General features: G+C 43.6%; 1 protein-coding gene and 1 long non-coding RNA gene across 2 annotated transcripts; one reads left to right on the top strand and one right to left on the bottom strand.

Annotated features, from left to right (window-relative positions):
• Nucleotides 1-64,346: 64,346 nt before the first annotated feature.
• On the top strand, nt 64,347-132,777 carry LOC134338524 (aldehyde dehydrogenase, mitochondrial-like). The gene is made up of 13 exons (XM_063034414.1): nt 64,347-64,613; nt 76,031-76,135; nt 83,514-83,654; nt 85,604-85,683; nt 90,082-90,193; nt 96,376-96,504; nt 100,892-101,005; nt 108,438-108,540; nt 109,202-109,386; nt 113,510-113,674; nt 128,058-128,215; nt 130,259-130,373; nt 132,129-132,777. The coding sequence occupies exons 1-13, from the start codon at nt 64,503-64,505 to the stop codon at nt 132,159-132,161; spliced, it is 1,551 nt and encodes a 516-aa protein (XP_062890484.1). The 5' UTR covers nt 64,347-64,502; the 3' UTR covers nt 132,162-132,777.
• On the bottom strand, nt 96,534-118,580 carry LOC134338525 (uncharacterized). The gene is made up of 3 exons (XR_010016246.1): nt 117,600-118,580; nt 100,285-100,334; nt 96,534-99,180 (listed from the first exon to the last, which is right to left on the bottom strand). It is a non-coding gene; the product is annotated as an uncharacterized LOC134338525 (long non-coding RNA).
• Nucleotides 132,778-138,445: the final 5,668 nt, after the last annotated feature.

Below are 138,445 nucleotides of genomic sequence, written 5' to 3'. Positions count from 1 at the left end.
TAAAACTCTTTAGATGGTGTGCATATGATACCGAATTCCTTCCCAACAGAGGAGATAAAAGATTTGAGCTATGGATAAAGAAAGGTCTTACAACCTACCTCTCATTGAAAGATAAAAGAGTATTACAAAGTTTCCAAATCCTGCAGGACAAACATGGCCTAGAACATAATGACTTTTTTAGGTACCTTCAAATATGAAACTATGTTAACCAGAGTTGTAGATATACAGACCTATCAACAGTAGAATTAGAATTTTTCAAGATTCTGAATTCGGCTTGCAGTTCAATACCTAGTAAATCAGTTTCTCGCCTATATAATGCACTCTCCCATGCTAAAAATGTAAATACACTGTATATTAAAGAGAAGTGGGAGAAAGAAGCGGGGTTGGTACTTTCAGAGGAGGCTTGGGGGAAAATCTGCAGCTTTCAATGGTCCTCGACTAATTCTTTGACTTGGAGAGAACATTGTTGGAAAAACATTATAAGATACTTCAAGACCCCATATCAGGAAAAATATAAAGATACAAATGTGATGTGTTGGAGAAGGTGCGGCTCCAAGGAGGCAAATCATTTTCATATTTTCTGGGATTGCCCTAAATTAAGTCTATTTTGGGAAGGTATTCATAGAACATTAGTTAAGGTACTTAGGTCCCAGATACCTCTGAACTTTGAGACGCTCTATTTGGGGCATGTATTGTTCCTTGAACAGAAGGAAGATATAAAGTTGCTGCAGGCCCTCTTAGCGGCAAGTAAGAAATCAATCACTAGAAAATGGCTAAATCCAATACCACCTACATTAGAAGATTGGTACGAAATTATCTTGGAAATATTTAAAATGGAAAAGTTGACTTACTCCCTGAGAACTCAAAAAGAAACATTTTATCAAATCTGGAATAAATGGATTGAATATATAACCCCAATGCGAGCAGACTTTAGATGACTCTCCTAATGATTTATATTGCTCTTCTCATCAACACAGTAATATTGCTAACGTAAGCACCCCTAGTCTAAATGTTTGTTTTTTTTTTGGAAAATAGAGAATTAACACAAGTAAAGGGAAAGATTTGGGAAAGGGATAAAAAAAAATGAAAAAATTAAGTAAATAAGTACCTAGGGATTGGATAATAATGTCTGCGGGCAGGAACAAGCACGAACAAATTGGGATATAAACACCTACAATGGTTGGTATATAGGCTTGTATGCAACATTTTGGACCAGTGGAAATGGTCCAGAAGGGTTGTATGGAAACTATTATTACCATTTTTCCTAACAACTAATTTCATTACTTAGCCTAATAGGTTAGATTTACCACAGTACATAATTATCTATTTAAATGTTTATTTTCCTTTTATATCATCTCAATGTGTACTTAAGAATGTATAAATAATTGTAGTTTTATACATATAAAAAAATGGAAAAGGTTATATGTGTGAAAAAAGTACATGATAATTGTGAATTCCTTATCCAAATAAAAATAAAATTTAAAAAAAAACAAAAGCAATAATAATAGTAAGAAACAAATAAGCAATAAATATCAAAAACATGAGATGAAGGGTCCTTGAAAGTGAGCCCATTGGTTGTAGGAAGATTTCAATGATGGGGCAGGTGAAGTGAAGTGAAGTTATCCTCTTTGGTTCAAGAGCCTGATGATTGAGGGGTAGTAACTGTTCCTGAACCTGGTAGTGTGAGTCCTGAGGGCCCTACTGATGGTATCAGTGAGAAGAGAGCTTGACTTGGGTGGTGAGACACCCTGATGATGGACTCTGTTTTTGAGCAACAGCATTTCGTGTAGATGTGCTTAATGGTGGGGAGGTTTTACCTGTGATGGACTGGGCCATATCCACTACTTTCTGTAGGATTTTCCATTCAAGGGTATTGATGTTTCCATACCAGGCTGTGATGCAGCCAGTCAATATACTCTCCACTACACAGCTATAGAAGTTTGTCAAAGTTTTACGTGTCATGCCAAATCTCTGCAAATTCCTTTGTAAGTAGAGGCGCTGCTGTGCTTTGCTCATAATTTTAACAAAATGAAATAGAGTCCCTTTGGGTATTAACGAGAGTAACAGTCAAAGTCTGCGTAATATGCTGCTCCATCACCAGCTAATAATCAGGCTTTCACTGTATCAACATCACTGCCCACTACTGCCTGTAAGTCATGTTTAAGCCCTTTATTAGTGTTTTTGCATGAAGGAAGTGGTAACTGGGCTGCCCAAGCGGAGACCTCTAGAGAAATAACATACGTACGAAGTTAACATATGTACATAAAGGATAAAACTGCAATTTCCAGAGGCTACTGTTATGTCTCCATCAGGCAGTAAAATGTAAAGTTGCATCTGTTAAATCTAAATGTATCTAAATCTCATCTAATCTCAAGTTGAAAAGATGCCTCTAAAATTAAAGTTATTTTTCGGACTAAAGTGCTGGCTGTCAGGTTACACAGTACATCCTTTTCAATGGTGAAGTTAGTGACTTTATCCAGTACTAGTGTTACAAATCACTTCAACAGATCTTGGTTAGTTTTTAGGAAATAGGTGAGGCACCCACTACTCCTTGATGCCCAACAAATCCTTGCTGAAAGCGCACATATTGAATAGCTCACTAGAATTTTGCGTCTGGACTTGGCTGTGAAGGATGGGCCACAGGAATGGGATACAGTTGAACGGTTGGTTCCCATGGAATTACACCTAATAACATTCAACAGCCTCAGCAGAAGGAGGAAACAAAAGACTTGTATTGTAATGGATCTCTCTAAAGGATTGTCTTTTGGTATGATGTTCTGATTTTATTGGCCTTCTCTCCCTGCTGTGAGTTGCTGCATCTGCTTTGCCAGACCCCAAAATCACAATAAATTCACCAGCTCTTAAGTAGCTCCTTCCTGTTAGGAGACTGTAATCAATTAGCCGTCTGGAAGGAAATTGCTGTTAGCCCTCTTTAGCGTCAGGCCATAAGAGAGGGAAGCGTGAATGGGATGTTCTGAGATCTTATCTGATTCCTTTGTGTGCACTTGTTGAGAATATTTAATAAAGGCTCCTTGGTCTTGATACCTCTGAAAGTTTAGCTGGAAAAGGCACATCCCATTATTCAAGTGATCCAGAAGTGCAACAAGTTGATAATTTGGGCAAATTACTTCCAATTTTAATCAATTTCTCCTCGTGATTCTGGAACAAGCGTTCTTGCATCCTGAGAGGAGTTATAAGGGCACCACTGTCGTGTAGCAGTTAGCGCAATCCTATTACGTCCCAGGGCGTTGGGGTTCGGAGTTCAATTCCTGTAAGAAGTCTCTGTATGTCCACCTCCAGCCCACCCCCCGTGGAATGTGTGGGTTTTCCTCGGGTGCTCCAGTTTCCCCCCACACTCCAAAGATGCACTGGGTAGGTGAACTGGTCATTGTAAATTGTCCGGTGATTAGGTTCGGGTTCAGTCGGGGTTGTCAGGGGTTGCTAGGGCCCAAAAGGCCTAGTCTGTGCTGCATCACTAAAATAAAGAAAGAACTAAGCTTTTTTACAAATTATAATTTTCTGTTCTCCATCCACTGTTTCATTCGTTATGTGCTGCCTTATAGTGCATTTGGGTAGCCTCCAACCTGACAGCGTGAATATCGATTTCTCAAACTTCCATTAATGCCCCCCCCCCACCCACTAGGGTTGCCAACTGTCTCGTATTTGCCGGGACATCCCGTATATTGGGCTAAACACCTCGACAGCCCAGGAACTCCTGCGAGGGTCCTGTTTGTTGTCTTCAGCTCGGCGTTCAACACCATCGTCCCAGAAATCCTCCACTCCAAACTCACCCAGCTCACTGTCTCCCCCACCATCTGTCAGTGGATCACAAGCTTCCTGACTGACAGGGTGCAGCAAGTGAGGCTGGGGAGCATCATTTCTAGCACTCGGACAATCAGTACTGGTGCCCCCCAGGGATGTGTGCTCTTCCCACTGCTCTTCTCCCTTTACACTAATGACTGCACCTCACAGGATCCATCTGTTAAACTCTTGAAGTTTGCAGACGACACAACTGTCATTGGCCTTATCCAAGACTGTGATGAGTCTGCATACAGACGGGTGGTGGAACGGCTGGCCCTCTGGTGTGGTCAGAACAATCTGGAGCTAAATACGCTCAAGACTGTGGAGATGACAGTGGACTTCAGGAGGAGCCCCCCAATACTCCCCCCACTCACTATACTCAGCAGTATTGTGTCTGCTGTGGAGACCTTCACGTTTCTGGGTGTCACAATCTCCCAGGGCCTGAAATGGACACTTTTATCAAAAAGGCTCAGCAGCGGTTGTATTTCCTACGTCAACTCAGGAAGTACAACCTGCCTCAGGAGCTGCTGGTTCAATTCTATTCAGGAATAATCCAGTCTGCTCTCTGTTCGTCCATCACTGTCTGGTTTGGATCAGCTACCAAACAAGACAAGAATAGACTCCAAAGAACCGTCAGGGCTGCGGAAAGGATTATTGGTGTGAAGCTGCCCTCGATCCAGGACTTATATGCATCTAGAGTCAGGAAGCGAGCAAGCAGCATCATTGTAGACCCATCACACTCTGGACATCACTTGTTCCAACTCCTTCCTTCTGGTAGGCGCTTTAGATCACTGTATGCCAGGACAAATAGGTACAAGAACAGTTTCTTTCCGTATGCCATCAATCTTACGAACACTTGAATTTTAGTCTATTATAAACCAAATCCACCTGTACAGACACAGGTATACCTCATTGTATATAGTTCACCATTATTTGCACTATTGTTTTGTTTGCTTTTTGATTCTGTACAGCGAGAGCTCAGGGAAACCGGCATCAAATTCCCTGTATGTGTCCACATACTTGATGATAATAAAGGATTCTGATTCTGATTCTGATTCTAAATTGGTTTGTCCCATACGGGACCGCCCTTGTCCCGTATTTCCCCTGCTAAGGTACAGTGTTCCTATGAAACAGTTCGTAAGGCAAAATGGCATGAAGTGAAGAAGTAATTACCATTAATTTATACGGGAAAAATTTTTGAGCGTTCCCAGACCCAAAAAATAATCTACCAAATCATACCAAATAACACATAAAACCTAAAATAACACTAACATATAGTAAAAGCAGCAATGATATGATAAATACACAGCCTATATAAAGTTGAAATAATGTATGTACAGTGTATCAGAATCAGGAAGATTAAGCCAAAACCGATTTGTAGAAAAAAATCGGCACGTACACGCATGCGCACGTCATGTACGCGCTCACAGGTGCCCGCGCAAGGCTTCATGGTCATGGTAGTCTTTCTCGGGGTAAACACAAGTGTCCCGTATTTGACTGCTACTTTTGTCCCTTATTTGGGAGTGAGAAAGTTGGCAACCCTACCACCCACCTACACCATTTCCCATCCCCTTGTCCCTCTCTCATGTTATCTCCTTGCCCATCCATCGTCTCCCCTCTGGTGTTCCTCCCCCTCCCCTTTTTTCTTTCTTCCATGGCCTTCTGTCTCTTTCACCAATCAACTTCACAGCTCTTTACTTCATCCCTCCCCCTCCAAGCTTCATCTATCACCTTGCGTTTCTCTCTCCCCCCCCCCATCTTTTAAATCTACTCCTCAGCTTTTTTTTCCCCAGTCCTGCCGAAGGGTTTCGGCCCAAAATGTCGACTGCACTTTTTTCCATAGATGCTGGCTGGCCTGATGAGTTCCTCCAGCGTTTTGTCTGTTTGTTGCATGAATGAAACTTGTTACGCTTCGTAACTTTAAAACATTGAACTAATTCAAAGAAAGATATGGGATTCTGATATGTGAGTCTAACTTCAGGCTTACTTTAAGTGACAACTTTACTTTAAGTGATCACTTATTACTTTAAGTGATAAAGTTTGTGATTACTTTATCACAAACAAGAGAATATCTCCAGATGCTGGAAATCAAAGAAGTACACGCAAAATGCTGGAGGAACTTAGCAGGCCAGGCAGCATCTATGGAAATGATGAAGAGTCTCGGCCTGAAACGTCGACAGTTTACTCTTTTCCGTAGATACTGCCTGGCCTGCTAAGTTCCACCAGTATTTTGCCTGTCAGCACAACATCATAGGGCTGAAGGGCCTTTGCAGCGCTGTGCTCAACTGTTCTATGATGGAATCACTTCCCCACCTACAGTAAATATATTGCCGGAGCAATTCCTACTAATACAGGACCACGACATAAATCTTATTCTAAAATGGGGCAGCACGGTAGCCTAGCGATTAGCACAACGCTTTACAGTGCTGGTGACCCGGGGTTCATTTCTCACCGCTGCCTGTAAGGAGTTTGTACGTTCACCTCGTGACTGCGTGGGTTTCCTCTGGGTACTTCGGTTTCCTCCCACAATCCAAAGATGCACCGGTTGAGTGGTTAATTTGGTAGTTGTAAATTGTCCCATTATTAGGCTTGCAGTAAATTGGGGGTTGCTGGGTGTTCCACACTGCATCTCAATAAATAAATAAATTTAAATTTCCTTAGTTCACAGCAAAAGTAATGTCAAAAATGCAAAATCTCCCAATCAGATTTGGGAACTGGACCATGACAGTGTCACAGAACAGAAAACAAAAACTGTATTTTCCATCTACCCTAATACACCCTAATTGTGGAGTGCTCAATGCTGATAGTGAATAATTACATTTAAAAAGCATTTAATCTGGCAGTAATACAATTTGTCAAAAAAATCAAATGTCGTTCCAGTCATTCAGGTCCAGAAATTTAATGCTGGCAATAAAATCATAATTTAATTCAATGTCAGCAAGATCAAGCAGCTAATTATTGACTTCAGGAGGAGGAAACCAGAGGTCCATGAGGCAGTCTTCGATGAAGGATCAGATGTACAGAGAGTCAGTGACATTAAATTCCTTCAGTGTTATTATTTCAGAGGACCTGTCCTGGGCCCAGCGCGTAAGTGCAATTGCAAAGAAAGCACTGCAAGATTTTGAGAAGATTCAGCATGACATCTAAAACTTTGACAAAGTTCTATTGACGTGTCGTGGAGAGAATATTGAATGGTTGCATCATGGCCTGGAATGGAAACAGCAATGCCCCTGAATAGAAAATCCTACAAAAAGTAATGGATACGGTCCAGTCCATCATGTGTAAAGCCCTCCTCACTATTGTCCACATCTACATGGACTGTTGTCGCAGGAAAGCAGCATCCATCATCAAGGACCCCCACCACCCAGGCCGTGCTCTCTTCTTGCTGCTGCCATGGTGAAGAATATACAGGAGCATCAGGACTCACACCACCAGGTTCAGGAACAGTTATCACCCCTCACCTGTCATGCTCTTGAAACAAAGGGGATAACTTCACTCAACTTCACTTGCCCCATCATTGAAATGTTCCCATAACCTAAGGACTCACTTTCAAGGACTCTTCATCTCATGTCCTCAATATTTGTTGCATATTCATTTATTATTATTATTATTATTATTATTTCTTTTTTTGTATTTGCATTTTGTTGCCTTTTTCCCACTGGTGGTACGCCCAAGTTGGTGCAGTCTTTCATTGACCACACCATGGTTTTTAATTCTATTATGGACTTATTGAGTATATCCGCAAGAAAATGAATCTCAGGGTTATATATGGTGATATACGAGTATATGTACTTTGATAATAAATTTACTCGAACTTTGAACCTGACTGACGTCTGCCTTCTTCCAGACCATACTATAGAAAAGCTTAGATTGCTTCTTGGCGTCCAGGTCCAAGTTCCTGCAGATCCAAATCATATGCTTCAACATATGCATGAAAACTCATTGCCAACTTCTGAAAAGTTCCCTTATTGTTTTTCCATTGTTTGCCTCTAACATTCCTAAGCCACTTTATTCCGTGATGATGGAATGGTGGATCTGGACCAGGGGTCCCCAACCTATTTTATGGCATGGACCTATACTATTAAGCAAGGGGGACTGTGGACCCCAGGTTTGGAAGCCCTGAGCAAGACTATGACTTTGTACGTTGTACATTATATGGCAGGCTGTTAGTCAGGATGAAAAGAGAACTGATGTGATCAACCAATGACTCACCTGTAAAACATGGCCAAAGAAGAGAACATGGCCATTCAGACACTGCCAGGGAATCATCAGTGCTTTCTCCGAGGTCAATGCCCCCATGGTTCAGGGTCTGATTATATTCAGCCAGCTCCAGACTCCTGAAACACTTTATTTATTTAGAGGTAACAGGTCCTTCCAGCCCAACAAGTCCAATTACACCCATGTGACCAATTAACCTGCTAACCCAATGTGGGAGGAAACCGATACACTAGGAAGAAAGCCGAAGGTCACATGGAGAACATACAAACTCCTTACAGACAGCGGTGGAATTGAACCTGGGTCACTGGCACTGTAACATCGTTACGCTAACCACTACCCTACCTTGCCACCTAAAAATCCGTCACTGCAGGAGATTTCCTGGAGGACAGAGAAATGTTTCGAGAGTATTTTCCAATCTTCCTGGAGAAAATGTGATCTTCTCACCAACTCATGGGAATCTTGGATTTGTGAAGCACGAAACTGTTGCCAGAGCATCTGGGTTGGCACCAAGTACTCAGGTTTTTATGATGGGAAAATACAGAGGCCTGATAGGACTTTCCAACCACATACATCCCTTGCAACTGAGTGGAAATCAGTTATTCTTGATCTCATAGAACTGAGTAAGAAAAAGACTCTCCTGCAGAAAGAGAGGCAGAAATGTATTGGTCAGCAAGATAATATTATCTGCATATTCCAGGTCAGTGAATATCTGGTGCCTAAGAATGCTCCAGACTCCAGACAGATCTCTGAAATGTAACCTGCAAGGTTTGGTCCACTCAAGTATGGACAATAATAGAAACCTGGGCTTACATTGAACCATCCTGAGGACTCGCCTGACACTGTTGTGAAATTCAATCTAATTCACGGCCTTTTATAGTTGTGAGGAGTGGCCAGATGACCCCGACCGTCTTGGTACTCTCGCGATAACCTGAGAGGGGATCCTGAAACATTGCTTAATTTGTATAAGAGTGATCAATGTGGTTTGAAAACTTCCAGCTCCTATCGAAAGAAGGCATAATATTGGCAGAGGGAAGAATGATTTCATTTACTGCAAGGGCAAAGTGAACAGACTGGGATCAGACAAAGGCAAGGGAAACTAAGATAGAAAAAGCAACTTCAAACCTAGACAGCAGATTTCATGCTGTTTTTACTGGCAGGCCCAAGAAATGACTAATCAACCATGCAAAGATTCGAAGATTCAAAGTACCTATACATTTATTATCAAAGTAGTTATGCAGTGTACAACCCTGAGATTTGTCTTCTCACAAAACCGTGGAAGTCTTTCAAAGAAAGAAACATCAACCCCCCCCCACACACACACTTAAAAAAAACAAATCATGCAAACAACAACGAAAAAAAAATGAGCGAGAAACAGAATACAAAGCACAAAATCGAAAGAGCCCAGCCACATTTCAGTTCAGCTCAGAGTTCATTATCTGCAGGCCGCCCTGATTCGAAATCGCCCAAAAGAGCAACAAAAACCAGAGACACATCGTAACGTGAACTACAGAGTCCAGTTCGCAAACCGCATCGATTAAATCTTGCCCCAGACCCAGAACTCCAGCACCATCCTCCCCGACAGCATCGAGGGAGAGAGAGACCATTCACATGCAGGGACCTTGCTTTGGGAGCAGCGAGTGAAGTGGGGGGGGGGGGAGAGAGAGAGAGAGAGAGACCGTTACACATAGACACCTTCCTCTGGCAGCAGCGAGTGAGAGGCTAGTAGATGGCACTGAACACCCACTCGTCTTCCTCACTCACCTCGATGATTTCATTCTTCCTCGGGCTCGAGGCCAGACGAAACCTTACTTAGAAACAGCAAAGCGCCAGACCGCTCAGTCGGGCCGAAAACACACCATCAGCGACAGCACCACCACTTATGATCCATGGATCTGATGTCACAAAGCAATATATTCAGCACCCCTGAATTTTCAAAGTGAATCCCTTAAAGCATCAGATCCAGTGTTAACAGCCTTTTGCCTGTACTAGGAGTCCACCAGCAGGGTGTAACAAAAAATCCCCTGCCAAAACATGGGACAGATGTGTTTTAGATATCTGTGGCGCAACAGCAGAAACAAACTTTCCAATCCTAGAGAGCTAGAAAAGTTTTCTGGGAGTAAAAAGCTTTTAAAATACTCTGTTAAATCCATCTTTTTTTTAACAAATGCCTGATAATCTGTATTAATATTTCCAAAGAAGCAAAGTTCAACTTATCAGCAATAATTTCCAAAATATTTAGAAAGTAAAGTGTAGAAAATGCATCAGCAAGGTTTAAGAGTATGTTAAGTGCATGTCACTAAGTAGCGGAAAATGCTGTCTTGGCCCTAAAGTCCTCTCCGTTAGTTAATGAGAGAAAAATATGTTTTGATTTGAAGATTACAGGACCTTATCACAATAAGACACTCTTATGTGGTATTTATAGATCCGCTATCATGATTGTACTGAACAAACGCAGGAAATCATTTACAAGCGGATTTCTGATTGTGCTGTTTTAAAAAGGTTAAAACAATCCTACAAAAATCAGTCATCTTCTTAGCTCTCTCCACTCCACCACCTTCTTACAACTTTGTTCTCACTTCTTTGGTTCTGATGAGGGCTTATTGACCTGTTGCTTTCTCCACAGATGCTGCAGGTCCTGTTGAGTATTTCCAGTACCGTTTGATTTTATTTCAGATTTCCTGTTTCAGCAGGATTTTAATTTTTTTTGCTTTGCATCATTGTTTCTGTACTGCTTGCAGGTATAGTGGCATTTTGACAGTGTATAAAATCTGATACCATATTTGAGTAGTATAGCACAACCTCGAGTGAAATTGTCAGATAAATACGTAACAGTTGAGTTTAAATCTTAGAAAAGAAATGCCATAGTTTTGAAGCAGGGCAGCCTGCAGGTAAAGAACACTGAGCTGAACTGAAATATGCCTGGACTCCTTTTGTTCTGAGCTTTATATTCTCTGTTTTCACTCATTATTTAGTTGTTGTTCGTGTGTGTTTTTACGCGTCAGGTGGTGGGGGGAATTTTGATGATTTCCTTTGAACAGGTTCCAGGGTTTGCTTTGTTTCGTGGCTGTCTGTGGGAAGACAAATCTCAGGGTTGTGTACTGCACACCTACTTTGATAATAAATGTACCGTGAATCCTTTGAATTAAAATATTGGAAGATATTGACATCCTTTGAGAAATGGTAGGCAGGAATTATTTGGATCCATCAGCCATTAGACCATAAGACCATAAGACATGGAAGCAGAATTAGGCCATTCAGCCCATCGAGTCTGCTCCGCCATTCCAGCATGGCTGATCCCAGATCCCTCTCAACCCCATACACCTGCCTTCTCGCCATGTCCTTTGATGCTCTGACCAATCAGGAAACATCAATTTCCCCCTTAAATATACGCACAGTCTGTGGCAGAGCATTCCACAGATTTACTACTCTCTGGCTGAAAAAATCCTCCTTACCTCTGTTCTAAAGGGTCACCCCTTAATTTTCAGGCTGTGCCCTCTAGTTCTGGATACCCTCACCACTGGAGACATCCTCTCCACGTCCATCCTACTGGTCCTTTCAACATCCAGTAGGTTTCAATGGGATCACCATGTATTTTTCTAAATTCCAATGAGTACAGACCCAAAGTTGACAAACACTCCTCATATGTTAACCCCTTCATTCACCAGAATCATCCACATGAACCTCCTTTGGACTCTCTCCGATGATAACACATCCTTTCTGAGATATGGGGCCCAAAACCGTTGACAATATTCCCAGTGTGTCTGACTAGTGTCTTATAAAGGCTCAGCATTATCTCCTTGCTTTTATATTCTATTCTCCTTGAAATAAATACCGACGTTGCATTTGCCTTCTTTACCATAGACTCAACCTGTAAATTAACCTTCTGGGAGAGTTGCGTAAGAACTTCAAAGTCCCTCTGCTATTCTGATGTTTGACTCTCCCCATTTAGATAATAGTCCACACTATTGTTCCTTTTACCAAAATGCATTGTCATGCATTTCCCAACACTGCATTCCATCTGCCACTTTTTTGCCCAGTCTTCCAATATGTCTAGGTCCTGCTGCAATTGCATTGCTTCCTCAGCACTACCTACCCCTCCACCTATCTTTGTATCATCTACAAACTTTGCCACAAAGCCATCAATTCCATTATCCAAATCATTGACAAACAATGTGAAAAGCAGCGGTCCCAATACTGACCCCTGAGGAACACCACTAGTCACTGGCAGCCAGCCAGAAAGGCCCCTTTTCTTCCCACTCGCTGCCTCCTGCCTGTCAGCTATTCTGCTACTTGTAATGCCATGGGATTTTATCTTGGTAAGCAGCCTCATGTGTGGTACCTCATCAAACGGCTTCAGAAATCCAAGTAAGTGACATCCACTACCTCTCCTTTGTCCACCCTGCTTGTTACTACCTTGAAGATTTGTCAGGAAAGATTTCCCTTTACAGAAACCATGCTGACTTCGACTTATTTTATCATTCATCTCCAAGTACCTGGAAACCTCATTCTTAATTATAGACTCCAAAACCTGTTTTCAACCTCTGAGGATAAGCTAACTGGATTATAACTTTCTTAAAGAGTGGAGTGACACTTGCAACCTTTCAGTCCTCCAGGACCATGCCAGAATCAAGTGATTCTTGAAAGATTGCGACCAATGCATTTGTCATCTCTTCAGCACCTTCTCTAAGGACTCTGGGATGTAGTTCATCTGGTCCAGGTGACTTATCCACCTTAAGACCTTTCAGTTTGCCTAGCATGTTTTCCTTTGTAATAGCAATGGCACTCACTCCTGCTCCCTGACACTCACGGACCTCTGGCACACTGCTACTATCTTCCACAGTGAAGACAGATGCAAAGTACCCATTATGTTCATCTGTCATTTCTTTGTCCTCCATGACTACCTCATCAGCATCATTTTTCAGTGGTCCAACATCGACTCTTACCTTCCTTTTACTCCTTATATAACTGAAAAAACTTTTGGTACCCTGCTTTATATCATTGGCTAGTCTGCCTTCATAGTTCATCTTTTCGCTTCTTATTACTTTTTTAGTTGCCTCTTGTTGGATTTTAAAAGCTTCCCAATCATCCAATTTCCCATTGACTTTTGCTATCTTATATGCCCTTTCCTTGGTTTATATGCAATACTTAACTTCCATGGCTGCCAATCCCTGCCATTTGAGAACTTCTTCCTCTGTAGAACATACTTACCCTGTGCCTTGTGAACTATTTCTAGAAACATCAGCCATCTCCCCACCAGTATCCTCCTCCAATCCACCCGGACAAGCTCCTCTCTCATGCCTCTATAATTCCCTTTATTCCATTGCAATACTGATACATGTGAGTTATACTTCTCCCTCTCAAGTTATGATCACTGCCTCCTAAGTGTTCTTTACATTAAGCTCCCTAATAAGATCAGGGTTATTACACAACAGCCAATCTGAGATAGCCTTTCCCTGAGTAGACCCAAGCACAAGCTGCTCTAAAAAGCCACCTCGAAGGCATTCAACAAATTTCCTCTCTTGCATTCCGACACAGGCAATATACATTCTGCTACTGGCCTGATCATGAAGGGTCATGGATTATACAGTTGAGTAGAAAAACTAGATTAATCCCAGTAACGACCAAGGAATACTACTATGCTTCTAGTCAAGGCTTGGAGGAGAATGTGCTGGTGTTGATGGGTCCCTTGCATCAGCTGCCATTGCCCGTCTTGGTGATATAGTTGAAATGTTTTGTTTTTACTGATTTAAGTAGATCGGCATGCACCAGTGGTGTGTCATGTCAGCAATGCTGTACTGCAGCTGCATTGCATCAGGTTTCATGCGTATTATTCATCTGGCCGTGGAGCCCCTGGCTGTGCCCTGTAGCTGGTGGAAAGGTTTTGGAGAGTTACAAGGTAAATCACGGACTGCAGTATACCTACCCTCTGACCTGCTGCGGAAGCCACAATACTTAGGCAGCTGGTGCAGTGAAGCTGTTGGTCAATGGAGAATCCGAGCATGTTGATGGTGGAGGATGCAGAGGAAGTTTAGAAACATAGAAACATAGAAAATAGGTGCAGGAGTAGGCCATTCGGCCCTTCGAGCCTGCACCGCCATTTATTATGATCATGGCTGATCATCCAACTCAGAACCCCACCCCAGCCTTCCCTCCATACCCCCTGACCCCCGTAGCCACAAGGGCCATAATCTAACTCCCTCTTAAATATAGCCAAGGAACTGGCCTCAACTGTTTCCTGTGGCAGAGAATTCCACAGATTCACCACTCTCTGTGTGAAGAAGTTTTTCCTAATCTCGGTCCTAAAAGGCTTCCCCTTCATCCTCAAACTGTGACCCCTTGTTCTGGACTCCCCCAACATCGGGAACAATCTTCCTGCATCTAGCCTGTCCAATCCCTTTAGGATTTTATACGTTTCAATAAGAGCCCCCCTCAATCTTCTAAATTCCAACGAGTACAAGCCCAGTTCATCCAGTCTTTCTTCATATGAAAGCCCTGCCATCCCAGGAATCAATCTAGTGAACCTTCTTTGTACTCCCTCTATGGCAAGGATGACTTTCCTCAGATTAGGGGACCAAAACTGCACACAATACTCCAGGTGTGGTCTCACCAAGGCCTTGTACAACTGCAGTAGTACCTCCCTGCTCCTGTACTCCAATCCTCTCGCTATAAATGCCAGCATACCATTCGCCTTTTTCACTGCCTGCTGTACCTGCATGCCCACTTTCAATGACTGGTGTATAATGACACCCAGGTCTCGTTGCACCTCCCCTTTTCCTAATCGGCCACCATTCAGATAATAATCTGTTTTCCTATTTTTGCCACCAAAGTGGATAACTTCACATTTATCCACATTAAATTGCATCTGCCATGAATTTGCCCACTCACCCAACCTATCCAAGTCACCCTGCATCCTCTTAGCATCCTCCTCACAGCTAACACTGCCACCCAGCTTCGTATCATCCGCAAACTTGGAGATGCTGCATTCAATTCCCTCATCCAAGTCATTAATATATATTGTAAACAACTGGGGTCCCAGCACTGAGCCTTGCGGTACCCCACTAGTCACCGCCTGCCATTCTGAAAAGGTCCCGTTTATTCCCACTCTTTGCTTCCTGTCTGCTAACCAATTCTCCACCCACACCAATACCTTACCCCCAATACCGTGTACTTTAAGTTTGCACACTAATCTCCTGTGTGGGACCTTGTCAAAAGCCTTTTGAAAATCCAAATATACCACATCCACTGGTTCTCCCCTATCCACTCTACTAGTTACATCCTCAAAAAATTCTATGAGATTCATCAGACATGATTTTCCTTTCACAAATCCATGCTGACTTTGTCCGATCATTTCACGCTTTCCAAATGTGCTGTTATCACATCCTTGATAACTGACTCCAGCAGTTTCCCCATCACCAACATTAGGCTAACCAGTCTATAATTCCCCGGTTTCTCTCTCCCTCCTTTTTTAAAAAGTGGGGTTACATTAGCCACCCTCCAATCCTCAGGAACTAGTCCAGAATCTAACGAGTTTTGAAAAATTATCACTAATGCATCCACTATTTCTTGGGCTACTTCCTTAAGCACTCTAGGATGCAGACCATCTGGCCCTGGGGATTTATCTGCTTTCAATCCCTTCAATTTACTTAACACCACTTCCCTACTAACATGTATTTCGCTCAGTTCCTCCATCTCACTGGACCCTCTGTCCCCTACTATTTCTGGAAGATTATTTATGTCCTCCTTAGTGAAGACAGAACCAAAGTAATTATTCAATTGGTCTGCCATGTCCTTGCTCCCCATAATCAATTCAACTGTTTCTGTCTGCAGGGGACCTACATTTGTCTTTACCAGTCTTTTCCTTTTTACATATCTATAAAAGCTTTTACAGTCTGTTTTTACGTTCCCTGCCAGTTTTCTCTCATAATCTTTTTTCCCCTTCCTAATTAAGCCCTTTGTCCTCCTCTGCTGAACTCTGAATTTCTCCCAGTCCTCAGGTGAGCCACTTTCTCTGGCTAATTTGTATGCTTCTTCTTTGGAATTGATACTATCCCTAATTTCTCTTGTCAGCCACGGGTGCACTACCTTCCTTGATTTATTCTTTTGCCAAACTGGGATGAACAATTGTTGTAGTTCATCCATGCAACCTTTAAATGCTTGCCATTGCATATCCACCATCAATCCTTTAAGTGTCATTTGCCAGTCTATCTTAGCTAATTCACGTCTCATACCTTCAAAGTTACCCCTCTTTAAGTTCAGAACCTTTGTTTCTGAATTAACTATGTCACTCTCCATCTTAATGAAGAATTCCACCATATTATGGTCACTCTTACCCAAGGGGCCTCTCACGACAAGATCGTTAATTAACCTTTCCTCATTGCTCAAAACCCAGTCTAGAATAGCCTGCTCTCTAGTTGGTTCCTCGACATGTTGGTTCAAAAAACTATCCCGCATACATTCCAAGAAATCCTCTTCCTCAGCACCTTTACCAATTTGGTTCACCCAATCTACATGTAGATTGAAGTCACCCATTTAGAGTTGGCACCCTTGAATATCAAGGGTAGATGCTTAAAAGCTATCTCTGCCGATGATCAAAATGAAAGTCAAATATTATTTGCTACTTACCGATACCAGTCTAAATGTTCAAAGTCCAAAGTAAATTTATTATGAAAGTTCATATAAGTCAACATTTGAGATTCATTTTCTTGCAAACGTTCACAGTAGATACAAAAAAAAAATTGAATCATTGAGAAACTACACCAATGATGGACAAACAACCAGTGTGCAAAAGACAACAAATTGTGCAAATACAAAACAAAAAACAAAATAATTGGAATAATGATAAATAATATTGAGATGAGGAGTTGCAGAGTCCTAGGAAGTGAGTCCATAAGTTGTGGCAACACACACAAAATGCTGGTGGAACGCAGCAGGCCAGGCACCACCTATAGGAAGAAGTACAGTCAACGTTTCGAAATGTCAACTGTACTTTTTCCTATAGATGCTGCCTGGCCTGCCGCATTCCACCAGCATTTTGTGTGTGTTGCTTGAATTTCCAGCATCTGCAGATTTCCTCGGGTTTGCCATGGGTTGTGGAATCAGTTCAGTGTTGGGGGAGTGACGTTACCCACTCTGGTTCAAGAGGCTGATGGTTGTAGGGTAATAACTGTTCCTGAACCTGCTGGTGTGGGACTTAAAAGCTCCTGTACCTCCCTTCCGATGTCAGCAGCAAGAAGAGAGCATGGCCTGGATGGTAACAGTCCTTGATGAAGAATGCTCTTGCCTATGACGGTGCTCCTTCTAGATGTGTCCACTGGTGGGGAGGGCTTTACCTGTGGTGCTGTATCCGTTACTTTTTGTAGGCTTTTCCATTCGTCGGCAATGCAACCTGTGATGCAACCAGACAGTTCACTATCCACTTGGCATCTACTGCATTGGAGTTGGTCAAAGTTTCAGATGACATTCCAAATCTTTGCAAACTTGGAAGAAAGTAGAGGCATGGCAATCTTTGTATTGGCAATACTTCTTTGTATTGGCACTAATGTACTGGACCCAGTGTTGGCGTGTGGCCGAGTGGTTAAGGTGTTCGTCTAGTGATCTGAAGGTCGCTAGTTCGAGCCTTAGCTGAGGCAGCGTGTGTGTCCTTGAGCGAGGCACTTAACCACACATTGCTTTGCGACGACACCGGTGCCAAGCTGTATGGGTCCTAATGCCCTTCCCTTAGACAACATCGGTGGTGTGGAGAGGGGAGTCTTGCAGCATGGGCAACTGCCGGTCTTCCATACAACCTTGCCCAGGCCTGCGAACTGGAATCCTTCCAAGGCGCAAATCCATGGTCTCATGAGACTAACGGATGCCTATAACTGGACCCAGAACAGACTCTCTGAAATTATTACACCAAGGAATTTAAAGTTACTGACCCTCTACATCTCTGACCCCCCTGATGAGGACTGGCTCATGGACTTCTGGTTTTCTCCTCCAGTCGATAATCTGCTCCTTGGTCTTGCTGACATTGAGTGAGAGGTTGTTGTTGTGGTACCACTCAGCCAGATTTTCAATCTCCCTCTTATCTGCCGATTCGACCCCACCATTGATTCGGCCTGAAACAGTGGTGTCGTCAGCAAACTTAAATATGGAATTAGAACTGTGCATAGCCTCATAGTCGTAAGGGTGAAGTGAGTAGAACAGGAGGCTAAGCAGACAATCTTGTTCAGGTCTTGCTGGATACAGGCATGGCTGATTCATTTTCTAAGGAGTTATGAAAATAATTGAACATTGTATAATTTATCAATGAGTTCTTCCGATATCATGATTGGGATTAAGATTATTGAGCTCCAACAAAGACAATAATTGTTATTCTTTTGTGCACCCAATGGAGATTTCGGATGGCATGGTGGGGTAGTGGTTAGCACAACACTTTTCAGTACAGGCGACACAGGTTCAATTCCCGTCGCTGCCTGTGAGGAGTTTGTACGTTCTCCCCGTGACTGCATGGGTTTCCCCTGGTTTCCACCCACAGTCCAAGGATTTTACTGTTTGGTAAGTTAATTGATCATTGTAATCAGACTAGGGTTACGTCGGAGGGTGCTGGGTAGTGAGGCTCCAGGGGCCAAAAGGGCCTCTTCGCAACAAAGAAAGAAAGAAATAAAATTTCCTCATGATTTCAGGGTTGTTCGCTGCCAAACTCGGTCAAGATGTGTCATTCCTTCTTTGTCTCTGGGGTTCAGGTTTTTTTTCCATTTTTCAGGGAAGGGCTGGGTCTGTAGGGAAGTCTAATCAATGTTAAACCTCATTAGTTAATGGATTGACATGGAGTAATTGTAGCATTTCCAATGATGTACCCATCATTTTACTAATAAATGATAGAGAGCAATGGGATGATAAATACATAAAAACAACAAATGCAAACGATAAATGCATAAAAACAAGAACCATTTAGGATGGGAAACAGTTTCCTTCCCTCAGGCCATTAGGCTTCCGAACTCCCTGCGGCATCATATTCGAAATGTCACTGGTTAATCTGTTCCAGTACAATATTTAATATTAATGCACTTTAGAGTGTTTTTTAGGTGTGATTCATCTGTAGATTTTATCCCTACCTTCACAAGTAACAGTGTGTTATGTGTACTACTGTGCTTTACACCCTGGTTCAGAGAAACATTGTCTCATTTCTATATACATTATATGGTTACATACAGGCCTATAAAAAGTAATCCACCCCACCCCGGCCATTTTCATGTTTTATTGATTTACAGCACTGAATCACAGTGGATTTAATTTGGCTATTTTTGACACTGATCAACAGAAAAAGACCCTTTCCTATCAAAGTCAAAGCAGATCTCTACAAAGTGATCTAAATTAATTACAAATATAAAACACAAAATAATTGATTGCATAAGTATTCACTCCTTTAATAATACACACCAAATCATCACTGGTGCAGCCAGTTACTTATGTTACTTTTAGAAGTCTCATAATTAGTGAAATGGAGATCACCTGTGTGCAGTCAAGGTGTTTCAATTGATTGTAGTAGAAATATCCCTGTATCTGGAAGGTCCAACTGCTGGTGAGTCAGTATCTTGGCAAAATCTACACCATGAAGACAAAAGAGGGCTCTAAGCAACTCTGTGAAAAGGCTATTGAACAGCACAAGTCAGGAGATGGATACAAGAAAATTTCCAAGTCACTGAGTATCCCCTGGAGTACAGTTAAGCCAATCATCAAAAAATGGAAAGAATATGGTGCAGCTGTAAATCTGCCTAGAGCAGGCCATCCTCAAAAACTGAGTGACCGTGCAGGAAGAGACTAGTGAGGGAGGCCACCAAGAGTCCTATGATAACTCCGGAAGAGTTACAAGCTTCAGTGGCTGAGAAGGGAGAGACTGTGCAAACAACAACTGTTGCCCGGGTGGCTTCACCAGTTGCAGCTTTATGGGAGAGTGGCAAAGAGGAAGCCACTGTTGAAAAATCTCACATGAAATCTCAGCTAGACTTTGCCAGAAGGCATGTGGGAGACTTTGAAGTCAGCTGGAAGAAGTTTCTATGGTCTGATGAAACTAACATTGAGCTTTTTGGCAATCAGACTAAAGGCTATGTTTGGCGTAAGCCAAACACTGCACATCATCAAAAAACACACCATCCTTACCACGAAGCATGATGGTGTCTGCATCATGCTGTGGGGGTGCTTCACTACACAGGCCCTGGGAGGCTTGTGAAGGTAGAGGGTAAAATGAATGCAGTAAAATACTAATGCAGTCTGTAAGAGAACTGTGACTTGGGAGAAGATTTGTTTTCCAGCAAGAACATGACCCCAAGCATAAAGCCAAAGCTACACAGGAATGGCTTAAGAACAACAAAGTTAATGTCCTGGAGTGGCCAAGTCAGAGTCCTGGAATCCAGACTCAATCCAATTGAGAAGTTGTGGCTGGACTTGAAAAGGGCTGTTCACTCACGATCCCTGTGCAATCTGACAAAACTTGAGCAGTTTTATAAAGAATGGGGGGAAAATTGCAGTGCCCAGATGTACAAAGCTGATAGAGACCTATCCACACAGACTCAAGGCTGTAATAGCTGTCAAAGGTGCATCTACTAAATACTGATTTGAAATGGGCGAGTAATCATGCAATCAATTATTTTGAGCTTGATAATTGTCATAAACTTAGACCAATTTGTAAAAATTTGTTTTCACTTCGACACAAAAGAGTCTTTTCAGTGTCAAAAAAGTCAAATTACATCCACTGAGATTCAATATTGCAAAACACTAAAACATGAAAGCTTCCAAAGGAATGAATACTTTCTATAAGCACTATGTTATATACATGTATATCAGAATCAGGATTATTATCACCGGCATGTGACGTGAAATTTGTTAACTTAACAGCAGCAGTTCGATGCAATACATAATCTAGCAGAGAAAAAAATAAATAATTAATAATTAAACAAGTAAAGCAATTACACATATTGAATAGATTAAAAACATGCAAAAACAGAAATACTGTATATTTTTTTTAAAAAATGAAGTAGTGTCCAAAGATTCAATGTTCATTTAGGAATCGGATGGTAGGGGGGAAGAAGCTGTTCCTGAATCGCTGAGTGTGTGCCTTCAGGCTTCTGTATCTCCTCCCTGATGGTAACAGTGAGAAACGGGCATGCCCTGGGTGCTGGAGGTCCTTAATAATGGACGCTGCCTTTCTGAGACACCGCTTCCCTAAAGATGTCCTGGGTACTTTGTAGGCTAGTACCCAAGATGGAACTGACTAGATTTACAACCTTCTGCAGCTTCTTTCGGTCCTGTGCAGTAGCCCCTCCATACCAGACAGTGATGCAGCCTGTCAGACTTATTATGACAATAAACTTGACTTGATTTGAAAACCGAAGTTGGATTTGCCTGCAGATGCCTTTTTTTTTTAAAAAGAGGTCATTTAGCTGAGATATCAAAGTGTGGAATGCAGTGAGTTGGAATAATGATGGGCTGTTTCACATTCCTGGGATTTCCCCTGAAAGTTGGCTGAATTACAGCCTCTTATGGAAACACCAATACCCTTGAACGGAAAAAGCTCCAAGACATCATTCAGGATATGGCGCAGTCCACCATGGGTAAAAACCCTCCCACCATTGAGCACATCTACATGAAGTGCTGTCACAGGAAACCTGCATCCATCATCGGGCACCCCTACCACCCAGGCCATGCACTCTTCTCTCTGCTGCCATCAGGAAGAAGGTATGAGAGCCTCAGACTTGCACTGCTAGGTTCAGGAACTGTTTTAACCTGTCAACCATCAGACTCCTGAACCAAAGGGGATAATTTCACTCAACTTCACTTGGCCCATCATTGAAATGTTCCTACAACCAATCGACTCCCTTTCAAGGACTTTTCATCTCATGTTCTTGATATTTATTGCTTGCTTATTTATTATTATTCTTTCTTTCTTCTTGTATTTGCAGAGTTTGTCGCCTTTTGCACACTGCTTGAATGTCCAAGTTGGCGCGGTCTTTCATTGATTCCGTTCCGATTATTATCCTATAGATTTACAGAGTATGCCCGCAAGAAAATGAATCTTGGCATTGTATATGGCGACATGTATGTGCTTTGATAATAAATTTATTTTGACCTTTGAAAATTTAGAGAAACAAAGTAAAATGGCTAAAATCAGGGAACCCTGATTTTCTAGAGTTTCTGTCAATTTTATGTCAAACTCTCAGTGAGCAACCTGGAATGCCCTTTAAAAATGCTTAATATCGCCTTCTCTGAGGGATCCAGTATCTGGTGGGTTAACATTCCCTTTTAATAAGGCACTGATATTTAGGTGTCTAGGTTACATAATAAGAAGCTGTTAGCCTCCCTGGATTTTTATCTTATCCAACCTGTCCCTGTCTCACTGTGCCTCCAGATCTGATTGAAGCAAGGAGGATATCCTGCTGTGAGGCTCACACAGAGAAATCAATTTCCTACCTCGAAGCTAAGGTAAAGAAAACAGCGGACTGAGAGGAAAAGGGAAAGAAGGGTTTGAATCTAGGGGGAAGGATCAAGGACAAGAATAAAAACATAACAAAAAGGATTTTAAATACTCAGCACAATACGGAGCAAATTTGCTGGCATTGAACAGCAATCTCAGTCCTTTCTGTGTGGAAAAACATTACTGAGAAGAGGGACAGAATATCCTGAGGAAATCGACTTTATTTATATTTTGTCACCTCTTCAAGTGCACAAATTGTTTAGCTCACACTTGAGTAATGTGTAAGCAGGATGTTCAAGATGGCAACCTTTAATTTGAGTAAGCCTCAGCCATAAATTGGGGTAGAAAGAGCAGGATTATGTTATTTAGTGGTTCATTAAGGTCATTGTAACTGGGGCTGGTAGTGATGATGACTCCCACAAACTATTAAATCAGTGGCTCTTAACCCTGGTGTCCACGGCCCCCCTCGGGGGAGGGGGGATCTGTGGATAAATTCCAGGGGGAGTCTGTGAACTGGGAAAAGAAAAAAAATTACATCTTTAGTTTTATTAACCTCTAACTGAAATTCAGCATTTCCTTCAATGATGAACGCACTATTAGCAGTACCTGTGACTTTGTCACCAATAGAAACCACAGATATTTTCATATCACATTATAGTTGTTACAAAATCTATAGTCTTGTTATTTAATGTATTAGTAAAGAAGCACATAGTGCTACCACAGATTTGTTTTTTTTAATATTTCAATATCTGTATTTCAATATAATTGATTTATTTTGTAATTCTGTGTATTTTATTTTAGATTAGATTATGAGGACACTTAGTCCTCGTTTATCATCATTTAGAAATGCATGCATTAAGAAATGATACAATGTTCCTCCAGAGTGATATCACAAAAAAAACAGTACAATTCAAAGACTAACACTGAGAAGACCACATAATTATAACATACAGTTACAGCAGTGAAAAGCAATGCCATAATTTGATAAAGAGCAGACCATGGGAACGGTAAAAAAAAGTCTCAAAGTTCCGATCGACTCCCAATAGTCCAGATAGCAGGCAGCAAAAGGGAGAGACTCTCCCTGCCATAAACCTCCAGGTGCCGACAACTGCCGATGCATTGGAAGCACCCGACTACAGCCGACTGAGTCCGTCCGAAAACTTTGAGCCTCCGACCAGCCCCTCCGATACAGTCTCCCGAGCACTTCGACCCCGCCCCGGCCACTGAGCAACAAGCAAAGCCGAGGACTCGGGGTCTTCTCCTCCGGAGATTCTGGATCACACAAAAATATTTTGCATGTTTAAATACATTATTCTGAGAAGGGTCCATAGGCTGACAAAGGTGCCCATGGCATAATAAAAGGTTAAGAACCCCTGTATTAAATGCTCCCAATAGTGTGCATCTTAAATAGCCTTTCACAACCGAGTCCAGCTCCTGACCTTCATGTCTGGCTTAGCTACTAAGCCCTGTGAAACCATTTTTACTGACAGGTGAAGGGGCAGAGGCAGGTTACTTGCACCTTAGAACCAGTTGCTTCGGGCAGCTGGGGCTTGTCAGCCGTGGTTGGCAGCTCATCTAGGAGAAAGAAATGTCCAATCTCAAACCTCTGCTGCCTTACTGCTATATGCACACATGGGGAAGGCTTCGGGAGTAAACCACGAGGACAAACCTGGAGCTGGAGTTTCCTGCCTTTGGTCCAAGTATGCTTTGTAAAAGCAGCTATCTGGTATTATCATGTCCCTTTGATGAATATCTCAAGGACGTAACGATATGAGTCATTAATGACATCATACAATTATGTTTGCCACGCAGAGTAGCCACTTGTTCATAGCCATCCAGTCTTCGTAGCTCAGCCAGTGATATAACATAAAATGCCCGCTATTTATAAACAAAGCATAATGCCTCAGAGTGGTGGGCCATATGCTTAATCAATGATCTTTGATCATTGTTGCTTTGATCATCTTTGGCCCTAACTTCTCACACTGCTGCCTGCAGAGTCAGGACTAGTTATGAATTCATCTTGGATGGGAAAATAATCCCGTTCCTTCTGCTTTCATATTTAATGTTTACCAGTGATTGTTGCTTCTGCCAGTGAAAATTCTTCAAACTAGCTAAATGATAAAAATTCTTAGTGCTTCTTCCTAAATGAACGTCTCAATTTTGGCTCGGAATGCTGTTGTCGTTCACTTCAATTGTTTGCACGGTTTTTATTTTTTTCCTTTAATTGGGTTATTTTGGGTTTCTTGACTTGTCACTGCCTATGGGCAATCAAATCTCAAGGCTGTATAATTTATACCTTTGATAATCGGTGAATTATGAATATTTTGTGTTGAAGAAATTATAGGACTATGAAGTCTGCATTCAAGATTGCCTATTGCTCTTCTTCAGTACCAGAGTGTAAAGGATAACGAAAGAATTGTTACTCCAGATCCGATGCAGCACAATAAGCATAAAGAACACAATAAAGCAAAATGTTATAAATATATTCCTATAAAACATAATAGACAAGTAACTGTTAAATACAGAGAATGATTTGTGTGTATAAGATGACACCAGGTGATGATAATGTCATGGTGGTGGGGCTGGGTTAATGGGTGGAGGTGGTGCCTAGCCTGATAGCTTGGGGGAGGGAACTGTTTTTGAGTCTGGTGGTCCTGACGGGTCAAAAATGATGAGTTCGGAGAAGGACATAAAGATACGGAAGGCACTGGCGTGGAGGGCTATGAAGGAAATCTGGAAGTCGAACCTAACCAGAGGGCTTAAAAAGAGGATCTTCATAGCAGTCATAGAGTCTATTCTCACGTACGAATGCGAGACGTGGACACTCACAAAGACGATGCGAAAGTCTCTAGATGGTTGCTATACACGAATGCTCCAGGTGGCTCTTGACGTGAGTTGGCAACACCACATGATGAACGTTGAGCTCTATAACGACCTACCGATGCTCACCACGAAAATTGAGGCGAGAAGACTGCAACTAGCGGGGCACTGTCTACACCACCCCGAGCGACCTGCCAGCCTAGTCATCATATGGGAGCCCAAGCATGGGAGGATGAACCCTGGGTGCCCTCCCAAGACTATGGTCAACATGCTCCTAGAAGACAGCGGCGCGGCTAATGTAGATGAACTGAACACACTGATGAGGGAGAGGGAGAAGTGGAGAGTCCATCATCATGCCCGACGCCGGCCCCCTAGGCCTGAGTCGACATAGTAGTAGTAGTAGTCCTAACGTGGATGCTGTGTAGCCGCTTCCCTGATGGAAGTGAGATTAAAAACAAGGTGGCTGGGATCCTTCATGATATTTCTGGCATCTTTCTGCATTCATCCCCATGATGGTCAGTCGGCTGTCTTAACTACCTGTTATAGCATCCTGCAGTTCTGTTCAGGTTCTGTACCGCACAGTAATGCTGCCTGTTAGGAGGCTCTCAGCTACAGATCTGTAGAAGGTGAAGAGTATTGATGTGCATGTCCTATCCACTTGTAACTGCAAATACCATAATTATTGGAGTAGCTAATCCCCAATAACGGCAGAACTGAAGGGGCAAGTAGAGGCCCAGTTAGCCAATGGCAAACGATAAGATGGCACTGATAAGTGGTGATTCTTTGCATACAGCTCCAATGGGAACCATCAAATATTCCTGTTAAGGACCACAACAGCCAAAATCCACAGACACATCACTGCTGACTTCAGTAAGCAACATTGTTTTAAGACTTTTTAAAAACCTGTCAATACGCAAATCTAGTGATGTCGACGGACCCCAGACCACAGACTGGGGTCACTAGTGCAGTTCCCCTTTAAGAAAGCGGAAGGGTGGAAGCCAAGCCAGACTGCAGGTATGATTGGAACACAGAGGCTTTAGAGCCGCATTCCTGACTATCCTGCTGGTGAATGTAGTCTCTGGAAAATAAAATTGAAGACCTCAGAGCAAGATTGTTGTACTAGAGGGACATCAGGGACTGCTGTGTACTTTGCTTTAAGGAAAAATGGCTCTTAACTGCACCTGGATGACTTCATAATTCTTCACAAAGACGGACAGTTCAGTCTTTTAAACGTAGAGGAAGTGGTGTGTACCTTTTGATTAACTCATCGTGGTGCACAGACACGGCAGCTCTGTCTTAGTCCTGAACACCCAACTTCAAACATCTTGCAGTCAAGCGTTGCCCGTTTTATCTGCCAAGGGAGTTTTCCACCATCATCCTGGTAGCAGTGTATATTGCACCTCAGGACAACATCAGCCTGATCAACCCTGGCTGGGTCACCTGGGCAAGGGTGTCTGATGCTGAAAGAACCGAAACACCCGATGACCCCAGGTTATATCACTGATGATGTGTCCCAGTGCATCCCAGGATCTACCTCAGCACCAGTGTCTGGAGTTGTTTCAACAGCAAATAAGTCTTTGATCACAGTACTTAACACAAAACAGTGATAAATAATTCCATAGAACTGATAAAATGGCATTCTGTGTGTATGTAGACTATCATTTAACGTTCCAGAGTGAGATTGGATACCCAGATAAATAACACATGAGCTGCTTGGCTGCTTCTTCAGAGCTCTGTGTCTGTGAGACTTTAGACGGCAACATACTCTGCAGGAGTACAGAGTAAATAAATGGAAAACTAAAGCTGGTGAGAAAAATGTATCGTTTTCCAATCCTCCCTAACCACAGGAGACTGGACTTTTGTAACATCGGATTGTTGCTTGAAAAAAAAAGGAGAAAGGGATGTAATAAATAATTAGAAGCCAATTAGTTTGATTTGGAAGGTAAGCAAATTATTATAATCAATTCTAGTAACATATACACTATTCTAGTACAAGATAAAACTTCACTAAGAAAGGCACAGATTAATCAAGGGGAATCACAAGAATTTATTAAGTTCAGAATAAAGTTATTATCAAAGTACGTATATCAATATATATAACCCTGAGATTCATTTTTGTGGGCATTGTCCATAAATACATAGAGCAATAACCATAGAATCAATGAAAGACCGCCCAACTTGGGTGTTTGACCAGTGTGCAAAAGACAACCAACTGTGCAGTGCGAAAAGAAAGGAACAAAAATAAGAAATAAATATCAAGAACATGAGATAAAGAGTCCTTAAAAGTGAGTCCACCGGTGATGGGAACGTTTCAATGATGGGGCAAATGAAAGTTATCCCATTCGGTTCAAGAGCCTGATGGCTGAGATGTAGTCACTGTTACTGAACCTGGTGGTGTGAGTCCCGAGAGTCCTGTACCATCTTCCTGATGGCGGCAGCAAGAAAAATGCATGTCCTGGGTGGAAGGAGATGAATGCTGCTTTCCACTGTCAATGTTTCATGTTGATGAGCTCAATAGTGGGGAGGGTTTTACCCATGATGCAGTGTGCCATATCCACTACCTTTTGCAGGATTTTTCCATTCAAGGGTGTAGGATTGGTGTTCCCATACCAGGCTGTGATGCAACCAGTCAATATACTCTCCACTACACATCTATAGAAGTTTGTGGAAGTTTTAGATGTCATCCTGAATCTTCACAAACTCCTAAGCAAGTAGAGGTGTTGTGCTTTCTTCAAAGTTCCACTTGTGTGGTGGGCCTTGGACGGGTCTTCCAAAATAGTAGCACTCAAGAACTTAAAGTTACTGATCTCTTACCTCTGATACTCAGATGAGGACTGGCTCATGGACCTTGGGTTTCCTCTTCCTGAAGTTAATAATCAGCACCTAGGTCTCACTGACATCGAGTGAGAGGTTGTTGTTGTGGCACTAACCTGCCAGATTTTCATTCTCCCTCCTAGGGAGGGAGGAGAAGATGGCGCGATGCAGCGCGCATAGCTTCTCCGGTGAAATGATATTGTATTTGTTAATAGAGTACCGTGCACAATTCTGATTTGATGGAGACAGCCGTGAGAGCACAGAGGAACATCCGGAGTAACTTCTGAAATGCCCAGTTCGCGGCCGCTGCTACTGTGCGATTGAGAATCCCCGGAGGGAAGGCCCCAAAATCCTCGGCTTTGCCTGCTGCTGGCGACCGGGGCTGGGGTTGAAGCATTCGGCACAGATGGTGCTCGGTGCTCGGTGTCGCAGGGCTGGTCGGAGCTCGAAGTTTTCGGACGACTCAGAGTCAGACTGTGGCCGCGTATGGCAGGGAGAGTTTTCTTCCTTCTCCCGTCTGCGTGAGATGTGGGACTTTCGAGAGACTTTGAACTTTTTTACCGTGCTCAAGGCCTGTTCTTCATCAAGTTACGTTATTGCTTGCACTGTTGTAACTATATGTTATAATTATGTGGTTTTTGTCAGTTTTTCAGTCTTGGTCTGTCCTGTGTTTTGTGATATCACACTGGAGGAATATTGTATCATTTCTTAATGCATGCATTACTAAATGGCAATAAAAGAGGATTGTGTGTCCTCATAATCTAAACAAGCTGATTTATCAGTACCTTTGATTTGGCCAATGACGGTGGTGTCGTCAGCAAAGTTGAAATATGGCAACACTCAAACATTAAAACATTCTTGTTTTTAAAAAAAAAGAAGAAAGGGATAAAACAATTAGTTATAAGCCAATTAGTTTGACTTGGATGGTGAAAGGATAACTTGACTCAATTTCACTTGCCCCATCATTGTAATGTTCTCACAACCAATGAACTCAGACTCAAGGGCTCTTCATCTCATATTCTCAATATTTAGTGCTATTTATTTATATTTGCATTTGCAAAGTTTGTTGTCGTCTGCACTCTGGTTGAATTCCCTAGTTTCATTGATTCAATTACAGTTACTATTCTATAGATTTGTTGAGCATGCCCACAGGAAAATGAATCTGAGTTGTATATGGTATTTGCACAGATTAATCAAGGAGGATCACAAAGATTAGTTTAGGGAAGGCAGAAGAGAAAACAGATGCTGAAATCTGCAGCAAATTATCGTAATTTCTGTTCAGGGAAGGTCTGTTAAGGGAGTAACAATTATACTTGTGGGAGAACTAACAAAGAGGATTGATGGGCAGTATGGTAGTAAAGTGGTTTGCACAGTGCCAGCAACCCAGGTCCAATTCCCACTGCTGTCTGCAAAGGATTTGTACATTCTCCCTGTGACTGTGTGGGTTTCCTCCGGGTGCTCAAGTTTTCTCCCATAACCCAAAGACGTGATGGTTGGTAGGTTCATTGGTCATTGTAAATTGCCCCATGATTAGGCTAGGGTTAAATCAGGGGATTGCCGGGCAACACGGCTCGAAGGGTTGGAAGGGTCTATTCCATGCTGTATCTCAATAAATAAACAATGCATGAGGTGTTTTTCTCATCTGTGTAGTTTTTATTGTAAGGGGTTTCTTCTTTTATGTTACTGCTGAGGCTAATCAAAATGGCTTCTTTGTTATGTTAGGATAAAATGGCTTTTCTGTAATAATAACTGCGATGTAAGGAGTTCTCGCTCTCCCTCTGCTTGTTTGGGTTATATTATTGATAAGAGAGAGAACGAACCAATAGGGATGGTTGTTATTCTTTCTTGTGTGTCTGTAAGCTATTGTGTTTCGCGGGCTTTGGCACAGAAGGCAGGATGGGGACAGAGAGAGGAGACGTGATGCTGTGACCCCGGGCGGCGGGACTGACCCTGAGCAGGAGTCTGAGGCCTAGGGTCTTCAGCGAGGAGAGGAGACGAAGACAGACTCGTGTGAAGCATCTGGTCAACCTCCATGGTTGGTCCCAGGCGGCGGGTCGAGGGGGTCAGAGGGGATCAAATGGCGGAAAGAAGATTCCATTCATTGAGCTCCAACTGTTGTGCATGAAGTAGTTGAACTTTAATAAGTTTGGTGCCTTTTATTTTCCTTTTATATTTTATCTCTATTAATTACATAGTTCCAGCAAGATCTATAAAAGTGTAATCATTTAATTGCATATGGTGTACTGTCTGTTATTTGGCGGGGTGGGGTACATCACACAGCATCCACACAAACTTGATTACCCAGTTTGGCGGGGCAGAAGGCTGCTCCCCCTCGACGAAAGCGACCTGAGCAAGACTGAGGCTTACCGGGGGCTAGATTATCAAAGCAAGTAGGCACCAAGATCAAAAGCAAGTAGGATCCAAGGGAGATTGAGAGACTGGTATTTGTAATAAAGTATTACAGATGTTAGAAGTGTGAAACATAGCAGCACATATTGAAAATACTCAACAGGTAAGCAAGAGAGAGAATTAGAATCAATGTTTCAGTTCATCAGAACAGCTGAATGGCAAATTGGATCCAAAATTTACTTTTTGGCAGTATCTGTAATGTTTGGAAGTTGTTTTAGGTTGATCTCAGTATCCAGTCCCTAATTTGGACTTTAATGTAAGTTGCATGATAAAGTTTGCTAAAAATACAAAATTTGATCCTGGAGTTGGCATGGAGGAGCATACTTTCGGATGAGTTGGTTGGGCAGCAAAGAGGTGAGTAAAATTCAATCTGGAGGAGTGGGGTTACATTGACTGAGCCACAACTTGAGTCTGCTGTACAGTTCCGGACAATCTATCACAGGGCAGATGTGATTGCACCGGAGAGGGTCCAGAGGAGATTTGCAAGGATGGTGCTTGACTGGAAATCTTCCACCATGAGGGATGGCTGGATAGCTTGGAGTTGTTGTTTTTTTGTGTGTGTGGATCCCAAGAGTGAGCAGGAAGGACCAATTTCCCTGCCTATAAGGGTTAAGAACAAAAGTTACAGACTTAGAGTAATGGGTAAAAAGATTAGAGGGATTGGCAGCAAAGATAGGGACCTGGGAAGTTTTCTTTCATTAATATATAGAAACCTCTAATCCTTCATTTCAATTTTGACAAGGATACTTGCTGATCTGAAGGTTTAATATTCAAGAAGCACGCCTGGGCTCCTAGGCACGCTGCCTTGTTGGGCCACTTATTCAAGTTGTTGTTTCTGTGCATAATATCAGTAAAATGGAGATATGAATGAAGTCAATCACAAGCCAGGTGACTAAACTAAATAAAGTCTTTTCTTACTAGCTTATTCCAATCTGCTTTTTCAATGCCAAGTCCAGAATCTGAAACAATCCATAAGACCACAAGATATAGGAGCAGCATTAAGCCATTTGGCCCATTGAGTCTGCTCTGTCATTTCATCATGGCTGATCCATTTTTCCTCTCAGCCCCAATCTCCTGTCTTCCTCCTGTATCCCTTCATGCTCTGACCAATCAAGAATCTATCAGCTTCTGCCTAAAATATACACAAAGACATAGCCTCCACAGCTGCCTGTGACAACCAATTCCACGGATTCACCACTCTCTGGCTAAAGAACTTCCTCCTCATCTCCATTCTAAAAGGATGCCCCTCTATTCTGAAGCTATGACCTCTAGTCTTAGACTCCCTCACCATAGGAAACATCCTCTCCACATACACTCTATCAAGGCCTTTCACCATTCAATAGGTTTCAATTAGGTCACCTTCTGAATGCTAGTGAATACAGGACCAGAGCCATCAAATGCTCTTCATACGACAAGCTGTCCAATCCTGGAATCATTTTCATGAACCTCCTTTGAACCCTCTCTAGTTTCAAGCATCCAAAGTTGCTCATAATACTCCAAGTGAGGCCTCAACAGTGTTTTATAAGTCTCAACATTACATCCTTGCTTTTATATTCTAGTCCTCTTGAAATTAATGCAACATCACATTTGAGTTCCTCACAACAAATTCAACCTGCAAATTAACCTTTAGGGAACCCTGCACAAGGACTCCCAAATCCCTTTGCGCCTCAAACTTTTGTATTTTCTCTCCATTTAGAACCTAGTCATCCCTTTCATTTCTTCTACCAAAGTGAATGACCATCCACTTCCTGACACTGTATTCCACCTGCTACTTTTTTGCCCATTCGCCTAATCTGTCCAAGTCCTTCTGTAGCCTCTCTACTTCCTCAAAACTGTGACGAGAGTCCTTGACAAGGATGGTTTGGACCCAAATGCTGGGGTATCTGAACCAAGGTTTGAGACACAGTATCAATCTGGATCTGAGCACAAAACAATCGCTAGGCGATAGGCTTATGATTGAGCACTGAACTGCAGTTCAGGTGTTCCCTAAATACTCAATTCTTGGTGCCCAAAACATGACTGTCAATTAGCGGGACCATCCTGAACCCTTAAAGGGGCCATGCAGGAGATCCATACTCCAGGGTGTTAGAGCATCTTGTCACGTACCCCGTGACGGGTTAAAGAACAAGCAGAGATGAAAAACACTTTGGAGTCCAGTATTGCTTTTAACTAACAGTATTTATTAGTAACTATGCAATACAGTAATATAAATGCAGATAAATCAAACAGGTTAGCAATGATTTTATTTATATATTTATCAGTAAGTGTGGAAATATCTGAAAACCAAGCTTCCTCAAGTCTAGGGGTAAATAGATAGTCTTACGATGATGAGTAAAGTTCAGTTCGTGGTATTGAGTTGAGTAGTGATGGAGAGAGAGAGGGGGAGAGATTTGAGTCTTCAGGTGAGCTGACGCCGTCGGTCTTCCCGTTGTCCTCCGAAATCCTTTAGAAGTCACCGACTGTGACCACAACAGAGGGGACCGTTCTTCTGTGGTGGAATTATCAACCCAGGCAAGGGTTGACACACAAATAATTCCCCACCAGTCACACCCTTTTCACAGTGCGAGAGCCACTGATCAATCCTCCAAAATCCACTTTTTCTGTGGGCACAACAAAGTTCATTTAGTGTCCAAAACCATGTGGCTGCCGTTTATCATCTGACCTTCTATTTATCTCACCGTGCCGAATACTAGCTGTCCATCAAAACAGCTCCTCCCCCTCTCTCTGTAAGAATACAGAAGCTGAAACCAGTGTCCTTGTAAAAATGTAAACATGCTGCAGAAAACCCATAACATCATCCAAAGCTGTCTTCATCTCTCCCTCTCTTTAAAAACAAGATGTCAGTGTTAAATAACTCTCTCTCTCTCTCTTTTCAAAAGCACAGTTCATAAGGGTAATTCAGGACCCCATGACAATCTAAATCCCAGACACTGGCGCGATTGAGAGCATCTCATAACAGGAAACGCTCCGCCACGGCTGACTCCTGATGGCCCTGGCTGCGTGGGGAGGTGGTGATGGTAGTCGTGGATGACAACTGAATCCAAGATGTCTCTTTCAGGCACCCAGCACCTCTCCTCAGGTCCAAATCCTTCCCAGTCCACGAAGTACGGCCAAGCACCCCGAAGAGTACGTGAGTGCAAACGTCTTCTCAACGGGAAGACCTGTTCCCCCTCAATAAACCTGGGTGACGGTGAGGTCGATGGTGGTGGGGCTAAGGGGCTGGTGCAGACAGGTTTTAATTTAGCCATATGGAAGGTGGGGTTGATCTTTAGGATCTTGGGGAGCTGCAAGATGTAAGCCACTGGGTTTACTTTCCTCAGGATTTCAAAGGGTCCAATGAACTTGGACAGCCAGACCTGTTGCCCAGGCTGCAAAGCAGGTCCCTGTCTTCTCTTTCAGTTCACCTCGGTCTCTGCTTTCGGGTAAAGTCCAGCAAAATCTCGTTTGCCTTAATCGATTTTTGCTTGCAGCATTGGACGAGATTTTCCACTGCAGGGACCTCAACCTCCCTCTCTTGTTCCAGAAAGAGAGGCGGAGGATAACCAAACTGACACTCGAACGGTAACATCCTGCACACTGAATGCTGTGAGGTGCTGTGGGTGACCTCTGCCCACATCAAATGGTCTCACCACTCATCAGGTCCTCCAGAGGTCAGGCATCTCTGTGTATGTTCTAGATCCTGGTTGGTCTGCTCCATTTGGCCATTGCACTGCAGGTGAAACCCAAAGGAAAGGCTTGCTGTTGCCCCTATTCCTTTGCAGAACACCCACCAGAGATGTGATGTGAATTGTGGAACACAATCTGAGATAATGTCCACCTGGAATCCACAGACCCTGAAGACCTGGTCCAGGACAATTTTGGCCATCTCCTCCGCAGACAATAGCTTCTCCAATGCAATGAATTTGCAGGCTTTCGAAAACCAATTGACAATAACCATGATGACAGCCTTCCCCTTGGCTGGTGGAAGACCCGTGACAAAGTCCATGGAGACATGTGCCCAAGGTCTTTCTGGAACAGGTAAGGAGTGAAGGAGCCCTTGAGGTCATGTACGGTGCTCCTTGTTCCAGGCGCACACCTCGCATACCTGCATGTACTATCAAACCTCTTTCATCATTCTGGGCCACAAATACCCCTCCTGATAAACTTGAGAGTGCTGGTAATTCCTGTGTGTGCAGTCATCCTGGACAAATGTCCCCATGGACTACCTGGGACCAGACGGAACTTGGGACAAGCAGCTGACCTGGAGGATAGTTCTTGGGAATCTCCCCTTGCTTTGGGCCTTGTGAACTAGAGCATTGATTCCCCAACAAGTTGGTGCTACCACCCCATCCTGGGGCAAAATGGTGGTTGGCTGTTCCTCTCAGTCCGGTTCGTCAAACTGATGGGACAGGGCATCTGGCTTCTGGTTCTTCGAGCCCTGTCGATGGGTCAGGATGAATCCAAAGCTATTAAAGAACAAAGCCCACCTGGCCTGTCTGGAATTCAGCCTCTTGGCCTCCTGAGTATAAACCAGGTTCTTGTGGTCAGTCCAAACGATGAAAGGGTTCTTGGCCCCCTCGAGCCAGTGACACCACTCCTCCAAGGCTAACTTAACCGTAAGAAGCTCCCAATTCCCAATGTCATAGTTCCTCTCTGCTGGGGATAGCTGCCCAGAGAAGAATGCACAAGAGTGCACTTTACTGTCCGAAGGTGGTCGTTGGGACAAGACAACACCCACTCCGATGTCTCAGGCGTTCACTTTTGCAATGAGGGGAAGGTCCAGGTGAGGAGGAATCAAGATAGGAGCTAATCTGAACTTAAACTCTGCAAAAGCAGCCTCTGCCTTAATTGTCTGGACAAAAGGACCCGTGGATTTCTTAGTTACGCCGTCAGCAGAGCTGCCTCTGAGGTGACGTTCCTGATGACGTCATCAGGAGGACTATGCGGTAGGGAAATTCTAGGCAGCTTCTAGAGTAGGTTACGTGGTCGGCACAACATTGTGGGCCAAAGGGCCTGTAACGTGCTGTAGATTTCTGTGTTTCTACAAGTTAGCAAACTCGAGGATTTGTATTTGATATTATATTATACAATATATATTCTATATAAACTCTGGACTAGAGTGATTTTGGGTGGGTGGCAGCTATTCGCTGACTGTCTGAGTCTTGGTAGGGCCAATCTTGAGTTGCCATTGGAGATGATGAAACCCAAAAATGAAACAGTTGTCACATGAAATTCAGACTTCTCCAACTTGACATAAAGTCCATGGTCTAGAGGCCTCTTTAAAACGTCCCTGACATGAGCGAAGTGTTCCTCCATGGACTTCCAGAAGATTAGGATATCTTGCAGGTAGAGGAAGGCATACTTATGGAGAGTATCCCGGAGCATTTCATTTATAAAGGCCTGGAACGTGGCTGGAGCATTCACAGAGCTGAAGCGAATGACCACGACCAGGTGGTATATTGAATGCAGTCTTCCACTCATCGCCTTCCCTGATATGGACCAGATTGTATGCACTCTGTAGGTCTAGTTATGTGAATACCCTCACTCCTTTAGCATCTCAAAGGCTGTATTCATGAGTGGAAGCGGGTAGCAATTCTTGCCCATTATGCGTTTAATCCCCGGAAATCAATGCACAGCCTCAGGCTCCCATCCTTCTTTTGTATGAAGAAGACGCCTGCACCGGCGGGTGAGGTGGAAGGCCGAAAGAGCTTCCTTTATAGACTCCTCTATTGCACTTCTCTCTGGACCTGAGAGTGTGTACAAATGATCCCGCAGGGGACAAGTACCGGGGAGCAGGTCTGCAGCACAGTCGTAGGCTCGGTGAGGTGGAAGAATCAAGGCCTTTCCCTTGTTGAAGACCTCCTCCAGATCCTTGTAGATGGAAGGGTTTGGATGTTGCTATCTCCACTGGACCTTTTTTCGGGGATGACTCCTGAGGAGACAGGAGTGATTCGACAGACCTCAGAGTCCCCTCCCTGTTCACTCGTAGAAACAGTGGCCCAACCAGAGTCCAAATCTCCATCTGTATCCTCAGGCAATGGCAGCAAGGTGTTACAGAGGATTCTTGCACTGCTGGGATCGGCGTAAAGGAGCCTCTCCTTTCCTCAAGACCTGGCAACTGGATTCCTTGGGCTTAGCCACAAGTTTTCCAGACTGCTCAGACATCACCTTGGGCCTTTCCTGAACTAGAGATTCCTTCTCTCTGGTTCTTGTGGGATCCCTACGAGACAGTGTCGGGACTCTCACAGTCCCATTGGCCAGAACCAGCCTGCCGCCCTTGAGGACCAGACAAAGTCTCTGGAAGATCTTGGGTTTCCGCACACTGAGGGCTGCCGCCTTACTGGGCATTGGTCACGGGAGAGTCTGGGTGTCAGAACACCATGCCACAAACAAAGCCTCTTACAGTGACTGGATCAAGCAATGATTCTCCCCTCCCTCCAGTCCACGGTTGGCTTATGCTGAGATAGCCAAGGGTAGCCAAGGATCAGGGGTATGAGTGGAGAGTCTTTTCTTTCTTTTTAAATCTTTTTAGTAATTTTCCAAATTTATATACAAAATAACAATGATGATATAGAGAGATTGGAATAATCTTATTGTTAATAAGCATATACAGAAAAGATTTCAGATTACACATGTATAATAGACTTCCAAACTCATGATGTAATTAATCATAAAGAAAAAAGAAATAAAAAGAAAAAAATACAAAGAAAAACCCCCCAAAAAAAGAAAAAAAAACTAAATACTAAATCCAAAAAAGCAAACGGAACAAAACAAGGCTAGAACAATACCTTAAATCGAACACGTTCAGTAATGTCGTCAACTCCGCTCCTCTATTCATATATTTTAAGTTAATAAGAAGGATTCCGAAAGCTCAAATTACATCATATGAAAATGTTGAATAAATGGTTTCCAAGTCTCTTCAAATTTAACCGAAGGATCAAAAATATCACTTCTAATTTTGTCTAAATTTAAACATAATATAGTTTGGGAAAACCACTGGAATGTAGTAGGAGGTTGGTCTCCTTCCAGTTCAATAAAATGGATCTTCTGACCATTAAAGTAACAAACGCAATCATCCGACAGGCTGAAGAAGATAAAAATCTATGTTCTACCATTGGCAATCCAAAAATTGCCGTAATATGATGGGGTTGTAAATCAAAACACAGAACTGTTGAGATAATATCAAAAATATCTTTCCAATATTTTTCTAAAAGAGGACAGGACCAAAACATATGAGTTAAAGAAGCCACCTCAGAGTGACAGAGTGGAGAGTCAATAATGCAGGAACTTGTGTCTTCCACATGATCCCCTAACCTCATCTGCAACCCCACTGTTTATTGCTGCATCTGCCCAGAGCCTAGCGGGTATTCATCTAGGACTGCTGTGGGCATGGACTGGCTCAACTCTCACCTTGGTACTGTATGTTGAACCGACGGGCAGTTCTTAAATGCAGAAAATTACCCGCCGTCCTTGAGTCCACAAAAGCCTCTACCTGCGTCAAGTTCTTACCACAGGTGAACTCCGCCCTCAGCACAAAACCCGAATCGGTGGAATTGGGCTTAATGGCTATTATCGCGTCACCGCCCTCCCGACACTGGAGAGTTTTGGCTGTTCTCCAGGTGGCTGCAGCTTCAGACATTCGGCCCGCAGGTGACCTGCTTCCCTGCAGTAAAAACAGCGACCTTGACTCCAACGCTGGGACTTCTCATTGGCCGATGGTCCAGCGCCACCAAGCTGCATGGATTCAAACAACAGGAATTCTGCAGATGCTGGAAATTCAAGCAACACACATCAAAGTTGCTGGTGAACGCAGCAGGCCAGGCAGCATCTCTAGGAAGAGGTACAGTCGACGTTTCAGGCCGAGACCCTTCGTCCTGACTGTACCTGTACCTCTGCATGGGTTCAGCTGGGTCTTGAGCAGGTGACGGGCTGGTCGTGGTTCGTGCTTGGGGAGTGGAATAGCAATGCGTAGGATCTGGGCTCGGACTGGCTGTCCTCGATCTCCTGAAGTGACCCCACTTCCGTTCTGCCAGATGAATATTGGGAGGATGCACTGGTCGATCAGAACCTCTAAGTTCCCTGCTGGCTCTCCCAAGTCAATGCATCCTTCAGTCCGTGGCGATATAGAGTGGCCAACTCCCATCGGGGAGTTTTTACTCGGTTCCTTAGTTCTATCCACAATGATTCAACACCTTGCGACCAATGTCACTTCTTCCACCCTCTGTCTGCCTTCCTGCCTGTCCTTTCCATACAACAGACATTACGCTGCCAGCTGAATCTTCTTTCAGCCATGATTCAATGATGCCTACAACATCGTACCTGCCAATCTGTAAATGTGCTGCAAGTTAATCTACCTCATTCTGTATACAGCGCGCAGTCGATTTTGTCCGCCTTTTACGTTGCAACTCATCCTGTTGATTGCAATTTTTCTCCCTGTCATCAGCCTCTCCTTGCTGGGAGTCTCACTATACGTTGCCTCTGTTTGTGAGCCAACTACCTCATCTTCAGCACTATCAAACCAGTTCCCATTCCCTGCCAAATCAGTTTAAACACTCCTGAACAACTCTAACAAACCTGCCCACAAGAATATTGGACCCCCTTGGGTTCAGGTGTCACCTGTCCCTTGCGTACAGGTCATACCTCCCCAGAAGAGATGTCGATGATCCGTAAATCTGATTGTCTGCCCCCTGCACCAGTTCCTCAGCCGCACGTTCAACAGGCAAAGCATCCTATTCTTACCCTCACTGGCACGTGGCACAGGCAGCAATCCAGAATTACTACCCTGTCTTTTCACAAAATTTCTGACAATTAATGATTTGCAAATATGCTCAATCAGATTTATTACCCCTGACTTAAGTCGGGGGAAATCTGTGGCAGCAGTACCATGCAGGCATATCATTACTTTAAGTTACAATATAAATTAATAATTAAATAGATAGATCTGGGTGGCAGGGAAGGAATATGTCTCTAGCCTGCAGTTCACCCTTGGGCAAGGTGTAGCAACTGCTTAGCCCCCGATCAGGGTCACGTGAACCCATCAGAGAGGGCGGTGGATGGTCATATGAGCAGCTGGTGCACATCTCAAGTCCTGCTTATGCGACCACTAACGCCAGGCAGACAATCTCTGAAGAGTATTGTATTGATAATGGCTGGGGTCACCCGTCTTGTAAAGACACCGCCCAGAAGAAGGCAATGGCAAACCACTTCTGCAGAAAAATTTGCCAAGAACAGTCATGGTCGTGGAAAGACCATGTCTGCCCACGTCATACAACACAACACATAATGAATGAATGAAATAGAGAGATAGATAATGCAAAGGAGGAATAGTGAACATGAATGTGGAAGGTTCTAATGACAAGAGTTTTGCATTAGTACCATACTCTGAAGTTCATTAAAAAATCTATAAATTTGCCTTTTGTTGGTTATTAGCTATATGTGCTTTGCAGACCCAGGAACTATAAAGGTATTCACAAAGATACTTCCTTTACATTACCATCAGATGGACTATGTTAATTGTGAGCAGCAAACAGAACATCAGGAAAGTAATAATTCATCCTAAAATAAAGTAATCTTGAGAATAACGCAGTATGGCAAGAAATTGAAACAACACTGTATTTTACAGCAGATACACCTGCTGGATGTAGAGTAGATATAGAAGTTCTGTTCAATCCAGAATCAGGTTTAATATCACCGACACGTCACGAAATTTGTTATGCAGTAGCAGTACAATGCAATACATAATATATTTTAAATGATAAACTACAATAAGATTATATATATTTAAATTAAGTCATGTAAAAGAGTAGTGAGCTACTGTTCATTGGTTCAATGTTCATTCAGTAATCTGATGGCAGAGGGGAAGAAGCTGTTGCTGAATCTGAGTGTGTACCTTCAGCCTGATGATAGCAATTAGAAGAGGGTATGCTGGGGGTCCTTAATGATGGATGCTGCCTTTTTGAGGCATCGTTCCCAAAGCATTAGGAGCTAATCAAGAAAGTAAGATTTTTGTAGCTTGGATTTCTGTAAGGGTATAATACGCTATTTCCACCATCCGGCTGCAAATGATAAAGCATCTAAAATAATGAAACACATTGAAAACATTATACTGTAGTTCAAAATCTTCCTTGCCCTTTTTCTGTCTTTGGAATGTAACTGAAAGATAAACAGCACAGCCAGTCTATCATCAAGATAGCACCGAGACTCAAGGACAACAAAGTCTTCTTTTGAGAGTGAATCAAGCAGTTAACTTCAAAGATGATGTTTATCATTTGGGAGCTGTAACTTTAAATCCTCACGTTGCATGCAACAACCTTTGTCTTCATGTCAAGCTGGAAACCCATCAACTTATCTCCTTTATTTATGACATAGTAATTAAACATATCTTGTTTCCGTATTGGGATGGGAAATCCTGCTTTTCATTTTCAGTGGTAGTGGACAACCCAGAAGTTCACTGATGGGATGCTCATTGTACACCTTGTTATTTTACACACCCTTCTGATTTTTCACTCCGTGGAAGTGAACAGATCATGTTCCCATTATGTAGGAGGCAAGATCTTCCAATTCTAAACTTGCATCACTCACTTCCCCTAAATCTGGACGTGAGAGCTGTCCTTTGTTTGTCAGCAGGAAATGGACACCAATATATCATCATCATCATTATGTGCCATGTCATATGACGTCATCATTATGTGCCATGTTGTATGATGTGGGTGATCATGGTCTTCCATCTGTCCATGGCAAATTTTTCTACAGAAGTGGTTTGTCATTGCCTTCTTCTGGGCAGTGTCTTTACAAGATGGGTGACCCCAGCTATTATCAATACTTCAGAGTATTGATGTCAGTGGTCACATAACCAGGACGTGTGATGTGCACCAGCTGCTCAAATGACCATCCACCACCTGCCCCCATGAGCAAACAGAATATCCCAATCGTGGGAAAAGAATGAGACAGATCAACACTCACAACACGCTGGAGGAACTCAGCAGGTCGGGCAGCACCTGGAAATAATCAGTCAATGTTTCGGGCTGGAACCCTTTGTCAGGACTGAAGAGGGAAGGAGCAGAGGCCCTATAAAGAAGGTGGGGGGAGGGTGGGAAGGAGATGGTTGGTAGATTCCAGGTGAAAAACCAGTAAGGGGAAAGATAAAGGGGTGGGGGAGGGGAAGCAGGGAGGTGATAGGCAGGAAAGGTGAAGAAGGAATAGGGGTAGTAGAAGGAGGCGGAACCATGAGGGAGCTGGGGGAGGGGGCAGAGTGAAATAGGGATAGAGGAGGGGAGCAGGAGGGAATTACCGGAAGTTGGAGAATTCTATATTCATACCAAGGGGCTGGAGACTACCTAGACGGTATATGAGGTGTTGCTCCTCCAACCTGAGTTTAGCCTCATCATGGCAGTAGAGGAGGCCATGTATGGACATATCTGTATGGGAATGGGAAGCAGAGTTGAAGTGGGTGGCTACCAGGAGATCCTGTCTGTTGTGGCAGATGGAGCGGAGGTGCTCGACGAAGTGGTCTCCCAATCTGCGTCGGGTTTCACTGAAGTAGAGGAGGCCGCACCGGGAGCACCGGATGCAATAGATGACCCCAACAGACTCACAAGTGAAGTGTTGCCTCACCTGGAAGGACTGTTTGGGGCCCTGAATGGTGGCAAGAGAGGAGGTGTAGGGACAGGTGCAGTACTTACACTTACAGGGATAAGTGCCGGGTGGGAGATCCATGAGGAGGGATGTGTGGATCATGCAGTCGCGGAGGGACCGATCCCTGCGGAAAGTGGAGAGGGGTGGAGAGGGAAAGATGTGCTTAGTGGTGGGGTCCTGTTGAAGGTGGCGGAAGTTGCGGAGGATAATGTGCTGGATCCGGAGGCTGGTGGGGTGGTAGGTGAGGACAAGGGGAACTCTGTCCCTGTTGTGGTGGCGGGAGGATGGGGTGATCCTCCCCACAGTGAGCGGCAGTTATGTGGGCAAAAACACCTTGTTAATGAGCGAGGTCGGACTGGTTCAAGATGATAGGAAGACAACAATAGCTCAAATTACCACACGTTACAACAGTGGTGTGCAGAAGAGCATCTCTGAATGCACAACACTGAGGCCACTCCTCATTCCATCCAATGGAAATCAAATGAAGGATGTGTACTGGGGTGCAGACGTAATTCAGCATAATCTTAATATGATCTGACTATAGGAGTACATTATATACTGGTGGTGCGATGGAGATACGTCTCTACCAAAGGAGAATTGTGACCCAATATATCAGTGCAGCTGGAAAGAAAGCACGACAGTGGCTATATTTCATTAGGAATTTGAGGAGACTTGGTGTGTCTTCTAAAGCAAATTTCTACAGATGTACCATGGCGAGTATTCTAGATGGTTTCATCACCGTCTGGTATGGGGGGTGAGGCTACTATACAGGATCAAAGTATGCTGCAGAGAGTTGTAAACTTAGTCAGCTCTGTCCTGGGCTCTCGCCTCCGTAGTATCCAGGACATCTTCAAGCAGCGATGCCTCAGAAAGGCAGTGTCCATCAGTAAGGACCTCATCACCCAGGTCGTGCTCTCTTCTCACTGTTACCATCAGAAAGGAGATACAGAAGCCTGAAGGCACACACTCAGTGATTCAGGAACAGCTCCTTCCCCTCTGCCATCCGATTTCTGAATGGGACATTGAACCTGAGAACTCTAACTCATAACTTTTTTTGCACTACTTATATAATTTAACTATTTAATACTTAACTGTAATTCACAGATTTTAGTACTGTACTGCTGCCACGAAAACAACAAATTTCACGACATGCGTATGCCAGTGATATTAAACCTGGTTGTGATTCCGAATGTCATAAAATATCCTCCCTGAAACAACTCCAAAGATGTTTTGGTGATGCTCTGACATGATGTTAGCAGGAGAGCAGGAGAGCTGATGTAGAACACAGGTTGAGAAGTCTCCAGCGGTCAGGGTCGACCACAGATGTTGCACACTAGCTGTCTAGATACACAAGCCAGGGCAGGTCAATATGGAGGGCAAGCTGTTAGCCATGTAGCAAGCTCCCCCTCTCCACACATCTGATGAACCCAAAGGAACCGCAGGGACCGATACAGTTTGGCACCAGTAGCATCGCAGGAGTCGTCAGTCAGCGTTGAACTCAGTGCAGGGACTCGAGCTCCAGATTTTTCCCACAGGGTTTACACCCAAGGCCTTCCCCGTGAGTGGGTATAGCCACAAGGCAGTGGAGATTTGTGATCAGAGTTCTCTTTCTCCTGGATGAGCTGCCAGCCACAGCTGACGAGCCGCATTTGCTTGAAGCGACTGGTTTCAAGGCACCAGTAACCCACCTTTTCCCATTTCTTCTGTCAGTAGAAACGGTTTCACTGGGCTTCGTAGCTAAGCCACGCGTGAAGGACAGGAGCTGGACTTGGTTGTCCGAGGCTATTTGAGATGCTCACCTTTGGGAGCATTAGGTACTGGGAGCTTTTCCCCATTACCACCCCCAGCTGTAACAACCTTAAGGAACCAATGTAGAACATGGGTATTTATGCTATATCTCTGTGATTTAGCCTGTCTAAAGGTTATTGTAGAGAAAAGTTGAATCACCACAGAATTTCAGTACCATTGAAACTGGCCAGGATACCAAGTTGCTACAAAACTATCACACTAAATCAGTTATGCTATATTCTATTTCATAATCACATATGAATAATATTTATTTGACTAATAGTTTTCCCATCCATTACGTTTGGAATTGTAGCTCCATCTCTTTTCCTGAAACTCTTAGGGAGTGCCTTATTGATTTTTTTTCTGTTACTGCTTTTCACCATAATGCTAGAGTCCTTTCTCAGTGAACTGAAGTTTCCTGTTACTTCATTTCTTTAACTTTTTCCCTTGCTCTCTATGGCTAATTTTACCCGCAATAACCTGTAGAAATCAGATGGATGGCTCAGTGAAAATCGATTAGGAGGAAGTTGTCCTATCATCATCAATTTCAATCTGTTCAGGTCACTCTGGTGAAGCTATTGAGGCTTTGCCATCAATCTGACATCTCTCTACAGAAAGCCTTAGCATTGTTCTGGTCAAAAGCAAAATTTAAGACATAAATTGTGATAATTCTCCTATTAAAATAGCTTGCTGAATTATCTATATTCATAAGTGAAGAATGGTCATTTTGGATGAGGTTTCAAGAAGGGAGTTGATTTTGTAATTGAAACATAGAAAACCTACAGCACAATACAGGCCCTTTGGCCCACAAAGCTGTGCCAAACGTGTCCTTACCTTAGAAATTTCCTATGGTTATCCATAGCCCTCTATTTTTCTAAGCTCCATGTACCTGTCCAGGAGTCTCTTAAAAGACCCTATCGTATCTGCCTCCACCACTGTCGCCGGCAGCCCATTCCACGCGCTCACCACTCTAATACTCGGTCTCAGCATAAACCAGAATAAAGGGAACTGAAAGGCAGCATTTTAAGTTTGCAGAGTGATCCTATAAAAAGTAGTGGATACAGCCTAGTCCAGCACAGGTAAAGCATTCCCCACCATTGAGCACATCTACATGAAATGCCGTCACAGGAAAGCGACATCCATCATCAGGGACCCCTCCACCTGAGTCTTGCTCCCTTCTTGCAGCTGCCATCAGGAAAAGGGTACGGGAGCCTCAGGACCCACACCACCAGGTTCAGGAACAGTTACTACCCCTCAACCATCAAGCTCTTGAAACAAAGATGATAATTTCAGTCAACTTCACTTGCCCGTCTTTGAAATGTACCCACAATGGCTCGCATTCAAGGACTTTTCATCTCATGTTCTCAATATTTATTATTTATTTATATTATTGCTTTTTTTTATTTTTGTGTTTTCACAGTTTGTTGTCTTCTGCACACTGGTTGTGCACCCTAGTTTGGCAGTCTTTCATTGATTCTGAATCGAATTGAATTGACTTTATTGCTCACATCCTTCATACACATGAGGAGTAAAAATCTTTATGTTACGTGTCCATCTAAATGTACAATATGTAATTTAGATTATGAGAACACTCAGTCCTCTTTTATTGTCATTTAGAAATGCATACATGCATTAAGAAATGATACAATGTTTCTCCGAAGTGATATCACAGAAAACAGGACAGACCAAATCTAGTACTGACAAAACCACATAATTATACCATATAGTTACAGCAGTGCAAAGCAATACCATAATTTGATGAAGAACAGATCATAGGCACAGTAAAAAAAAGTCGCAAAGTCCCGAGTCGATCGACTCCCGAGTCCCTGATAGCGGAGGCAAAAGGGAGAAATTCCCTGCCATAAACCTCCAGGCACCGTCAACTTGCCGATACCTTGGAAGCAGCCGACCACAGCCGACACTGAGTCCATCCGTCCGAAAACACTGAGCTTCCGACCGGCCTCTCTGATACAGCCTCCCGAGCGCCATCCTCTGCCGAGCGCCTTCGACCTCTCCCCGGCCGCTGAAACACGCAAAGCCGAGGATTTCGAGGCCTTCAGCTCCGGAGATTCCGGTTACCACACAGTAGCAGCGGCAGCAAAGCAGGCATTTCAGAAATTTTCCAGATGTCCTCCGTACTCTCATGTCTATCTCCATTAAATCAGAGTTGTGCACGGTCCCCTACTTGACAGATAACAGATATCATCACCGAAGTGGCCACACGTGCTGCCATCGCACCGCCATCTTCTCCCCGCTCCCTAATTTATAATAAGTAGTATGTACAACAATATAACATAGAAGTACAGTTGTGTCAGCATGAATTAATCAGTCTGATGGCCTGGTGGAAGAAGCTGTCCCAGAGCCTGTTGGTCCTGGTTTTTATGCTGCGGTACCATTTCCCAGATGGTAGCAGCTGGAACAGCTTGTGGTTGGAGTGACCTGGGTCCCCAATGATCCTTCAGGCCCTTTTTACAAAGACAGGTGTGTAAACGTCATGAACAGTGGGAAATTCACATCTACAGATGCACTGGGCTGTCCGCACCACTCTCTGCAGAGTCCTGTGATTGAAGGAGCTACAGTTCCCATACCAGGCAGTGATGCAGCCAGTCAGGATGCTCTCAGTTGTGCTTCTGTAGAATGTTCTTAGGATTTGGGGGCCCACACCAAACTTCTTCAGCCGTCTGAGGTGAAAGAGGAGCTGTTGTGCCTTTATCACCACCCAGCCGGTGTGTACAGACCACGTGAGATCCTCAGTGATGTGTATACCGAGGAACTTAAAACTGTTCACCCTCTCAACCCCAGATCCATTGATGTCAATAGGGGTGAGCCTGTCTCCATTCCTCCTGTAGTCCACAACTAGCTCCTTTGTTTTTCCGATATTGAGGGAGAGGTTGTTTTCTTGACACCACAGTGTCAGGGTGATGATTTCTTCTCTGTAGGCTGCCTTGTTATTATTTGAGATTAGGCCAATCAATGTAGAATCACAGCAAATTTAATTGGCAGATTGGAGCTGTGGATGGCAACACAGTCGTGGGTATACAGAGGGTAAAGGAGGGGGCTTCATATACAGCCCTGAGGGGTACCTGTGTTGAGGGGCAGAGGGACAGATGTGAGGGAGCCCACTCTTACCACCTGCTGGCGATCTGACAGGAAGTCCAGGATACAGCTACACAAGGCAGGGTGAAGGCCGAGATCGCTGAGCTTCTTGTCGAGCATGGAGGGAATTACGCTGTTGGCTGCTGAACTGCTGTGTAAAGCTGTGGCTATTGTTGATCAGTTGTGTCGGTAGGCGAACTGTAGTGGGTCCAGTGTGGTTGGTAGCACGCTGCAGATGTAATTCTGTTAGAAATATTATTCTATAGATTTGTTGAGAATGCCCACAAGTAAATGAAACTCAGCATTGTATATTATGACATACATATACTCTGATAATAAAATTTACTTTAAACTCTGATGGACAATTTTGCACCAAGTTTCTGCAGGGCCATGGTCTTCTACAAGTTATGGAACTCCAAATATAGCCCTGCACTGCCCTCTGGTGTTACTATTAGGGAGCAGCACTTCCATGGCTCTGACAGAGAAGGAAAATGGACCTTCATGGATTTCTGCTGCTGAAGCATATCCACTTCAAGGTCTGACATGTTGTGCACTCAGAGTTGCTCTTCTACACACCACTATTGTAACGCCTGGTTATTTGAGTTACTGTCTCTTTCCTGTCATCTTGAAACAGTCTGGCCACTATCCTCTGACCTCCCTCATTAACAGGGTGTTTTCTCCCATATGACAGCTGCTCAGTGTTTTTTTTATATATACCATTCTCTATAAACTCTAAGGACTGTTGTGGGTTAAAATCTTAGGTGATCAGCAGTTTCTGGGATATTCAAACCATCCTGTCAGGCACCAATTTTCAAAGTCGCCTAGATCACATTTCGTCTCCTTTCGATGTTGGTCTGAACAACAACTGAACCTCTTCACATGGAGTTGCCGTCACATGAGTGACTCATTAGATATTTGAATTAATGAGTAGGTGTACAGGTCTACCTGATAAAGTGGCCACTGAATGTACGTGATGTGAGTGTAATTAACCTGGAAATTTAGCCACATGCATTCATTTTTGAGATGCTTGTCAGCCTACAGAGATCCTGATTTGCCAGCCAGGAAGCAAGAACCCAAAACACTTACCAGAAATGTATCAAACACTAATTTAAGTGAACTGTATGCACCTATGGGGTACTGGGAAATCACATCAGGAATATTCAAATACAATAAATGTATTAGAGTTGATGCGAGATTATTTTAACTTTTCACAATTACTCTTCAGTACTCTCATTTAGCACAATATGATACAAATAGTGAGACCTCATTATCATTTAAAACTATTTAAAACGGATTATTCAGTGTTTAATTGCTGGCTACTGCTTGAACTGTGTGTTTTTGGTGTGTTTTATCATGCCAGTACAGGTTAAACAAGTATGTGATAAAATGCAGATCTGTCTCAATCTTTCCCCATTATTGCAATATTCTGTTTTCTTATTGTTCCACATATAATACAATATCTTATTTTGTACAGAAACTGTCCTCCTTATGTAGAGGTTATGCAGAGTAACAATCATTTTGTTTTCCTTTACACTCATGTACTGAAGAACGATAATAAAAAAGTTCTGAGTCTTGAATGTTTTAGGAATTTGTTGTGGTGCGTTGGCGCCACATGCAATAAAAACATTGTTCAACAATGATAAAAAATAATATAAAATAAAATTGAGGTTACGGTACAGATATGAAACAAAATGTACATAAACACACAAATACCAGCGTGTATTTATCAACGCAAACAACAGGAATTCTGCAGATGCTGGAAATTCAAGCAACACACATCAAAGTTGCTGGTGAATGCAGCAGGCCAGGCAGCATCTCTAAGAAGAGGTACAGTCGACGTTTCGGGCCGAGACCCTTCATCAGGACAAACAAAGGGTCTCGGCCCGAAACGTCGACTGTACCTCTTCCTAGAGATGCTGCCTGGCCTGCTGCGTTCACCAGCAACTTTGGTGTGTGTTGCTTGAATTTATCAAGTTCAAGTTTATTGTCATCTGACTGTACGTATCTACAACCAAACGAAAACAATGTTCTACCCACAGAACATGGTGCACCCACAAAATATATACTGCATCACACACAGTACATTTTAAACCAAAATATTACCATATCTAAGATATAGTTCAAAATGTATGTAGTGTGAAACACAGATAAACAGTACAGTGAACAACTTACGGTCCTAGCGACAACCTTGAGTGGTGGCAGGGTATTCATTAATCTCACTGCCTGAGGGAAGAAGCTGTCATCCAGTCTGACGTTCCTAGTCCTGATGGTCCTGTACCTCCTTCCTGACAGTAGTGGGTCAAAGAGATTGTGGGATGGGTGGTAGGAATCCCCAATAATGCTTCAGGCCATTCGCACGGGAGGGGAGAGGTGGGGGAGACTCCGACAAGCCTCTCAACGGTTTTACTATCCGCTGTAGAGTCTTGGGGTCAATGCCTCGCAACCTCCGTACCGCACAATGGTGCAGCCAGACAGGGCTGCAAGAAAATGCATCTCAGTGCCTGGGAAAATGAAAGATCTGAAGGTAGATAAGTCACCTGGACCAGATGGACAACACCTCAAGGTCCTGGAAGAGTAGCCGAGGAGATCGTGGAGGCATCAGTAATGATCTTCCAAGAATCACTGGATTCTGGAATGGTTCTTGGAAGACTGGGAAATTGCAGATGTTGCTTCACTCTTTAGGAAGGGAGGCATGTAACGAACAGAAAATTACAGGCCAGTTAACAATACTTCAGTGGTTGACAAGATATTTCAACCCATTATTAAGGATGAGGTTTTGGGATACTCGCATACACATGATAAAAAAGGGTAAAGTTAGCATGGTTTCCTTCCGGGAAAATCTCGCCCGACACCTGTTGGAATTTTTTGAGGTAATAACGGGTAGGATAGACAAAGGAGAGCCGTGGATGTTGTTTACTTGGGTTTACAGAAGTGCCTGGACGGGATGTCGCATATGCTGCTGCTAAACAAGATAAGAACTCACAATATCAAATACCATCTCACTGTTACCACCAGGTAGGAGGTACTGAAGCCTGAAGGCACACACTCAGCGATTCAGGAACAGCTTCTTCCCCTCTGACACCCGATTCCTAAATGGGCACTGAACCCTTGGACACTACCTCACTTTCTGTAGTATTGCTATAGTATTTTTGCACGATTTATTCAATAGGCGTATACTGTACAAAGTATACCGAATAAGATTTACTTATTTATTATTATTTTTTCTTCCATATTATGTATTGCATTGAACTGCTGCTACTAAGTTAACAAATTTCACATGCCGGTGATAATAAACCTGATTCTGATTCTGAATATTACGAGAAGGACACATGCAAGGACAGAAGATTGACAGACTGGCAGGAGGCAGAGAGTGGGACTAAAGGAGGTCTTTACTAGTTGGCTGCCAGTGACTAGTGGTGTTCCACAGAGGTTGCTGTTGTGGATAGCACAAAGATAGGTGGAAGGACAAGCACTTTGAGTAGCAGGGAAGACTTGGACAGATTAAGAGAATGTGCAAAGAAGTGGCAGATGGAATACATTGTTGGGAAGTATATGGTAATGCACTTTGGTAGAAGGAATATAGACGTAGATTATATTCTAGATGGAGAGTAAATTCAGAAATCAGGGCTGCAAAAGAACTTGGTGTCCTTGTGCAAGATTCCCTAAAGGTTAAATTGTAGGCTGAGGCAAATTAAATATTAGCGTTCATTTTGAAAGGACTGCAATATAAAAGCAAGGATGAAACGCCCCTAATCTAAGATGTGCTGGTGTTGGAGAGAGTCCTGAGGAGATCCACAAGAATGATCTTGGGAATGAAATGGTTATCATATAAGGAGTGTTTGATGATTCTGGACGTGTACTCCAGAATGTTTGATGATTCTGTTTAGAAGAAACAGCGGGGATCTCATTCAAAACTATTGAATGTTCAAAGGCCTAGATAGAGTGGACATGGAGAGGATGTTTCAAATAATGGGGGAGTCTAGGGCCAGAGGGCACAGCCTCAAAATAGAAGGACATCCTTATAGGACAGAGATGAGGAGGAATTTCTTTAGCCAGAGGGTGTGGAATTCACCGCCACAGACATCTGCGAAGGCCAGAGTCATTGAGAATATTTAAAGCAGAATTTGATAGGGTCTTGATTACTAAAAATGCCAAGGTTACAGGGAGAAGTCAAGGGAATGGGCTTGAGAGGGTTAACAAATCAGCTATGATCGAATTGTGGAGCTAACTCAGTAGGCCGAATGTTAGAGCAGTTGAACGTGGACACATGGAGATTCTACGAATGACCTGCTAAACCTGAGACCATTCTCAGATAGGGAGCTGTTCATCAGGCAAAATGGCAGGTTTGAAGAAAGAACAGCCTGTCATCTGGTTGTGGAGGTGCTGGTTTTGTGTGACCTGGTTAGACTGATTTGAACCACTCTGAGTTGGACAGAACAGAAGAAGTCACCCAAGGCACAAGGCTGAAGGGAAGGTCATAGAACAATTCTGCTTGTTACCCTGGGTTACATCCAATGGGAATCTGACTCAGGTCGGTCAGATGACCCCGAGCCAATGAAATTAAAATCTTAGATTGACCTGATAAGGAAAAGTATCAAAATAGATGCTTTTCAAGGCTTGAGCAGTGAAAACTCTGGAGACCAGTCATTGTGGACATGGAGGACCCCACGTTGGACAGATGGAGATCATATCACGACCACAAGGAACGACCTGGCCAGCATAGATTCCTTTTCCCAGGTGTTACCTTTTCTCTTCTTTGACTGTTCGTGGAAGGTCAGGGAGACCTAGTGAGTGTGTACACAGTTTGTAAACCCTGGTGCTGTTGGTCAAGACAATTAAGGTACTTTTCAGGAAATACAGATTCTGTCTGTGCCTAACTGGTTATTATTATTGAAGGCTAATCATTGTGTAACCCTCAGGTTCGGCAGCGGCTTAATCTGGGGAAGACAGCCTCTGGCCCGGCCAAACTTGAGAAATCTTGTTTGGGTGGGTGCTGCGTGATGTGTTCCCCTGTTACAAATCAGTACCATGGTACACAATATGCAATTGAACGATTGAGCTTTATAATTCTGAATTTGACCATAGGTTAGTGAAGAAACAAGAAAGAAAAAAGGGCCGACACGAGGAATTCTGCCGATGCTGGAAATTCAAGCAACACACATCAAAGTTGCTGGTGAACGTAGCAGGCCAGGCAGCATCTCTAGGAAGAGGGACAGTCGACGTTTCGGGCCAAGACCCTTCGTCAGAAACAAGGGCCCTTTCCCATGAAACAGTCCAATGCACAACGTTAGAGCTCAATGTTTTCCCGTCTGTTCGTTCTCCATCGATTTTCCCCTCAGGCCTCCTCTCCCGGCCCCATTCCAAGTCCACTCCATCCTGCAGACTACGACTTCCCCATCCTGGCATCTTCTCTCTCCCTCTTCTGATGAACAAAAAGCTGTAAAACCTTCGCTCGAGCACACAAGAAAGAAAACACCTCCCCTCACTGGCCAGCGCACATTCCAAAGTCCCCATTATCTCTAGTCATAACCCAAACTTTGCTGCTACAGAGAAACCATTACCTTAGCAGTGAGACATTAGAGAAAAACCATTATATTAGCAGTGAAACCTTACAGCATGTTACACTCTCCCCCCCACCAAATTTAGTCATATCCTCATGATGTTGAGATAATTCACCAACCCTTCCTGCAAAGCACAAAGTCCAAGCCAGGTGTAATAGGCAGTGACATAGCTCCCCAAAATGGTACGGGCCACACTCTGTTCCCCCAGTGCTACATCGGCCAGCCTATCCGGTGGTCTCCTAATTCCCTGAGACCTCCGTCCCTCCTCACCTAACTCTTCAGATTCCCACACTACTGGGGATACTTCTGGTCTACCTGGCGAGGCCTCCCCTGGCCTCTCATTCGTGCCCACTGGCAACTCAGACCCCTCTGTCCCCTGGCCAAGCCCTACTTCATCCCTTGCAGGGTCCCACTGCAACCCAGTCTGTCCACAGATAGCCCCCCCCCCCAGTTTCACCTGACTCAGCGGGAGGAGCTGGGAGTCTCTTCCTCAGTCAATGGGGAGTTAGCAAGAGGCAGCATATACCACACATCCAGGTCCTCATTCTCTGAATCAGTATCCCTCTCAGGGGTGGGGGCCAGCCTAACCTCTCCTGCTGTTGGCCCTGCAGTCACCCTGCATTTCCGCAGAGTCCTCTTACTAGGTGTAGTCTCCAAGTCGGGCTCTGGGTCTACCTGCACCTCTTGTACTGGGGCAGCAAGTGGTTCTGATGGACAATCTTGACAGGCCCATTCCCATCCTCTGGTTTCACCCAGAAAACTGGTAGGTTTGGCATCTGACTCTCCACCACATGGGGCGTAGCCACCCAGCGGTCAGCCAACTTATGCTTTCCAGGTAGTCCCAAATTCCTTATGAGGACTCTGTCTCCAAGCAGAATTGGGAGAACCTCACCTTTTGATCGTACCTCCTCTTATTTCCTTGGTTCTGCTTGGCAGCTGCAACCCCGGCTCATTCATAAGCCCTTTTCAGCTCTCTTCTCATATCAGACGTACTTCAGGTAAGTCTTCGGCAATAAGTTATCCTCGTCAGTCCCGAAACAAAGGTCGATGGGCAACCTCGCCTCGCGTCCAAACATCGGATAGTATGGCAAGTACCCGGTAGCTTCGTTTCGAATACAGTTATAACTGTGGACCAGATGTCCAATATGTTGACTCCACCTGCTCTTCTTGCTGAACTTCAAGGTCCTGAGCATGTCTAGGTCCAAGTAAACCTCTCAGGCTGGGGATCACCCTGCAGATGATGGGGAGTAGTCCTTGACCTCTCAACTCCAAGCATTCCCAGTCTGCTCTCAAAATCCTGTCTCTGATCACTATGTATCCACCTGGGGACACTTTAATGAATGAAATACTTTTTCCCACAACACTTTGGCCAACGTGGATGGTCCTTGGTAGGAAAAGCCTGTGCATATCTGATGTAGTGGTCTGAGATGACTGAGACATTGACCATGTTGCTGGCATCAGGTATAATTGACAGGAAATCCATACACACCAGGTCCAGAGGCCCCACACTCTGCAAGTGGGTCAAGGGAGCTGCCCACGTAGGCAGCATCTTCAGCCGTATGCATCGAATGCACGACTTGCAGTATTCTTCCACCTCCGACTTCATTCGGGGCCAGTAAAACCGGTCTCTGAGCAATCCATAGGTCTTTTCCACCCCCAAATGTCCAGAATCATCATGAAGTGACTTCAACGCAATCCTCCTGTACTTCTCCAGCAGAACCAGCTGGCAATGCCAAGATCGGTCCGGGGTGACATGATCCAGTGTAGGAACTGGTTCTGCAATTCCAACCAAGGCCACTCTCTCAGTAATGGAGGCACCACCACATGTTTCATCTTCTCTGCCTGAGCCATGTCTCCCTTTTCGACCACTGACTAAATGGCACCGATGCCCAGATCGACTCGTCGAGCAGCTGCCACTTCCCCAGAACTCAATTCCAGCAGCTGATTTGTCTTCAGAGCAGTCAGGTTACAGTAAACTTGGGGTAGGGCGTCATCAGAAGCTCCCAATTGATCCACTGCTCGATCCTTCCCCTCCTTTCCCTCTGCCTTCACGGTGATGGCAAACTGACACATGGCCTTCACCCCGGGGCAGAAACGCTCTCCCACTCCTCATCCCTGTCCAGTCCCTCATGCACCCGTCTGAACAAAGCATCAGCATCAATGTTCCTGCTTTCCGGCTGGTACTTCAGGCTGAGATCATAGGCAGACAACACTGCCAACCACCGATGGCCTGTGGCATCCAGTTTCACCGAGGCCAGGATTTAAATTAGGGGATTGTTGTCCGTCCTCACCTCAAACTTGGCCCCGTAGAGGTAATCACTCAGCTTATCCACCACCGCCCATTTCAACGCCAGAAATTCCAACTTGTGCGTGTGATAGTTTTTCTCGGAAGGCAACAGGCTCTGGCTGACAAACGCAACGGGTCTCAGCCCGGTGCTCTGATCCTGATACAGGACACCCGCTAAGCCCTCTCGACTGGCATCTGTGTGCAGTACATATGGCAATCACAAAAGGCAGCACCGGTGTCTGGGTCAGCTGCTCCTTCAACAACTGAAGGGCCTCCTCACATTTTGCATCCCACCTCAGTCCAAAGGGCTCCAATGGGCTAAGATACTCTCCACCCTACTGTCATTTATCCCCCCTCCCTTTCTTCCCCAAGTGAGGGCAGCCTCACAGAAGCTGATTCAACAGGTTACTCACTTTTGTGTAGCCCTTCAAGAACCTCTGATAGTAACCACAGAACCCGGGGAATGAACGCAGAGTGCTCACAGTCTGGCGTCTTGGCCAAGTAGTCACCGCATCTATCTTAGCCGGATCTTTAACTACTCCAAACGTGAGACTACGTGCCCAGCATAGCTAGCAGACGTCTTGCAGAACTGGCACTTGTCCAGAGAAAGTTTTAACCCTTCAGATCTCAGGTGACCCGGCACCTTCAGTAGCTTCGCTTCATGTTTCTCCAAAGTGTATCCAAACACTATGAGGTCATCCAGATACACCAATACCTCAAGCAAGTTCATATCCCCCACCATCTTCTCCATGACCCACTGGAAGGTTGCAGGGGCTCCTGATCTGCCCTGAGGCATCTTCTCTTTGCCAGCCTCACTCATGGGGATCTGATAATATCCACTCCTCAAGTACAGCACACTAAACAACTTCACACCACTCAGGCAGGCCAGTGCGTCTTCAATCCTCAGGACGGTATACTGGTCAGGGATGGTGCGCCTGTTCAGAGTCCTACAGTCCACACACATCCGTACCATCCCATTCTTCTTTTGGGTCACTACTATTGAGGACACAGAGGGGCTTCGGGACTAGGTGATGATCCCAGCTTCCTTTCTCCTTTACCATAGCTTTGGAGAGGGATAGCAACAGACACGTTAGGAACGTGTTTAGTTGGAGTAAGGGGAAATATGAGGCTATCAGGCAGGAACTTGGGAACAGATGTTCTCAGGGAAATGTACGGAAGAAATGTGACAAATGTCCAGGGGATATTTGTATGTAATTCTGCATAGGTACATTCCAATGAGACAGGGAAAGGATGGTAGGGTACAGGAACCGTGGTGTACAAAGGATGTTGTAAATCTAGTCAAGAAGAAAAGAAGAGCTTATGAAAGGTTCAAAAAACTAGGTAACGCTAGAGAACTGGAAGATTATAAGGCTAGCAGGAAGGAGCTCAAGAGAGAAATTAGTAGAGCCAGAAGGGGCCATGAGAAGGCCTTGGCGGACAGGATTAAGGAAAACCCCAAGGCATACTACAAGATGTGAAGAGCAAGAGGATAAGACATGACAGAATAGGACCAATCAAGTGTGACAGTGGAAAAGTGTGTATGGAACCAGAGGAGATAGCAGAGGTACTTAATGAGTACTTTGCTTCGGTATTCACTACGGAAGAGGATCTTGGCGATTGTAAGGATGACTTACAGCCGACCGAAAAGCTTGAGCATGTAGATATTAAGAAAGAGGACATGCAGGATCTTTTGGAAAGCATCAAATTCGATAAGTTACCGGGTCCGAACGAGATGTACCCCAGGCTACTGTGGGAGGCGAAGGAGGAGATTGCTGAGCCTCTGGCAATGATCTTTGCATCATCAATGGGGACGGGAGAGGTTTCGGAGGATTGGAGGGTTGCGGATGTTGTTCCATTATTCAAGAAAGAGAGTAGAGATAGCCCAGGAAATTATAGACCAGTGAGTCTTACTTCAGTGGTTGGTAAGTTGATGGAAAAGATCCTGAGAGGCAGGATTTATGAACATTTGGAGAGGCATAATATGATTAGGAATAGTCAGCATGGCTCTGTCAAAGGCAGGTCGGCCTTATGAGCCTGATTGAATTTTTTGAGGATGTGACTAAACACATTGATGAAGGAAGAGCAGTAGATGTAGTGTATATGGATTTCAGCAAGGCATTTGACAAGGTACCCCATGCAAGGCTTATTGAGAAAGACAGGAGGCATGGGATCCAAGGGGACATTGCTTTGTGGATTCAGAACTGGCTTGCCTACACAAGGCAAAGAGTGGTTGTAGAGGGGTTATATTCTGTATGGAGGTCAGTCACCAGGTGTGCCTCAGGGATCTGTTCCGGGACCCTTACTCTTCGTGATTTTTATAAATGACTTGGATGAAGTGGAGGGATGGGTTCGTAAATTTGCTGATGACACAAAGGTTGGAGGTGTTGCGGATAGTGTGAAGGGCTGTCAGAGGTTACAGTGGGACATTGATAGGATGCAAAACTGGGCTGAGAAGTGACAGATGGACTTCAACCCAGGTAAGTGTGAGGTGATTCATTTTGGTAGATCAAATATGACAGAATTTAGTATTAATGGTAAGAATCTTGGCAGTGTGGAGGATCAGAGGGATCTTGGGGTCCGAGTCCATAGGACACTCAAAGCTGCTGTGCAGATTGACTCTGTGGTTAAGAAAGCATACGGTGTATTGGCCTTCATCAATCGTGGGACTGAGTTTAGGAGCCGAGAGGTAATGTTGCAGCTATATAGAACCCTGGTCAGACCCCACTTGGAGTATTGTGCTCAGTTCTGGTTGCCTCACTATATGAAGGATGTGGAAACCATAGAAAGGGTGCAGAGGAGATTTACAAGGATGTTGCCTAGATTGGGGAGCATGCCTTATGAGAATAAGTTGCGTGAACAGCTTTTTTTCTTGGAGCGACGAAGGATGAGAGGTGACCTGATAGAGGTGTATAAGATGATGAGACGCATTGATCCTGTGCATAGTTAGAGGCTTTTTCCCTGGGCTGAAATGGCTGCCACAAGGGGACACAGGTTTAAGGTGCTTGGGAGTATCTTCAGAGGAGATATCAGGGGTAAGATCATTTACGCAGAGAGTGGTGAGTGCGTGGAATGGGCTGCCAGCGACGGTGGTGGAGACGGATACGATAGGGTCTTTTAAGAGACTCCTGGACAGGTATATGGAGCTCAGAAAATTAGAGGGCTATGGGTAACCCAAGGTAATTTCTCAGGTAAGGACATGTTTGGCACAGCTTTGTGGGCCGAAGGGCCTTTATTGTGCTGTAGGTTTTCTGTGTTTCTAACTTCCACAAATGTTGCCGAATGTCTTGCACCTGTGCAGGGGCCAGTCTCCGCGACCTCTCTCTCAATGGGGTGTCCTCGGTCACCTGGACAGTGTGACGAGTGCTCTTGCAACAACCCATATCAAACTCGTCAGTGGAAAAGACACCTTCCAGCTTCAACATCTTCTCTACCAACCTCCTCTTCCAACCCGCAGGAACCAGGGAATCCCCAAAGTTGAATGACTCAGCGGTCAATTTTCCTCCTTTTTCCAATAGTTTCTCCTTGGCTTGTCTCCCAGGGACAGTAGACATTACCGTCACCGGGAACAAATGCGCCAGGGGCATCCCCCGCTTGAAGGTGACCTCCCTCTTTGTAGTGTTCCTGATAATCACTGCCATCCTGCTCGCCTGTACAACCGAGGGCTTCTGTAGTTTGAGCCTCACCAGTACCCCAGCAGGAAATCCCAACTCCCCCTTGTGGTCTTCTGGAGCCTCCACTAAAAGTGCCTCACTCGCAGGCACTCCGGGAAATCTGGGGGTCCCCATCACTTTCGCTACTTCCCCGGGCCGTACCACCATTGGCTTCGACTGGGTGAACCACACAGTCCCTCGTCTAAATTCGGTATCTGGCCCAGTGCAGCTACGCACTCCCTCAAAAGCAGCTCGAAACACTGGGTGCACGGACAATGTTCCCAGAAAGATCTCGCCAGTCTTCTCCTTGCAGACCCCCATGAGCCTCCTCATAAGGGTCCCCACCAGAATTGAAACGCCGCCCTTCTCAACGGGGTCCAACACTAATGAATCAAGGACCTCAGACACTCCCACATTGGCCTCCGAGAACTCCAGCTTCACGGACAAATAGCCATCATATGGATAATCACTAGCACTAAGACCCCAGATCTCCTGTGCCCTGAATGATGTCAATGGTAAATGCTTCAGATACCGGTTATACAACAACATGACCCGCGACCTGGTGTTGAGTACGTTTAGCATAAATACCCTCTATCCATAGCAACACACTGGAGCATGGTCCCATTAAACCTTCAGGAATAGGGCCTTTTGCTTTCGGGGGTTCCTCGGTACATTGCTGGGAGCATGCTCCCACAGAGACACCAGGATGTTCCCTCACTGGGTCTCCAATAAGATTTCTCAATCTCTCTCTCTGCTTGGGTACCCAAGGGCTCACTCTCCTTCTCACGTGACGCCGCTGGCCAGCAGCCCTCTGCATTGTTCATCCCCTTGGGGGATCCACCCCCCCATCAGCTCCATTATATGGGGGGAGGGGTCAAACCGCCGATAACATCCGAAACACCTCTGTTCTCAACTCTGCCACAATCTCCTCTACCACTCCCCAGAAAAGGCTATCCGTGGTCACTTCACTGCAGGGGGACCACTACCGAGGACTGTACCCAGCTGACAGAGGCCTCCCGCACCTCTGACACATTCTCCTCCTCTCATACCTCTTTGATCACCTCAGCAAAAGAGGGACAGGGTGCGTCTTATGAGACTGTCGGAGACTCCAGGCAATCAGATCCTGGGACCAGGCGCCCTTGGCTATCTGGCCCACTCTTAAGTCCACTCTAATCCACCTCAGCCGCCTGAATTACCCCTCTACGCCGCAAGCAATTTAGCTGCCTCTCTAGCCAAAAAATTTAAGCAGAAACTTCTCCTCCTTCTCCTGATGCATGTTCAGAAACCCCACCATGAACTCCATTGGGCTTCCAAAAGCATTTTCCAGTGTTCCCATGTAATCGCTCATGTTTGCTAAGGGATACGGCAATCTGACAGCTCTCACAACTACAGCGGCCCACCCATTCAAACTTCCAAATAATCTCTGTTGCTTTACGTCATCAGAGCACTGCTACTCATCTAACCACTGGGAGGTCTGCTCCACCCAAGTCTCAAACTCCTCTTCCCCTCTAGGGGTGGGCGTTATCCCAGAGAATAGGTGGAGCCAACCATAGCTGGGAATTCGAACCTGGGCATTTTTTCATTTGTTCGCCAGAGAAGCGAGGGCAATACTAACTCAGAATTCTCACTCTCCCCTGGGAAAGGGGGACTAATTAGACATTTCAAATCCGACCACTCCTTCAACTCACTCCTCAGAAATGACAGAACTCTGTCTTTGAAATCTCCACCCTCAGCCACCGCTATGTCAGTGCTGGACTGCATTAAAATGAGAGCTGCACCCTCCACTTTATCAAACCTCTGCCCACAGTTGCAACTTTAACAGTACTTAACAAGCAAATTAACAATTCATCTGGAGTACAAATACCTACCCCACTGGTTCAATGCTCAGGGTAATCACACAGCAGCCAACAAAATCAATCCCGGACGAGCCCCCACAATTGTAACCCTCAGGTTCGGCTAGCAACTTACAGCCTCTGGCCCGGCCAAACTTGAGAAAAACTTGAGTAAATCCAAATCCCTTACTCACTCTTCCTTCAGTTAGTCCTGACGAAGGGTCTCGGCCTGAAACGTCGACTGCGCTTCTTCCTATAGATGCTGCCTGGCCTGCTGCGTTCACCAGCAACTTTGATGTATGTTGGTTGAGAAAATCTCGTTTGGGTGGATGCTGCATGATGTGCTCCCTGTTACAAATCAGTACCATGAAATAACAAACAGTACACAATATGCAATTAAACAATTGAGCTTTATAATTCTTAATTTGACTATAGGTTAGTAAAGAAAACAAAAAGAAAAAGGGTCCATTGTCATGAAACAGTCTAATACACAACGTTGGAGCTCGATGTTTTCCTGTCTGTTCGTTCTCCATCGATTTTCTCCTCGGGTGTCGACTCCCGACCCCATTCCAAGTCCACTCTGTCCTGCAGACTACGACTTCCCCATCCTGGCATCTTCTCTCTCCATCTTCCACCAATCAAAAGACCCCGAAACCTTTGCTCAGGCTCACAAGAAAGAAAACACCTCACCTCATTGGCCAGCGCACATTCTGAAGTCCCTGTTAAATAAATAAAGGCATCCGTTAGTCTTGCGAGACCATGGATCTGTGCCTGGAAAGTCTTCACTCTCCAGGGCGCAGGCCTGGGCAAGGTTGTATGGAAGACAGGCAGTTGACCATGCTGCAAGTCTCCCCTCTCCATGCCACTGATGTTGTCCAAGGGAAGGGCATTAGGACCCATACAGCTTGGCACCGTGTCGTTGCAGAGCAATGTGTGGTTAAGTGCCTTGCTCAAAGACACAACACATTGCCTCGGCTGGGGCTCGAACTCACGACCTTCAGATTGCTAGTTGAATGCTTTAACCACTTGGCCACTTGGTCCGTTGTCTCCATTCATAACCCAGACACTGCTGCTACAGAGAAACCATTACATTAGCAGTGAAACATTATAGACAGTTACGTTTGTAACCAATATGTACTTTGATAAGATATTTACTTTGAATTTTAAACTTTGATCTGTGGGAGGAAATAAATTGTCTGGACTGGTGCAGCAATTCGCACTGCTGTCTGTACGTTCTCCCTGTAACCACATGAGTTTTATTTGAGTGCTCCAGTTTCCTCCCACAGTGCAAAGACGTACAAGTTGGTAAGTTAAGGGGACAGCTGGGCAGCACGGCTTCGATATGGCCTGTACACTCTTCCACACTCTTAGCGACGGGCCTGTCACCTCACCTTGCCTCAGTTCTGCCACAAGAAGGGTGGTTAACAAAGTATTTAGTTGTTTTCCTTGTTTCATTAGCCACCAGCCAGAAGTCGCTGAGGCTCACCAGTGCCATTAATATGTTGCAACTGTCATGTGTGACGCCAAGCAGAGCTGCAGGACGGATGATGCTAATGAGAGAGATAACGGAAGACAATGGAGAAACATTCAAAATGCTAATAAGGGAGGAGAGAGAGATTAACAAGAAAGAAACACAATTCCGATGTTGGCGTCTGCGACAGGCCGTTTGCTTTGAACCTGAACTGTTTGAAGTTTGATGGACAGGTGATACCCCAGCAGGGGGATAAAAATAGCAGGTTTGCTAAGGCACAACACACACGCCTCGAGACCCTGGAAAGAGCAGTGTGCCCCACAAGGTGGTGGGAGTTTGGAGGACCGGTTCGCGGGAATTGGTCAGAGGCTCACAGGGTGTAAAGGTACGATCAGTGGGAACCTGGTGTGTGTCCGCCCTTGCCTGGGTGCCGGGTTCACCACGGAAGAACGATCGCATCCGGAACGGAGGGGTCACAGTCGGTAACCACAGCTGAATCAGAAGATATCAAAAGGTCTGCCCAAAACCAACTGCATCTCTCACTCTCTCTCTCTCTCTCTCCAACGGTACAACAACAGCGATTACTTCGAACTGCACTAAACTGAACTGAACTCTGCTTCACTTAAGACTGATCATTTTACCCCCAGACTGCAATAGAGCTTGGTTGATTCCTATTACCCTATTTCTGTGTATATGTGTATATTATCATTGCTAACCTGTTACATTTATATCCTTGCAATTAGTGTACTGTATTACTTATTTCTTTAATAAAACTTTATTAGTTCCTAGTAGTCACAGACTCCAACCTTGGAGGCGTGTTCCATTGCTGCTGGTTTGGCAACCCAGTTACAGGGTACGTAACACAACCAGGTTAGATCCTTGGAGATATTGACACCCAGAAACCTGAAATTGCTCACTCTTTCCGCTTCAGATCCCTCTATGAGGATTGGTCTGTGTTCCCTCATTTTACATTTTCTTAAGCCCACAAGCAGTTCTTCGGACTTACTACATTGAAGTTGGGGTAGATTTGACTACTTACCTATACAACAGGGCAATTAGCCACAATAAGTTCCTCCTTGGGTGACAGGGTGGAGATAAGTCTCTACCAAGGGAGATGTAAGGCTCTCCTTCCCTCTGCTAGCCTGCAGGTCACCCTTGGATAAGGTGTAGCACCTGCTTAGCCCCCGATTGGGGTCACATGAAGCCATGGGAGCAGGTGGTGGATGGTCGTACGAGCAGCTGGTGCATATCACAAGTCCTGGTTATGTGACCACTGACGCTGGGAAGACAATCTCTGAAGAGTATTGATAATAGCTAGGGTCACCCGTCTTGTAAAGACACTGCCCAGAAGGCAGCAAACCACTTCTGTAGAAAAATTTGCCAAGAACAATCAAGGTCAAGGGACTTTGATCACCTATGTCCTAGGACAGGACACATAATGATGGTGAAGTTGCTCCTGGAGGAATGGTGAAATCCTGGGGTGGTTGATGAGAATGCGGGAAGAATAAAAACAAAAGATTAATGTAGATTAATTTAGATTAAAGATTAATTAATTAGATAAATAAATCAATTAATTTAGCCCTCTGGAGACGCCGTGGGCATATCAACAAAACGTCAAAGAAGGAGGGTGCCCACCTGATGATCCCAATGACGTACCCACCCTCCCTCCTTGTCACCACTCCAAACCCACTGCCAACATCGAGTGCCAACTTACCATAGGGATTGAAACATCAAGACTTAGTAGCTCTACTAATTAATTAGATAAAAAATGCACTTTGAAGATAGGTGAGATGCTCGTCTATGAACTGAACGGCCTTTCTCCATATCAGAACCCTCTCATGACCCTCTGATCACAGTTCAGTACTGATATCATTGGCCTTTATACCGCTGCCACATGACTCGTTTGAATTCGCAGCAGCCAAACTGTAAACATCACGGGAGCGGAGGCTTTTACAGACTGTCAGCCAAAATACAAAATCCAGCTCTGCAAATTTCTTCCTCACGTTTCTCTTAAACAATATAACCGCACAGAGGAGCCTCAGGGTAAACAGTGAAGGCTGGACATATCTTGTTTTCCCGTGCCGATTCAACATAAAATTCATCACGATCTTTTAAAATAAAAGGAGGTCAAAACAACAATTCGTGTTCCCATGGTTACGTGGCCTGGTTTGAGCAATCGTGCCATTTTGCATCGCTTTAATTGTAAATCAGGATGGAAGCCGTTGAGAATAAACACATCTAGAAAGTTATTAAACCTCTTCTCAAACCTCTTCTTCAAAACTATTCTCAGAAAAGATTGGTGCACATTAAATATTAATCTGTCTTACTCCCTCCAGGGGGTAGGCAACTTTAAGCACAAATGATTTTCTAGCATGCTTTATTCATTAATTTGGGGCAAAAAAAATAACTAGATGTATTTAAATGGACAAGTCCCACATTTATCCGGTCACAGAGGCGAAAAGGTTGCCTTTCTCTGGACCGTGTTGATATTTCCAGTTGACTTTCACAAGACCAGCGGCCCTAGTTTCTTCGGTCTGAGCGGTTGATTGGCAGTTCGCCATTAAACTGGGCGGTCTGGCATGTTTATAGGCAGCGACACAGGCGGGCGCAATTTTTAGCAGTTAATTGAATTCGAGTAAGATTTTTCTTTTTTCCCCGCCTGAGGGGTTCTTTTTGGACGAACAGGAAAAATGCTGCCGTCGGTAGTTAGCCGCTTGTTCAGGATCTCCCGAGTGAGGAGGTACTCGGCGGCTGTGGCGATTCCAGCTCCCTCCACTCAGCCGGATATTTACTTCAACAAGGTAATGGAAGGCAGTCCTGTGCACAGCAGGGAGAGAATATTGGTTGTACTCGTTTAAAAATCAATGTGACGGGTCTGAACTTGAGTGAAATATTACGAAATGGGTAGAACGTGTTATGCGCTGATGTCACAAAATGAAAGGCTGTAAATTTGATGCAGAATGCAGAATATGTGCTCGTGTGGGTGAATTTCAAATGGTTATATCTCCTTGAAGTTTCCGGCCAGCTATTACTGTACCAAAAGGGGATGTTGTTGATTTTGAACCGAAGTACAGATGCATAAATCCCGTAGGACGCAGCGAGAATCCAGGAAAGAAATTGCAGGGCTTAATGGCAGCGGGTTTATCTTTGTCTACCCGTGGGCGAAGTATTGGAAAGCTGGAGATGGCTAATGTGCATTTATTCCAAAAGAGCTGCAGAAACAAACAATCCAGAGAAATACAGGCTGGTGAACTTTGCATTTGTGCTGAGATAGGTACAGGAAAGCATACTGGGAGACCAGATTTATTTTGAAAGGCAAGCAGAGATTAAGGGAAGTTCAATATTTCCACTTAGTATCAGAGAATGTAAACATGCATAGAAACAAAGAAAAACGACAGCACAGTACAAACCTTTGCCCACAGTTCGGCACAGTGCTGTGCCGAACATGTACTTACTTCAGAAATTACCTAGGCTTACCCATAGCCCTCTATTTTTCTAAGCTCCTTGTACCTATCCAGGACTCTCTTAAAAGACCCTATTGTAGAGGGAACTTGATGATGGTGAGGACAATATGAATGAGGTTGATGTTCTGGAGCATGTTGATATTAAAGGAGAGGAGGTGTTGGAGTTGTTAAAATACATTAGGACGGATAAGTCCCCGGGGCCTGATGGAATATGCCCCAGGCTGCTCCATGAGGCGAGGGAAGAGATTGCTGAGCCTCTGGCTAGGATCTTTATGTCCTCGTTGTCCATGGGAATGGTACCGGAGGATTGGAGGGAGGTGAATGTTGTCCCCTTGTTCAAAAAAGGTAGTAGGGATAGTCCGGGTAATTATAGACCAGTAATTATAGTCTGTGGTGGGAAAGCTGTTGGAAAAGGTTCCTAGAGATGGGATCTCTGGGCATTTAGAGAATCATGGTCTGATTAGGGACAGTCAGCATGGCTTTGTGAAGGGCAGATCGTGTCTAACAAGCCTGATAGAGTTCTTTGAGGAGGTGATCAGGCATATAGATGAGGGTAGTGCAGTGGATGTGATCTATATGGATTTTAGTAAGGCATTTGACAAGGTTCCACATGGTAGGCTTATTCAGAAAGTCAGAAGGCATGGGATCCAGGGAAGTTTGGCCAGGTGGATTCAGAATTGGCTTACCTGCAGAAGGCAGAGAGTCGTGGTGGAGGGAGTACATTCAGATTGGAGGATTGTGACTAGTGGTGTCCCACAAGGATCGGGTCTGGGACCTCTACTTTTCGTGATTTTTATTAACGACCTGGATGTGGGGGTAGAAGGGTGGGTTGACAAGTTTGCAGATGACACAAAGGTTGGTGGTGTTGTAGATAGTGTAGAGGATTGTCAAAGATTGCAGAGAGACATTGGTAGGATGTAGAAGTGGGCTGAGAAATGGCAGATGGAGTTCAACCCAGAGAACTGTGAGGTGGTACGCTTTGGAAGGACAAACTCCAAGGCAGAGTACAAAGTAAATGGCAGGATACTTGGTAGTGTGGAGGAGCAGAGGGATCTCGGGGTACATGTCCACAGATCCCTGAAAGTTGCCTCACACGTAGATAGGGTAGTTAAGAAAGCTTATGGGGTGTTAGCTTTCATAAGTTGAAGGATAGAGTTTAAGAGTCGCAATGTAATGATGCAGCTCTATAAAACTCTGGTTAGGCCACACTTGGAGTACTGTGTCCAGTTCTGGTCGCCTCACTATAGAAAGGATGTGGAAGCATTGGAAAAGGTACAGAGGAGATTTACCAGGATGCTGCCTGGTTTAGAGAGTATGCATTATGATCAGAGATTAAAGGAGCTAGTACTTTACTCTTTGGAGAGAAGGAGGATGAGAGGAGACATGATAGAGGTGTACAAGATAATAAGGGGAATAGATAGAGAGGATAGCCAGTGCCTCTTCCCCAGGGCACCACTGCTCAATACAAGAGGACATGGCTTTAAGGTAAGGTGTGGGAAGTTCAAGGGGGATATTAGAGGAAGGTTTTTTTTACTGAGAGAGTGGTTGGTGCGTGGAATGCACTGCCTGAGTCAGTGGTGGAGGCAGATACACTAGTGAAGTTTAAGAGACTACTAGACAGGTATATGGAGGAATTTAAGGTGGGAGCTTATATGGGAAGCAGGGTTTGAGGGTCGGCACAACATTGTGGGCCAAAGGGCCTGTACTGTGCTGTACTATTCTATGTATCCGCCTCCACCACTATTGCCGGCAGCCCATTCCACATAGTCACCACTCTCGGCATAAAAACCTTACCCCTGACATCTCCTCTGTACCTACTTCCAAGCACCTTTAACCTGTGCCCTCTCGTGCTAGCCATTTCAGCCCTGGGGAAAAAGCCTCTGACTATCCACACAATCGATGCCTCTCATCATCTTATCACCTCTATCAGATCACCTCTATCAGATCACCTCTCATCCTCCGTTGCTCCAAGGAGAAAAAGCCAAGTTCACTCAATCTATCCTCTTAAGGCATGCTCCCCAATCCAGGCAACATACTTGTAAATCTCCTCTGCACCCTTTCTAAGGTTTCCACATCTTTCCTGTAGTGAGGTGACCAGAAATGAGGACGGTACTCCAAGTGGGGTCTGACCAGGGTCCTATATAGCTGTAGCATTACCCCTTGGCTCTTAAACTCAATCCCATGGTTGATAAAAGCCAATGCACTATATGCCTTCTTAACCACAGAGTCAACCTGCACAGCAGCTTTGAGTTTCCTATGGACTCAGACCCCAAGATCCCTCTGATCCTCCACACTACCAAGTGTCTTACCATTAATTCTATATTCTGCCATCATATTTGACCTACCAAAATGAAACACCTCACACTTATCTGGGTTGAACTCTATCTGCCACTTCTCAGCCCAGTTTTGTATCCTATCAATGTCCTGCTGTAACCTCTAACAGCCCACCGCACTATCCACAACACACCCAACCTTTGTATTATCAGCAAATTTACTAACCCATCCCTCCACTTCCTCGTCCAGGTCATTCATAAAAATCACAAAAAGAAGTGGTCGCAGAACAGATCCCTGAGGCACACCACTGGTTACCGACCTCCATGCAGAATATGATCCATCTACAACCACTCTTTGCCTTCTGTGGGCAAGCCAGTTCTAGATCCACAAAGCAATGTTCCTTTGGATCCCATGCCTCCTTACTTTCTCAATAAGCTTTGCATGGCGTACCTTATCAAATACCTTGCTAAAATCTATATACACTACATCTACTACTCTACCTTCATCTGTGTTTAGTCACATCCTCAGAAAATTTAATCAGACTCGTAAGCCACGACCTGCCTTTGACAAAGCCATGCTGACTATTCCTAATCATATCATGCCTCTCCAAATGTTCATAGATCCTGCCTCTCAGGATCTTCTCCATCAACTTACCAACCACTGAGGTAAGACTCCGCTGGTCTATAATTTCCTGGGCTATCTCTACTCCCTTTCTTGAATAAGGGAACAACATCTGCAGTCCTCCAATCCTCTGGAACCTCTCCCGTCCCCAATGATGATGCAAAGATCATCGCCAGAGGCTCAGCGATCTCCTCCCTCGCCTCCCATGCCTGGGGTACATCTCGTCTGGCCCCAGAGACTTATCCAATTTGATGCTTTCCAAAAGCTCCAGCACTTCCTATTTCTTAATGTCTATATGTCCAAACTTTTCAATCTGTAGGAAATCATCCCTACAATCGCCAAGATCCTTTTCTGTAGTGAATTCTGAAGCAAAGCACTCATTAAGTACCTCTGCTATTTCCTCCGGTTCCATACACACTTCTCCACTGTCACATTTGTTTGGTCCTATTCTCTCACGTCTTATCCTCTTGCTCTTCGCATACTTGTAGAATGCCTTGGGGTTTTCTTTAATCCTGCTCACCAAAGCCTTCTCATGGCTCCTTCTGGCTCTCCTAATTTCATTCATAAGCTCCTTCCCGCTAGCTTTATAATCTTCTAGATCTCTATCATTACCTAGTTTTTTGAACCTTTTGTAAGCTTTTCTTTTCTTCTTGACTAGATTTTCAACAACCTTTGTACACCACAGTTCCTATACCCTACCAGCATTTCCCTATCTCATTGGAAAGTACCTATGCAGAACACCACACAAATATTCCCTGAATATTTGCCACATTTCTTCCATACATTTCCCTGATAACATCCGTTCCTAATTTATGCTTCCAAGTTCCTGCCTGATAGGTTCATATTTCCCCTTACTCCAATTAAATGGTTTCCTAACTTGTCTGTTCCTATCCCTTTCCAATGCTATGGTAAAGCAGATAGAATTGTGATCACTATCTCCAAAATGCTCTCCCACTGAGGGACCTGACACCTGACCATTTTCATTTCCCAATACCAGATCAAGTACAGCCTCTCCTCTTGTAGGCTTAGCTACATATTGTGTCAGGAAACCTTCCTGAACACACCTAACAAACTCTACCCCATCTAAACCGTTGCTCTAGAGAGATGCCAATCAATATTCAGGAAATTAAAATCTCCCACCACAACAACCCTGTTATTATTACACCTTTTCGGAATCTGTCTCCCGATCTGCTCCACGATGTCCCTGTTACTGTTGGGTGGTCTATAAAAAAACATCCAGTAGAGTTATTGACCCCTTCCTGATTCTCATTTCCACCCACAGAGACTCAGTGGACAATCCCTCCTTGATTTCCTCCTTTTCTGCAGCCGTGACACTATCTCTGATCAGCAGTGCCATGCCCCCACCTTTTTTGCCTCCCTCCTTGTCCTTTCTGAAACATCTAAAGCCTGGCACTCTTAACCATTCCTGCCCCTGAGCCATCCAAGTTTCTGTAATGGCCTTAATATCATAGCTCCAAGTACTGATCCACGTTCTAAGCTCATCCGCTTTGTTCATGATGCTTCTTGCATTAAAATAGACGCATCTCAAACCATCGGTCTGAGTGTATCTGTTCTCTATATCACCTGTCCCAAAAAAGGTCCCAATGATCCAGAAATCTGGATCCCTGTCCCCTGCTGCAATCCCTCAGCCACGCATTTATACTCCACCTCCCTCTATCCCTATACTCATTGTCACGTGGCACAGACAGCAATCCTGAGATTACTACCTTTGAGGTCCTGCTTCTCAACTTCCTTCCTAACTCCCTGTAGTCTGTTTTCAGGACCTCCTCCCTTTTCCTACCTGTGTCGTTGGTACCAATATGTACCACAACCTCTGGCTGTTCACACTTCAGGAGATCGTGCACGTGAAACACCCCGGACCCTGGCACCTGGGAATCAAACTACCATCCGCGTTTCTTTCCTGCATCCACAGAACCGCCTGATTCTGTGTAAGCAATTTATAGCCTGAAATTCTTGTTCTTCGCAGACCTCTACGAAAACAGAAGGGTACCCCAAAGAATGAGTGACAGTAAAAACTGTTTGAACCCCAAACCCCCCCCACACTCCCATCCTCTCATGCACAAGCAGCAGCAAAGCATTGTCCCTCCATCTCCACAGTTCAGCAAAAAAGTATCAGCCCCCTCCACCCACCAAGCAAAGCCCCCAGTGAAGACCATGATCTGCAGTACAATAAAAACTAATCATTCACGTGGCCCTAGCAAAATCTTTGACAAAGTCTTGCATAGAAGGCTAATCTAGAAGGTTAGGAGACATAAAATCAAAGTTAGCCTGATGGGAGGAGACAGAGGGTAGAGAATTGCTTTGCAGATTGTTGGACCTTGACCAGGGGTGTGTCACGGTGTGCAGAATTAATATATAATTTATTAGCTTTAATATAGTTTCTCATATCTGCCAGGACTTTGGATGAGAAAATAAGTGGCCTGGTTAGTAAGTTTGCAGATAATGCCAAAATTGCAGATATTGTGAACAGTAAACACAGTTGTCTAAAGAATCAACAGGATATTGATCAATTGAAGAAACAAACAGCAGACGAAACTATACTCTTGATAGATATGAAATGATTTGTGAACTTAAACTCGGGCAGGACATAGACAGTGAAGGGCAGAGCCCTGTGTCAAAGTACAAGTAAATAGTTCATTGAAAATCAGTAGACAGTCCTTGGTCCAAGACGCCGGCTGTTTACTCTTTTCCATGGATGCTGCTTGGCCTGCTGAGTTCCTCCAGTATTTTGTGTGTGTTGCTTTGGATTTCCAACAACTGTAGAATTCCTCGTGTACATGAGTAACAGGACGTGAAGAAGGAATATAAACATGTTTACCTTCATAGGATGTGGCACTAAGTACAAGAGTTGAGTCCTCAATGTTATGGTTTTATAGAACATTGGTAGACAACACCTTAAGTACTGTGTGCCATTTGGTAGCCATACTATACAAACGGTCATAAGATATAGGAGCAGAATCAGGCCATTGGGCCCATCGAGTCTGCTCCATTATTTCATCATGGCCAATCCATTTTCCCTTTCAGCTCCAGTCTCCTGCCTTCTCCCTGTATCCCTTCATGCCCTGACTAACCAAGAATCTATCAACCTCTGCCTTAAACATCCCTAATGACTTGGCCTCCACAGCTGCCTGTGGCAACGAATTCTACAGATTCACCGCGCTCTGGCTAAAGAAACCCCTCCTCACCTTATTTATTTCTCTATTTATCCATTTATTTATTTGTATTTTTGTTTGTTTATTAAGATGTAACATGAAATAGCCCCTTTCTGGCCCTTCAAGCCACACTTCCCAGCAACCCCCGATTTAATCTGAGCCTAATCGTGGGACAATTTACATCGGCCAATTAACTCACCAACTGGTAGCTCTTTGGACTGTAGGAGGAAACCACAGCACCCGGAGCCAAATCATGCAGTCACGAGGAGATTGTACAATCTCCATAGTACCGTAAAGTACTGTACTAACCACCCACCCCCTTCCCAGCCATATCCAGACATTCAGGCCAACTGTAGTCCTGGCTGAGATTGGACCTATGGTCTCCTGCTCTGTTATCCCTAAACTCACTCAGCCCTGGAGGAGGAAATGAGGAGAGATGGAGGGGGAAATATCACATACAACCTCAGTTGCTACCTTCAATTCAACTTAAATCATCAGAAGTGCTGAACCAGGGAAAGATTACATAAAGCCTTCAACTGCCGGAGGCGGCTTCATTCCAACCTTTAACCAGCCATTTCCTAAGGAAACTATTTTCCAAATTTTAAAATAACTGCATTATCAGACTCTCTTCTGCGTGACTTCATAGCCTTGAAGTTTGAAGCTTGACTAGAGGTTCAAAGAGATCTGCTTTACAGTTTAACATACAAACGTTTGTACTTTGAAACCGGACAACAGTATGGCCTTACACAGACTAGTCAGACAAATAACTCCTACGTGTCACCACAATACAACTTTAGTCAGTGAGGAAATAAGCTGCAGTATTAAACACCTTTACTTACTCCTCACAGGTGAGCAGAACAACTCAGTGGCAACAAACTAAGAAGGGTTAACACCATTTTCAATGAAAACAGCTACAGACACACAAATCAAGAAATTTAGTCCTTCTGCATTGACTTCCATCCTCCTTTCAAAGCCAATCCCAGGTTGGACGAGAGGTGGTTGCATCACTTCACAGCTTTGGTTCTGTACTCTGTGGAAATGAAGTGCAGGGTTCTCACTTTAAACATTTATTAGTACCATAAAAGTAACCAATGAACAGACAGCCCATCCTGCTAGGGAGTTTATGCAATATCAAGTTCCTCAAGCATGTTCCTCATCTTTCAGCCACTTGCCTTGCTTGCTCTCACATTGGGACAGGACAGTGAAACAAGTTCTTGGTGATGTAGAATTTCAGTACGTTGATTTGGTGAGTTACCTCTGTTACGTACCCCGTAACTGGGTTGCCAAACCAGAAATGGATCACTCAGTTGGAGTCTGGATCACTAGAACTAAGAAAGTTTTATTAAAGAAACAAGCAACACAGTAAGCAAAAGGATAATAAATGCAACAGTTCAGCAATGATAAACACACATGTGCACAGAATTAAGATAACAGCATCAATCAAGCTCTATCGTTGTCTAGGGGTAAATGACCAAATTTCAAAGTGACACAAAAGTTCAGTCCAATTTAGTTCAGTTCGCAGTAATTGTTGCCATGGCGATGGACAAAGTGGGGGGGGGAGAGAGAGAATGACTGATCATTCAGAAACGGCTTCACTCACAGACCGGCGATAATTGCTCACAAGCAGCTTTTGGGGTGGGTCCTTTCTGATGTCACCTGAGGTCACCGACTGTGACCCCTCCTCCAGATGCGGTCAATCCTCTGCAGTGAACCCGGCACCCAAGCGAGGGTGGACACACACCGGGTTCCCGCTGATGGTACCTTTCCACCCTGTGTGTTTAAGGTCCGATACTTCTCACCGACTCGTGAGAGGCGCACCGCTTCCAGGGTCTCGTTATCTCGGGTGTCGTGTGTGTCCTGCCTTAACGAACCTGTCCCTTTTTATCCCCATGCTGGGGTATCACCTGTCCATCACTTCAAACAGTTCAGGGTTCAAAGGGGGAGCCGCTCCAGACAGCTCTCTCTCCCGTCCCTTCATTACACATCTCCAGATCGCCTGTCCATCGCTTCAGACAGTTCAGGGTTCAAAGGGGGAGCCGCTCTAGACAGCTCTCTCTCCCGTCCCTTCATTACACATGTCCAGATGCTGCTTCATTGTTCCTTATCTCTCTCGAAGACAGGTGGCAGACCAACTGCTGATCACACAGGACAGCTAACATCTTATCTATGTGTATTCTTGTCACACCTCCCATTATCAACAACCAAATTTAGCAGGGCATCTCCAAGATAAATTCCACCATTCTCCAGCAGAGGCCTTGGAAGTGTCATAGAGTCATAGAAAAGTACAACTCAGAAACAGGCCTTTTGGCCCATCTAGCCTCTATGAACCACTTAAACTGCCTGCACTCATTGACCTGTAGCCCTCCATATCCCTACCATCCACGTATCCAACCGAACTTCACTTAAACGTTGAGATCGTGCTGACAGCTGATTCCACATGAAGTTTCTCCTCGTGTTCTCCTTAAACATTCACCTTTCACCCTTAACCCATGACCTTTGGTAAACAAGAGAGGGTGCAGAAAAGATTCACAAGGATGTTGTGTGCACTGAACAGATTAAGTGATGGAGAAATTGGAAGTTTTCCCTAGAGCGAAGGAGGTTGATGGATGACCATAGAGATTTATAAAATTATAAAGTTGCTGTCTATTTCTCATGGTAGGTAAGTCTAGGTGGAGAGGTGGAGATACGTCTTTACCAAGGAGTGTAAGGCGTCCTTTCCCTCTGCAAGCCTTCAGATCACCCTTGGGTGTAATCAAGCAATGTATTTACAATATTACTCAAATATTAAATACTGATATATTAAATACACAACACCTTGATTTATTGGTTAGCACTATGTATGAGATAGAGAAAGGAAGATGTTTCCCAGCCATTCCATTGGAAGTGCTCTTCTAGTTGTCTGGTCAACAAAGTTGTGGTTGATTCTCTCCTTCAGTTCTAGGTAACTTGAGTATATTAAAATTCATGTTTATTATCATGGGGACATATACAGGACATAAATGCCATGAAAATTAACTTCTAGTTTACAGCATAAATGAAGCAGATATAAATAAAACTCTATTTGGTGAGATCATGGTTCATCTGGTCTTGACCTTGGCATCCAAAATTTTTATCAGAATTTAATGTTGAATATACTAAGTAACCCAGTCTGCTCGAATAATACAATGCCACAAACTGTTACAGCTGTTCTCATCTGGGAAACGGTACCGCAGCATTAAAACTAGGACCAAAAGGCTCCAGGACAACTTCTTCCACCAAGCCATCAGACAAATTAATTCACACCGACACAATTGTATTTCTAAGCTATATTGACTGTTCTATTTCCTGTCTTACTGTACATACTATTTATTACAAATTACTGTAATGTACACATTGCACATTCAGATGGAGATACAACATAAAGATTTTTACTCCTGTATGTGAAGGATATAAGAAATAAAGTCAATTCAATTCAGTTCAATAGGGAATTTGATCTTTACAATCCTTGTCTGAGGCCTAGTTCATCACAAGTAAAGCTCTCCCCACCATTGAGCACATCTGCATGAAATGCGGTCACAAAAATCCATCATCAGGGACCCCCATCACCCAGGACATGCTCTCTTCTCACTGCTGCCATCAGGAACAAGGTACAGTAGCCTCAGGACTCAGTAGACTCAGGCTCTTGAATCAAAGAGAATAACTTCACTTGCCCCATCATTGAAATATTTCAAGGATCATCACCTCATGTTATTGATATTTATTGTTTACTTATTTATTATTATTATCTCTTTTTGTGTTTGCACAGTACGTCTTCTTTTGCAGACTGGTTGAACGCCCACGTTGGTGTGGTCACTCATTGATTCTGTTATGGTTATTATTCTATGAATTTATTGTGTATACCTACAAGGATTTGAATCTCAGAGTGACATATATGTACTTTGAGAATAAATTTACTGTGAACTTTTGAACTTTGAAATTGCCAATCCCTTTGCGTTTGCTCTTGGTTCAAAGATTCAAAGGAGTATTTTTGACTAAGCGAACAATGATCCAATACAGTATATTTCTAACTCTTGTTGGAATCGTGTTTCCACCGAGAAGTTTGTATAAATTAGCCAAAAGGATTTGAAGATGAATCAAAGCCTGTCATCTCCATATAAACTTGCATTTGGTTAGAATATTTAACTCTTTACTGGAGAGACAACACAATTTTGTCTTTTTTTCTGCACTTGTCTTCAGCACACCAAAACACACTAAAAAGTTGTAGCATCTGACTGGTTCTGGTGAGTTACTTAACTGTTCAGCTGATTCTTACATAATTTGTTAAATATAGGTTAAAAAGGTGTAAAATAATTGAACACCAACTCGACCTTTTTCAATTGGCTGCCTCTCGATGTCCTGAAGAAATTTTTGAGTACAATTTTCTCAGGATATTCGAAGATTCGCAAGGAGGTTGTTTTCTGTATTCTATGCTTTATTTTAAACCGTGTGAGTTATAAAAGTAGTTCTGGAGCAATCGAACTGTCATTGATTTGGCGTTCACAGTAATGTTTGATCACATACCAAATGTCAAATTTGTTCTTTATCTAGTACAGAATATACTGGAGAAAGAAGTGATAAATTAAGGTAACTCTTCCAAGTTTCGTGCTGGTTGGTTTCTGTATCCCATGCTTAACAAAAGGCATATATCCTTTTTTCCCTCTATTGCAGATCTTTATTAACAATGAGTGGCATGATGCAGTCAGTAAGAAAACATTCCCAACCATCAATCCCTCCACAGGAGAAATCATCTGTCAAGTTGCTGAAGGAGATAAGGTAATTTGTTTTTTATATATATTTGACATTGAAGATTGAACATAAAATAGGTACAGCACAGGAGCAGACCACTCGGCCCACGATGTTGTGTGAACCAGCTAAAAAAGCAAATCAGAAACATCCAAACACTAATCCATCCTGCACCCACAAAGTCCCTATCTCTCATCTTTCCTATATCCATGTGCCAATTCAAACATCTCTTAAAAGCCTCTAAATGTATTTGCCTCTACCACTATATCAGGCAGCATATTCCAGGCATTCATCATTCTGAGTAATAAACTTACCCCTCACACCTCCCCCTCACCTTCAATGCATGTCCTCTGGTATTAGACTTTTTAGCCATAGGAAACAGATACTCTCTGTCCACTCTATCTATGCCTCTCATAATCTTGTAAACCTCCATCAGATCTCCCCTCAGCCTCTGATGCTTGAGAGCAAATAACCTGCGTTTATCCAGCCTCCCTTGATAGCACGTGCCCCCTAAACTAGGCAGCATCCTGGTAAACCTTTTCTGCACCCTCTCCAAAGCCTCAACATCCTCCCTGTAGTGGTGCGACCGTCTGTATACAATACTCCATTGTGTCCAAACCAGAGCTTTATGAAGTTGCAAATAGTTTAAACCTTTCATTTAAACCAGGGGTCCCTAACTATTTTTATGCCATCAACCCCTACCATTAACCAAGGGGTCCTTGGACCCTAGTTTGGGAATGCCTGATTTAAACCGAACACTTCCTGTATCCTTTGCATATTGAATTCTGTTAAGAAAGTACAGAATTATGAAAAAAAATAATTATTCCTAACAAATACTAGTTGAATCCAGCAAATTCCTTCTGATGCCTTACATTGTAATAGTGAAATATATGAAACACGGGAACCTGCAGGAGAGCCGAGTGAATTTGAGTACCGAGCTAAACAGACCAGTAGTTTTTCAAAGCAACTCACAGAAAATGCTGGAGGAACTCAGCAGGGCAGGTAGCATCTATGGAAAAGAGTATAGTCAATATTTTGGGTCGAGACCATTTAACAGTATGATGAATTTGGAAGCTTTGCTGGGATAACGTACCCTGATAATTAGATATAGCTAGAAGTTGGTAGTGCTATGAACAGTGCTTTTCTTCCCTTCCTGTTCATTGAGAATTTTGAGGCAGCATTGAATTGAGATTTGACCTATAATGTGTGGTACATTAATTTGAACACGTGGGCACGTGGTCAAGTGGTTAAGGCGTTCGTCTAGTGATCTCAAGGTCGCTAGTTCGAGCCTCAGCTGTGGCAGCGTGTTTGTGTCCTTGAGCAAGACACTTAATCACACATTGCTCTAGTCTGTGCGAGGAGTGGCGCCCCACACAGACTTCCAATCTGCGCCTTGTAAGGCATGAAAATGCCCGACGCAGGCCTCTCATGGTCTGAGTCGACGTTCCCCCCTAATATGAACAGGAATGAATACTATGTTCGCCTGCACTGGGGTTCCTACTGTCTGTTGTATCCAGTGACCTCGATGTTCTTGCAGGAGCGGTAGATGTCAGCACAGCCATTTGTCATCCAGTCTGAGCCAGGTGATTTGCTGCTCAGACCAAAATGGTGTATTAAATTACCGGGAGACTCTTAGTCAGTTACAAAACAGTCAGGCTGTACAGTGAAGCTGTTAGTTGAGAATTAGGAACTTGAGTCAGTGGTCATCATTCATCTTCTATTTATGGCTCCGGATGCAATTAAGGAACCATTGTCATCTTCTCTCAGTTCCGTTATTGAGATAAGTCTGCAGATGTTCTGCCGAACACTGAAGTTCCTTTTGTTCTCTGCAACTTAAAAGCATGTTTGTTTTCTAACTTCTCCTTGTTCTGTTAAAATGTTAATTGTTCCTTTCTCCACAGTTGCTGAGGGGAACTACAGGTCTACGCTTGCCATCACTTATTGGGTAACTGGTGGAATTCATTATTGAATGGTAGTGGTTTTTGGGAACATAGGCAGAGTCAAGCAAGCAGTGAGATAGTCGTGTCTGGATTATCAAAAGTCATTAAGATCTCATTCAAAAAAAGTATGGAGGTGTGGTTCATGTGATCCTTGGGTCTCTTCAAATCTATTCCACACCGGGTAGAATGATGGTTGATCTTGTGTCTCATATCTGCCTTGTTGTTCAGTCTCTGATTCTGGAATTATCCAGAGTTCTAGTCATTCCCAACCAAACTCAACTGTGGTCATTGGCATTCCTCTGTCATGACAGTTCCAAAGGTGTGTAACTCTCTGGTGAAGGGTTCTTCTATCCTAAATGTAGGGAGGAGGTCCTGAAAACAGACTACAGGGAGTTAGAGAGGAAGTTAAGAAGCAGGACCACAAAGGGATCGGAGCAGGTGGCAGGGATTCAGATTTCTGGATCATTGGGACCTCTTTTGGGGCTGGTGTGACCTGTACAAAAAGAACGGGTTGCACTTGAATCCCAGCGGGACCAGTATCCTGGCAGGGAGGTTTGCAAAGGCTATTGGGGAAAGTTTAAACTAGAATTGATGGGGGGTGGGAACCGAACTGAAGAGATGGAGAAAGGCAGTTGGCTCACAGATAGAGAAAGCTTGGAGATAGTGCAAAAGGGAAGATAGGCAGGTGATAGAGAAGAGGCGAGCTCAGGCCGATGGTTTGACATGTGTCTATTTTAATGCAAGAAGTATTATGGTCAAAGCGTATGAGCTTCGAGTATAGATCAGTACTATGATGTTCTGGCCATTACAGAGACTTGGATGGCTCAGGGACAGGAATGGTATCTTCGAGTGCTTTAGATGTTTCAGAAAGGACAGGGAGGCAAAAGAGGTGGGGGCGTGGCACACTCAATCAGAGATAGTGTCACAGCTGCAGAAAAGAAGGAAGGAGGAAGTCATGGAGGGATTGTCTACGGAGTCTCTGTGGATGGAAATTAGGAAAAGGAAGGGGTCAGTAACTCTACTGGGTGTTTTTTATAGACCACACAATAGTAACAGGAATGTCGAGAAGTAGATAGGGAGACAGATTCTGGAAGGGTGTAATAATAACAGGGTTGTTGTGGTAGACTTTAACTTCCCCAACATTGATTGGCATCTCCCAAGAGTGAGGGGTTTAGATGGGGTGGAGTTTGTTAGGTATGTTCAGGAAGGTTTCTTGACACAATATGTAGATAAGCCTACAGGAGGAGAGACTGTACTTGATCTGGTACTGGGAAATGACCCTGGTCAAGTGTCAGATCTCTCAGTGGGAGAGCATTTTGGAGATAGTGATCATAATTCTATCTGCTTTACCATAGCATTGGAGAGGGATAGGAACAGTCAAGTTAGGAAAGCGTTTAATTGGAGTAGGGGGAAATATGAGGCTATCAGGCAGGAACTTAGAAGCATAAATTGGAAACAGATGTTCTCAGGGATGTACGGAAGAAATGTGGTAAATAAGAAGAAGAAAGCTCTTAACTCTAAGTGGAGTCATTGGGACGCCGTCATGACGGCGTTTTTTAGCAGGCTTTCTTATTTTTACGAGGCCGAGTTGCTAGCCAAGGGAGCCAGCTGGATTCGAACTCGGGAGCCTTAGCTCTGAAGTCCGGCGCTGATGCCACTATGCCACCAGCTGGCCTGTGGAAAATGTTCAGAGGATATTTTCATGGAGTTCTGCATATGTACATTCCAATGAGACAGGGAAAGGATGGTAGGGTACAGGAACCATGGTGTACAAAGTCTGTTCTAAATCTAGTCAAGAAGAAAAGAAGAGCTTACGAAAGGTTCAAAAAACTAGGTAATGATAGAGATCTAGAAGATTATAAGGCTAGCAGGAAGGAGCTTAAGAAAGAAATTAGGAGAGCCGGAAGGGGCCATGAGAAGGCGGACAGGATTAAGGAAAACCCCAAGGCATTATACAAGAATGTGAAGACCAAGAGGATAAGACGTGAGAGAATAGGGCCAATCAAGTATGACAGTGGAAAAGTGTGTATGGAACCAGAGGAGATAGCAGAGGTACTTAATGAATATTTTGCTTCAGTGTTCACTTCTTAGTCGCTACATGGAATCTAGGCATGAACTCCGGAAAGCCATTAAGGGCGCCAAGAGGCAATATCGAGCCAAGTTGGAAGCCCAGGCTAACCAGAGGGATGCCAGTAGACTATGGCAGGGTCTAAATGAGATCACTGGGTGCAAAGGAAAGGCTGGGAATATCAATAACTGTGGCGCTTCTCTTCCTGACGAACTTAACGTATTCTACGCAAGATTCGAACAGAAGAGGAGCGTCCCGCTCCCTCCGGATGAACCGGACCTGGTGGCATCGAGATTCATCGTCACCGAGGAGGATGTTAGAAGGGCCTTCCTGAAGATAAATCCAAGGAAGGCGACGGGCCCAGATGGCGTCCCAGGATGGGTTCTCCGGGCCTGTGCAAGCGAGCTAGCTGGAGTGTTTGCTGACATCTTCAACTGCTCCTTGCTTCAGTCTAAGATTCCCTCATGTTTTAAGAAGGCAACGATAATCCCAGTGCCGAAGAAGAGCGAGGTGGCATGCCTGAATGACTATCGACCTGTGGCTCTGACATCAATTGCTATGAAGTGCCTCGAGCGATTGGTTATGTCACACATCAACCACAGCCTACCGGTCAACCTCGACGCTTTGCAATTCGCCTACCGGAGCAACAGGTCAACGGCAGATGCCATCTCTCTGGCCCTACATTCCTCCTTAGAACACCTGGAGAATAAAGATGCATACGTACAGCTCTGCCTTTAATGCCATCATTCCAAGTAAATTGATTCCTAAGCTTCGGAACCTGGGCCTTAGCACTCAGATCTGCAGCTGGATCTTCAACTTCCTCACAGACAGGACCCAGGCTGTAAAAATAGGGGACAAGCTCTCCTCTACAATCACTCTGAGCACCGGTGCCCCATAAGGCTGTGTACTCAGCCCCCTGCTGTACTCACTGTACACCCATGATTGTGTAGCCAAGTTTCCATCGAACTCAATATATAAGTTTGCTGATGACACAACAATTGTAGACCCTATCTCGGGTAATGATGAGTTTGAGTACAGAGAGGAAATTAAGAACCTGGTGGCATGGTGCAAAGACAATAACCTATCCCTCAACGTCAGCAAGATGAAGGAATTGGTTGTTGACTTCAGAAGGAGTAGCGGACCGCACGACCCAATTTACATCGGTGGTGCGCAAGTGGAACAGGTCATAAGCTTTAAGTTCCTCGAGGTCAATATCACAAATGACCTGACTTGGTCCAACCAAGCAGAGTTCACTGCCAAGAAGGCCCACCAGCGCCTTTACTTCCTACGAAAACTAAAGAAATTTGGCCTGTCCCCTAAAACCCTCACTAATTTTTATAGATGCACCATAGAAAGCATTCTTCTAGGGTGCATCACAACCTGGCATGGAAGTTGTTCTGTCCAAGACCGAAAGAAGCTGCAGAAGATCGTGAACACGGCACAGCACATCACACAAACCAATCTTCCGTCCGTGGACTCACCTTACACCGCACGCTGTCGGAGCAGTGCTGCCAGGATAATCAAGGACACAACCCACCCAGCCAACACACTTTTCGTCCCTCTTCCCTCTGGGAGAAGACTTGAAGACTCGTACGGCCAGATTTGGGAACAGCTTCTTTCCAACTGTGATAAGACTGCTGAATGGATCCTGACTCGGATCTGGGCCGTACCCTCCAAATATCCAGACCTGCATCTCGGTTTTTTTGCACAACCTTGCTTTCCATTTTTCGATTTTCTATTTATGATTTACAATTTAAGCTTTTACTATTTACGAATTTTTACTATTTTTAATATTTAATATTTGTAATCAAGGGAGTGGGAAGCGCAGAATCAGATATCGCTGTGATGATTGTACGTTCTAGTATCAATTGTTTGGTGACAATAAAGTATAAAGTATAAAGGATGAGAGGTGACCTGATAGAGGTGTATGAGATGATAAGAGGCATTGATCGTGTGGATAGTCAGAGGCTTTTCCCCAGGGCTGAAATGGCTAGCACGAGAGGGCGCAGTTTTAAGGTGCTTGGAAGTTGGTACATCGGGGATGTCAGGGGTAAGTTTTTACGCAGAGAATGGTGACTGCGTGGAATGGGCTGCCGGCGACGGTGGTGGAAGCGGATACGATAGGGTCTTTTAAGAGACTCTGGGATAGGTTAGTAAAATAGAAGGCTGTGAGTAAGCCTAGTAATTTCTAATGTAAGGACATGTTCGGCACAGCTTTGTGGGCTGAAGGGCCTGTATTGTGCTGTATATTTTTTATGCTTCTATCCCTTATTTAAGACTATGTTCTACCCTAGTTTGCCCTTCTGGATGGAGAAAACAGCTTCTTGGCATTTACTTTGTCTATTCCTTCCAGAATCTCTGAGATGAAATCTAATTTCTCATTCTTTTAAATTTAAGTGGATAAAGGCCAAGTTGCCCAATCATTATTCGTTGGACAATTCCTACGCTCCAAGAAGCAGTTTTCTAAAGGTTCACAGCACTGATTCCAATTCAATTTGTCCTTGTCCAAGTTAGCCTGTATAATATTAGCAAGGTTTCCATATTTTAAGCTGAGGGGCAACAGACTATGATTAAATAATCATACTAAGTCCCTTTTTAGCCAATGTTAACATATTAGGTTGATGTTAAGATGTCAACTGTTTCCAATCTGTATGAAAGATTTTGCATAAAAGACTAAGTATTTTTATTTATTTAAGCACTATGTATGGGTGTCGGGTGGTGGGGTGGAGATGCGTCTTTACTAAAGGAGGTACAGGGTAATCCTTCCCTCCAGTAGCCTGCAGGTCACCCTTGGGCAGGGTGTAGCACCTGCTTAGCCACCCCTACCCCCCAAAAATCAGGGTCACGTGAAGCCATGGGAGCATTTGGTGATGATCATATGAGCAGCTGGTGCAGATCACAAGTCCTGGTTATACAACCACTGACACCAGGCGGGCAATCTCCGAAGACTATTGATAATGGCTGGGGTCACCTGCCTTGTTAAAACACTGCCCAGAAAAAGGCAATGGCAAACCACTTCTGTAGAAAAATTTGCCAAGAATAATTGTGGTCTAAGACTATGATCATACAACATACTATATATTGATGATGGTGATATGGGTTTTATCGATTCAGTCCATTCCTAAATGCCTTTGAGAAGGTGTTGGTGATGATATTTGGTTTTTAAGAGAATTCAGGCCAACAAGGATCAGGAGGGAAGTAAATTTGCCAAGGATTAGTAATGATACGGTGGGCGAGGCTTGATGGATCTCAATGGTAAGTAGCCTTACAAGTGGCAAGAAAGAATTAACAGAACTGTGGCTGTGACTATCACCAGAAAATTACTTTGCATTTTCAGTTTTGATTAACTGCATGTACTTGTATTGAATATTGTCAGATGTTGTGATTAATCTGCCCACAGGCTGACGTGGATAAAGCAGTGAAGGCAGCGAAAGATGCATTTAAATTTGGATCACCGTGGCGACAAATGGATGCGTCTCACAGAGGGCTCCTTTTACACCGCTTAGCTGACCTCATTGAACGTGATAAAGCATATTTAGCTGTAAGTACTTTGCAGAGGAACTTGTACATTTTGTTGACCCACGTTGTATTCTTTATGCTGTCATGTTTAAAAGCTTTGTTAAAACATCTAATGCTACTTTAATGTCACTTCAGGTGTATTAACCTGTCTTGGTTTTGTGTAGCTTCCTGAATTCATCAATACTGTCTGATTTTTGAGGGTAGCTTTCGTTTGTGGGGAATGATTTTTTTATTTGTTTTCTTTATATCTATATATAGAGGAAGACTGAGAAAACGGAATTTGTTTAGTAATATAATTGCATAAACGGACAGCAAATAACCGGCCTTTTGACTGGTTAATCCATCATGGTGCTTGTTTTACCCACAACATCAGCATAATCTTCTGTTTCTTTCTTCCTCATTAGTTCCATTGTAAATGTCCTCCATGCTGATAGATTCAAAGTACATTTATTATCGAAGTATGCACACAGAAACCTGCGAATGTGTGGGTTCCCCCCCCATGTTCCGGTTTTCCCCCCACAGTCCAAAGACTAACTGCTTGGTTGATAATGGGTCATTGTAAATTGTCCCGTGATTAGGCTAGGGGTAAATTGGGGGATTGCTGGGTGATGCGGCTCAGGGTGCTGGGAGGGCCTATTCTAAGCTGTATCTCAATATATTAAATTAAATTTAAATTAAAATACAGCTCTGAGATTTGTCCTCCCACAAGCAGACACAAAACAAAGGCCAAACACCTACTTGAAGAAGAAGCCAAAGTTGGAGGAGAAACTACAGCCTGGTTCCCCTCCTAAGATGTAACCACCACTCACTTGCCTCTGCTGCTGCTCCACTGATGTACACATTAGACCTACTTGTGCATTTGTTACTCCTCGAATTACTGTGCATGCATAAAATATGATATCTCGGGTTTGATATTTTTAATCAGGCATGCATGTCCATTTACATAATATTATAATGACCCCACATTGCACTGATTTACATAGCCACTCCACCTCCAAGGAACACATCCTCCGCATTAAGCGGAGTCTGAGTGTACAAACATTGCAAAACAAAGAAACAAAAAAAAAAACAGCAAAGCAGGCCAAACCTGTGCAGTGTCAACATTTCACACCAAATCCACTTCATGAGAACGGGAAGAAGTGTATTGAAGCAGTGGAAAAGTGGAGGGGGGGGGTGGGTTAATGAAAATAAAGGAAATAACTAAAAGGGCCAAAGTTGTCAATCATGGGAAGAGACGGGAGAACCTAGAGAAAACCCACTCGTTCCACAGGGTGGACGTACAGAGACTCCTTACAGAGCGCCACCAGAATTGAACTCCAAACTCCAGAGCACCCGATCTGGAATAGTACCGATACGTTACTGTGGCACCGTCTTGTTAATGTGGATAAACAAACTACGGTGATATTAAAAAAACAATGAGCCATTAGCTAGACAAATGGTGGTGGTCGTGATTTAAGAAGCGTGTAGAGACGGAAGTGAAGGCAACGATGGCAGTTTTGCTGGAGGCCTGAAGGGTTTTTGGAAATCAGAAGTTGAGATGTTGCTAGGGCATACCAGTAATACCAAATGTGATAGTGGAATCAAACTTGATATGAGTGAGGAGAGCGAGCACTGAAGCAGTGACTGTTCTTCCAGGGGTGGATGTTTGAGCAGCAACAAACTGAATCCAGAAGGTGATAGAGATACAAGAGAGCTGGTTACTGTTAACACACACCTGGAACCTGGCGTAGCTTTCTGTTGATGTCAGCAAGGAGCAGCACGTGGGATAAAGCGTGGTTTCCAAAATAAAGGTGTGGAAGAGTGAGGAGAAACATGGAAGATGAACTTACTGAGATGCCTTTGATATATGTATGCTCCCCTAACTTTTGATACATACCATTGAGGAGCATTTTATTGTTTTTATGGTGCTTGGTATTTTTATTGAACGTCTATACTCTTTATATTATTTCCTTTCTCATTTATATTTTTCAGTCATTGGAGACGTTGGATAATGGGAAACCATACCACATAGCCTACACGGCAGACTTAGATTTGGTTCTTAAATGTTACAGGTATGAGCATTATGTTTCTATTCTACCTTGTTCCTTTTGCTAGAAAACTTTGCCTGTATAAAAGGAAGAATTACAAGTGCTGGTAATAATCAGTAAGTCTGGCAGCATATGTGGGGAGAAACAGAGAGAGAGAGGAAAACATAACAACTTTTCATCAGCTGTGAACTAGGCATGACAGCTTGATTTGATGGCCATAACATGCCCATTAATAATCTAGGTCTACTAACTTGGGGTCATTGCTGCCGAGATCAGTGGTGAAGGCTATTAGTGATACAGAAACTGGAGTGTTGCCCTATATGGACAGACTGATGTCATAGCAAATGCCCCTGCTAGGTCAGCAGAGAGTAGCAGGAAAGGTAAGTAAATGGCTGCCATTGCCCAATTGTCACCACTTGTGAGAGAAAGCTTATAAGTGGTCATTTACTTCTGGAAGACTTCACTACAGGTTTCCCCTGCCATCCGAAGGTAGAGCATTCTTATGAAATGGTTCGTAAGCCGAAATGTCGTAAAGCGAAGAAGCAATTACCATTTATTTATATGGGAAAATTTTGTGAGCGTTCGCAGACCCAAAAATAACCTACCAAATCATGTCAAACAGCACATAAAACCTAAAATAACAATAACACATAGTAAAAGCAGGAATGATATGATAAATACACAGCCTATATAAAGTAGAAATACTTTAAAGTAGACTTGGGAGTCCTTGTACAGGATGCCCTTAAAGTTAACCTCCAGGTTGAGTCGGTAGTGAAGAAGGCGAATGCAATGTTGGCTTTCATTTCTAGAGGAATAGAGTATAGGAGCAGGGATGTGATGTTGAGGCTCTATAAGGCGCTGGTGAGACCTCACTTGGAGTACTGTGGGCAGTTTTGGTCTCCTTATTTAAGAAAGGATGTGCTGACGTTGGAGAGGGTACAGAGAAGATTCACTAGAGTGATTCTGGGAATGAGAGGGTTAACATATGAGGAACGTTTGTCCGCTCTTGGACTGTATTCCTTGGAGTTTAGAAGAATGAGGGGAGACCTCATAGAAACATTTCGAATGTTAAAAGGCATGGACAGAGTGGATGTGGCAAAGTTGTTTCCCATGATGGGGGAGTCTAGTACGAGAGGGCATGACTTCAGGATTGAAGGGCGCCCTTTCAGAACAGAAATGCGAAAAAAAATTTTTAGTCAGAGGGTGATGAATCTGTGGAATTTGTTGCCACGGGCAGCAGTGGAGGCCAAGTCATTGGGTGTATTTAAGGCAGAGATTGATAGGTATCTGAGTAGCCAGGGCATCAAAGGTTATGGTGAGAAGGTGGGGCAGTGGGACTAAATAGGATAAAATGGATCAGCTCATAATAAAATGGCGGAGCAGACTCGATGGGCCGAATGGCCTACTTCTGCTCCTTTGTCTTATGGTCTTTTCCACAATCATTATTGCACTGTTCTCCGTAGCGAAAATCGCACGCAAGGGCCGTCGGCAGAAAATCTCGCTCAAACGCTGTCGGCAGGAAATCTCACGCAAGCGCTCTCCAGTAACCTTTAAGCTATGAAGCTGCCAAATCATACCAAATAACACGTAAAAATACACAGCCGACATAAAGTAGAAATAATGTATGTACAGTGTAGTATCACTTACTGGATTTGGGAAAACAGCGCTGAGCACACTGATGATAGTGTGTTAGGCTGAGTTGTCGCAGGTTAGGTGGTACAGTGGCCCCCACCCTCCAGGTCGCTGAGCGATACATTGCCGCGAGGAACACAGGGGTCCAGCGGTAGCCGGGAGATACACAGCACATCTTTAAGAAAAAAACCGAAACAAACATGCTAATTAATTAGGTGCCGCCCGTAATTGTCGGCCCAGATCAGTGCCGATTTCCGATTGCGTCGTCTCTGATCTGGGCCGACAATTACGTGTCAGCAGCACCTAATTAATTAGCATATTTATTTCAGCTTTTTTCTTAAAGATGTGCTGTGTGCCTCCCGGCTATCTTTGCATTCTCCGCGAATCGGTATCTGTCCATGGCCTGGGTGTTGGGGTGGTGGGACACTGGGGTGTCATCTCATTGTCGTCTGTTTCCATTAGAGCATGCAGCTCATCTTCTTCTATCTCTGCCCACCTCGATGTCGAAGGTCGAGGTTCGTTGTCCGCTGTGGCTGATGTGGAAGGCTTGCTTGACTGCTGAGCCTCGCGCATTTTTCTATCACACAGTTCTTTAATAAGGACTCAAACCATCCTGCAAATATCTCCTAAACCGACGTACCCTTTCAAAATTACAGTCGTACTTTATCATTACTCATTCGGTTTCGATTGTTATCCTTTTTTCTTCCAATTGCATCAGCTCTTCATCTGTCAGTTCTTGGTCATGGGATGCCAAAACCTCTTCAACATCATGTTCGTCAGCTTCCACAAGCCAAACTTATGTTGTCCTTACTTTGTTCACCACAATCAAAACGCTTAATTATGTCTAGTTTTACTGTAAGTGTAACACCCTTACGAGCTCTTTCAGGCTTTTCCAATACCATAGAACTCATCTTGCAAACAGCTGCTCACAGGCATGTGTTAAAGCAATGAAGTTCCAAATCTGGGGGAGAGCGGCTGCTCGGGGCGCGCTGCCTTTTATCGCGCGCTGAATTTTTTTTTCATAACAGTGAAAACCCTTCTGAAAGCGAAAATAGGGTACTAATGTAGGTCTTTCATAACAGTGAGGTTTCGTAAAGCGAACGTTGGAAAAGCGGGGGACACCTGTATTCAGTTTAGAGCAGACTTGCATTATGAAGATGAAAATCCATATACTCGGCAAGGGAACCGGCCTCCTTCCTAGTTACAGATAAGATGCAATTGAGCTGGCTATGCAGAAATAGTGGACTATCCATGATGCAAGACTGAGGGACCGAATATCACCATCATCATTCTGTGCCATTGTCATATGACGTGGGCAATCATAGTCTGTTGACCATGATTGTTCTTGGCAAATTTTCTACAGAAGTGCCCTCTTCTGGGCAACGTCTTTACAAGATGGGTGATCCCAGCCATTATCAATACTTTCAGAGATTGTCTGCCTGACGTCAGTGGTCGCATAACCAGGACTTGTGATATGCACCAGCTGCTCATACGACCATCCACTTCCTGCTCCTATGGCTTCACGTGCCTCTTAATCGGGGTGGGGGGGGGGCTAAGCAGGTGCTACACCTTGCCCGAGGGTGAACTCCTGCAGGTCAGTGGAGGGAAGGAGCACTGACACCTCCTTTGGGAGAGACGTATGTTCACCCCACTTATCTTTGAACTATTCCAGTATAGCTCAACGATAAGCTTGAGAAAGGCAGCTTGATTGGGCAAAGTACTTCTCTCTTGTTTCATCAAGGTTTACAAGAATGATCCCAGAAATGAAGTGGTTAATGTTTGAGAAGCATTTGATGGGCCTGTACTCACTGGAGTTTAGAAGAATTAAGAGGGGATCTCACTGAAACCTACCAAATATTGAAAAGCCTATATAGAGTGGATGTGGAGAGGATGTTTCCTGTAGTGGGAGAGTTTAGGACCAGAGGGCACAGCCTTAGGATAGAAGGATGTCCCTTTAGAACAGAGATAAGGAATTTTTTCAGTCAGATGGTGGTGAATCTGTGGACTTCATTGCCACAGATGGCTTTGGAGGCTAAGGCATTGTGTATGTCGTTGATTAGTGAGGGTGTCAAGGGTTACAGGGAGAAGGAAGGAGAATGGTATTGAGAGGAAAAATAAATCAGTCATGGCAGAGCACACTCGATGGGCTGAGTAGCCTGATTCCGTCCCTATGTGTTATGGTTCTACTATCCACTGGTTTTGAATTTTACCCCTTCTGTCACTTCTCTGTTCCCATCTTTCTCCAGCTTAAAAAGCGTTCTCTTTTGGTCAGATTCTAGTGAAAGGTCATCCACACAGATGGCCGTCATTATTTCTATACTGTATTTCCAATACCAGAGCAGTTGATTTTTGGCAGAGGGTTTTCTTTATTATAAAGCTTCATAAATGCACATTGTGTTGGCATGTGGCCGAGTGGTTAAGGCGTTCGTCTAGTGATCGGAAGGTCGCTAGTTCGAGCCTTGGCTAAGCCAGCGTGTTGTGTCCTTGAGCAAGACACTTAACCACATATTGCTCTGTGACGACCCTGGTGCCAAGCTGCATGGGTCCTAATGCCCTTCCCTTGGACAACATCGGTGACGCAGAGAGGGGAGACATGCAGCATGGGCAACTGTTGGTCTTCCATACAACCTTGCCCAGGCCTTTGGCCTGGAAACCTTCCAAGGGGCAAATCCATGGTCTCATGAGACTAACGAATGTCTATATAAAAAAAAAATGCACATTACACAACTTTATCAAAGTGTAAAAGACAAAATAATAAAGACCTTTTTCACCTTGCTGAATTCTTCACAGGTACTATGCAGGCTGGGCTGATAAATACCATGGTAAGACCATTCCTGTCGATGGAAACTATTTCTGCTATACACGTCATGAACCAATTGGTGTGTGTGGGCAAATTATCCCGGTGAGTGAACAGCTGAAAAATAAATTTGCAAGAAATAAACCAGGAAATTATTGACTTGTGAGTCTGACATTAGTAGTATTTAGGTAGACATGGATGATTTAGGGTAGTCAGCATGGCTTTGAGCATGATTGGTCATGTCTAACCAATCTTATAAAGTTTTTCGAGGAAGTTCCAGGAAGGTTGATGAAGGCAAGACAGTGGATGTTGTCTACATTTGACAAGGTCCCACATGGGAGGGTGGTCAAGAAGGTTCAGTCACTCAGCATTCAAGATGACGCAGTAAATTGGATAAAACATTGACTCTGTGATAGAGGACAGAGGGTGGTAGTAGAGGTTTGCCTCTCTAACTGGAGGCCTGTGACTTGTGGTGTGCCACAAGGATAGGTGCTGGATGCTTTGTTGTTTGTCATCTATATCAACGATCTGGATGAAAATGTGGTTAACTGGATCAGCAAGTTTATGGATGACACCAAGATTGGGGGTGTAGTGCACAGCGAGGATTGCTATCATGGCTTGCCGTGGGATCTGGGTCAGCTGGAAAATGGCCTGAGAAATGGCAGATGGGTTTCACGCGGCCAAGTAAGACGTGTTGCATTTCGGTAGGATCAGTCCAGAGTAGGTCTTACACAGTGCATAATAACGCATAGTGTGGTAGAACAAAGGGATCTGAGAATACAGGTCCAGAATTCATTGAAAGAAGCATCTCACTCAGTAGTGTCGTTAAGAAAGCTTTTGGCACATTGGCCTTTGTAAATCAAAGTATTGAGGGCAGGAGATAGGATGTTATGTTGAAGTTGTTTAAGATATTGGTGAGGCCTAATTTGGAGTATCCAACTTTCAAATCCCTTACTCACTCTTCCTTCAGTTAGTCCTGACGAAGGGTCTCGGCCTGAAACGTCGACTGCACCTCTTCCTAGAGATGCTGCTTGGCCTGCTGCGTTCACCAGCAACTTTGATGTATGTTGCTTGAATTTCCAGCATCTGCAGAATTCCTGTTGTTTGGAGTATTGTGTTCAGTTTTGGTCACTTATTTACAGGAAAGCTGTAAATGAGGTTGAAAGAGTACAAAGAAAATTTACAAGGATATTGCTGGGTCTGGAGGACCTGAGTTTTAAGGAAAGATTGAATAGGTTAGGATTTTATTTCTAGGAATGTAGAAGATTGAGAGGAGATTCGATGAAGGTATACAAAATTATGAGGGGCATAGATAGGCTAAATGCAAGCAGGCATTTTCCACTAAGGTTGGTTGTGACTACAACCAGAGGTCATGGGTTAAGGGTGAAAGGGGAAAAGTTTAAGGGGAACATGAGGAGAAACTTCTTTACTTAGAGGGTTGTCAGAGTGTGTAGTAAGCTGCCAGCACAAGTGGTGCATGCAAGCTCAATTTCAATGTTTACGAGAAGTTTCGGTAGGTACATGGATAGTAGGGGTATGGAGGGCTATGGTCTCGGTGCAGGTTGATGGGAGTAGGCAGGTTAAATGGTTCGGCACAGACTGGATGGGCCAAAAGGCCTGATTCTGTGCTGTACTTTTCTATGACTCTGAAGTAATAAAGACGACTGCAGGTGCTGGAATCTGAAGCAACAAACGATCTGCTGGAGGAACTCTGTAGGTCAGCATTATCAAGTTGAGCTCCTCCATCAGGGCTCAATGTTGATATTTCCTTTCCCCTCCCCTCCCGCAATTGCTGCCCAACCTGCTATATCTCTCTCAGAATTGCAATAATTACATTTGTGATGCATGCTGTATCCCCAATATTTTTATAGGCACTCTTTTGTTTTTCATACATTTAAAAAACTGTTTCTGAATTGGTTCATATGCTTCTTTAATATTAAAATGGTGGTTGTCCATCATGTCCAAAGATGACGGGAAGCCTGTGCAGGAGAGTTTTAAAAATGGAAAAGCCATTGTACTGGAGCAGTTCCAATCTTGCAGTCTCAGAAGTCTGCATCTAGTGGTATGAACAAGCGTCACAAACTGGGGTCTTCCTTGGTTGCAATGAATGACCGTAATGTTTTCTGGACCTTGTCATGCCTTTGACTCTCCATGGAGCAGTCCAGTCCCACCTTCTCTGATCCAAATGGTAGATTTTTACTGGTTAGTGGTTTACCCTTTAATAAAAAGGTAGTTCTGGTTAACACTGTCTGGAATTTTATAATTCGTTATTTAATTTGCTCCCAAATTTGAATGAGTTTTCAATAATCTGGGGCGGAGATCTTAATACCTGTTTATCCCCATTATTGGACCGCTCGGCCCCTATACGGACACTACCCAATAAATCTGCAACCTTGATTGATTAATTTCTCCAGATTCGGGGTCGATGGACATTTGGCGGTTTCTGCATCCCCAGGAAAAAGACTTCTCTTTTTTTTCCACATGTTCATCACTCTTACTCAAGAATTGTTTATTTTTTTATTGACTCTCGTCTTATTTTTTCAGTAGTTAAGTGTGAATATGATACTACAACCATTTCGGAACATGCTCCACTTAAGCTTTCTATTAAATTATTGGCCAGTACGCAAAATAATAGACAATGGTGTTTTAATCCACTGTTGCTTAAGGACTTGGATTTTGTTAACTTTATGAATGAACAGATTGATCTTTTTCTTTACAATTAACAGTACAGACGATATTTCCATGAATACTCTTTGGGATACTTTTAAAGCTTATATTCGTGGCCAGATCATTTCGTACTCTGCTGTGTTGAGGAAAAGGTTGAAGAAGGAAGAGCTTGCTCTTGTGGACAAGATTAAGGAAATAGATAAGAAATATGCTACAGCTCCATCTGAGAAGCTGTATAAACAAAGAAATGAACTTCAAATGGAACACAGTTTATTACTTTTGTCCTCTATTGCGAATCAATTAACGAAGACAAGAAGCGAATTTTATATACATAGTGACAAAGTTGGTAAACTGTTGGCTAATCAGTTGAAGACTAACTCCATTAAATTTCAAATTAATCAGATTTATAATCAAAAAGATCAACTAACATTTGATCAAGCTGAGATTAATCAATCCTTTTTTGATTTTTATTTCTCTTTATATCAATCAGAATCTCCACGAGATTCTAAACATATGTGTGACTTTTTAGATAATTAGATTTCCCTAAGATTACACATGATATATCTTCTATGTTAGAATCTTCCTTTACTACTGATGAGATCAAGAATGTTATTTTCTCTATGAATTTGGGGAAAGCTCCTGGCCCTGATGGGTTTACCGTGGAATTTAAAAAAATTTTTTGCACCCTCATTAGTCCCCTGGTTATCCAGGATTCTGGAGGCCTCATTAAAACTTGGTAAACTACCAGAATCCTTTTATAGAGCATTGATCTCTTTAATACTAAAGAAGGATAAAGACCCCGCTCAATGTGCATCTTATAGACCAATATCCTTGTTAAATGTTGACGCTAAGATTTTTTTCTAAATTATTAGCAAATAGACTAGAAAGAGCACTTCCTTATATTATTTCAGAAGACCAAATGGGTTTTATTAAGAATTGCTACTCTTTTTATAATATTCGTACACTTTTAAATATTGTCTATACCCCGTCACAAAATGATCTTGAATGCGTCATTTCCCTAGATGCTGAAAAAGCCTTTGACAGGGTTGAATGACCCTACTTATTTAAGGTGCTTGAAATGTTTAACTTCAGCCTGAAATTTATATCCTGGATCAAATTGTTATACCATTCTCCTATGGCCTCAGTTCGTACTAACACTCTAAATTCACCTTTTTTTCCCTCTTTTTCGAGGTACCAGACAAGGTTGTCCTTTTAGCCCTTTATTATTTGATATTGCATTAGAACCTCTTGCAATTGCTTTTCGAGAATCTCCTAACATCATTGGTGTAACTTGTGGGTTAAAGTCTCAAAGTATCACTTTATGCTGATGATTTACTTCTATATATTTCTAATCCTCAAGAATCTATTCCAGCAGCTTTAGATTTATTAGCACAATTTAGTCTTTTTTCAGGATACAAATTAAATCTTAATAAGAGTGAACTCTTCCCTATTAATAAGCAAGTTCCCTTATATCAGAACCTGCCATTTAGATTGGTTAATAATCATTTTTCATATCTTGGAATTAAAATTACCTGTAAACATAAGGATTTATTTAAGACTAATTTCTTACCCTTAATTGACCATATTATGCAACTTTACTTTAAATGGTCTCCACTTTATTTTACTTTGATTGGTCGTATTAATGCTGTTTGTTTATTCTGCCAAAATTTTTGTATATATTTCAGGCATTACCGAGTTTTGTTCCAAAATTCTTTTTTGATAAAGTAGACTCAAATCTCTTCATTTATTTGGCAAAATAGAAACACGAGATTGGGTAGAATACATCTACAGAAAGCTAAGAGAGATGGAGGCTTGGCATTACCTAACTTTAGATTTTATTTTTGGGCAATTAATATTCGACACATGAAACTTTGGTTACTTGACCAAGATATACTATCCATTCCTAAATGGGTAGTATTGGAATTACATTCTGTTCAAGGCTATGCACTTGGCTCTATATTAGGTTCTTCTCTTCCTTCCGATTTGAAACGCTATAAACAGGTTTGCAACCCGATAGTTAAACATACCTTACGCATTTGGTTTCAATTCCGAAAATTTTTTGATCTTAATCAATTTGTGCTAGTGATTTCTATTATCGGCAATATATTCTTTCTCCCTTCCTCTACGGACCGTGCCTTTCAAATTTGGAAGACTAATGGTATATCACGGTTTTTGGACTTATTTTCAGATGGTTCCCTTATGTCTTTTGAACAGTTATCTAACAAATACAATTTACCAAGAACACATTTTTTTAGATATTTGCAAGTTAGAAATTTCCTAAATACCATACTTTCTTCCCTTCTGGCGTTACCCCCTACAAATATTTTAGACACAATCATTAACCTCAACCCGTGTCAGAAAGGTGTAACAGCTATTATTTATAATTCTATCATGAAACTTAGGATAGCTCCATTCGATAAGATTAGGACTGACTGGGAAAAGGAATTGGGCCTTACTATCCCGGCGGATGACTGGGCTCATATTTTACAACTAGTTAATACTTCCACTATCTGTTCCAAACACTCCTTAATTCAATTTAAAGTTGTCCATAGAGCACACATGTCTAAAGATAAATTAGTTCATTTTTATTCTCATATTAACCCTCTTTGTGATAGATGTCATGGCGAGATAGCCTCCTTGACCCATATGTTTTGGTCCTGTCCTACTCTGGAAACTTTTCGGAAAGACATTTTCAATATTATTTCAAAGGTTTTGAATAGTGATATTTCTCCCTATCCTATTACTGCTATCTTTGGATTACCTAAAACTTATAGTAATTTATCCCCCTCAGTGCGTAGAATGATTGCATTTCTTACTTTAATGGCGAAAAGGTGTATTTTACAACATTGCAAGGAGATTAACGCCCCAACTATGTTTTTTTTTTGGTTCTCTCAAACGATACTGTGTCTAAATTTGGAAAAAATCAGAAGTAATCTTTATGATACTTCAGTTAAATTTGAACAGACCTGGAGATCTTTTATTCAATATTTTCATTTAATGTAACTTTTTTTCTCTCTGATCATATATACACTCCCTTCGTGGATTTTATCTGTTATTAGCGGAGGTCAGGTTTGAGGACGTGATTGTTTAATCTGTTTAAGTCTACTATTTATCTAGCTAGCCCATTGCTTTGCTTTGTAGCTTAGTGGCACGGTAGTCTTTTTGGGGTTTTTTTCTCCTTATATATGGAAAACTAGTATACAATTATATTAGCTTGTTATTTTATAACTAACCTATGTTGTTTTCATTGTTTTTTTGTATTAATATTTCTTGTATATCTATATCGTAACAATGTATTGGTTGCTATATGTTTTACCTTGTGTGTACTAAGTCAATAAAAAGATTTAAAAAGAAAGAAAGTACTATTTTAAGTACACTCATTGTTACCAAAGATTAAAAAGTAAAAACCATGTTGGCTGATATAGTAGTCTGAATAGCTGAAGTCACACATGATTTCTAGTTTCTGTTAATTAAAGCATTGATTACCCACTTAATAGCTATCAAATTAGTAGAATTGACCTGCTTTTCCTCAACATAGGTTTGGGCATTTAACAATTATGAATAGTTATGATTTATTTTATCTTCTGAAAACTCATTTGCAATTTTATTTTTTTTTCCAGTGGAATTTTCCATTGGTAATGCAGGCCTGGAAACTTGGACCAGCCTTAGCAAATGGAAATGTGGTTGTGATGAAGGTGGCCGAGCAGACCCCACTAACAGCACTCTACATAGCAAATTTGATTAAAGAGGTTAAGTCACATTTTTAAGTCAATGATGCTAGTTAAACAATGTGGCAATATGACCATAAGCTCTAAGAATTGCATCTGCATGTGACATATTACATATTGTGTCTGTATCTTCAGTTTTCTGATTTGACCTTGCACCTTGACTGTGGTACATTATTGGAAAAGAACACTGATATTTAATTACAACTAATGCGAGCTGGATAATAACCAGGCCAAATGAACGAATACCGTAATATGGTACTCTCTGTGAAGTTTGCTAGATTATTCTGGACTGGAAGGAGGAATGAAGCAGGACACCAAATACTGGGTTGGACAATCATGAGTTGGTTGTATGTAAAACTATCTGAAATGGCTTTTCCTTTGAATGTTGTTTAATAAGACTCCAACACATTACAGTGTTGAGAAGTGTGATTATGTTACTGGGATAACCTACTACAGAACTACTTAATGTTAGATGCACAAAGATGGATTTTTCAGTCAATTTGTTTGGTTTTCTGCAGTAAGTTCTGTAGGAGTCAGGTGGAACAGGATTTTTTTTTTTTTGGAGAGAAAAAGCCAAGACTCAGTCATTTAATTTGGAATTCCCTGCTCTGCTTTGTGAAGGGCATCCAGAGTGTTGGCCTTTTACAAGCTAGAGAAAGAAGTTAAACTGATAAGAATTAAAGACAGGAGAGGATTCAACAGACCACTCATCCTAGGTGTACTGAGTGTTTCAGCATCAGTTACTCTTTAAGAACTCTTGAAAGGATGAGAGGTGGGTCAGCTGAATCAAGTGAGGCATGGCTGTGTCTGGGATTTTTTTTTCTGTTTTTTTTTGGAAGATCCCGTTGCTGATTAGTATTTGTTACTCACTCCAGGTTGACCTTGAAGTTGGTGGCATACTGCCGTCTTCAATCATTGAAAATGGGAGTGGTGAAAATGGCCCCAAAATGCCCTAGCTTAGCAGACTGCAAAATTCTGAGTTGATGGTGCTCTTTCAGCCTTTCTGCTGCCGTGTTGTGGACCTGGTGTATTTTGCTGCCAAAGAAACCGTTTCATGTCCCAAGTTGACTTTGAAGTTGCTGGTGTACTGCCATTTTCAATGATTTAAAATGGACATGGTTAAGTTGGTCTAAATATGCCCTAGCTTAGCAAGCTCCAAAATTCTGAGTTGATGGTGCTCTTTCTGTCTTCTGCTGCCCTTTGTGGACCTCATGTGTTTTGCTAGCAAAGAAACCATTTCAGGTTCCCACGTTGCATTATGGGGGGGGGGGGGGCTGCAAAAAGAAGAGCCACCAGGATGATCACAGAACCTCAGATGGCTATGGATTAAGAGGGGTCAGCTGTGGACCGATGCTGCTGGGGCACAAGTGAGGGACTGGTCAACTCTGGCTGGGTCGCCTAGGTAAAGCTGTTTGATATTGAATGACCAAAACACCCATGACCCCAGGTTACATCAATGATGATGTGTCTCAGTGCATCCTAGAACGTATCTCAGCATCATGTTGGTATTTGTGGAATCCTCTCAGAAAACCTTTCTCCCTTTTCCTTATTGTTTATCTTGTCTTCCATTAAATTACTTTAATGTACTAAATCCTCTTTCACTTCCTATTTCCTTATGATATCCCTTGTTCTATGCAACTCCATACCCTCAATGTTTTTACATCTCATGATTCTCACGAGAATTTGTTCAAGTTTTCTGAAGAAGTACAGTTTGTTATTCTGGCATTCTGGCCACATCTTTAAATATTCTTCTTGTTTTTTTATTTCATTGCTCTGCAAGGGTGTACATTACATTTTACATCATTTTTATTTTCAGACCCTTGATTAATATTTCTCCCATCTGTTTTTACTCTGTGGTTCACATATTTAATGCAATAATCAAGGAGGATTGAAATATTTTTGTTCTTTGAATGTATTTCCCTCTTTTGCTCCCCATTCAGAAAAATGGAGCCTATTCAGTCATACTTGAGGTTTTCAGTCTTTGGGAGTCATGTGAACCATTGTGTTGAATACGTGAACTGCACCAATTTCCAGTTCATTTCAACTCTCCGAAGAAGCAGTAATGTAGTTTGCCAAGAGGGTAGATTTGCTTTGTTTGGAATAATTTCTTGTTACTTTTATGTTTACCTCAGTTCAAGTTCAAAGTGTGTGTTTTTTTTTAAACCAAAGTACATGCATGCCACCATATACAACCCTGAGATTCAGAGTAGGCCTTTCAGTGCGTTGAAGCTTTTCTGCCATTCAGTTAATGTCTCCTCCACTCCACTAATCCACTCATCTTAATATTTTGCCTGATTTAAACAATCTCAGCCTCAACATTAAGTTGACCCAAGGAAGTGAAGTGTACATTTCTACTTTTATCTGGGTTAAGAAAGTGTTTCATAACTTCATTTATAATAGCTAACTTTCATTATTTTTAGAAGACTTGCCCATTTTCTATATTTTCTTATTAGGAAAATCACTTCTCTGTATCTGTAATGTACACTGATTTTCTAATTTTCAATACTTCTGCTTTCTAAGGTTTAATCATCTAAGCCTGAGGGTTAATTATCCTTATAATTTAATACTTCAGATTTCCCAAAAAGCTTTTTGGCATTTACTATTCATGCCTTGATTTAAAGTCTTGATGATTGCAGATGTTTGTTCTTTCATTATCTCAGAAGCAGCAAATGGAATTCCATTCTTCGATATCCACCCCTGTGGAGGAAAAACATTGGTGAAGCTACTAAAGATGATAGGGCAATGATGTTATTGTAAAGAATTGGAAGAGAGATCCATGTCTAGAAACCCAATATGAGCAGTTTTTCCCAAAATGCTCATTGTGAATTAAAAGGATGGTGTGTGAGGTAGATCGAAGCATCTTTGCATCTTGTGTAGCAGGTGATAAGATATTTTCAGAATGGGACAAATCAATAAACTTTAGTAAAGGTGTTCCTCAGGGTCCTGCTCCCAGCCCAGCCCAGCCCAGCCATATTCTACTACTTCATTAATAAATTTCCCTCCATCGTAAGGGTAGATGTGGGGATGATTGCTGAACTCCATTTGCAAATAAAATAACCCATAGGGCAGCATGGTAGTGTAGTGGTTAGCACAATGCTTTACAGTGCTGGTGACCCAGGTTCAATTCCTACCACTGTCTGTAAGGAAACCCCAGTGACTGCGTGGGTTTCCTCTGGGAGCTCTGGTTTCCTCCCACAGTCCAAAGACGTGGCAGTTGGTAGGTTAATTGGTCATTGTAAATTGTCCTGTGATTAGGCTGGGGTTAAATCAGGGGAATTGCTGGGTGACACGGCTCAAAGGTCTTATTCCATGCTGTACCACAACAAATAAAAACAAACAATAAATAAACTGCACTATATTCAAGGCAACTTTTGAAATATGGCTGAAAGTAGCATCTTTATTCCACAAATATTGGGCAAAGAGAATCCCCGACAATCTCTGACTATCTATTCTTGACTTTCAAAAGCATTATCATTGGCAAGCTTAAAGCAAAACAGCAAATGCTGGAAACAAAACACTCAACAAGTCGGACAGTATCTTCAGAAAGAGTTAATGTTTCAGATTGAAGATGACAACCATGGTGCTGCTCTTTCAAAGATATCTCCTTCGTTCTATCCATTTCTCTCACTCCCACCACCTCTGCCACATCAAACCAACTTGTTTTCTCTTCTATGCAATTCTGAAGAAGGATCTTCAACCTGTAATATTAACTGTTTCTCTTTCTGCAGATGCTGCTAGATCTGTTGAGTGTTTCTAGCATTTTCTGTTCCTGAACATTTATGCTTTTCAACGGATTTGTACCTTAACTCCAGTGCATACCATCGATACCAGCAGGCAGACAAAGGCAGCTCCTGTTTGAGAACATAAGGTTGTAAGAAGTTGCACGTCATTCTAACACAAAAATATAACATCATTCCAGTTTTTTTCTGCTGAATCCAAACCCTGAACTTTCTATCAACAGCTCTTTTGAGAGAACTTTTATTGACCTCTTAACACATTTAGGGATCCATGGATGCATAGTCCAAGGTCCTTTTGTTCATTGGCACCACACTGTCAATTATTGTGTATTCACTTGTCCTAGTGTACGTCCCCAAATTGACATTAGTGATAGGCAAGAAGGCTCCATCCCTAAATTAATTGTTAAAATTGAATTTCTTTCTATTTTAATGCTAATGAGAAGTCTTCCCTCTTGCCTTGAAATATTCAGGAAGGTCATCAGAGGATTGCTGAGTATTGATCATAACCACTCAGAGTGAGTCCACAGACACAAAGTTTCCTGAAATTTAATGAAACAAATACAACACATAAATAATGGATAACAGTATTTGCTGTTATTTATGGTTGGACCATTAATAAAATAGTAGTTGTTTTGTCTTAATGTCTGTGTCACCTTTTCTCTTCTATATAGGCTGGATTTCCACCAGGAGTAGTCAATATCATTCCTGGTTTTGGACCAACTGCAGGAGCAGCTATTGCCTCCCATATGGATGTAGATAAAGTTGCTTTCACTGGATCCACAGAGGTCAGTTTGAAAACACTTACAAATTAACACTGAAGTTTAGAAATGAATCAAAGTTCAAAGTAATTCCGATTCCCATTCTGATATATTGGTCCCTGGTCTCCTCTTGTGCCAAGATGAGGCCGCCCTCAGGGTGGAGGAGCAACATGTTATATTCTGTCTGGGTAGCCTCCAACTTGATTGGCATGAGTATCAGTTTCTCCTGGTAAACAAATTTCCGCCCTATCCTTCCTCTAACTCTCCATTCTGACCTTTTACCTCTTCTCAATTGCCTATTACTTCTCCCCGGGTCCCCTCCTCCTTCCCTTTCTCCTATGCTCCACTCTCTTCTCTTGTCAGATTCCTTCTTCTCCAACCACTGCCCTTTCCCACCCACCTAGCTTCACTTATCACCTTTCAGCTACCTCTTACCCACCACCCCAAGCTTTTTATTCTGGTATCTTCCCCCTTCCTTCTCAGTCCTGAAGAAGGTTGTCTGCCTGAAACATCCACTACTTATTAATTTCCAGAGATGCTGCCTGACTTGCTGAGTTCCTCCAGCACTTTGGGTATGTTGCTTTGGCTTTCCATCATCTTCAGACCGTCTTGTGTTTAAGGTAAATTTTATTATCAAAGTACATACATATTCAACCCTGAAATTAATTTGCTGGTGGGCATACTCAACAAATCTATAGAATAATAGCCATAACAGAATCAGCGAAAGACCACCCAACTGGGGCGTTCAACCAGAGTACAAAAGACAATAAACTATGCAAGTACAAAAAAGAAGAAACATTAGTAAATAAATAAGCAATAAATATCAAGACAGAATTAGATATATGTTGCTTGAACCTTTGTCATTTTAAGTTCCCGACTGAATATTTTTAATATCTTGACCGTTTCCTTATTTCTCCATAATGTCTGCTATCTTCACTCTTAAGGTGCACTTTTATCCACTTTATTTTTTGACATACCCGTGAAAATTGTTTAGTCTTTCATAAATTCTTTTCAAATTCTCATTACATTTTCTTTCAAAACTTTTTAAAATTCAAGTCTTATCCATGTCATCTTTGCCAAGAATAATCACGGTCATGAGCCCACGTTAGATGGTAGGCAGCTGTCGATCCTGGGAGATCATAGGTTTGCACCTCTGGTGGACTGTGTCCTCTCGGGTGCAAGCCTGGGTGGGAAGATTTGAAGAACCGGCTGTTGTCCATGCAGCGGGTTTCCCCTCTCCACATCGCTGATGTAGTCCAAAGGGCATGCGCCAATACAGCTTGGCACCAGTGCCGTTGCAGAAGTTGCCAGAGTGAAGCTGCAAACAACATCAAACTGCCTTATGGACCCTGGTTCCGGATTTCTTCCTCTGGGTTTACTCCCAAAGCCTTTCCCATGGCTGCAAGGCAGCAGAGGTTTAAAATCAGAGTCTTCCTGCCGTCCGAGGCTGACGAGCCCCAGCTGCTCAAAGCAACTAGTTTTGAAGTGCCAGTGGTCTGCCTTCGCCCCTTCTCTTGTCAGTAGAAACAGTTCCACCGAGGCTAGTAGCTAAGCCACATGTGAAGGCCACGAGTTGGCTTTGGTTGTCAGAGGCTGTTAGAGTCGCACGCCATTTGGAGCAGTTTATAGGTAGCAGGAGCTTATCCCTCACTACCACCCCCAGCTATGACAACCTTAGGAACCACTACATCATATAACATCATGATGATTGTAAGACTCTTAAATCAATAGTCATAATGAATAATTCAGAAAATAGTTGCCATCACATTTAGAAATCCATATTTTAAAAACAAATTTTCTGCAATAAATACTTATAGATTACAACTAAATGCTTAAACAATCCTCATCGATGGATCAGAAGTGAAAAGGGGGAGCATCTTCAAGATCCTAGGTGTCAACATCTCTGAAGATCTATCCTGGGCCCAACAGTTCTATGCAGTTACAAAAAAGACACAACAGCAGCTATGTTTTATTAGGAGTTTAAAGAGATTTGGTATGTCACCAAAGACACTTGCAGCTTTCTGCAGATGTTCCAAGGAAGAGTATTCTGAGTGGCTGCATCACCATCTGGGATGAGAGGGGGGCTATTGCACAGGATTGAAATAAGCCACAGAAGGTTGTGAAAGACAGCTCCATCGTGAGCACCAGCCTCCCCAGTATCCAGGACATCTTCAAGGAGCGATGCCTCAAAAAGGTGGCATCCATTATTAAGGACCCCCATGACCCAGGACGGGCCCTCTTCTCATTGCTACCATCAGGGAGGAGGTACAGGAGCCTGAGGACTCACATTCAGTGATTCAGGAACAGCTTCTTCTCCTCTGGCATCAGATTTCTGAATGGACATTGAACCCATGAACACTATCTCACTACTTTTTTTCCCACCATTTTTTGCACCACTTATTTAATTTAACGTGTATGTATAAACATTGTAATTTACAGTTTTTATTGTGTATTGCAGTGTTGGGAGGTGGGTTGAGATATGAGGCTATCAATGGAGATGTAAGGCACTCCTTCCTGGACTGCCTTGCAGGTGAACCTCGGGCAACGTGCAGTAGCTGCTTAAACCCTGATCAGGATTAGGGTGACATGAAGTCATGGGAGCTGGTGGTGGATGGCCGTATGAGGAGCTGAAACATATCATAAGACCTAGTTATTGCGACCACTGACACCAAGCAGACGATCTCTGGAGAGTATTGATAATAGTTGGGGTCACCCATCTTGCAAAGGCAGTGCCCAGAAAAGGGCAATGGCAAATAACTTCCGGAGGAAAAATTTGCCAAGAACGATTCCTCAGCGATTTGATCGGGGCATGTCTGTGCAATCGCGTGGACGTCAGCCAGTGAGAACAGCGGGAAGAGCTTAAAAGGAGACAGCTTTATAGAGCAGGTGCCAGAGGAGCAGAGACACAGTAGGAAGGCTTTGGCAATAACGGGCCGAGGTGAGGTAGGTTGGCTGTGTAGTAACAGACACGAAGAATGTTTGTGAGGCCGGTGTTCTGTGCTTGATGTCAGATGTGGGAAGTCCGGGAGACTCCCAGCCTCCTGGACGGCCACAACTGCGCCAGGTGAGTTGAGATGCAGCTCCGTAGGAACCGTATTAGGGAACTGGAGATGCAGCTCGATGACCTTCATCTGGTCAGGGAGAGTGAGGAGTTGATAGAGAGGAGCTATAGGCAGGTAGTCACACTGGGGCCTGGGGAGACAGATAAGTGAGTAACAGTCAGGAGAGGGAAGGGCAGGAGTCAGAGGCTAGAGAGCACCCTTATGGCCCTGTGGCTCAGAAGGGTAGGGAAAGGAAGAGGATGGCAGCAGTGATAGGGGACTGTATAGTTAGGGGGTCAGACAGGCGATTCTGTGGACACAGGAAAGAAGCACAGATGGTAGTTTGCCTCACAGGTGCCAGAGTCCGGGATGTTTCTGACAGCGCCCATGATATCCTGCAGTGGGAAGGTGAACAGCCAGAGGTTGTGGTACATATTGGTACCAATGGCGTAGGCAGGAAAAGAGAGGAGCTCCTGAAATCAGACTACAGGGAGTTAGGAAGGAAGTTGAGAAGCAGGACCACAAAGGTAGTAATCTCGGGATTACTCACTGCCTGTGCCGCGTGACAGTGAGTATAGGAATAGAGTGAGGTGGAGGATAAATGCGTGGCTGAAGGATTGGAGCAGGGGGCAGGGATTCAGGTTTCTGGATCGTTGGGACCTCTTTTGGGGCAGGAGTGACCTGTACAAAAAGGATGAGTTCCACTTGAATCCCAGGGGGTCAATATATCGGCAGGCAGGTTTGTTAAGGCTACTGGGGAGAGTTTAAACTAGGATTGCTGGGGAATGGGAACCGAACTGAAAAGGTGTTGGCTCACAAATAGAGAGAGCTTGGAGACAATGCAAGAGGGAGGATAGCAGGTGATAGAGAAGGGATGTGCTCAGACCCATGGTTTGAGATGTGTCTATTTTAATGCAAGAAGTATTTTGAACAAAGCGGATGAGCTTCGAGTGTGAATCAGTACTTGGAGCTATGATGTTGTGGCCATTACAGAGACTTGGATGGCTCAGGGGTAAGAATGCTTACTTCGAGTGCCAGGCTTTAGATGTTTCAGAAAGGACAGGGAGGGAGGCAAAAGAACTGGAGGCATGGCACTGCTGATCAGAGAGAGTGTCACGTTGCAGAAAAGGAGAAAGACATGGAGAGATTGTCTATGGAGTCTCTGTGGGTGGAAGTTAGGAACAGGAAGGGGTCAATAACTCTACTGGGTGTTTTTTGTAGACCACCCAATAGTAACAGGGACATCAAGGAGCAGAGATAGGGAGACAGATTCTGGAAAGGTGTAATAATAACAGGGTTGTCGTGGTGGGAGATTTTAATTTCCCAAATATCGATTGGCATGTCCCTAGAGCAAGGGGTTTAGATGGGGTGGAGTTTGTTAGGTGTGTTCAGGAAGGTTTCTTGACACAGTATATAGATAAGCCTACAAGAGGAGAGGCTGTACTTGAACTGGTATTGGGAAATAAACTTGGTCAGGTGTCAGATCTCTCAGTGGGAGAGCATTTTGGAGATAGTGATCACAATTCTATCTCCTTTACCATAGCATTGGAGAGGGATAGGAACAGAGAAGTTAGAAAAGCATTTAATTGGAGTAAGGGGAAATATGAGGCTATTTGGCAGTAATTTTGAAGCATAAATTGGGAACAGATGTTCTCAAGGAAATGTATAGAAGAAATGTGGCAAATGTTCAGGGGATATTTGCATGGAGTACTGCATAGGTACGTTCCAATGAGACAGGGAAAGGATGGTAGGGTACAGGAACCGTGGTATACAAAGGCTGTTGGAAAATCTAGTCAAGGAGAAAAGAAAAGCTTACGAAAAGTTCAAAAAACTAGGTAATGATAGAGATCTAGAAGATTATAAAGCTAGCAGGAAGGAGCTTAAGAAAGTAATTAGGAGAGCCAGAAGGGGCCGTGAGAAGGCCTTGACGGACAGGATTAAGGAAACCCCCAAGGCATTCTACAAGTACGCGAAGAACAAGAGGATGAGATGTGAGAGAATAGGACCAATCAAGTGTGACAGTGGAATCAAGTGTGTATGGAACCGGAGGAGATAGTACAGGTTCTTAATGAGTACTTTGCTTTAGTATTCACTACGTATTGTAGGGATGACTTACAGCGGACTAAAAAGCTTGCGCATGTAGATATTAAGAAAGGATGTGCTGGAGCTTTTGGAAAGCATCAAATTGGATCAGTCACCGGGACCGGATGAGATGTACCCCAGGCTACTGTGGGAGGCGAGGGAGGAGATTGCTGAGCATCTGATGATGATCTTTGCAACATCAGTGGGGATGGGAGAGGTTCCGGAAGATTGGAGGGTTGTGGATGTTGTTCCCTTATTCATGAAAGGGAGTAGAGGTAGCCCAGGAAATTATAAACCAGTAAGTCTTACTTCAGTGGTTGGTAAGTTGATGGAGAAGATCCTGAGAGGCAGGATTTATGAACATTTGGGGAGGCATAATATGATGAGGAATAGTCAGCATGGCTTTGTCAAGGGCAGGTCATGCCTTACGAGCCTGTTTGAATTTTTTGAGGATGTGACTAAACACATTGATGAAGGTAGAGAAGTAGATGTAGTGTATATGGATTTCAGCAAGGCATTTTACAAGGCCCCCCCATGCGAGGCTTTTTGAGAAAGTAAAGAGGCATGGAATCCAAGGGGACCTTGCTTTATGGATCCACGGAAGGCAGAGAGTGGGTTGTAGATAGCTCATATTCTGCATGGAGGTCGGTCACCAGCGGTGTGCCTCAGTGATCTGTTCTGGGATCTTGGGGTCCGAGTCCATAGGACACTCAAATCTGCTGTGCAGGTTGACTCTGTGGTTAAGAAAGCATATGGTGCATTGGCCTTCATCAATCGTGGCATTGAGCTTAGGAGCCGAGAGGTAATGTTGCAGCTATATTGGACCCTGGTCAGACCCCACTTGGAGTACTGTGCTCAGTTCTGGTTGCCTCAGTATATTAAGGATGTGGAAACCATAGAAAGGATGCAGAGGAGATTCACAAGGATGTTGCCTGGATTGGGGAGCATGCCTTAAGAGAACAGGTTGAATGAACTCGGCCTTTGTTCCTTGGAGCGACGTTGGATGAGAGGTGACCTGATAGAGATGTATAAGATGATGAGAGGCACTGATCGTGTGGATAGTCAGAGGCTTTTTCCCAGGGCTGAAATAGCTAGCTCGAGAGGGCACAGTTTTAAGGTGCTTGGAAGCAGGTACAGAGGAGATGTCAGGGGTAAGGTTTTTACGCAGGGAGTGGTGAGTGCGTGGAATGGACTGCCAGTGGCAGTGATGGAGGCGGAAACAATAGGGTCTTTTAAGAGGCTCCTGGATGGCTACATGGAGCTCCGAAGAATAGAGGGCTATAGGTAATTTCTAAAGTAAGTACATGTTCAGCACAGCTTTGTGGGTCGAAGGGACTGTATTGTGCTGTAGGTTTTCTATGTTTCTGTGGTTCGATGTTAACAATCATGGTTATGAGACCATGATCACCTAAGTCATATAACACGATGCATAATGATGATAATAATGATCACATTATACTGCTGCAGCATGATAACAATTTTTATGACATATACCCGTGGTGTTAAACCTGATTCTGAATTACATAGTAACGGCCACACTGCAAAACACTTTGGGAAATAAATGTAAAACATCCTGAAACTGCCCAGATGGGCACGGGGTGTCAATGCGGATTTTAGCCATGCTGGTAGCACCTCTGCTCTACAAGCTAATTAATATTAATCTGTGCAGCCAACATGAACAGTACAATTGAGTACCTGCCATCTCAACTAGGAGCTCCAAATGTCAGAAGCCAGTACCATTTAAAAATTAGCCTGTGCTACTTGAAACTCATCTACACTTTCTAAAAGAGTACACGCACCAACAACAGATAAACTACAGTTAGTTTGTGCCAAAGCCTTGAAACCAAGATAGTTTCTTCACCTGCCAACTATTCCCTGGTGATTCCAGTAATTTCAGTGATCTCTAGAAACACAAAATGTTTCTAGAATTGTAGCCATCAGGTTGACTATGGTTAATCCTCTCTTCGTGCTGGTGTGCTGCTTCTGTCACCATGAGCAACAGGGTTTAAACTAAACTGTTGACAACCAAGTGAATGCACTGTTATCAAAATAGCATGATATACTGATACAATATAATCTGTCTGTGTATCTCTGTTCAAATGCTTCTTTTGTATATTAATGTCAAGTGTTACACAAGTTCAGAAGCTGATACTATCCTGAGGTAATTTAGAACATTTATAAATAAATTTGCTAGAATGAAAGTGAGAACTGTAGCCTTGTATTGCTCAATGTGTAACATATTGTTTCTTGAACTATGTTTCTTGAAACATTATTATACTTATTTTTTTTAAATCTCCTTTGAGCAGTTTTAAATCTTTTTTTGTGATCTCTTGTAGATTGGCCATCTGATCCAGCAGGCTGCAGGAAAAAGTAATTTGAAGAAGGTGACATTGGAGCTGGGTGGGAAAAGTCCTAACATTATATTTTCTGATACCGATGGTAGGAATTGCTACTTAACTTGCAAATTGAACAATTTCACCTTAGTGATTACATTGGATCAGTGTGTAGGAAGGAGGGAGAAAAAACCATGTTCAGTCTCATTCTGCTTTTTTTTTTAAGTGTTAAAGCAAGTTTACAATAAACTTTGTCAGGGTAAAAGCTGTAACAGTAAGTCTGCTATAAAGGGAAAAATTCTCAACATTTAGCTGGTCAGCAGCACCTGTGAAGGCAGAAACAGTGTTTCGTAGCCTTTCTAATAAAAAGTGTTCAATCTGAAATGTTAACAAAACTTTGTGTGCAAATACATTTTTTACATATTTAATGTTGTATTTTTCAAATGAAAAATAAAGATGAATATTTCTCTTTGCTTTCTCTTCTAAAAATTTCTGAGCCCCTAATGCAATTAATTCAAACTGGTCCTAAGTAAAGATCCATTCCGAAAAGCGGTATTTATTCCCTGCTTTTGTAAGGCGTTAGCATTGTGAAGGAAAATTAGAAGGTAATTGATCTTGAAAAAGGTCTTGCTAGATTCTGAAAACTGAAGTCTTACTTGTGATGTGTTTCATTCATTCAGTGGAAAATGACAATTGTTTTCAGTTTTCTTCCCTCCTAGCAAATGTTTATTTAAAAATATTCAAACTGATTTTACTCCATTCTCCAGTGAACCATGCAGTTGAGGAGGCCCATACAGCTCTGTTCTTTAACCAAGGGCAATGCTGCTGTGCTGGATCACGCACGTATGTTCAAGAATCTGTGTACGACGAATTTGTAGAGAAGAGCGTGGAAAGGGCAAAACTTCGTACTGTGGGAAATCCATTTGACGCCAAGAATGAGCAAGGACCACAGGTAACACAAGAGATTCTGCGGATGCTGGAAATCCAAAGCAACACACACAACATTCTGGAGGAACTCAGTAGGTCAGGCAACATCTATGGAAATGACTAGACAGTCGATATTTTGGGCCGAAACCCTTCTTCTTTATAGAAAATCAATAATGAGTTTCAACAATCTGCTATGTTTTCCTCTGTTTTACTTTTTTATAAGATGATTGGTTCCTTAAGGTTGTTATAGCCGGGGGTGGTAATGGGGAAGAGCTCCCACTACCTATCAAATGCTCCCAATGGCATCCGCTCAAATAGCCTGTGACAACCAAGTCCAGCTCTTGTGCTTCATGTGTGACTTAGCTACTAGGCCCAGTGGAACCATTTCTACTGACAGGAGAAAGGGCAAAGGCAGGTTACTGGAGCCTTAAAACCCGTCACTTCGGGCTGATGAGGTTTGTCAGCCGTGGTTGGCAGCTCATCTTGGAGAAGGAAAACTCCGATCTCAAACCACTGCTGCCTTGCAGCTTTACCCACTGATGGGGAAGGTTTCAGGAGTAAACCCCCAGGGAAAAATCCAGAGCTGGAGTCCCTAAGGTAGTCCTACATTGAACTCAATGCTGACTGGCAACTCCTGCGACGCCGCTGGTACCAAACTGTATCGTTCCCTTTAAATTCATCAGATGCGTGGAGCAGAGCAGCTTGCTACATGGGCAACAGCTTGCTGTCCATATTGTACTGCCCAGGCTTGCATACCTACACAGCTAGGATGCAATATTCATGGTCAAAACTGACCGATGGAGGCTGTCAAGTCAAATCAAATCAAAAATGAATGCGACCACAAAATGCTTCATGCTGTGAAAAGATCAAATACCAGTTAACTTTCTGATGTTAACCCTTCTGAAACCTCGAAGAAGTTAATGCCTAAGTATAGGCCACCTCCAGTCGCTGCCCTGCATACCTAGTTCACACAGGTGTTTACACTTGCCTCCGCCATGCTGTTGTGTGAATCGTTACCCTTTGGTGTGTTAGTGATGAAGCTTTAATTGAGGAATGTGTAGTATTTATGAGGAGGAAATTCAGTGAAATAATTTGTGTTTGATGTGACGGATGGTCATCCATTTGCAAATTGGCAAAATTCTTAATCAGGAAGAAAAGATATTTAAAAGCTTGGTGCCTCAGGAAGGCAGGATCCATAGTTAAGGACGCTCATCAACCAGGACAAGCCCTCTTCTCCTTACTTCCTTCTGGTGACTTATACCAAGTTTTAAAGTCTTGCACTGTACTGTTGCCACAGAATAACAAAGTTCACACAAATGTCTCACATTCTGATTCTGACATACCTTTACTGCTGGAGTTACCAGCTAACTCTTGCCACCTGAATTTGCAAGTGAATTTGTACACTGTCCTCGTGACCACATGGGTTTCCTCCAGATGCTCCAGTTTCCTCCCACAGTCCAAAGACATACCGGTTGGTAGGTTAATTGGTCATTGTAAATTGTCCCGAGATTAATTTAGGATTAAATTGGGGGATTGCAGGGCGACGTGGCCCAGAGGGCTGGTAGGCCTATTCCGTGCTGTATCTCAATAAGTAAAAGTTTAAAAATAAATGAAGAGTCATTGTTTAGAAACAAACTTGGTGCCAAAGAAATTTAACTCTATCTACATTTGAGATGAGATGAGAAAATACAGGAAAAGAAGATGTTAAATGAACTTAAACGCAAACAACAGGAACTCTGCAGATGCTGGAAATTCAAGCAACATACATCAAAGTTGCTGGTGAACGCAGCAGGCCAAGCAGCATCTGTAGGAAGAGGTGCAGTCGACGTTTCAGGCCGAAACCCTTCGTCAGGACTAACTGAAGGAAGAGTGAGTAAGGGATTTGAAAGTTGGAGGGGGAGGGGGAGATCCAAAATGATAGGAGAAGACAGGAGCGGGAGGGATAGAGCCGAGAGCTGGACAGGTGATAGGCAAAAGGGGATACGAGAGGATTATGGGACAGGAGGTCCGGGAAGAAAGACAAGGGGGGGGGGTGACCCAGAGGATGGGCAAGAGGTATATTCAGAGGGACAGAGGGAGAAAAAGGAGAGTGAGAGAAAGAATGTGTGCATAAAAATGAGTAACAGATGGGGTACGAGGGGGAGGTGGGGCCTTAGCGGAAGTTAGAGAAGTCGATGTTCATGCCATCAGGTTGGAGGCTACCCAGACGGAATATAAGGTGTTGTTCCTCCAACCTGAGTGTGGCTTCATCTTTACAGTAGAGGAGGCCGTGGATAGACATGTCAGAATGGGAATGGGATGTGGAATTAAAATGTGTGGCCACTGGGAGATCCTGCTTTCTCTGGCGGACTCTGCTCTTAAACGCATCTCCCCCATTTCACGTACATCTGCTCTCACTCCATCCTCCCACCCCCCCCCCCACTAGGAATAGGATTCCCCTGGTCCTCACCTACCACCCCACCAGCCTCCGGGTCGAACATATTATTCTCCGTAACTTCCGCCACCTCCAACGGGATCCCACCACTAAGCACATCTTTCCCTCACCCCCTCTCTCTGCATTCCGCAGGGATCGCTCCCTACACAACTCCCTTGTCCATTCATCCCCCCCATCCCTCCCCACTGATCTCCCTCCTGGCACTTATCCATGTAAGCGGAACAAGTGCTACACATGCCCTTACACTTCCTCCCTTACCACCATTCAAGGCCCCAAACAGTCCTTCCAGGTGAGGTGACACTTCACCTGTGAGTCAGCTGGGGTGATATACTGCGTCCGGTGCTCCCGATGTGGCCTTTTATATATTGGCGAGACCCAACGCAGACTGGGAGACCGCTTTGCTGAACATCTACGCTCTGTCCGCCAGTTTTCTCTGGATCAGGATCTCCCAGTGGCCACACATTTTAATTCCACATCCCATTCCCATTCTGACATGTCTATCCACGGCCTCCTCTACTGTAAAGATGAAGCCACACTCAGGTTGGAGGAACAATACCTTATATTCCGTCTGGGTAGCCTCCAACCTGATGGCATGAACATCGACTTCTCTAACTTCCGCTAAGGCCCCACCTCCCCCTCGTACCTCATCTGTTACTCATTTTTATGCACACATTCTTTCTCTCACTCTCCTTTTTCTCCCTCTGTCCCTCTGAATATACCTCTTGCCCATCCTCTGGGTCACCCCCCCACCTCCTTGTCTTTCTTCCCGGACCTCCTGTCCCATAATCCTCTCGTATCCCCTTTTGCCTATCACCTGTCCAGCTCTCGGCTCTATCCCTCCCCCTCCTGTCTTCCCCTATCATTTTGGATCTCCCCCTCCCCCTCCAACTTTCAAATCCCTTACTCACTCTTCCTTCAGTTAGTCCTGACGAAGAGTCTCGGCCTGAAACGTCGACTGCACCTCTTCCTACAGATGCTGCTTGGCCTGCTGCATTCACCAGCAACTTTGATGTATGTTGTTAAATGAACTTCTGAAATGCCCGGTTCGCTGCCGCTGCTAATGTGCGATCAAGAATCTCTGGAGGGAAGGCCCCAAAATCTTCGGCTTTGCCTGCTGCTGGCGGCCGGGGCTGGGGTCGAAGCGTTCGGCAGAGGTGGTGTCGGTGCTCGGAGTCGGACTGTGGTCGGGTGTGGCAGGGAGAGTTTTCTTCCTTCTCCCGTCTGCGTGAGGTGTGGGACTTTCGAGTGACTTTGAACTTCTTACCGTGCTAATGGCCTATTCTTCATCAAGTTACAGTATTGCTTGCACTGTTGTAACTATATGTTATAATTGTGTGGTTTTCATCAGTTTTTCAGTCTTGGTTGTCCTGTGTTCCTGTGATATCACACCAGGGGAATATTGTATCATTTCTTAATGCATGCATTACTAAATGACAGTAAAAGAGGACTGCATGTCCTCATAATCTAATCTGAATCTAATAAAATAATCATTGTACCCACATAAAAAACCTTATTAATTTCACTTGGACATTAAAATGTAAGTAGTTCAATATTCTTAACTAAGATTATTTGCCACAAACATTTACATATATTAGGAATTTGCTGTTGGTATGTTGGCGTGACTTGCAACAAAACATTTGGTCTTGGCCATTCACGTTGGTCACTGGAACCCTTGAGTAAAACAACTTTTAGCACCAAATTATGTTTGTTATAGGTGGACGAAGAACAATTCAACAAGATTCTGGGCTATATTACCAGTGGAAAGAAAGAAGGAGCAAAGTTACTTTGTGGAGGTGGAGTGGCGGCAGATCGTGGGTATTTTATCCAGCCAACTGTGTTTGGAGATGTGAAAGACGAAATGATCATTGCTAGAGAGGAGGTAAGGTTATACTCCCAGCTGTTATGGGACTTTATCTGTTTCACTCACCAGCAAATTTTACTCAATAAGTGTTATGTTCCTAGTTTTATTCAGTTGGAGCATTGTTTGAGTTGAAAGATTGTTTTCAATCTGATGTATCCTCTCGTAGTATCCTTACGCAAACTATATTATCTGCTTTAGGCACCACATTTCCCTCTTCAACTTCATAGTGGTGTGAGGGGGAAGGGGAGTTGTCACATATTATTCACATCTTTGGTTCAGATTTCCATATCAGGTAACAAACATGTTAGCTGTGTTGGCTGTAGTTTGATGAGATAATTTAGGATGAGATGTTAAAACTGAGGTAACTTTCGGCTCTGTAAAAAGAGCCCTTGGCACTACAGAAATAAACAGGTCTTCCAAACTCTGTAATATTTCATTTTTCTATGTTTTTTACATTTATTTTTTGAGATTCAGGTACTTTGAGATGTCACTAATAAAATAATTAAAGGGGAAATGGTTTGTTTGTGGTTTATTTGGATTTTTGAAAGATTGTTCTATTTGAGTTAGAGCAGGAGGAGTTGGGAACTCCACCATGGCCTTCCCTCCATGGACCATGCCCCAGTAGTGGTGTCAGGTTTAAGGAGGAGGAGGAAGAGTTGGGGTAAATTGAGAATTGGTTGTTGGACAGAGACTGAGGGAACAAACAGACTGTTTGCAAGTCGGTGACTGTGAGTAGGGGTGTACTGTAGGGATCGGTTCTTGAGCTAAACGTGATCCCTATCAACAATGTTGCTCAGGGCCAAATATCTGTAAAAGTTTATTAGTACAAAGCAAATGGAATTTAGAACAGGAAGAATATAAAGAGGATGCAAAGTGATATAGGTAAGCTGAACAACTGGGCAAGAATGGAGCAGATACAGTTTAATGTGGGAAAATGTGAAATCATCCACATTTTTCATTATCCTCATTTTACTCTGAGATTGACAGAGTACGTTCAAATGGACCCGTGTGTGCTTTGGAACAAGTCATTGAAAACTATTTGATGGCAGCAATTGATTAGGAAACCGGATGGTATGTTGGCCTTTACAAGAGAATTTGAGTACAGGTGTAAAGAGGTCTTCATGCAGTTATACAGGGCAAGAATAAATGTGACACATTATGTACGGTTTAAGTCACCTTGCCTGAAAAAGAGTAACTGCACTGTGGGCAGTGCACTGAAAATGCACTAAACTGGTTCCGGGGATAGTAAATTTGCCAGATGAGGAAAGAGTGACCAGACTAGGCCTGTAAGAATTAAGAGTTTAAAAGAATGCGAGGGGATCTCAATGAAAGCGACCAGATGCCGGTGGATCTCTGAGGTAAGAATCAGAGGTTACAATCTCGGAATGAGAGATAGGCCATATAGGACAGATCTAGTGGAAGCTCAGAACAAAGTTTGATACGTTTCCGAGTATTAGGGGACTTTGAAGATACAGGAGTGCTGAAAGCGAGACTGAGGAAGATCACCTTTGACTTGGAATGGTGGAGCAAGGTTGAAAGGCCAAGTAACCTTGTTTTCCTTATGTTTTTCGTAATCAAACATCACGCTGTCAGGTTGTTAGGTGTTAGTGATTATTGATTTTTCTATGGCAGTGGTCCATGGTATAAAAAAGATTGGGAACCCCTGCTCTATGGTAACAATCTCTGGGCTGTGGAGAGCTGTGCTTGCAACAAATAGAGACTCAGATAACAGCCTGCGTCACATCCAACAGGCAGTGATGAGAAAGACCATTAGATCAGTGCAATGTGCCAAAACGTGGTATAGGTGCTTCCAGATTCAGTAATGGCCCGCACTCATCATATCAGCCATGGTACAGCTGTGAGCCCTATACCTCATCACCCTAGCCCTAGCTCACACCAATCTAGAGTCATAGAACACTACAGCACAGAAAGCACCATTTGGCCCAGCTAGTCTGTGCCACACCATTAATCTGCCTTGTCCCATCCATGGCCCTCCATACCTCTGCCTTCCATGTACCTGTCCAAATTTCTCGTAGTTGTTGAAATGACTCCGCATCCACCACTCATTCCACGCTCTCACAACCCTCTGTGTGAAGAAGTTCACTCTTATGTTCCCCTTAAATATTTCACATTTCACCTTTCACCTTTAACCCATGACCTCTAGTTGTAGTTTCACCAAACCTAGTGGGAAAGAGCCTACTTGCATTTACTTTCTCTATATCCCTCATAATTTTGTATACCTCTATCAAATCTCCCCTCAATCTTCTATGTTCTAGGGAAAAGAACCTATATTCCAACATCTTATACAACTTTAACAAGATTCTAAGTCCTGTACTGACTACATTGTTTTATGAAGGCCAATGTGCCAAAAGCATTCTTTACAACCCTATCTACCTGTGATGCCACTTTCAAGGAACTATGGACCTGTACACCCAGATCCCTCTGTTCTACCACACTCGTCTGTGCCTATTATTTACCATATAAGACCTACCCTGGTTAATCCTTCCAAAGTTCAGATCCTCAGATTAGTCTGCATTAAGTTCTATCTGCCATTTCTCAGCTTATTTTCCCAGCTGGTCCAGAACCTGCTGCAAACTTTGATAGTCTTCCTCGCTCTCCACTACACCCCCAATCCTGGTGTCATCTGCAAACTTGCTGATCCGGATGACCGCATTATCATCCAGTTCATTGATGTTGATGACAAACAACAATGGACCCAACACCGATCCCTGCAGCACACCACTAGTCACAGGCTTCCAGTCAGAGAGGCAGCCATCTACAACCACTCTCTTGCTTCTGCCGCAAAGCCAATTTACTACCTCATCTCGAATGCTAAGCAACTGAATCTTCTTGACCAACCTTCCACTTGGGACCTTGTCAAAGGCCTTGCTAAAGTCAATGTAGACAATATCCACAACATTTACTTCATCAACTTTTCTGGTAACTCAAAAAACTCTAAGATTGGACAAACTCGACTTACCATGCACAAAGCCATGTTGACTATCCCTAATAAGTCCCGGTCTATCCAAATACTATATATCTGCTCCCTTAGAATCTCTTACAGTAACTTCCCCACTACTGATGTCAGGCTCACCAGCCTATAATTTCCTCAGTTATTCTTAAAGAACAGAAAACATAAGCTATCATCCAATCCTCTGGCACATCATCCATGGCTAAGGGTGTTTTAAATATTTTTGCTAGAGCCCCTGCAATTTCTACACCAGCTTCCTACAGGGTCCAAGGGAACACATTTCAGGCCCTCGGGATTTATCCACACTAATTTGCCTCAAGACAGCAATCTATATGGGGTCTATGAAATCTCTGTATCGGGTCCATGATCTCACTGCTAATTGCCTCACATCTATAGACATTCGGTCCGTCTCCCAAGTAAATATAAATAGAAAAAATTCATTCAAGATCTCCTCCATCTTTTTTCATTCCTGGCATAGATTACCACTCTGATCTTCCAGAGGACCAATTTTTTCCCTGGCTCATTTTGCTCTTAATATATCTGTAGAAAAAGTTCAATGCTTCATTCTATTGTCGAAGTATGCATGTACAATGCAACTCTGATGTTCGTCTTCTCCAGATATACATGAAATACAGGAAAACCACGCGAGTCATTGAAAGAAAATACATCAACTCCCCTCATTTCATGAAAAGGAAAAAGAAACAAAACTCGCAAACTCCCAAACCCACCATCCCCTCTGTCATGCAAAAAAGACTTAACAGATCACCCACAGCGAAAACAGCAGCTGAAACACCAAACACTAAATCCCAAATCCCCCAACCCGTCCCTCACACAAAAAACCAACATGTCACCTGCCCAGAACCCCAACCCGCCAATTGACAACAGGAAAGAAAACACAGAAAATTGAAGGAGAGCAATACAAACTACAGTTCAGTAATCACGTAAATCTCAGAATTTTGAAAATATCCTTACGTCAGAACCAAGGAGAGCAGCTACTGAACTCAGTCCTTCCTCAAGGAGTGACCGCCGTCTGTCCCGCTGGCCTGTGGCCTTCCGATAGCGGCCGACCTGGCTACAAACTACCATCGGCCCGTGGCCCCCGTGGAAAGCGACCACTGACCTCCTCCGCATTCGTGTTGATACTTCATCCTTCCTCGACGCTTTGAAATGGAGTCAATCAGGGCCCCGTGCCCCGACTCTGGTCTTCTCCGCGAGGCAGCTCGTGCTCTTGCTCTCGGTCCTTTCTGGGGATAGCAGAGTGTCAGGTCACTCGATCAAACTCCAAACTGCACGTCACAGCCTCCAACAGTCTCTGAAACACAAACAGACTAAAAGAACAAGCAGAAGGTAAAGAAAGAGTGAAATAATTGGAGATTGGTGATCTAGAAAATTCACCTGAGGAATCATTGTTTGCTGGCACCACCTTAGGATTCTCTTTCACCTTGTCTGCTAGAGCAACCTCACATCTTCTTTTATCCCTCCTGATTTCCTCCTTAAGAGTTCTCTTGCATTTCTTCTACTCCTCAAGTACTTCATTTGTTCCGACCTGCCTTTACTTGCTGTCCACCTCCTCCTTTTTCATAACCACAGTCTCAATATTTCCTGACAGGAATATACAAACTCGTACTCTCAAAATTTCACTTCTGAAGGCCTCCCATTTACCAAGTACACCTTTGCCAGAAAACACCTTGTCCCAATCCACACTTTAATTGAATAGATTCGAAATTTAATCCCTGGAATTTAGAAGATTGAGGGGAGATTTGATAGAGATGCACAAAATTATCAGGGGTATGGACAGGTGTAGCCCCCTGGTAAGCCTCAGGCTCGCTCAGCTCGCTTTTGTCAAGGGGGAGCAGCCTTTGGCCCCGCCAAACTGGGTAATCAAGTTTGTGTGGATGCTGTGTGATGTGCCCCACCCCACCAAATAACAGACAGTACACCATATGCAATTAAATGATTACACTTTATAAGTATTTCTTGGTAACACTCACAATGCGCTGGAGGAACTCAGCAGGTCAGTCAGCATCAGTTGAAAAGATTAGTCGACGTTTCGGGCCGAAACCCTTCATCAGGACTGAAGGAAGAACTTTGGGGAGGGTTGAAGAATGCTGGTAGTTGGGAAAAAAAACAGTAATTTTTAAGACAAAGGGGTGGGGGAGGGGAAGCAGGGAGGTGATTGGCAGGAGAACAATAGTAGAAGGAGGCGGAACTATGAGGGAGGTGATGCGAATTAGGGATAGAGGAATGGAGAGGTTGGGAATTACCGGAAGTTGGAGAATTCTATGTTCATACCAAGGGGCTGGACACTACCTAGACGGTATATGAGGTGTTGCTCCTCCAACCTGAGTTTAGCCTTATCATGGCAGTAGAGGAGGCCATGTATGGACATATCTGAATGGGAGTGGGAAGCAGAGTTGAAGTGGGTGGCTACCGGGAGATCCTGTCTGTTGTGGCAGACGGAACGGAGGTGCTCGACGAAGCGGTCCCCCAATCTGCGTCAGGTTTCACCGATGTAGAGGAGGCCGCACCGGATGCAATAGATGACCCCAACAGACTCACAAGTGAAGTATTGCCTTACCTGGAAGGACTATATCTGGGGCCCTGAATGGTGGCAAGAGAGGAGGTGTAGGGACAGGTGTAGCACTTATGCTTACAGGGATAAGTGCCGGGTGGGAGATCCGTGGGGAGGGACCGATCCCTGCGGAAAGCGGAGGGGGGTGGAGAGGGAAAGATGTGCTTAGTGGTGGGGTCCTGTTGAAGGTGGCGGAAGTTGCGGAGGATAATGTGCTGGATCCGGAGGCTGGTGGGGTGGTAGGTGAGGACAAGGGGAACTCTGTCCTTGTGGTGGTGTGAAGATGGGGTGAGGGCCGAAGTGCGGAAAATGGAGGAGGTGCGGGTAAGGGCATCTCAGCATCACATCTCAGCCGCTAAACTCATTATTCCCACACCCCGTACCGCTTGGTTTTACCTCCTCCCAAAAATACACAAGCCTGACTGAACCGGTAGACCCATAGTTTCTGCCTGCTCCTGTCCCACCGAACTTGTATCTGCCTACCTGGACTCCATTTCGTCACCCATAGTTCAGTCCCTCCCCACCTACATCCGGGATACATCCCATGCCCTCCACCTCTTCAATAACTTCCAGTTCCCAGGTCCCAACTGCTTCATTTTTACTATGGATGTCCAGTCCTTATACACCTCCATTCCCCATCAAGAAGGCCTCAAAACCCTCCGCTACTTTCTGGACAATAGTCCTCACCCGTTCCCCACCACCACTACCCTCCTCCAGTTGGCGGAACTGGTTCTCACACTTAATAACTTCTCTTTTGGCTCTTCCTACTTTCTTCAGACTAAGGGTGTAGCTATGGGCACTCACATGGGCCCTAGCTATGCCTGCCTCTTCTTTGGTTATGTGGAACAGTCTGTGCTCCAAACCTATTCTGGTACTGCTCCCCAACTTTTCCTTCGATACATTGACGACTACATTGGTGCTGCTTCCTGCACCCATGCTGAGCTCGTCAATTTCATCGACTTTACTTCAAACTTCCACCCAGCCCTCAAATTCACTTGGTCCATCTCGGACACTCCTCTCCCCTTTCTCGATGTCTCGGTCTCCATCTCTGGAGACAGACTGTCCACTGACATCTTCTACAAGCCCACTGACTCTCATAACTACCTCAACTATACCTCTTCCCACCCCGCCACATGCAAAAATGCCATTCCCTATTCCCAGTTCCTCCGTCTCTGCCGCATCTGCTCCCAGGATGAGGCTTTCCGTTCCAGGACATCTCAAATGTCCTCTTTCTTTAAGGATCGTGGTTTCCCTTCTACCGTCATCAATGATGCTGTCACCCGCATCTCCTCCATTTCCCGCACTTCGGCCCTCACCCCATCCTCCCGCCAACGCAACAGGGACAGAGTTCCCCTTGTCCTCACCTACCACCCCACCAGCCTCCGGATCCGGCACATTATCCTCCGCAACTTCCGCCACCTTCAACAGGACCCCACCACTAAGCACATCTTTCCCTCTCCATCCCTCTCTGCTTTCCTCAGGGATGGGTCCCTGTGCGACTCCGTGGTCTACACGTCCCTCCCCACGGATCTCCCACCCGGCACTTATCCCTGTAAGCGCAAGTGCTACACCTGTCCCTACACCTCCTCTCTTGCCACCATTCAGGGCCCCAAACAGTCCTTCCAGGTGAGGCAACACTTCACTTGTGAGTCTGTTGGGGTCATCTATTGCATCCGGTGCTCCCGGTGCGGCCTCCTCTACATCGGTGAAACCCGACGCAGATTGGGGGACCGCTTCGTCAAGCACCTCCACTCCGTCCGCCACAACAGACAGGATCTCCCGGTAGCCACCCACTTCAGCTCTGCTTCCCATTCCCAGATATGCCCATACATGGCCTCCTCTACTGCCATGATGAGGCTAAACTCAGGTTGGAGGAGCAACACCTCATATACCGTCTAGGTAGTCTCCAGCCCCTTGGTATGAACATAGAATTCTCCAAATTCCAGTAATTCTCTCCCCCTCCCTTCCCCTATCCTTATTTCACATCACCTCCCTCATAGTTCCGCCTCCTTCTACTACTGCACATTGTTCTCCTGCTAATCACCTCCCTGCTTCCCCCCCCACCCCTTTGTCTTAAAAATTACTGTTTTTTTCAACTACCAGCATTCTTCAAACCCTCCCCAAAGTTCTTCCTTCAGTCCTGACGAAGGGTTTTGGCCTGACAGGTCGACTAATCTTTTCAACTGATGCTGACTGACCTGCTGAGTTCCTCCAGCGCATTGTGAGTGTTCCTTTGACAACAGCATCTGCAGATTATTTTATGTTTAAGTATTTCTTGGTGATGGGTTAGTAGAAACAAATACAATAAAGGCAACAAGTCAGTAACTCTATCAGTTCGGTGCACAAATAATTCGTTGGAGCTCACAAATCAGGTATCCTTTCCTCCATTCGATGTCCTCTGGAGTCCGCCGGGTCCCAAGGCCCCCCCCCCCCACCACTCAGGGTCTGCTCCAGCTCACAGCTTCTCTCCGTGTCCGTCTTCTCTCTTCATCCCCATGGCGCGATCTCCCCAAAGCCCGTGAAAAACAATAGCTTTCACACACAAGAAAGAATAGCATCTATTCTGTTGCTTAGCAATGGCATTCCAAAGTCAAGTTATCTATGATTATAACCCAGATATGCTGCTATAGAGAACCCCTTACATCAGCAGTTAATATTACAAAGAAGCCATTTTATTAGTCTTAGCAGTTAACATGAAAAAGAAACCCCTTGCACGGGGTAAATACAAGCAGGCTTTTTCCACAGAGGTTGGGTGGGACTACAACTAGAGGTCATGGGTTAAGAGTGAAAAGTGGAACCTTTAATGGAACTTCTTCACTTAGAGCGTTTTGAGAGGCTACTCTGTACAAGGGTTCTCTTTAGCTTCCATTTTAGGAACTTCACTTCCTTTTGTACTATCTAAATTGAATAAACAAATGGTTAATCCAATAGTTAACCATACATTGCGAATATTGTTTCAATTTTGTAAATTTTTTGGTTTGAACAAATTTATATTATCAAGCCCTATTTAATTTTATTTTTCAACCCTTGGTTATGGACCAAGCCTTTTTGATATGGAAAACGAAAGGTATAACATGTTTTCGCGACTTATTTCTGGATAACTGTTTCATGTCTTTTGAACAGTTATCTAAGAAATTTGATTTGCCTAGATCCCATTTTTTTTAGATATTTACAAATAAGAGATTCTTTAAATACTATGTTGCCTACCTTTCTGACCTCATACCCTACTGATATCATCAATTAAAATTTTAGGTTTAAATCCTCTTCAGAAGGGATTAATAGCATCTATTTATGAAATTACAGCCAGGTATATCTGATAAAATTAAAAATGAATGGGAAAGGGAACTTCAACTTTGTCTACCTATAGAGAAGTGGGATAAATTTTTTCAATTAGTCAGTACTTCCTCTATATATGCTAAACATACATTAATACAATTTAAAGTAGTGCATAGAGCCCATATGTCCAAAGATAAATTAGCCTGTTTTTATTCCCATATAAACCCTATTTGTGAAAGATGTCACTCTGAGGTGGCTGCTTTAACTCATATGTTTTGGTCCTGTCCTCTCTTGGAAAAATATTGGAAAGATATTTTTGATATTATCTCAACTGTTCTATGTTTTGATTTACAACCCCATCCTATGACAGCAATTTTTGGATTTTTATCATAGATCTTTTTTAGCATAGATCTTTGTCTTCTTCAGCCTATCGGACGATTGCATTTGTTACTTTAATGGCCAGAAGATCTATTTTATTGAATTGGAAGGAGACTAATCCTACTACTACATTCCAATGGTTTTCCCAAACTATATCTTGTTTAAATTTAGAAAAAATTAGAAGTGATATTTTTGATCCTTTGGTTAAATTTGAGGAAACTTGGAAACCATTTATTCAACATTTTCATATGATGTAATTTGACCTTTCCAAGTCCTTCTTATTAACTTAAAATGTATGAATAGAGGAGCGGAGTTGACGACATTACTGAACGTGATCGATTTAAGGTATTGTTCTAGCCTTGTTTTGTTCCGTTTGCTTTTTTGGGTTTAGTATTTAGTTTTTTTTTCTTTTTTTGGGGGGTTTTTCTTTGTATTTTTTTTCTTTTTATTTCTTTTTTTTCTTTATGATTAATTACATCATGAGTTTGGAAGTCTATTATACCTGTGTAATCTGAAATCTTTTTTGTATATGTTTATTAATAATATTATCCCAATCTCTTTGTATCAACATTGTTATTTTGTTTATAATTTTGAAGAATTAATAAAAAGATTTAAAAAGTAAGAGAGTGTGAAACGAGCTGCCAGCACAAGTGGTGCATGCAAGCTTGATTTCAGCGTTTGAGAAGTTTGGATGGGCACATGGACAGTAGAGGCATGGAGGTGTATGGTCTGGGTGCAGGTCAATGGCAGTTCACATTTTAAATGATTTGGTACAGACTAGATGGGCCGAAGTGCCTGTTTCTGTGTTGCACTTATCTGTGACTATGACTTGCTAGATCCTTTCTGATACCATAAAGACTGGCCCTTCTCCAATTTAGAATTTCAAATCAAGGACCAGACCTGTCATTTTCCATCATTATCTTGAAACTAATGGAGCAGGAAGGCTGCGGGTGAACAGCTAAGGATTTCCGGAGCGAAGGCAGTTTTACTACTCGGGGGGTAAAAGAGAGGCAAGACTGCGCAGGCGCGTGACGTCAGCCAGTAGAGCGGGAAAAGTTTATAAAGAAGACTGCCATATCTAGCGGCCAGCAGAGTGAGAGGGTAGCAGAGTGATGGGGCTGTGGCTCAATGGGCTTAGGTGGTAAAGTGGCAAGGTAGGTTTACCTGTATTAATTGTGGAAAGTAAGCAGTAAATGTGTGTGAGGCCGGTTTTCTGTGCTTGGTGTCAGATGTTGGAGGTCCTGGGGTCTCCCAGCCTCCCGGATGGCCATATCGGCACCTGGTGTGTCGAGCTGCAGCTCCTAAGGGATCGTGTTAGGGAACTGGAGATGCAGCTCGATGACCATTGTCTGGTCAGGGAGAGTGAGGAGGTGATAGAAAGGAATTACAGGCAGGTGATCACACTGGGGCCACAGGAGACAGACAAGTGGGTAACAGTCAGGAGAAGGAAGGGGAAGAATCAGGTACTAGAGAGTACTGTGGCTGTACCCCTTAACAATAAGTACTCCTGTTGGAGTACTTTTGAGGGGGACGGCCTGCCTGGGCGAAGCAACAGTGTCTGTCAACGAAGCCTCTGGCACAGAGTCTGGCCCTGTGGCTCAGAAGGGTAGGGAAAGGAAGAGGAAGGCAGTAATGATAGGGGACTCTATAGTTAGGGAGTCAGACAGGCGATTCTGTGGACGCAGGAAAGAAACTCGGATGGTAGTTTGCCTCCCAGGTGCCAGGGTCCGGGATGTTTCAGATCGCGTCCGAGATACCCTGGCAGTGGGAGGGAGAACAGCCAGAGATTGTGGTACATATTGGTACCAATGACAAAGGTAGGAAAAGGGAAGACGTCCTGAAAAAAGACTACAGGGAGTTAGGAAGGAAGTTGAGAAGCAGGACCACAAAGCTCATAATCTTGGGATTACTGCCTGTGCCACGTGACAGTGAGAATAGGAATGCAATGAGGTGGAGGATAAATGCATGGCTGAGGGATTGGAGCAAAGGGCAGGGATTCAGATTTCTGGATCATTGAGACCTCTTTTGGGGCAGGTGTGACCTGTACAAAAAGGATGGTTTGCACTTGAATCCCAGGGGGACCAATATCATGGCGGGGAGGTTTGCTAAGGCTACTGGGGAAAGTTTAAACTAGGATCGCTGGGGGGTGGGAACCAAACTGAAGAGATTGGGGAAGAGGCGGTTGGCTCACAAATAGAGAGAGCTTGGAGACAGGGCGAGAGGGAGGACAGGCAGGTAATAGAGAAGGGACGCACTCAGACCGTTGGTTTGAGATGTGTCTGTTTTAATGCAAGGAGTATTGTGAACAAAGCCTTTGAGCTTAGAGCATGGATCAGTACTTGGAGCTATGATGTGGTGGCCATTACAGAGACTTTGATGGCTCAGGAACAGGAATAGTTACTTCAAGTGCCAGGTTTTAGATGTTTCAGAAAGGACAGGGAGGGAGGTAAAAGAGGTGGGGGCGTGGCACTGTTGATCATAGATAGTGTCACGGCTGCAGGAAAGGTGGACATCATGGAGGGATTGTCTACAGAGTCTCTGCGGGTGGAGGTTAGGAACTGGAAGGGAACAATAACTTTACTGGGTGTTTTTTTTTATGGGCCACCCAATAGTAACAGGGATATCGAGGAGCAGGTAGGGAAACAGGTCCTGGAAAGGTGTAATAATAACAGGGTTGTTGTGGTGGGAGATTTTAATTTCCCAAATATCGATTGGCATCTCCCTAGAGCAAGGGGTTTAGATGGGGTGGAGTTTGTTAGGTGTGTTCAGGAAGGTTTCTTGACACAATATGTAGATAAGCCTACAAGAGGAGAGACTGCACTTGATTTGCTATTGGGAAATGAACCTGGTCAGGTGTCAGGTCTCTCAGTGGGAGAGCACTTTGGAGATAGTGATCACAATTCTATCTCCTTTACAATAGCATTGGAGAGAGATAGGAACAGACAAGTTAGAAACACGTTTAATTGGAGTAAAGGGAATTATGAAGCTATCAGGCAGGAAACTGGAAGCTTAAATTGGGAACAGATGTTCTCAGGGAAAGGTACGGAAGAAATGTGGCAAATGTTCAGGGGATATTTGTGTGGAGTTCTGCATGGGTATGTTTCAATGAGACGGAAGTTATGGTAGGGTACAGGAATCGTGGTGTGCAAAGGCTGTAATAAATCTTGTCAAGAAGAAAAGAAAAACTTACAAAAGGTTCAGAGAGTTAGGTAATGTTAGAGATCTAGAAGATTATAAGGCTAACAGGAAGGACCTTAAGAAGGAAATTAGGAGAGCCAGAAGGGGCCATGAGAAGGCTTTGGCAGGCAGGATTACGGAAAACCCCAAGGCATTCTACAAGTACGTGAAGAGCAAGAGGATAAGACGTGAAAGAATAGGACCTATCAAGTGTGACAGTGGGAAAGTGTGTATGAAACCGGAGGAAATAGAGGTACCTAATACTTTACTTCAGTATTCACTATGGAAAAGGATCTTGGTGATTGTAGTGATGACTTGCAGCAGACTGAAAAGCTTGAGCATGTAGATATTAAGAAAGATGATGTGCTGGAGCTTTTGGAAAGCATCAAGTTAGATAAGATGCCGGGACCAGATGAGATGTACCCCAGGCTACTGTGGGAGGTGTGGGAGGAGATTTCTCAGCCTCTGGCGATGATCCTTGCATCATCATTGGGGACAGGAGAGGTTCCGGAGGATTGGAGGGTTACAGATGTTGTTCCTTTGTTCAGGAAAGGGAGTAGAGATAGCCCAGGAAATTATAGACCAGTGAGTCTTACTTCAGTGGTTGGTAAGTTGATGGAAAAGATCCTGAGAGGCAGGATTTTTGAACATTTGGAGAGGTATAATATGATTAAGAATAGTCAGCATGACTTTGTCAAGGGCAGGTCGAGCCTTACGAGCCTGATGGAATTTTTTGAAGATGTGACTAAACACATTGATAAAGGAAAAGCAGTAGATGTAGTGTATATGGATTTCAGCAAGGCATTTGATAAGGTACCCCATGCAAGGCTTATTGAGAAAGTAAGGAGGCATGGGATCCAAGGGGATATTGTTTTGTGGATCCAGAACTGGCTTGCCCATAGAAGGCAAAGAGAGATTGTAGACGGGTCGTATTCTGCATGGAGGTCGGTGACCAGTGGTGTGCCTCAGGGATCTGTTCTGGGACCCTTAATCTTCGTGATTTTTATAAATGACCTGGATGAGGAAGTGGAGAGATGGGTTCGTAAGTTTGCTGATGACACAAGGGTGTTGTGGGTAGTCTGGAGGGCTGTCAGAGGTTACAGCAGGACATTGATAGGATGCAAAACTGGGCTGAGAAGTGGCAGATGGAGTTCAACCCAGATAAGTGTGAGGTGGTTCATTTTGGTAGGTCAAATATGATGGCAGAATATAGTATTAATGGTAAGACTTGGCATTGTGGAGGATCAGAGAGATCTTGGGGTCAGAGTCCATAGGATGCTCAAAGCAGTTGTGCTGGTTGACGCTGTGGTTAAGAAGGCATACGGTGTATTGGCCTTCATTAATCGTGGAATTGAATTTAGGAGCCAAGAGCTAATGTTGCAGCTATGTTCCAGGACCTTGGTCAGACCCCACTTGGAGTACTGTGCTCACTTCTGGTCACCTCACTACAGGAAGGATGTGGAAGCCATAGAAAGGGTGCAGAGGAGATTTACAAGGATGTTGCCTGGATTGGGGCGCATGCCTTATGAAAACAGGTTGAGTGAACTCGGCCTTTTCTCCTTGGAGCGACGGAGGGTGAGAGGTGACCTGACAGAGGTGTATAAGATGATGAGAGGCATTGATCATGTGGATGGTCAGAGGCTTTTTCCCAGGGCTGAAATGGTTGCCACAAGAGGACACAGGTTTAAGGTGCTGGGGAGTAGGTACAGAGGAAATGTCAGACGCAAGTTTTTTACTCAGAGAGCGGTGAGTGCGTGGAATGGGCTGCCAGCAACAGTGGTGGAGGCGGATACGATAGGGTCTTCTAAGAGACTTTTAGATAGGCACATGGAGCTTAGAAAAATAGAGGGCTGTGGGAAATTCTAGTAGCTTCTAAGGTAGGGACATGTTCAGCACAACTTTGTGGGCCGAAGGGCCTGTATTGTACTGCAGGTTTTCTATGTTTTAATCTCTCCTATATACAAAGTTTCCTAAAAATCTATAAAATTATTAATTCAATTAGTGTAAGTATTTTTGTTTACTTGGAGATTTTTGGACCAGTGATGCAGATTCTGAAGTTTAAGACATTGGAAGAGGTAATCGAACGAGCAAACGATACCAAATATGGACTTGCAGCGGCAGTTTTCACCAGTGACCTCGATAAGGCCAATTACGTCTCTCATGGTTTACGTGCAGGAACTGTCTGGTAAGTTTCCCTGCGTAAGACCAAGACATCCCACTCTTGACTTCTTTCAGATTTTTTCCCTTTTTTAAAATCAAGTTGTATATATTATCATGTGCAACAGTACATGCATGCACAGGTCAATGAAAAACTTACTTGCAGCAGCATCGTGGGTACAATTAGATACACAATATTCAGAAGAAAAACATTATTTTCCTGAATGCCAGGATAACCTAGAACAGCTGTGACTGTAAAATACCATCAAGAGTAGCTGTTCCTTAAATAAGTGTCTATTTTACTCAGTTGTGGCCATGAGTGTTAAAAAGCTATTGAGGTACATGACTATTGAGTCTTTTCTGATATCTGTGCCTGCTTTTCATTTGAACATGAATTCTGTGAGACAGAAGTGTCGTTGCCTAATTCTTGTTGGTTATGGGAATGGTGGTGCAGGATAAGAGCATGTGACTTCTCCAGCCTGCCATGCCATTCCTGGTCTAACCTTTGACCTCAGTTTCATTTTTCTAACCCATACCTGTTTTATTAACATTTGTCTACTATAGTTTTAAATATACTTACTGACACACGGTATTCTGGGGAGAGAATTCCAGAGAAGAAATTCCTCCTCCTCTGTAAGTTATCTATTACTTGTCTCTCCCAGAACCACAAACATCCTCAGCACCACCACTCTGTTAAACCTGCCAGAATCTTGTGAGTTTCAGTCAGACCACCTGACCTTCTAATTTTCAGCCAGTATGGCCAATTCCAATCAATCATTACTCCGTCATACCAGGAAGCAATCCAGTGTAGTTTCAGTGCACCACCTCAAGTTCAAAGTACATTTATTATCAAAGTATATAAGCAGTACACAAAAGGCAGTGACTCAAATCCTGCATGAAACTCTAGGTTGCAATCTCAACAAACACTATAGTTGTAGGAAGACTTCTTCTCTCCTCTATCTGCTTTGTAATTAGGTTTCCATTTGTATTCTCAATTACATGTTGTACCTAAAGTACAGGGTGTATTATGGTTGCTTTGAAAACCAACCTTTAATTGTCTCACAGCATTTATGAAATACTCTACCTTTCTAATCTCCCTACTGAGTTAAATACCTTTCAATTCCCTCATCTTATAATAAAGGATTGTTTAGTTTGCAGTCTTCTTGAAAACCAATTAATTGCATTTTCTTTTTAAAAAAAAGATTTTAAAGTAATAATTTTATGTGCATTTCATCATATCATCGGCCAGGGTGTATTTGTTCAAACTTACAGCTTGAAACTCGGTAATGGCCATTGCCGTGTACCATTCAGCTAGGTCTTCCAGTATAAAGAACTACAACAAATTCAGAGTGAATCACATTATTAATGCATTTATTAATTTACTTGCAAGGAGAGATATTCTTCCAGTCAAGTTTTGTCTGGAAATACAGCTGTTCCAACCGAAGTACAAACGTTTGTATTTGTATACATTTTTTTTTACAAAGAACAGTAATTAGATTGTTCCATTCCATAAGCATTATGTTCCTCTGTTATCTTCATCCTTGTCTCATTCTCACATTTGAACTTTAGAAGTTCCATGCTGTTGCCCAATGTTATCAAAAATCCCCTCTGGCCATATAACACAAACACACGAGTAAGTTTTCTCACTCAAGCCAGCAAAGCACCTTAGGATTTCATAGACCCCATTTTGTTACATCACATTTTACAGAAGTTACAAATTCATAGACTTCAGGGTTACAGATGTATTTCCAGATGATCACTTTCTTTGTTACCTGCTTGGCTTTCTTTCAAGAGGGAATATATTTGCTCTTCGCAAAATATTGTGCACAGTTGTTTGGATTTGAAAATTCATTACTTTTCTGAAATTGTTAGAGTAATATTGCAGAAATAATTTAATTACCTGGTATGGAAAAAAAATCCACATAGTATAAATAATCAAGTTTGTTTGTACTTGTGACATAGTACAACAAAGTTTTGTTCATTAGAAAAGCACCAATTGGCAATAAAATATTTTTATTTTGAAGTTGATTTTCTAATTTGTACGTCTATTAACCACATCACTCTGTCACAGGATAAACTGCTATGATGTGTTTCGAGCCCAGGCTCCATTTGGTGGATACAAAGCTTCTGGCACTGGGCGGGAACTTGGAGAGGACGGATTAGCAGCGTACACTGAAGTAAAGACTGTGAGTAATAAGTGTTAACAATGTAACCCCAGATTAGAATTTAATGAGTATCAATGCAGTTTATGAAAAGTTCTTGATTTCCTTTTACATTTTACCTAATATTTTCTAGACTCTGCATGTATAGCTTTTTATATTTGATTATTCAGATTTTAAAGGTAGTTGCTACTCTCCACTTCCTCAGTCATTTTCAACACGTTAGTCTAATTACTTAACCTGTCAAGATATTTTTATATTCAATCCTTAGTTTTGACAGTTACACAGTTAATCAACAGGAAAGCTGATAGCAAGGTTTTTTTCCCATCACCAGTAGCAGTCACCTGGACTGCTCTATTATTAATAAAATTAAGATCGCTTATGTTACCATAAACTAGAAATGAAGCCTGACATTTATCCTCATTAGACAATATTTATCACTTTTGCCTTAAACACCATAATTTGTTTGTGATGTACCATGTTGTATGATGTAGGTGATCATGGTCTTTCCATGACCATGATTTCTCTTGGCAAAAATTTCTACAGAAGTGATTTGCCATTGCCTTCTTCTGGGCAGTGTTTTCACAAGCCGGGTGGCCCCAGCCATTATCAATACTCTTCAGAGATTGTCTGCCTGGTGTCAGTGGTTGCATAACCAGGACTTGTGATGCGCACCAGCTGCTCATACAACCATCCACCACCTGCTCCCATGGCTTCACTTGACCCTGATCAGTGGGGCTAAGTAGGTGCTACACCTCACCCAAGGGTGACGAGCAGGCTAGTGGAGGGAAGGAGCACCTTTACACCTCCTTTGGAATAGAGAGAGAGAGATGTATCTGGAGCTTGCCACCATAATATCGCATTTAAATGGCAGGGAGTTTAAGGCAAAATGACATCTAATTATCCATATGTGATAGAGATAAATAAATTATTGATATTCCTGGCTACTCACAACAGAACATTTCTATCATTCATCTTAGTACCAGCAATCACAGATTTAGGAGACAAATACTTATAATGGGAGCAACACACAAAACGTTGTAGGAACTCAGCAGGTTAGGCAGTGTCTCTGAGTACGAGCCCCCCACCCCAGAGTTGACTGTGGATATTGCTTCCTAGCTGTCTAGATATGCAAACCTGGGCAGTACGGTATTGAGAGCAAGCAGCTGGCCACGTAGTAAGCTCCCCCTCTTCACGCATCTGATGAACCCAGAGGAACAGCAGAGACCAATACAGTTTGATACCAGCAGCGTTTCAGGAGTTGCCAGTCAACATTGAACTCAATATAAGACTGCATTAGGGATTCCAGCTCTGGATTTTTCCCCTGGGGTTTACCACTAAAGCCTTCCCCATGCAAGGCAGTGGAGTTTGAGATCAGAGTTTTCTTTCTCCTAGTTGAGCTGCCAACCACAGCTGACGAGCCCCATCTGCCCAAAGTGACTGGTTTTAAGGTGCTAGTAACCCGCCCCTTCTCCTATCAGCAGCAATCGTCCTGCTGGGTTTAGCAGCTAAGCCACACGTGAAGGCCAGGAGCCGGACTTGGTTATCAGAGGCTATTTGAGGCGCACACCATTGGGAGCATTTAATAAGTAGTGGGAGCTTGTCCTCCATTACCACCCCCAGTTGTAACAACCTTAAGGAACCTAGGCAGCTTCTATAGAAATGAATAGACAGTCAGTGATTGAGGTCGAGACCCTCCTTCAGGACTAATAATAGGAAATGTGTTTAAGGATGAATGCTGAGAGCTCTTTTCTCATAAATCAATATTTCTTTATTATTCAGGTGACAATCAAGGTTCCTCAGAAGAATTCTTAAACCCGCCTGTCGACTAACTTGAGTTGAACTTGTCGGCTTTTTAAGTACAAAATTCAAAAGGAAGTGTTACATTTAAATTGTAACTTTAATCAAAGCCTGATTGTATACTCATCACATTAATTTTGATCTTAATCAATATAATTTTTTTCTTTAGCTAAAAGAAATGACGTAGGATTTCTTCAAATATCTGGCAATGAGTTTTGATTATACTTATAGATATTATTTCATATATGGGAATAAAGGAATTAATTAGTGGACGGTGGGCACATAATTCAGGATATTTTGTTGGAATTTGGCTTGAGAGGATTACTACTAGATTCAAAATACCTGTCCAGTAAGGATGTTTCTGTTTTAGAAACATAGAAAATAGTTTTGCTTTCTTCTCTCTGCGAAAATAATGTTAACATTAATTTTGATATTCCACCAATATTTCACAAGTACAACAGATTATAAGCACTGCAGGGGTACCTTATATTTTGCATGTAATGACAAGATTGAATGTACATATTTTCTGCTCACTAATTTTCTGCAATCACATACTGCTGTTTGGAAATTTGATTTAGATTTGAATATCAGAATCGCTGTACAACATCAAATAAACTAAATTTATTACTAATTTATTGACTCTACGCTGAATTAATGCTTTCCAGAGACATTTCTTTATTTTTCTGATTTATTTCCCTTGTCACTATAGAGGGTGGATGAATGTGGGTTTGTAACCCTGTCATTTCCCAATCAGATTGTGTGTTCTAGTCCCACTTCAGAGCTGGAATTTATTCTGCCACCCACATAGGGGATATTATCCAGACTTGTTTGTGAGATAAGAATGATACAGTGCATTCAGGTTAATTTGGCCATTGTTTAATCAGGGCAGATGCTTATTGGACAACACTTAAAGAACAAAAACGTATCGAGAAAATCAGCAGGATACTCTTCATTTATGTGGGACACTACGCCGCTTAATTGGGGCAGGAGACAGTCAGTCACATGCACTGGTGTAGCTGTTAGGCACTAAATAATAATAAAGGCATCCATTAGTCTTGTGAGACCATGGATCTGCACCTGGAAAGTCTTCACTCTCCAGGGGGCAGACCTGGGCAAGGTTGTATGGAAGACCAGCAGTTGCCCATGCTGTAAGTCTCCCCTCTCCACGACACCAATGTTGTCCAAGGGAAGGGCACTAGGACCCATACAGCTTGGCACCAGTGTCGTCGCAGAGCTCTGTGATTAAGTGCCTTGCTTAAGGACACAACACACGTTGCCTTGGCTGGGGCTCGAACTCATGATCTTCAGGTCGCTAGTCCAATGCCTTAACCATTTGGCCACGTGCCCACCGTGTTAGACACTGCACCATGCTTAAAGGGAACAGTTCTGTCAGGAAAAGACGTGCTTGTGTTATGTGATCCATTTGGGCCAACAGAGCCGATTCAAAAAGCAGTGATTTTGATCTTTATTTAATTTTGACTTCAAAGAAATTTTGAGACCCTTGCCAGGATGTCATGAAAAGATTTTGACACTAGCTGAAAAAAATTACCCTACTGGGCCAAATCCAACTAACACCTCTCATAGTCAGCTGGCAGAGGTAACGGGAGTACCAAAATCTACACAAACAAGAGAAAATCTGCAGATGCTGGAAATCCAAGCAACACACACAAAATGCTGGAGGAACTCAGCAGGCCAGGCAGCATCTATGGAAAAGAGCACAGTCGAGTTTCAGGCTGGGACCCTTAGCCAGGACTGGAGGGAAAAAAAGGATGAGTAGGTTTAAAAGGTGGGAGGAGGGGAGGGAGATGCACAAGGTGACGGGTGAAACCTGAAGGGGGAGGAATGAAGTAAAGAGCTGGGAAGTTGGTGAAAGAGATACAGGACTGGAGAAGGGGGAGTCTGATAGAAGAGGTCAGAGGGCCATGGGAGAAAGAACAGGGGGAGAAGCACCAGAAGGAGGCGATGGGTGGACAAGGAGATGAGGTGAGAGAGAGAAAAGGGGATGGGAATGGTGAAGCAGGGGGTCAGCATTACCGGAAGTTCAAGAATTTGATGTTCATGCCATCAGGTTGGAGGCTGCCCAGACAGAATATAAGGTGTTGTTCCTCACCATGACAGTGGAGGAGGCCATGGGTAGACATATCAGAATGGGAATTAAAACGGGTGGCCACTGGGAGATCCCGCTTTTTCTGGCAGACGGAGCATAGGTGCTCAGTGAAGTGGCCCCCCACAACCTATGTCAGGTCTCACTGATATACAGGAGGCCACACTAGGAGATTCGTGAAGGGCTATGCCAAGGTGAGTCATCCCTTGAACCAGCTTCTGCGTGGCTACCCTCCCCTGGGACAGAGGGGGAAAGGGAGGAAAGGACGGGAGGTTGGAAAAGTAGGAGATGGACACCAGTGTAGGCTTGGAACATGGACAGTTCCACATAGCCAACAGAAAGGCAAGCATAGCTGGGACCCATGTGAGTGCCCATGGCTACACCTTTTGTTTGAAGAAAGTAGGAAGAGCCAAAGGAGAAATTAGAGTGAGGACAAGTCCCGCTAGGTAGTGGACAGGAATTGGTTGGGTCTGGTGTCCAGAAAGAAACAGAACTTGAGGCCTTCCTGGTGGGGGATGGAGGTGTATAGAGACTGGACATTCATGTCGAATAAGATGATCAGGGCCTTGAAAAGCTCCAGAGCATCTGAGGTGTCATGGATGTAGGTAGGAAGGAACTGAACTAGTGGGGATAAGACACAGTTGATGTACACAGATATGAGTTCAGAGGGGCAGGAACAAGCTGAAACAATGGGTCCCTGGACATGTGGGCCTGTGGATCTTGGAAAGGAGGTAGAACTTCTCCATGGATTGTCACCTTGTCGCGGTGTGGCCCTCTGATCCCGAGAGCAATGCCGTCTGGAGCTATGCTCCTGGTAGGGTCACCCATGGTGGTAAGATCGAGGGTGAGGTCCCTGACAAAGAACAATCCAACCAAAACCTCAACGGTGGAACAGGCAGATGAAGTCACTTCGAACTCAACGGCTGTGAAGGCGGATGAAGGCTGCAACAAATCTATCAGCTCCAGTCGTCGTGGTTTCCGTGCCATTGGAATCAGTTGGTTGATTTGTGAAGTATCGTGTGCTTCTTGGAGTGCAACATCAAGTACACGTTAAACAAATACACACACAGGCATCTTCACTCTGTGGGCCACTTCTTCAGAACGAAGACCATCATCCTCGACCTTGAGGGATAGCCACGGCGACTGAGGAGGTAGAAACTGGAGGTGTGGGGTACGAGAGCTGTGAGGTTGATGGCAGTGGATGGGAGATCCCCAGAGCTAATAAGGTCAATGATGGTGTGGGAGAGAATAGCCTGGTGCTCCTCAGTACGATCCTGTTCTGGGGTAATTAAGAGGAAGTGGCTGAGAGTTCTCGCTGGGCCTCAGAAAGGTAGAGGCCAGTCTGCCAGACTACTACAGCACCCCCTTTATCTGCAGGTCTACACAACTCTGCAAATCTACAAAACTTCCCACTTGCTTCAAAAATTTTCTGCAGATGATATGTACCAAGATGGACCAGTGACGTGGGCTGTAGAAAATTGTTCCAGTTTTCCCCTTACATATACTTCTGAATTACTTTCGGTGCAGTCTACAGAACGTAAATTTCCTCTTAACAGCAGACTTCGAAATTGCATCAATGATTTTCAGATCTCACGGCTAAATGCGGAGCAGTTAACCGCCGCGTCTTTAAAAGTCATCGCCCTGGCCGAAAATGCGGCAGGAGGGGTGGAATTGAAACCAAGCTGGAACCCGAGGAATGATGCCTCCTGTACCCAGCATCTTGTTGGCAAATGTGCATTTGCTGGGAAATACGAGTGACGATCTCAGGGCAAGGCTGTCGTATCAGAGGCAGATGAGGCAGATTTCAATAGTTTGCTGTACTTTGACTAGGCTATCAGCGGATACGTTGGATGCAGCGGCGTGTGCTTTTTACTCAATTCTCGTTAGTGTATTGACGTAGGGATTATGTCAACTTCTTGTTCCCTTGACTTAGAACACTTAACGATTAAATGTAGACCATTCTATTTGTTTCAGGAGTTCTCATCCATGATCCAGACTGCAGTTTATAAACCACCAGCAGCCGATTATATAAAAAAAACACTCGCAACACTGCACAATGTCGTCTGCAGACAAGAAACAGCCCATCAGGTCACATTTCAAATTATAATCGGTGACTTCAACCAGGTCTGTTTGAAGGAAGCCCTGCCCAATGATCACCAGCGTGTAACCTGTTGCACCAGTGGTTCCAACACACCAGATCACTGCAAAATCTCCGATAAGGAACGCTTATTGTTCCTTTCATAGACCAAGTTTTGGAAGTTGGGCCATTTGGCTGTCCTCCTACTACCTACATACAGACAGAGCCTAAAAAGCAAGGCTCCAGAGATTAAGACAACTAAGAGGTGGTCACTGCAGGCAGAGGAGCGGTTACAGGATTGGTTTGAGTCAGTGGACTGGACCGAGTCTGAGAACTCATCTGAGGACCTGAATGACTGCACTAGAGTCATTACCCACTTTATCAGTATGTCCTCATGAAATTGTTGAGGGCTTTCCTCAATCAGAAGCCCTGGATGAACCATGAAATCCGGAATTTGCTGAGTGCCAGATCAGAGGCAATCAAGTCTGGAGATCAGGAATGCTACAAGAGGTGCAGGTCTGATCTCTGGAAAGCCGTCTCACAGGCAAAGTGGAGATTTCGGACTAGACTGATAACAACGAGGGATGCTCGACAGCTGTGGCAGGTTTGATTGCCATATCCTCCTACAAAGTTAAAAGAAGCGAAATGGGGGACAGCAGAGCTTCACTTCCATATGAGCTCAATGCCTTCTATGCTCGCTTTGACCACCAGAACATGGAGTAACTATCGCACACCCCACATCTCCCAATGATCCTTTCATCTCGGTATCTGAAGGTGATGTACGGGCTGCCTTCAAGAGGGTGAATACAAGGAAAACTTCTGGTCCAGGCGGAGTACTTGGCCAAGTATTGGAGACCTGTGCTGACCACCTGGCTGGGTATCTTCAGCCTCTCGCCCTGGCAGTGTGTGGTACCCAGCTGCTTCAAGCAGGCTTGAATCATACCGGTGCCCAAGAAGAGTGCGGTAGCCTGCCCCAATGACAATCACCCAGTGGCACTTACATCCACGTTGATGAAGTGTTTTGAGAAGCTGGTGTTAAAACATATCAGCTCCTGTCTGAGTGGCAACAGGTCCACAGCAGTTGCCATCTCATTGGCTCTTTACCAGACATCCCACCCTGCAAAAACTCATTTCAGGGAGGTAGCACCACCTCCCCACCCCCTACAACCCCATATCCCCCACCCCCAGTCAACTTCCAAGGGTGTATGTGTACAGGACATTTGATTATGAAAGAACACAACAATTTATTTGATCACGTATTGAAACTATTTATACACACACACATATTATTATTATAATATATATAGTCCTTGTTGAGTATTTTGTTGGCAGTCTCAATGCTAATAGCTAAATGCTAATGCAAGTAGCTTTTCTAATTCTTTTGCAAACTTTCCTTGTTACTGTGATGTGGCTTGCTTGGCAGATTTGAGCATTTTGCTGGAAGTCTCAACCTCATAGCAGTCTGTGTCAATGAATTTGTTAATTTTGCAAGACAGTAGATTCATAAGTGTTTTGTGAGACAGCTGACTTCTGAATTCTGTCTTAAAGTGATGCACCAGGCTGAATGCCCTTTCTACATCACAATCAGAATTTGGCAGCACCAAAAGCAGCTTCATCAACTGGCAGAGCTCTTTGAATCTCAACTGCCCTGTGCTCACAGATTTTACTTTGGACAGCTTCCCCCAGAACTCATCAACTGGCAAACTTTTGTAGTTTGGCACCAGTCCTTTAAGGTTAATTGAGACATACTCCAGGACTTCCAAGTGGAGCTGTTCTCATTTGGAAATGTGATCTATTAGGCAGGGGTACACTTTAGTGTAGTCTGGGGTGAAGTACGTTTTATATTTTCTTTTTTTGGAAAGATGTCAATAAAATTGAGAGAGTACAGAGGAGATTTACTAAAATATTGCCTGGGTTTCATCTCCTAAATTACAGAGAAAGGTTGAACAAGTTAGCTCTTTATTCTTTGGAGCGTAGAAGGTTGAGGGGAGACTTGATAGAGGTATTTAAAATTATGAGGGGGATAGATAGAGTTGATGTGGATAGGCTTTTTCCATTGAGAGTGGGGAAGATTCAAACAAGAGGACATGAGTTGAGAGTTAAAGGGCAAAAGTTTAG

This window comes from Mobula hypostoma, chromosome 27 (genome assembly GCF_963921235.1).
Source record: "Mobula hypostoma chromosome 27, sMobHyp1.1, whole genome shotgun sequence".
NCBI lineage: Eukaryota > Metazoa > Chordata > Chondrichthyes > Myliobatiformes > Myliobatidae > Mobula > Mobula hypostoma.
The sequence above is the reverse complement of the archived record's forward strand: the minus strand, read 5'-3'. Positions and strand labels throughout refer to the sequence as shown.

Excerpts from the sequence above, each read along its gene's own strand:
- LOC134338524 (XM_063034414.1), top strand. The coding sequence starts at position 64,503 with ATGCTGCCGTCGGTAGTTAGCCGCTTGTTCAGGATCTCCCGAGTGAGG. Across the intron at positions 108,541-109,201 it reads TATATTTTCTGATACCGATG|TGAACCATGCAGTTGAGGAG; the intron begins GTAGGAATTGCT and ends TCCATTCTCCAG. Across the intron at positions 128,216-130,258 it reads TTACGTGCAGGAACTGTCTG|GATAAACTGCTATGATGTGT; the intron begins GTAAGTTTCCCT and ends ACTCTGTCACAG.